Raw genomic sequence first — 107,891 nt, forward strand, 5'->3', positions numbered from 1 at the left:
GGATGGACTGGTTGGATCTCCTTGCAGTCCAAGGGACTCTCAAGTCTTCTCCAACACCACAGTTCAAAAGCATCAATTCTTCGACGCTCAGCTTTCTTCACAGTCCAATTCTCACATCCATACATGACCACTGGAAAAACCGTAGCCTTGACTAGACCGACCTTTGATGGCAAAGTAATGTCTCTGCTTTTTAATATACTGTCTAGGTTGGTCATAACTTTCCTTCCAAGGAGTAAGGGTAAGCCACCTATTCCCAGACCACGCCCAAAAGGCTGGAGATAGGGCCACACCTTTTGATAGAGTGTGACTGTTAACAGGGTTCAAACCCTTAAGCCAGGAAGTGAAGTCTAGCTGTTGGAATTTTTGCCAATAGCCTGCAGTAGAGGAAGGGAGGAGGTAGGGGGTTTGGGGGGGGGGGAGAATTTTAGGGACAAAATATTCTAATTAAGCCTTGCAAGCAACCATCAGTAGACATTATGGCTTACTCTAACACTATCCTTAAAGATCCAAAAGCAGCGTAAGTATGGGCGAGAGGAGCAGTAGGTCACAGCAGTTTGGTACCAGATAATTTACCTGCGGTATTTTATGTTGTACTTACTGTGTTGCTGTTTAGTTGCTCAGTCGTGTTTGAGTCTTTGCCACTCCAGGGACTGTAGCCCACCAAGCTTCTCTGTCCTACTGAAGTGGGTTGCGTTTTCTTTCTCCAGAGGAATCTTCCTGACCCAGGGATGGAATCTGTTTCCTGCATTGGCAGGCAGATTCTTTACAGCTGAGCCAGCTCATGTGGTATTTTATCTTTCTTTACAACCCTGGGACTCAGTGTGTGTCCCCCTATTTTACAAATGTGGAAACAGGCTCAAATAACAGATTTAAATAACTTGTCTAAGGACTCTCAGTGACTGGGCCGAGGCCAGAACCCACGAGTGAGTGTCCCCAAGGCCTTTGCTTTTTGACCCTTGAGTAGATGCTTAACAGACAACTACAGTCAGCCGGGTTGGACGAAGCCACAAGCTGGAATCAAGATTGCTGGGAGAAATATCAATAACCTCAGATATGCAGATGACACCACCCTTATGGCAGAAAGCGAAGAACTAAAGAGCCTCTTGATGAAAGTGAAAGAGGAGAGTGAAAAAGTTGGCTTAAAACTCAACATTTAGAAAACTAAGATCATGGCATCTGGTCCCATCACTTCATGGCAAATAGATGGGGAAATAATGGAAACAGTGACAGACTATTTTTTGGGCTCCAAAGTCACTGCAGATGGTGACTGCAGCCATGAAATTGGAAGATGCTTGCTCCTTGGAAGAAAGGCTATGACCAACCTAGACAGCATATTAAAAAGCAGAGATATTACTTTGCCGACTAAGGTCCATCTAGTCAAGGCTATGGTTTTCCCAGTAGTCATGTATGGATGTGAGAGTTGGACTATGAAGAAAGCTGAGCGCTGAAAAATTGATGCTTTAGAACTGTGGTGTTGGAGAAGACTCTTGCAAGTCCCTTGGACTGCAAGGAGAGCCAATCAATCCTGAAGGAAATCAGTCCTGAATGTACATTAGAAGGACTGATGCTGAAGCTGAAACTCCGATACTTTGGACTCCTGATGGGAAGAACTGACTCCTTGGAAAAGACTCTGATGCTGGGAAAGATTGAAGGCAGAAGTGGATGACAGAGGATGAGATGGTTGGATGGCATCACTGACGCGATGAACATGAGTTTGAGTAGGCTTTGGAAGTTGGTGATGGACAGAAAGGCCTGGTGTGCTGCAGTCCATGGGGTGGAAAAGAATTGGACACGACTGAGCAATTGAACTGAACTAACAGTCAGCTCTTGAGTCTGCAGATAGGAAGGGCAAACTAATGAGACTTGAACATCCGTGGATTCTGGTACACACAGGGGCTTCTGGAACAAATGCCCCATGGATACCCAGGGATGACCTGCACTTCCTGTTTTAATAATCCCCCAAACAGAGGATTCAGATCTCTAGTGCTGGCCCTCTCCTCTGAGCCCCAGTATTTACAGTGTTGACCATCATTTGCATTGTCTCCACTCAACTCAACCTGAACTGAACTCATCACCCTCTACTCCATGCATCTGACTCTCTACTGTTGCTCTTTTTTCTTCTGACTGCACTGTGAGGCTTTCATGTTCTTTGTTCCTCGACCAGAGATCGATCCTCAGCCACAGCAGTGAAAGCACCAAGTCCTAACCAATGAATCAGGGAACTCCCCCTCAGTGTTGCTTATTATCTTTTATGCCACTTAATATTCATCAGTTATAGCAACCCAGAAACACAGAAATCATCCTTGATATCTTCCTCTCAATTCCTGATCTAAGCTTCGCTTGCCAGTATCTCTGGATTCCACCTGGTGGCTCAGATGGTAAAGAATCTGCCCACAATGCTAGAGACCCAGGTTCGATCCCTGGGTTGGAAAGATCCCCTGCATAAGGGCATGGCAACCCACTCCAGTATTCTCGCCTGGGAAATCCCACAGACAGAGGAGCCTGGCTACACTCCATGGGGTCGTGAAGAGTTGGACACTTTCTTTCACCCACTTCATGGACCAACCTGTTCACCATCTCTTGCTTTAGGGCTTCACACTCACTATTTCAACCTGTACACATTACTAAACTCAAAGTACATTTCCTGCCCTTGCCCTACCAGCTAATGATTGTTATTAAACACAATACTTCTATCATCACTCTTGTTTAATGAACATGATTTACTGTTGCTTGTAGAATATCAAAACTTCTTTGTATGCCTTACAGGTGGGGGTCTGGCACCTGCCTCTCTCTCCAGCCCTCCCCTGCCCCCGGCAGCCCTCCCGGTCACGATCCTTTTGGCTCCAGCTGTACTTCCTTTCGCTACCTGGACTCCCATGCTCCTTCCTACTTTGTACTGTTTCTTCTGCCAGAAAAGCTTTTCCAGTGAATCTGCCTGATTAACTCCTGCTTTTCCTTCACCATTATCAGCTGTGTAATTTTTGGAGACTTTAACTGCTGTCTGCCTGATAAGAATCTTCATCACAGAGATGTTGAGGACCAAGTTGGTACTTCTTAAGCACTCGTACCAGTGGCTGGCATTTACTGAGAACTCACTGCCAGCCTGATTATCACCTTCCTAACCAGGCCAATTCCCTCTATTACATATCATTGTGTATCTCTAACATCTGACCTAACTTTACTTTAATTCGTGTGTGCGTGGACCTTGCACCCTAGCACGGGACCTGGCAGGGGATAGGATGCTCAAGAAGTATTCAAATGTTCTTAAACGCTTAGTTTCAAAATTCTTATTTATAAAAAAATGACTGAAGCCATGGAAAAGATACATACAGATATGGAATATTCTTATTATGAAGAAAACTGAGCTGAAATCAAATAAAGTGAAATTTATAGATTCTATTAAGGTTTGAAAACTATAAACACCAAACTACTGGATTGAAAAGAGCTGAAAACAAAGGGAACTGAGGCTGTTACCTGATCACAAATCTAATGATGATGAAGTTGGTAAAGTAACTGAAACAGTCCCTTCCACATTAACAGAATTAAATGGCCAGATAATGAAATGTTCCCATTCCACTGTATCCAGAAACTAGCCAAAGCACACTTTATACACAGGGTCCTTGGAATGCACGAAGCCAAGAGGAACCAGGTCCAGGAAGGACTTTAAAACAGGATGGCTGAAATGCATGGAGTGTTCAGGTTGAGAAAGGAAGTTAATAAAAACAGATCTGTCTCTTCTGCTATACGGGAATAATTAAAAGTCTATACTTGAAATTAAGAACAGTTCATTTGTAATGATGGTTCTTTAAGAGTGGTGACATTTATTCAATATTAAGACTCAGTCACAATGCAAGCTAGTCCATAAGCAGATCGACTTGGGAGTGCATTTGCTTCTCCAACTCTTCTGACTCCTAGCCTGCAGAAATGTGTCCACAAAATGGTCTGCCTCAAAAACAAAACCTGATTTTGTCTTTAAAACATTAGGCAAAATGTGTCCTTTACTCTCTAACACCTAGGTTTGTAGTACCATAAAACTTTCTTACATCAAGTAAAACCACTGCCCTGTGAAGATGCTTGGTTTCCCTTGAGGCTTCACACATCACTTGGCACAAGGCCCCATTTATCTCCAGGAACCACAGTTTTAAAGAATTACTCCAGAAGGCAGATGGTAGGCAGTTCTTCAGGGCTGGGAAAATGGATGTTGCAGAAGAAAGGCCCTGCAGGGAACACATACTTTATAGAACAGCCATAGATCCCCTACTTTTAATCATTTTTAATAAACCTGTGAAGTATCCTGATGAGGCCAATCTCTCATAATGCTTTACAAACTATGCTAGGGATTTCTCTGCTCCAACCCCAGCTCTCCCAGAAAACTTCAAGCTCTTCAACCAGAAGTGTTTCACACACATTGCTACAGGGAAGTGTCGAGAAAACAAAGGGCAGTCCACACATCTGGTTGCTTCACACAACCTTTAGGGCTGTCCTGGTAGCTCAGCGGTAAAGAATCCACCTTCAATGCAGGAGACACAGGGCATGCTGTTTCGACCCCTGGCTTGGGAAGATACCCTGGAGGAGAAAATGGCAACCCACTCCAGTAATCTTGCCTGGGAAATCCCATGGACAAAGGAGCCTGGTGGCCTGCAGTCCACAGTATGGCAAAGAATTGGATGCAACTGGGTGAACTGGGCTTCCCTAGTGGTGCGTGCACACACAACTTCTTTTAGCCACAGGATGCATGTGAGAGCAACCACTCCACGTGCCCATTCCTCCTAAACCCTTCGCAGTAGATAGGCTCAGGACTGCCAGGAGTCCTCACATGGGATCTGGGAAATGTGCTAAGCTGATTTCTCCCAAAACTGAGAATGAAGAAAAGGCACTTTTTTTTTTTTTTGGCAGGGGTGGGGAGGGGGTTTCCTCTTTTTATCTTCTGTTTCTGGGGGTGGACGGTGGAAGACCTGGCACTGTTCATAGAACAGAAGGCATGATTTAGGCTGTCTCATTTGAGTGGAGAAGTTTCCTAGCTGAATTGATTTAGGCCAATCGTTCACGCATGGGGCAGTTCTGGCCCCCAGGAAACACGTAGCTGTGTCTTGAGACATTTTTCGCTGTCCTGACTGGGAAGCGCAGAGATGCTACAAAGTCTCGTGGGCAGAGCCTAATGATGCAACTAAACACCCTACAATACACAGGACAGCCTCCCACAATCAAACACTACCCAGCCTAAAATGTCCATTTTTCTCCTTTTTTTTTGGGCCACACCTCAAGGCCTGCGTGATCTTTGTTTCCTGACCAGGGATCGCACCTGGTCCCTCGGCAGTGTAAGTGCAGAGTCCTAACCACTGGACCACCAGGGAATTCCCTAAAATGTCAATACTGAAGGGTTTGAGAAACCCTGATACACGTTAAAGTTAGCTGAGGGATTTCATGGGTAAACAGAGTGCATCACATGACATGCCAGGCTGGATGACTCACAAGCTGGAATCACAACTACCGGGAGAAATATCAACAATGTGATATGCAGATGATACCACTCTATGGCATAAAGTGAAGAGGAGCTAAAGAGCCCCGTGATAAGAATCACAGAGGACGGTGAAAAAGCTGGCTTGAAACTCCACATTCAAAAAACTAAGATCACGGCATCCATTCCTATCACTTCATAGCAAATAGATGGGGAAAAAAATGGAAGCAGTGACACTTTATTTTCCTGGGCTCCAAAATCACTGCAGACGGTGACTGCAGCCATGAAATTAAAAGATGCTTGTTCCTTAGAAGAAAAGCTATGACAAATCTAGGCAGTGTATTAAAAAGCAGAGATGTTACTTTGCCTACAAAGGTCCATATAGTCAAAGCTATGGTTTTTCTAGTAGTCATGTATGGATGTGAGAGTTAGACCATAAAGAAGGCTGAGGCTGAGCACCAAAGAATTGATGCTTTTGAACTGTGCTTCTGGAGAAGACTCTTGAGTCCTTTGGACTACAAGGAGATCAAACCAGTCAATCAATAAAGGAAATCAATCCTGAATATTCATCAGAAGGACAGATGCTGCAGCCGAAACTCCAATACTCTGGCCACCTGATGCAAAGACCTGACTCATTGGAAAAGACTCTGATGCTGAGAAAAACTGAAAAAGATCCCAAGTCAACCCATTAATGAGCACAGAGTTAAAGGTTATGCCAGCAGCCAGTAAAATTGAGTTTATTGGGAAGTAACAGAGGGATTCTCTACCAGGGAAGTTTCCCTGATGGCTCAGATGGTAAAGAATTCGCCTGCAATGCAGGAGACCCGGATGGATTCCTGGGTCAGGAAGATCCCCTGGAGAAGGTTCTTTTAAATAATCCAAGATTTCATTTATAGCCACAACCTCCATCTAACAGGTTAAAACTGTTAGGTTTACTTCAATTACTATCTTGCAAAGTTCTGGTTTTCAAGGATTAGACAAGCCTTAAGTAAAGTTTCAGCTTTTGTTTCATGAAAGTCACAATTACACAATCGTCTGAAATGGCTTTCTATGAGTTACGGTATTTAAAGCAGAGACACACAGAGAACTGATGTGCTAATGAAGGCAGAGACTAGAGAGATGCAGCTACCAGCTGAGGACTACCAGAAGCAGGAAGTGATGAAAATCCTTCCCTCCAGAGAGCAAGTCCCAGCCACCACCCTGCCTGCTAGCCTCAAGCCTGTGCAACAAGAAGTTTCTATTGTTTCCGTCACCATCTACAGCAGCTTAGGAAATCAGTGTAGATTTTGCTACTTCTTAGGTTACACGATATTCTTGAACCTAGCATTGTTACTGGTCATCCTAGTTTGCTCTAGTGGAAAGGAGATATTAAAATACAGTGAAAGAGTTAATTCATGATTCACCTTCATTGGGGCTAATATTTGGAAAATAATTCCACTTAACCACATAGAAAACAAAACTAGGAAATTCAGATACTTTCAAAAATAAGTTCTTCGATGTTTTATCATATTTGATAGCAGCTTTTTTATTGGTTACAAAACCTAAGCCCATATACAAAATTAGGAACACATTTAGATGCCTCTTTTGAAAGAACGTTTTAGTCTTTTTTAACTGAGTTTAAAAAAAATAAAAACAATGCAAATTTTCAACACTGTTTTGAAAACGTAAAAGTGCAGCAATATACTTAGTTTCCTTTGTCTACGAAATGGTGCAATTCCAATTCCAAACCGATAGGTCACAACAAACTGGATCAAGCCAATGCACACGGACGTCTGCACTACTTGATGCTAATGTTCACTTATGTTAGTTTGCACTTAAAACACACAGGAAATAGGAGTCGGCACAGTAGAGGCCCAATTCAGTCTCCATGTGTGCAAAATTTAAAAGGTAACTGTCAGTAACTATGGGGAGTCCAGAAGGAAGTAAACTGGAAGGGGTATAATTCACAATATCAAGAAGATTTGGACTTTAAGGGTTTCACCGAAGTTTGTGACCTTGATTAGCTTTGACTTTATTATTCCTACTTTTAGTGAACACCACACAGTTTCAAAAATTTAGACCATGGTGTCTGAACAGGATGCAGTTACCATATGAAGCTTTAACTCAAAATTTGGATAAAGAAAAAAAGGCACAATGAACTTCAACTCAATTTTATGTGCACAAGAGTTGAAAAGTCTGAGCCACCTTAAAGAGAAATTGATTCTAAAATTTATAAAACCTATAAATAATCAGAGGCCAAACCACTATATTAAAACAGATTCTCTAGCAAGTAAAAATCTTGCATTTTAAACATACGCTTGTATCCACTTTAGATACAAGACAAAACTCACTCTTTAAAGTGGCTCCACCTTGGCAGATACACATATTTGTAATGAATGCACACCTGCTATGTGTTGTTTATCAGTGAAAACACCCCCGCTGATTCACAAAGCTCTGACGGCATGTATCTCATCTTCATCACAGTAAATACACCCCCCTCCCATTGGATAACTAAATTAGTTTAGATTTCCTATCCCTTCACATCAACGCGTTGGGAAATTATACCCAGTAAACAATAGCAACAAAACCATTCCTGTGACAGCACAAACTGTTCAGTTTAAGAAATTTCAAATCCATATTCTTTCATTAATAACTGGGTCGGACAATTTACCAAAAGCAGTGACTTTACACAGTAATACCAGATTTTTCAGAATTACTTGAAGATCACTGCAAATCAGGTTTATGTTAAATAACTGCAGATTATTCCTCTAGGCAGATCCTTGTCTGAATCTTTTTATATGTGAATATGCTTTTAGAGTAGGATCTGAATGAACTTCCCAATACTCAAAGAATGAAGTCTTATGACACTTCTAGATAGTTGCTGGTTTGTTGCCAACCACATTATCAAAAGCACTGGTTACTAAGTAAAAAATATTTTAAGACTAAATTACAGTAAACATGAAAGCTCCACAGTTTAAACCCAATATAAATCAACCATATCCAATTATCAATTTAAAACGAAAAATATTAACTCCTGAAAGCTGAAAGCAAGATTTTCTTTTTTAATATCACCAATGGGTACTTTAGACCTTTGTGTTTTTTGGTTTTATTTATTTATTTTTCTTTATGGTCAGGGATTCTTGCTTTCAACTTAAACAGAAGTTCAAGTCCGTAACAGGTTGCAGCTCAGGTAAAATACCATGCACAGCATTTGATTACTTCAAAACAGCAGGAACACACAGGCTGGAGTGAGTGGTCAAATAGGGCTTGCTGTTCTCAAAAATTAGGTATAATGGCGAAAGCGTTACCATCCATAGCTAAAGTCCTTCCTCCAACCCTGGCTTCTGAGGCAGATAATAAACACATCAATTACTGGTAGATGAAGCACAGTTTTTTAAAACTTATCTGTTTAATCAATAACCAAGTTTCTTTTTTTTTAAGTTACTTTTTGTTTGTCAGTTCCACCAATGAAAATCATTTGGCTTGTACTTTTAAAATCTATTCTTCCACATAAAGAGTATGAAAATATGTTTGTGGAGGACAATGATGGAGGCTCAGATCAGACTGCACCTCTTTAAAGTCTTCCAACGCGTGTGTGTGTCATACCAAAGTGTCTTGATCCACAGCGCACCATTTTCCAAAGGAGTATCAAGTGGGCAGCTGACATGCCACCACTACGGAATATTCTAAACTGGAGATTGCAGATGTCAGCGTGTGGCACCAGGGAACGGGGGAAAACAGGGCAGTCAAGACTGTTAAGGAGAATTCTAAACCAGTTTAGGAAATCATGCATATGCATTTACAGTCCGTGTGGATAGTGACTTTTGGCAACTGCAAAGTGACTGAGACACGGCTTGCTTTAGAAGCATCAAAACAAAGAGGCATGTATGTTCTGGAGCCTTCGGTAGTTGCTGTTGCTCTTGTCATTTTGGTAGCCATCTGGTGGTGCTTCGTATTCAATGTGGGATAGATGCTGCACTCAACTGAATTTAAAAATTGAATTCTTTTGTTTGAAGGTTGGCCGTTGGATCAAAGTTGTAAGTACCTCCTTGTGTTGCTTCGGGAATGAGGCTAGGATCTTCATCAATCTACAAGAAGAAGAAAAAGAATTTTCATTATGTTAAGATACTATACATTACAGTGTAAGCAGAGTTGATTTACTTCTTAGGAAAAGAATTTTGTGTGTGTTTTTAATACCTAAGAATATTTTAAGAAAATCATAGGGCCTCCCTGTGGGCTCAACGGGAAAGACACCAACTGCCCGCCAATGCAGGGGACATGGGTTCTATCCCTGATGTGGGAAGATCCCACCTCTGTGTAGCAACTGAGCCCGTGTGCCACAGCTACCGAGCCTGTGCTGTAGAGACCAGGAGCGCCATTTCCTGAAGCCCATGTGCCCCAAGCCCTGCGCTCTGCAGCCAGAGAAGCCACCGCAAGAGAAGCCCACGCACCACTGCTAGGGAGGAGCCTGCATAGCAACAAAGGCCCAGTGCAGACAGAAATAGAGAGAGTCAGCGATTTAAAACTGGACATTTAAAAACTGCCCCGTTCTTAAGTCCCTGTATCTGTAGATTTACCGATCTGAACATACATCATTTCTATAATTACTGTTTCCTCCCATTTAACAAATTACAAAAGCAAAGGTAACAGGAATACAGTATCAATTTAGTTACGGAAAATTAATTCTTAGTAAACTTACTTTACGTATAGATTTTAATGTACATGCAGACACACTATACTTTAATATATACTTACATCATCACCAGAGAAATACTGATCTATGATTTCAAATGCTAATTTATATATGTCTTCATTTTCATGTTGCTGTAAAACTTCAATTTTCTCCAAACCTGATAATAATTAAAATAATTAAGTACACACTAATAAAGAAACTGTGCTCATTTAATCATGAAACATCCTAAAGAACTAAAAACACTCTCCCTACCACCCTCCAAAGATGATCATTTATCTAAAAAAACAGATAAAATCCTGAGTTGTTCTGTTTAGAGAACCAGCACCCCACTAATTTCTTCCTCTTTGGAGGCCCTTGAGGTACCCTGTTCCCTGAGGCAGGCAGTTTAAAAATCACCTAAACACTCCATTTGACAGATGAGGGAGTGTGGCGCAGATATAAAGGGGTTTGTTTCAGGTTACATGGCAAGTGAGTGGCAAGACTAGGATCAAGATCTCCCCCAGCCTAAGATTCCTTTAGTATAATCATACTGGTGCATACGATAATTTTTTTATCTTTTCGTTTTCCAAATGTTACTCAAAGATTGACATAAATAGAAGGTAAAACTTTAAATTCAGAAGTGATTTCTTAAAAAAAAAGAAAGAAAGAAATAGGGTGCTTATCTCCTATATAGCCATATCAATTTGGGAATTTTTTTTCAGAATAGTTAACTGTAGAATGCCTTTATTTATATTCCCCAAATATTTACTGCATATGTCAGATGCAACTCTATTAAATCTTTGATACTATTCTTCCTTGAATGTCTTTTTAGCTAAGTTATTTTGAAGTAGTTTCAAAATAACTTTTAAAAATTTTTTATATAGTAACAAATCTAAGTTACTATAGAAAAAAATTCAACTTTTTTCTATAGTAACATCCAAACCAGAAAAATGGGAAAATGGGTATCAAAGATAATGGATATAGAGTGCTTTATAAAAATCATTAAATGCTAAGTAAATATGTACCCTAATTATAAGTATTTGTCTCATAGACAGAAGCAACTATACTGATAAAAAGCTGGAGTAACAATTCTATAGCTCAAACTTTCTGGGTTAAATTGTTCTGAATCAGAATACAATGCTTGTTTCAAATTATTTAAAAAGTAAAACATCTTTTTAAAAAAAATTAGTTCCATTATTTTATTTATTCCTATTTTAATTTTGAATTAATTTTTAAAAATTAATTTATTTAACTGGAGGATAATTACTTTACAACACTGTGCTGGTTATATATTGACATGAATCAGCCGTGGGTACATGTGTCCCCCAATCCTGAAACCCCCCTCCCACCTCCCTCCCCACTCCACCCCTCTGGGTTCTCCCAGGGCACCAGCTTTGAGTGTCCTGTTTCATGCATCGAATTTGCACTGGTCATCTGTTTTCACATATGGTAATATACATGTTTCAATGCTAGTCTCTCAAATAATCCCACCCTCGCCTTCTCCCACAGAGTCCAAGTCTGTTCTTTACATCTGTGTCTCTTTTGCTGCCTTGCATATAGCATTGTCGTTACCAGCTTTCTAAATTCTATATGTATGCATTAATAAGACATCTTAAAAACAAAATGAATAGTGAATTAATAGTAGCACAGTATGAACATCTGGCTTTTAATTATGCTTCTACCACAAACTACTTCTCTGACCATGGACAAGACTCCGTAACATCTCTAGGATATTTTCTTCTTGTTATTAAGAAAACACTTTCTGTCTGAATATTCAGTGATGTTATCACATTTGTTTTCACTTAATCTTATGCAACATGACTTCAAGAGGAGTAATTGTGTTTCCTAAAAAGCACTGTAAAACTCTAAGAAAGTTATGGAGTGACTTTCACAATCAGCTGTTTTCTGGAAAATCTTCCTGGATTACTAACATAGCAAATAAAGAAGAGCAACATCCTCAGATGATATTAATAGCAATGTATCCTAGCACTTTTCTTTCAAATTAACTGTCTTTAAAGGAACTAATGTTTCAGAGCTCCACAGCTCAACTGTTTTTCTTTAATCAACCCTCTTACCTCCACATTCTTCTATTATTTCAGCTATTGTGCTTGCTTCATCACCAGCCATTATCAGAATGTTTTTCAGACCATCTAGAACCACCTGAACAACTTGAGAATCTTTTACTGACAATAAATTACAGAATGGTGGTATTACATTCTGCTGTACAAGGTACTCAACCTAGAGAACAAAAGAGAAGAGATACTCTTATTCATATAATTACCTCTTCCTCCAAAGGAATACAGTACAGGGCTTATAAACAATCAAAAACTCCTAAACACAAGACAGTGTGTACTTCCCAATATTAACAATCATAACATTTTTTTTTCCAGACTCACCTGATCTTTTCTGCCACTTATCGTCAAGTTTGTACTTCCCAATATTAACAATCATAACATTTTTTTTTCCAGACTCACCTGATCTTTTCTGCCACTTATCGTCAAGTTGCTAATAGCCCAAGCAGCTTCCTTTTGTGTTCCAAAGTCCCCCTGAAGATTTAAAAAGAAAAGCTGAAATGAATTTTTTGCTCAAAAAGTCTTGATTATAACATATTAACAGACATGACAAACTCATAACAATGACTGACCTTGGCAAGCTGATGAATAATCATAGGAATTAATCCAGCATCTATTACAGCTTGAACTTGTTGCTGGTTGCCTGCTGTAATGTTGGAAAGGAACCACACTGCTTCCTATAATTAAATAAAATACAGGGCACCTTTATTTGAAAAATTGTATCTTTAATGTGCTTATGCTCTTATTTTAATGTGATTTACATATACAATAACAAAATCAGCTCAGTTACAATAAGGCAAACGCATCTAAAAGTGATTAGGCAATACAGTATCTTCCATTGTAAACCTATTAGGAAACTTTTAAGCATAATATCTTGGCCCATTAACCTAGCATAACCTTCAATAATACAGATGCTTAGGACTATACCCTAAGCACTGTTTTAGACAGTGGTGACATGGCAGTGAACAAAACAGACAAAAAATCTTTATGCAAGGACCTTACATTTTTGCTGCATGAGCTTCCCTCTTAATAGTGGTCCCCAACTTTTTTGGCACCAGTTTTGTAGAAGACAACTTTCCCACAGACAGGGGTGGCAACTAGGATGATTCAAGGGCACTATATTTACTGAGCACCACCACCTCAGATCAATAGGCAATAAATTCTCATAAGGCGTTCACATCCCAGATCTCTCGCAGGCACAGTTCACAGCTGGGTACAAGCTCCAAGAACCTAATGCCGCTACTCTTCTGATAGGAGGCGGAGCTCAGACACTAAGGAAAGCAATGGGGAGCAGCTATAATACAGATGCAGATTTGCTCGCTTGCCCACTGCTCACCTCCTGCTGTGCAGCCCCAAATCCGAACAGGCCAGGGACTGGTACTAGCCCTTGGCCCAGAGGTTGGGGACCCCTGCTCTAAAACACAAATGAAAGAAATAAATAGAAGACAGAATTTCCTAATACTTGGTTAAAACTACTTCTAAGAAAGATGAATTGCTTTATTGTAAAAATACTTATTTGTAAAATATATTAGAACTTAAGTCTCTAACTAGTCTAAGAATGATCTATATGACAAATTTTACTGTAACCTTAGAGGATTTATGTCATGAACAAACAGGTTTATTTCTAAGTTTAGTGTTAAAGTACTATCTTCCTCCTCCTCTACAACTGAAAGATAACAGGAAAGCCCCCACTGGCCTAGTGATTACAATTTAGCACTTTCATCACCACAGCCTGGTTCAATCCCTGGTCAGGGAACTCAGATCCCACAAGGCCTGGCACATGGCCTAAATAATAAATAAATAAAAAGACTGTACACTTTTTTGCCATCCAATTGTGGTGAGATATGAATAACTGATTAACTGGTGTTTTAGAGTAAAAGGGTGTTTCACTATATTATTTTTGCAAATTTCTTGCACATTTGAAAATTTTCAAACTAAAGGTTGAGGGGGGGGGAAAAACAAGTTGGTAACTTACACCTCCAAAGAACTATGATGTAACCAACATGCAAATAACACAAACACTCAAGGTGGAAAACTTCTGCCAGCAACTACCTCCTTGCTGAAGCTGAGGAGATAGCTATCCATAGAAACCCTCTTCCCTTCCCCCATGATACCTTCACTCAGAGCATACCAGATCCCAGGCCAGAGCCTCTCGACCTACTCCTGTCCAGTTTCCTCACTTCTTAGCCTTGCTTCCAGTCACAGAATACTAATACATTCAGCTGTAAAAATCACATATATTTGCCTAGAGTTTAAAAGACTCTGGTTTCTTTCCCTTCATTGGAACAAATTGAAAGTGAAAGTGTTAGTTGCTCAGTCGTGTCCAACTCTGCGATCCCATGGACTGTAGCCCACCAGGCTCCTCTGTCCATGGGATTCTCCAGAATCCTGGAGTGGGTAGCCATTCTTCAGAAGATCCCTTCTTCAGGGGATCTTCTCGACCCAGGGATCAAACCCAGGTCTTCTGTATCGGAGACAGACTCTTTATCACCTTAGCCACCAGAGAAGCTCACTGGAACAAAAGCACCTACAAAATCTGATTTCTGACAACACACTTTTCTGTAAAAATCCAACTATCAAATTTTAGTCAAGGAACTATATAAATATAGTTACGACAAAGAAGAAATAAGCAGTTTTGTTAGTCTGAGGATGGTGGCATTTCAGGCAGATAAAACTGTAATACACTACATGCAAATCGAAACAAGCAGACCCTACCTTCACAGTACTAGGATGGCTACAATAATAATTTAAAAAAGGAATTGGAGGGACTTTCCTCGTGGTCCAGGGGCTAAGACTCCCTGCCCTCCCAATGCAGGGGGCCTGGATTTGATCCCTGATCAGGGAACCAGATTTCACATGCCACAATGAACAATCCCGCATGCTCTAATGAAGACTGAAGATCCCACCTGCTGCAACTAAGACCTGGCACAGTCAAATAAATAAACAGATAATACCTATATAAAACAAGACTAGAACCTTCATAACACTGCTTACAGGAATGCAAAACAGTGCAACTGCTATGGAAAGGAGCTTGACGGTTCTTCAACAAGCTCAACATGCAATTACCATATGACTGGACAATTCTACTCATAAAGATATACACCCAAAGGAACTGAAAGCAAGGACGGAAACCAATGTTCACAGCAGTATTATTATTCACAAGAGCCAAAAGGCAGAAACAATCCAAAGGTGTACATCCACAAATGAACGTATAAACAAAATACGGTATATAGGTACAATGCAGTATCTATCTATTCAGCAATAAAAGGGAATGAAGTTTTGATACAAACTCCAACATGGATGAATGTTGAAAACATGCATTGTGAAATAAGCTAGACAAGAAGACTAAAGTACTTCAGCACATGTTTAACAGTAAGTTTATATCGTAAGCTTAAAATATTAAAAAAACAAAAACCAAACAGAAAACAATTTTAATGATCCTTTAATTTAGGCACTGTAGTTTTACATTCAATCTAATTCTGTAGGAAGATTAAATTATGATCTATTTGTTTATTAAAAAACACCAGCAAAAAAAAAAGATAACAGCCACCCAATGGAAAATTTCACATGTTCTTTCCACCTAGTGGCTACTAATTTGTTGATCACTGCTACTGCTCAATATATTGAAATAAAAACACTGGTTAAAAGGAAACTAATTTTATTCTGTGATGATCATGGCAGCACTTATAGCAGGCAATTAAGAACTGAAAGAAAAGAACTGCAGAGGTGATCTGAAATTAACCAGAGTGTTTGAAGAGAATCACAAACGAAAAGTAATCGAAACAAGAAGGTAGTTAAAAATGAGATCTACAAAGAGAAAGAAGTGCATTGACGGGGCTGTTATATGCCTTACCTTATTTATCTTCTCTTTTGGGTGTGATAAGAGGTTTGGGAAGTGTGACAGGACATCGCAGTTGAGAACAACCTGGGTCTGTTCATCTGTGCCTGTCACTATGTTGCCAACCGCTCTGAGTGCTGCTGTCTGGGTGGGGATAAAATATTTTCTATAAATTTGTTTATGATGAATCTGATTCTATGTTTTTTATAATCCTGAGAAAATGTAAAAATGCAAGCGGTGAATTGATTGAAACTTACTGCATGCTTACACAAAGCATTTTATAGAACTGAGAAGCAATTCTGAATTTTGAACAACAGTCTTGTGAAAACTGGAATTATACAGGAAAAATTATGTGAAAAACTGTTGGAGAAAAGATTAAAATAAAATGTAAAGGTCCATTTTTTTCATAGCTATTTTTATCTATTAGTAAACTGGCACCACAGAAAGATTTTAATAAAGGCCTGGAATGGGTACAGATTTCTATCTAAAGTCATTTGGGCAGAAGTGGGATGAACAGATCTATCAGTGATGTGATGAGAAATCAGAGAGAGAGAGAAAGAGAAAGAAATGCAGTTATCCAGAGAAGAGAAAATAAACCTTGAACTAAATGAGTGGCTCTACATACAAGGAGAAGACAGATGTGAAAGCTATATAGTAAGGACTAACAGGGTTTTGAAATACAGCAGAGATAAGAGGAGAAATACCAAGGTTCCTAGCTTGGACTATGCTGTCCATTAATAGGGGATATATGAGGAGGAGTGGGTTTGTGGGAGAAGACGGTATGTTCATTTTTGCCTGCTTGAAATAATAATAGAGTATTATTGAAGGAGGTTCTTGGCAATTATGTCTAAGGACTCAAAGACAATTAGCTACATGAGTCTGAAACTCAGCAAAGAATCTGGATGAGATAAAGATTTAGAAATCAACAAAATCAGACTCAGTAAAATAGCAGAAGAAATACTGAAGAAATGTGCATACAGATAGAACTGAAGCCTGGTTGTGTAAGTTTACTGGTTATAGCAAGTACAAATTTTATACAAGTAAGAAAAATGCTTAATACTTACTTGAACTTTCACTTCCTGGTGGCTCAGAAGGGGCACAAGGAACGGCACAACCCCTGAATCAATAACCATCTGTATCTGCTCATTACCTCCATCTGTCAGGTATGACAGTGCCCAAACAGTGTCCACGAGAATCTGCAGGAAATAAAAAAGAATGGCCACTCAATATATTTGTTTGAAAAAAAAAAAAAAAATATATATATATATATATTTGTTTGAAAAATATATATATATATTTGTTTGAATGCTTAAGATACATAACACACTTAGGAGATGGTGACATAAAAAGTAATTAAATTTTGTTTTAGCTTGGCAGCAAAAATATCTGCTAAGCTGATACAAGGTAAAACTCTCTCAATGGCTATCTCAGGTCACTCTTCACAAAAATGAGACACAGAAGTCCGGGCCAACTTCTACCCCAACTTCCACATCTATGTATTAAGTAGACAAACTTAAAGATAGGCAGAAAAGGAATTCTTCCTGCTCCCATACACTGAATACCCAATAATCATAAGGAAATACTTTATATACAGAATGAAACCAGTATGCCACGCTGCTTCAAGTCTAGAAAGGCCCGAAAGATCATTTATCCATGTTTGTAGTTTTCAAACATGTTTAACAATGTAATTTTTCAGACTATTAAACAGACAAATGACTTGGCATTTTAACTTTAGGGGAAAAAAGTTAATTATTTGCAAATCTCTTGAAAAATGTTCCAGCAGAATAGCACACAGTATAAACCATACACTACACCCCTCTAACTTTGCAAATAATAAACAAAAACCCGGCTCAGGTTTGTTGACTCATTCAAAGTCAGAGAGCTTATAAGCAGTTTTCCTTGGTGTCTTGACAGAGGAATGTAAGCACAGGTCTGATCTCATGTGAAATCCAGAGTTGTTTCCTACTATAAGACATTTGTTTCTCTAAAATAAATACTGCCGTCTCAATTCAAATCTCTCCATGTATCCTTCAAAAAAGTGTACTATTTAATAAGGGCAGGTAAAACCACACATAGCCCACACCTTCAACATTACTAGGAGTCTGAGAATGCTACAAATGTCAAAATACCTGTAAGAAGAGAAAAAACTGAATTCTATCCTTTGTCTGGACCTCCTGCCTTAAGCTTATGTGAGACTTCAGAGAAGAGGAGAGGGGAGTGAAGAGCTTACAGTAACATATCCTTTGCTACTCTGCATTAGTGGGACAGAGACCATGTGGCTCAAAAAAGCCTATAATATTTACTATCAGTTCTTTACAGAAAAATCTGCTGACACCCTTACCAGAGGATGAGCTTCTTTCAACTAAGAGATAAGTGAAGAAATATTTCATTGTAGATCAAAGATGAACACAAATGGGAAGATAAGAGTGGAAGAATACTTTTGAAAAGATATATGTTTTAGAAAAATAGAAATATTGCAACTTCAAAAATGAGAGGACAGAAGGTATGCCCGAGAGTTGCATCCGTCTACCATCCTACCCCACAAGGAAGGTCTCCTTACTGGAGGGTGTGAGCAGATGCTGTGTGGAGCAGAGCTCGTCTACTCCTCAGTCTAGCATTAACAGGTAGCAAGATTTAAATAGAAATCAGAGTCTATAACAACACCCAAAACGTGGGCTACAGCTGAAAATAACTCATCATATCAAGAACCAGGATCATCTAAACTGCAAAGGGAAAAGGTGGTCAACAGACGCCAATACTGAATGAGGCAGATGTTGGAACTATCTGACAAGAGTTTCAAAGTAACTGTCATAAAAATTCTTCACCAAGCAATTGTGAAAATTGCTGAAACAAAATATAGAAAATCTCAGCAAATAAAAAGGAGACATAAGGAAGAATCAAATGGATTTTAAAATTAACAAACTCAATAATCAAAATTTAAAACTCATTGGAAGTAAAAGGGAAAGAGAAAAGAAATCAACTAACTCAAAGACAGATCAATATAAATCATCCATGGGGTGGGGGTGGGGGGAAAGGGGAAGATGGCAAAGAATGAAGAGAGCTTTAGGAACTTGTAAGATGAATAACAAAAGATGTTACATTTATGTCAGTAGAGTTTCAGAAAGAGGTGAAGCTGAAAAAGTAGCTGAAGAAATAATGACAGAAAACTTCCCAAATTAGGCAAAAGACACAAACCTATATTCAAAAATGGGAGAATGAGGTGAGAGAAAAGTGAAACTAGAATAAGCTAGTCACTTATTCTATGGGTAAAGACAGGAGTCAAAAAATACCACTGAAACCTGTCAAACCAGACAGTTAAAATTTAAAAAAAGGCATTATAAAAGGTTTAAGTATAAAGGTAACACTGTAAGAAAAACAAACATTCCTAAATACCAAAAGAAATTTTTAAAAGAGAGAAGAACACTAAGTGGAAAATAAACCACAGAAATTGTAACTCAAAGTAACAGGACAGAGTTGAAACCAAACATGAACAGGCTTAACTCACCTGTAACAAGAAAAAGATTTTCAAATTGGATCCTAAAACAAAACCCAATTCTATACTGTATACAAGAGACACACCTAAGTTATTCAGAAAGGCTAAAAATAAAGGGACAAGCAAAGGCACACCAAGTAAATTATAAGAAAGCTGAGACTGCAAGCCGACCAGTATAATTCATTCTTCAAATCATTACAAAGAATAAAGAAGGCTGCTTTATAAAGCTAAAAATTCCACAATTTACAATGAAGATATAACTGTTAAAGACATCTGTTTGCCAAATAACCCTATAAATATCACTATAAAGGAGAAACTAAAAAGATTCAAGAAAAAATAAAAATATACTGATGAAAGATTTTTTACACACTGTTGTCAGTATGAGGTCAAGTAGACAAAAAAATGAGGATACAGATTTTATAAATATATACTGAAATTCAAACCTTGATAATAGATATTATAACATGCAGATGGGGCACAAAAAAATTAGGTCCAAAGTAAACATCAATTACATAAATCAGAAATACTATAAAACTATTACAAGGCAATAAAATTGGATATTAATAAATATGAAATACAGTATGGAAATTTAAGAGTCTGACTCTTAGATTAAAAAATACAAAAAACTTTCTAGACTATTATAATGAAAATACCATGTATCAGAAGCTATGGGATTTATGTAAAGCAGTGTTCAAAGGCAAGTTCACAGCCTTAAAAAGTATACGACAGAACTTAAAAAGAATGAAAATCGATTCCAAATAAAAAGCTAGAAAAAGAACGGAGTAAACCAAAAGAAAGCAAAAGAAACAACAAATACAAAAGTAGAAAGAAATGAAGTAAAGAACAGGAAAAACCACAGATCTAATTAAAAACCTGGAAGCCTGATTCTTTGAAAAAACTTTGAAAAGTTCTTGTTAACTTAATTAGAGAAAGTGGTGGAGGGAGCACAAATGTACAAAATAAGAAATGATGAAGAAAATGAACCTTGAAACAGTAAATTAAACCCCTCAAAAAAATCTTACAATTATTCTGCATACTTACATGCAAGCAGAGTTGAAGACTGAGAAGAAATGAATAATTTTCTAGGACAACAGCTTACAAAAAACTGACCGCAGCAGAGACAAGAGAACTTAAGCCCATTTCAATAGCCAGAGAACATTATCAAGGAACTAATCCCACAAAGTATCCAGACCCAAAAGGCTTCAATGGGAAAAGCTACCAAATCTGCAAAGATCAGACAGACCGACCCCAGGCTGAGCACAGAAAATAAATGAAGAATAATGTTTTTTAAATGTGGTAAAAATATAATATTAATACCTAATGAAGACACCATTAAAAAAGCTGTGGACCAATATCATACAGGTAAATAGTGATATAAAAATTATGAATAAAATATCAGTGAACAGGAGCCCATATTACCTTAAGAAAATAATATAATCAAGTGGAATTACTCAAGGAATGCAAGGATGATTCAATTTTAGGAACATCTATCTATGTCATATTAATAGATTTAAACAGAAAATCATATAATCATCTTCATAGACACTGAAAAACTCCAACACTCATTTCTGAGGTCAACACTCAAAATGGGATTTTATGGACATTTCCTTAACATGATAAAACATCTGTAACTGAGGAAACTAAATCAACAAAAGGAATGGCTGATAAATTTGACTATATAAAAAGAAAAAAATCTGCATGGCAAAATATATCAAAGACAAAGGACAAATTAGGAAAATTTTTGAAATATATATCAAAAGTAAAGAGCTAACTTCCTTAAAACATAAAGAGCTCTTATAAGCTAAGAAAAAGGGACCAAAAATTTGATAAAAAAATGAGCAATAAAAGATAAACAGGCTATCTGAAAAGATGCAAAAATGGCTCTTCAACAAAGTCAAGTTCAACTTCACTTACAAAAAGTGAAACACATACCAAAAATGAAATACAGTTTCTCACAGACTGACAAAAATTTAAAATGTGACAGTACATTCCGTGGGCAAGGCTAAGGAGAAAGTCACTTTTATGTATTTCTGCTGAGAATGCAAACGGAAGCGCCCTTATGCAGGGTATTTGGTAGTGTGTAACAAAAATTACAGTGCATTCACTCTGATCTAGCTTTCCTGATTCTAGGAATTTACCCTGAAATACACCTCCAGCAATATGAAAATACACAAGATTAATCCCTGCTACATTATTCATATTTGCAAAATTCAAGAAATGGACTAACTGCCTATCCCAAGCAGGATGTTTGAATAAACCTTAGCCACAAAATTGAATACTGTGCATAACAATACTGATTGCCTTGGCCTGTGATGTTTTAGGACGTTGCTAAATGAAATCTAACTTTGCCCCCTCCATTATAGCCCCCTTCTATTAGCAGAAAATCTTTTTTTTTTTTTCCTAATACACAGTAGATTAGAAAAATGAAATATTTAAGGTTTCTAAGCTGACATCAATTCAAGGTTTTTGGTGGAATCTCATGACAACATTTAGAGGCTAGTGGGAGAAAGTAAGTTACAGCTAGGTCTCAGGTCCCCTGAAACTGCAGACTCTTCTACTGCTGCTGCGGCTGCTAAGTCGCTTCAGTCGTGTCCGACTCTGTGCGACCCCACAGACGGCAGCCCACCAGGCTCCCCCGTCCCTGGGATTCTCCAGGCAAGAACACTGGAGTGGGTTGCCATCTCCTTCTCCAATGTGTGAAAGTGAAAAGTGAAGTGGTCGCTCAGTTGTGTCCAACCCTCAGCGACCCTGTGGACTGCAACCTTCCAGGCTCTTCTGTCCATGGGATTTTCCAGGCAAGAGTACTGGAGTGGGGTGCCATTGCCTTCTCCACAGACTCTTCTAGTCGCCCTTTTTCTTTTTGATAATATACTGGACCTTCAATGAAAATCTCATTTTTAAAATGCTTTAAAAATTTGAATTCACACGCAAGATTATAAGACTATTCAAGTTTCTTTTGTTTTCAGTAGTTTGCTTTCCTCACCTATGTAAGCAGGCTAACAGCTGCTTTAATATTTGTAATTGTACCTTTCATTGCCTTTTCCCATCTGAACTGCTTCTGCTATTCTACAGCTCCTCCATCTAATATTCTTTTTTTTACCCCCCAATTTTCTAGATTTCTATGGTTAAATGCTTTTACAGTCACTAACAGTCAATGACTATACTCTTTCCCTTTCAGCTAGTAATCAGATTAATCATGTGCCAATGAAGTCTTCAGCAATCCTGAAGTATTTTAATTATTTTTAAAGACCTTTTTTGTACAGTTCTATGTATTCTTGCCACCTCTTTTTAATCTCTTCTGCTTCTATTAGGTCCTTGCTGTTTCTGTCCTTTATCATTCCCATCTTTGCATGAAATGTTCCCTTGCTATCTCCAATTTTCTTGAAGATATCTCTAGTCTTTCCCATTCTATTGTTTTCCTCTTATTTCTTTGCTTTGTTCACTTAAGAAAGCTTTCTTATCTCTCTTTGCTAGTCTTTGGAACTCTACATTCAACTGGGTATATCTTGCCCCTTCTCCTTTGCCTTTTGCTTCTCTTTTCTCAGCTATTTGTAAGGCCTCCTCAGATGATCATTTTGCTTCATTGCATTTCTTTTTCTTGGGAATGGTTTTGATCACCATCTCCTGTACAATATTATAAACCTCTGTCCACAGTTCTTCAGGCACTCTATCAGATCTAATCCCTTAAATCTATTTGCCACTTCCACTGTATAATCATAAGGGGTCTGATTTAGGCCATACCTGAATGGTATAGAGGTTTTCCCTACTTTCTTCAAATTAAGTCTGAATTTTGCAATAAGGAGCTAATGATCTAAGCCACAGTCAGCTTCTGGTCTTGTTTTTGATGACTGTACAGAGGTTCATCCTTTAACAAACTAGTAAATATAACTGTTTACCTAAGTTCTTTGAACTGCTTTAGCAAATTAATAGAACCCGAGGAGGGGGTCTTGGTTCTATTCATTAAACCTCCAGTTTAAAGCTGGTTGGTCAGAAGCACCGGTCTGACTTTGTGACTGGCAAGTGAAGTGTGCCTGTGGGTTAGGGGAAGAGGTGGCCACCATGTGGGACTGAGTCCTTGACCTGTGAGATCTGACTCTATCTCTGGTTAGTGCTAGAACTGAATTAAATTGTAGGATACCCAGTGTATTGCAGATACTCACTTGGTGTTGTGGGGAACCTCCTCCAAATCCCTACTGCAAAACATCTGGTGACCAGAAGTATGAGAAGTGAAGTGTTCTGTGTGTGCAGTAAAGAAGACACATAGGAGAGAGACCCACAGGGAAGAGATGGGGTTTTCACCTACACAGGAGGGAAAAGACAGGTTTCCCTAAACAAATCTGTATTCTTTTGCTATAAATTGTAAGCATGAGTATAGAAGCTTTTCAGTGATTCCTTCCAGCAAATCACTGAACTTGAAGGTGGTCTCGGGGACCCCTGACATATCATCAGGTGTCACTACCCATCAAGTCTCAGCATAAAACCAATCTGCCACAACTGACTGATTTCATTTGTACCAGCAGCAAAGCAAGGTAGATTTGTATCAAATGTTAGGTAACACTCAAAACTGTCTGGGCATATCAAACCACGGGTGAGTAACTTCAAAAAGGACATGAAAACCAAATGCTACAGAATCACTGCAACTGCACGTTGACTTTAAGAACAATAACTAGAAAGAAAATGAACACAGATTGACCTGGATCAGTCCAGATTTCTTCTTTAGTTCTGAGTCAGTACAGAGTTTTTCTAATGTCATTTAAGCATATTAATGTCCATAAGCTAGTTCTCTCTACACCCCAACAAAGCCTCTCCAGCAGTCTCACAAATGACTGTCTCATAAATGACGTCTTTACTTTAATGCTATTCTTTTACTTTTTCACTTCTCCTCTTTGATTCTTTCCTCTTGAGGTTCTACTCACTTTATCTTCCTACCCATTACTTCTTTGGGTTGATACCCTCATCAAGTTCCTCAAACCTACTATGATAGCAAAAAAGGCCAGGTTATGTTCAAACTTGCCCTATTCCAGATCCTCCTTACCTCTTTCAAATTATCTGACTATAACAGACGTGAACATGCTGCTGCTAAGTCACTTCAGTCGTGTCCGACTCTGTGCGACCCCACAGACGGCAGCCCACCAGGCTCCCCCATCCATGGGATTTTCCAGGTAAGAGTACTGGAGTGGGTTGCCATTTCCTTCTCCAATATGAACATCAGTTCAGTTCAGTCGCTCAGTCGTGTCCGACTCTTTGCAACCCCGTGAACTGCAGCACGCCAGGCCTCCCTGTCCATCACCAACTCCCGGAGTTCACTCAACTCACGTCCATCTAGTCCATGATGCCATCCAGCCATCTCATCCTCTGTCGTCCCCTTCGCCTCCTGGCCCCAATCCCTCCCAGCATCAGAGTCTTTTCCAATGAGTCAACTCTTCCCATGAGATGGCCAAAGTACTGGAGTTTCAGCTTTAGCATCATTCCTTCCAAAGAAATCCCAGGGTTGATCTCCTTCAGAATGGACTGGTTGGATCTCCTTGCAGTCCAAGGGACTCTCAAGAGTCTTCTCCAACACCACAGTTCAAAAGCATCAATTCTTCGGTGCTCAGCCTTCTTCACAGTCCAACTCTCACATCCATACATGACCACAGGAAAAAGCATAGCCTTGACTAGACGGACCTTAGTTGGCAAAGTAATGTCTCTGCTTTTGAATATACTACCTAGGTTGGTCATAGCTTTTCTTCCAAGGAGTAAGCGTCTTTTAATTTCATGGCTGCAGTCACCAACTGAAGTGATTTTGGAGCCCCCAAAAATAAAGTCTGACACTGTTTCCACTGTTTCCCCATCCATTTCCCAAGAAGTGATGGGACCGGATGCCATGATGTTCGTTTTCTGAATGTTGAGCTTTAAGCCAACTTTTTCACTCTCTTCTTTCACTTTCATCAAGAGGCTTCTGAGTTCCTCTTCACTTTCTGCCATAAGGGTGGTGTCATCTGCATTATCTGAGGTTATTGATATTCCTCCCGGCAATCTTGATTCCAGCTTGTGTTTCTTCCAGTCCAGCGTTTCTCATGATGTACTCTGCATAGAAGTTAAATAAGCAGGGTGACAATATACAGCCTTGACGTAATCCTTTTCCTATTTGGAACCAGTCTGTTGTTCCCTGTCCAGTTCTAACTGTTGCTTCCTGACCTGCATACAGATTTCTCAAGAGGCAGGTGAGGTGGTCTGGTATTCCCATCTCTTTCAGAATTTTCCACAGTTCATTGTGATCCACACAGTCAAAGGTTTTGGCATAGTCAATAAAGCAGAAATAGATGTTTTTCTGGAACTCTCTTGCTTTTTCCATGATCCAGCGGATGTTGGCAATTTGATCTCTGGTTCCTCTGCCTTTTCTAAAACCAGCTTGACCATCAGGGAGTTCACAGTTCACGTATTGCTGAAGCCTGGCTTGAAGAATTTTGGGCATTACTTTACTAGCATGTGAGATGAGTGCAATTGTGTGGTAGTTTGAGCATTCTTTGGCATTGCCTTTCTTTGGAATTGGAATGAAAACTGACCTTTCCCAGTCCTGTGGCCACTGCTGAGTTTCCAAATGTGCTGGCATATTGAGTGCAGCACTTTCACAGCATCATCTTTCAGGATTCGAAACAGCTCCACTGGAATTCCATCACCTCCACTAGCTTTGTTCGTAGTGATGCTTTCTAAGGCCCACTTGACTTCACATTCCAAGACGTCTGGCTCTGGATTATTTGCTGGGGAGTTAAATTACAGGGGTTTGTATCCTGTGTTAAGGAGTTTGGACTTCTCTTGTAATCAGTGCAGAGTCACTAAGATTTTCAAATAGAGGAGTGATATGTTCATATTGCGAAGTCTTAGTGACTCTGCACTGATTACAAGAGAAGTCCAAACTCCTTAACACAGGATACAAACCCCTGTAATTTAACTCCCCAGCAAACGTTTCGGTTTATTAACCACCTGGATTCTCCACATCCTCCTGTATTCTCTTGAATTCTTAACATAGTTCCTCTGGTACCTGAAACAACTTTTTCAACTTGACAAAATCCTTCTCATCCTAGTTGTACGACTACACACAAATTAGTTAGCTGGCCTTTTTTTTTTTTTTTTTTTACCGTATTTGTAACATGAAGACAATTTCAGTAACCAATCACACGATTTTCCTAAGGAATAAATGAGTTAATATATGCAAAAGTGCTAAAAAACAGTGCCTGGCACACTTGAAACCCTTAATAAATGCTATTAACATAATCATCTTTTTTCACCTCTAACAACAGTTCCACCACCATCCTTCTTATAATGCTTATTTCAAATGTTACTTTCTCAGTGAAGCTTTCCGGTTGCCAGGTGCTTTGATAATTCTAGTGTTTTGGTGATTTCTCTGTTTTCTTTTCTTATTTGTCTGCACACATATTGTAACATTATGTGATCATGGTACAAAACAGTATAGGCCTTGACTCGGCTTTAATTTTCAGCCATGGCTTTTATTTATCGTATGACCCTTAGTTAGGTTATTTTACTTTACTGAGTTTCAATTTCCTTACTAGTAAAATAAGAGAACAAAATTTATCTCATAAGGGTGCTGGTAAGATCAAAGGAGATTACAGAAATAGATTTAGTACAGCAAGCAACTGACAAAAGCCCATTTCGTTCACTCTTTTTACCTGCTGCTAATGCTGACATCTAGGTTGGTCATAACTTTTCTTCCAAGGAGTAAGCGTCTTTTAATTTCATGGCTGCAATCACCATCTGCAGTGATTTTCGAGCCCCCCAAAAATAAAGTCTGACACTGTTTCCAGTGTTTCTCCATCTATTTCCCATGAAGTGATGGGACCAGATATCTTGGTTATTTTCCTGTTAATTCTGGCTTTCAGAAAGCTTGGACTAAGTTTAGCAGTAATAACAAGTACACTTTTAAAAATAATTATACCTCCTCCTTTCTTCTAAGGTATTTATTATCTTATGTCTATTGCTAAGTCACTTTTATGCCCATTTTGAAAACAGGACAGTATATAACTAAACAGGATTCACTTAATTGTTATGACAGTTCAGGCTAACACTTCACAAATAAAAAGTTACTTTAGGTACCTTTAAAAGATTCCTTCCTAAGAACTTAAAGTCCTAAAATTAACTAGGGAAATGTGTGGTTCAGTACTTATATAGGAACTATATATTGCTTCTTGAGAAATGTTAACAAAGATGTATTTTCTTCATCTCAATGATAAATCACACATAATTCTGACACCCACACACATAAATATTATGTGTAAACAAAGATACACAAAAACACAAATACAAATCGGAAGAGATCTTAATTGAAATATTAGAAGCCAAATTCACGCTGGATGAACATTAGAGTCGGTTCTGAATTGTCTAAAATTTATCCATTGTTTTACTTTGGGGAAGAATTGGCATTCAGTGTTGCTACAATCAGAATTCTCAGAGTGCCTGAAACAAACTGTGCCAGAATATATACAGTAAGTGCTTAACTAAACCTCATATAATGAACAAATAATCTAAAGATACCTTTGCATTTAAAGCGATACTTGACATTCTTCAATACTATACCGCAAAAGGTTATAGCCTAGGAGTTAGTACAGTTTCATAGGAAGTAAACAAGATCTGTCATCAGAAGATCTCAGTTTTAAATATGGACACTGACCCTTATAAGCTCCGCTACTTTGAATAAATCACTTAACCTTTCCCTGAGGCTGTTTCTTATTCTTTAAAATGAGGATAATAATATCTAGACTACCAATTACAAAAATCAAATAAAAAAATTTTTTAAAGTACGAAGGAGCTTTATAAAGCTCTTACCACTCTATAAATAGATACTTAAAAATACTATTATGATATAAATAACTAAATTAACTACATATGTGATAATTTCTCCAATGTTAGTATTTTTATTATCTGAATGATTTAAGATATAAACTCAGTTTAACCTTAATCCTATTTCTGAAAACAGAACATACATTTCTTCCACATACATTGTGGAAGCTTGACAAATTATTAAGATATATGGTGACATTTACTAAAAGCATAAGGATAAAATAACCCTTTCAGTCTCATTAAGACAAAACTAAGATTCTGCTTTACTTACGTTTATATCTGTATGGTATATGAGGACACATAATGCTGGCAAAATCTGAGGAAAGAAAACAAATGATAAATAACTCTAGAGTGGACAAACATGTCTTTGCAAAAACGATTAACTGTGATTTTTTAAAAAAGCAGTAAATACTATTTGAGGGCAAGAAAAACAACATTGAGTTTTTTCAATCTCTATTAGGAAAATTAAAATACAATAAATTCAATCTGAAACACCAAAAAATATTTCAGATGTTTAATTAAAATAGTCAAGTAAGTCTGACAGAGATTAATGTACCTTCAAGGAAAAACATTTGTTTTCAATAACCTTCTTTATGACATATGTCTACTGCAAACAGTGGAGATTCGAGTATATAGTTATTTTTAAAAAGCCATTCTTAAAACTGATCTCACTGTCCCACTTACCTGCTTAAAACTAAGATTTTATTTAATGAACTACTTGAGTCAAATTGAAGTTTTTGACCTCAGATTTAGTCAAGAGAAGTAGGACCAGTATAAAGTCTGTTGAATGCAGACATTTCAAATCTGTTCTTTAAATCTGTGAGGGCGTGGGGGGAATCACTAAGTACCCTTTCCATATAGGCAAGAGGTGGCAGATGATGGTGAATGATGCCAATCATAAAGATTACAGATTCACAGTCAACATTTCTCTATACAGTCAAGTGATTAAAGGTTACATAGGATTTTATAAAACTTAAAATACTCAGATCCATCTACAAATCAGATGTAAAGAGCAAAGATTTTACTTTGCTTTAATTAGCAGATTTAACACAGCAATTCAACTCTAGAACATTTGCATATAAGTACACTAGTTTTATCAGCAGCCATCCCTTATTTTTTAGTGTTAAATCAACAACTCAATGTAGTGATAAAACTGAGATTTTATTTTCTTCTTTTGTTGTTTTCTGCTTGAATTTATGGTTTCTTAAATTAAGGTGGACTGTATTTGGTCAGGTGCCACAAGTCTCAACTTTTATTTCACAGAAGTCAAAAATTAAGTTATGATACATTACTTAAATATCTCATACCTGCAATGAAATCAGTATATGCGTTATTTCATTCCCTGTACATGAAAACCTAAAGCATAAACATAGGGAAAATATACCATCTGGCCTTTGCAATTCTTCATTTACCTCCTGAACTGTCTCCATAGGCGGTGGGGGGTCCTTATTCCTGCAGAGATTGACAATGACCCATGTGACGTTCCGAAGGAAGGTGATGGGAATGGAGGGATTGATGAAGGACAGAAGAGGTTTGACAACTCCCAGTGATATGACATAATCTCTACATTGAGGACCATCACCTACAGAAATGAAAATTGTATTTAAAAAAAAATTACATTCAGGATGAGAAAGTCTGAAATGTATGCAATGGCTCATGTTGGGACACTGATGTTCTATGTTTCCTCAACATCAGTCAAGGGCATCAAGTGTTGCTATTTCTCCCGATTTTGATTTGGGGAACACAAATTTAACCTACCAGTCCTGGATAACAAATTGCATATCCATCTAAAGAGGTACAATCTTAAGTTAATATTTATGAAGCAAGAAGATAAGTCAACCCACATTAAAATTAGAGGAAACATAGTATGTAATGGCCAATGTAGGAAAAAAGTTAATTAAGATACTTAATTGGAGTGTTTTAAAACCTAATTTCAACTTACCTATAATGTTTCCCAAAGCCCATACTGCTTGTTCACAAACATTCTGATGTGGTGAATGGAGAAGTCTTAGAAAAAGAGGTACGGCATCTATAATAAAGAAAAACTAATATTTATACTGCAAAATGTTGAAGAGTTCACAGGTTTCAGCCTAAGTAAGTTGATGAAATATACATAGAGTTTGGTACACTAGAGTTGCTCAATTATAGTTCAGTGAATAAATAAATGTAGCAAATACCTTTACCCTAAATATGCTACATTTTAGTGTTTCCCCAGTCTCAAGCAACAGACTTACTGACAGTATCTAGAACTGCGACTGTGTTAATTAAATGAAAACAACAGCATGATGTTTTTCCTGCAATTCATTAAAAAAAGGTTTCTACCTTAGAATACTTTAGTCAATATGATTCCAATTGTTGATAAGGGATCAATTAAAGAACTGATTATACCCATATCAAGCCTACCTTATATTTCAAGATAATTTATCATTATATTTCTTACTCTACACATAATTTATGAACTAACTCAAATTCCAAAAGACTGGTATCCTATTCATTTCAGGTGAGAACTAAGTATAAGGTAGATCACTTTTTCTTAAAATTTCAGTGTATTGTATACTACCTCTAGGATTTTTAGCTGTATCTCTGCACGACCTGTATTATTGAAAGTTTAAATTAAAACTGACTCAAACTTTTAACAGCATTACTGAGATATAATTTATCTGTTTAAGTGTACAGTTCAAAGGTTCTTAGAGTTTATACAGAGTTGTGTAGTCATCACCACAATCTAATTTGACAACATTTCTACTGCCCCCAAAAGAAATCCCATACCCAGAAAGTCCTACTACCTTCTCCCCCAGCCCTAGGCAACCATTTACTCTGTTCTCTGTCTTCCTGTTCAGCACATTTCATGCAAATGACAGAAGGTCCAGCAAGTAAATAAGTTAATTTACTTACTAGACTGTACAACAGCTTGAGTCTGTGCAGAGGTTCCTGATGCTATATTAGTTAATGCCCATGCAGCTTCAAACTGTAATGAAGGGCTGTAAAAAACAAAAAAAATCTTTAGACACCTAACTACGATTTAAGACCCACAGATTACATGGCTATCCTTTACCTTGTCCTTGAATTTTGCCTCATTATGTCCAACTGCCTGTTGAATATCTCCACTTGAATGTCTCATTTGCTCTCAAAGTCAGTCAATATAAACTCACTTCTTTAGGTTCATTGGTAGTTGCAACATTTAGCCAGTCATTATTTTCCTTGACCCCTTTCTCTCCCACAGATATCATATCAATTTTGCCGCTTAACTATTTCTTATATTTATAGTGCCATCCAAAATATCACTGTGGCAGCCGAAGTCCTCATCATTTCATTTGAATCGCTGCCACAACTTCTAGACGGGTCTTAAAGCTCTGACTTCACTACATCGCCTGCTTCACATACCAGGGATATTACAAGGCTATATAATTTTGCTGAAAGGATAAGATCATTATAATCTGGAATGGTGATGGAAGACTTCACAAAGAAAGTGAAAACTGAACTAGGTTTTCCAAGAGTGATAAAGAAAGAAAGGCACTGACAGCTGGCAATACAAAGAAAACCACCACGGCTGGGCTGCTCATGATGTGTGCAGGTGGCAACACAGAGATCAGGAGAGCTGAAGCCAAGAAGATGCGCAACACGGTAAGACTGCAAGGGCAAGTTACAATGTGTGTGTGGAGCAGGACTCGAATCTCAGGCTTCAGGACTTGGAATTTATTCTACAGACATATCAAGTGCAGAGTGCTACTGAAAAGTGACGTGAAGAAAACAATGTTGAAGTCCATGAAGAAGAGATAAAAATGGGCAAAGGCTGATGTGGGAAAAATCTGTTAAGAAATTATCTATGTTAAGTTAGGGTGGATAGCTGAAAAATATCAATTCTTTTCAAACAGAATGCCAAGGTGGGAGGAGGTGGGAATGAGCAAAAACCAAGGAAAGCCAAAGGTTAGGAACTTAGAAGAAACTCTATAAATATCAAAGAAACAGAGTGAGGTTGTTAATATCAAAAGATTAGAGAGATCAGAGAAGGAAAGGGTTTTAAGAAGAAAAAATGTCAGTGATAACAGCAAGCAGTGAGGTTAAAAAGATGGAACAGACCAGACAATGAAGTAGCAGACAAGAACTAGCAATACTTGATGAACTTTGGCGAAAGGCAAGAAATAAGAGGGCATCAAAGTTGAGGAGAAATAAAGAGATGATGAGATCAAAGATGATCAGATAGTTTATGTTTTCTCAGACTGGAAGGAGAAAGTTATTAAACTAGGATGGATGGTTTGGCAAAATACTGACAATGAGGGCCTGAAATGAGAAAACAGAAAGATGTAAAAAATACAATTACAAAGCTAGGGAAGGTCTTCTAAGATATCATTTAAAAAGAGAGAGATAAGACAGAAAAAATAAGTAACAAAATGAGCACAGTAAGTAAACAATAAAGAAACATTTATTATATGCTTGGTATTATGTGGTATTTTGTATATATTATTTTCATTCCTTGCAACCACCTAAATTTTATAGATGAGGTACCTAAGCATCAAATGCTATTTGGGTTTAGGTCAGCCACAAACCCTAGATTTAAACCAAGGTCTATTCAGCTCCAGTCTCGGGTCTTTTATTTTATGACACAATTTCCCGTAACAAATCCATTAAGTCAGGCTGAAACCATTGACAATTTTCTATTTTTACCTCCAGTGGTAGTTATACACATCCCTATATATTTCAGCATACTCTTCTGTTATACATACAAGCTACATTTCACAGACACACCCATACAAATGAGCCCATGACAAAGACAAAAATGCAAAATAAATAAATAAATGGAAAAGAAAAGAAGAAAAAAGAAAAGCAGCTCAAGAGCCAAAAAAAAAGAGAGGGCCCTAAACGTAGAGGCAAACAGAATTTTTTTTAAATAACTGAAACAAAACTTATTTTTGCTTAAATAAATCTTATGGAAAATCTATACGATAGAGATGGTTGTGGTACACAATGGAAAAAGAATGAAGTATTTTAAAATAATAAAAACTCTTAGTGGAAACATTTATAATGCTACTATTTTAATCTAGTCACCTGAAAATCTCATAAACAATATTTAGCAAAATACCCCCAAGTTTTAGTCTAAATGTCCTTAAAAGAAAAATGAGCCCTTGTTTAAATGTATTTTGGGGTTGAGACTTACATTCTAGCCAATTAACTCAAACTGATGAGGTTTAGCATCTAGCATCCAAACACTAGTAGAAATGGGGCCAGCACCTCAAAAGATACCAAGTGGTGTTTTTCTCTTTCTATTTTGGGAAATTATAATCTGCCCTCTTAGTTTTAATTTACCACAGATAAAAACCATGATGATAGACCACTAATCGTGGCTAGAGTTCTGTTAAAGACTTCACAGAGTATCAGTGGATCAGCTGGAATATTCCCAGGGTAAGAAAGAGCTACTCAGTTCTGGAAACCATTCATGTTGACTCAAGTCATGAGGTTAATCTATATATAGACTCATAAGCAAAGAATGACTCAAACACTATTTGGGTTGTTTTAAAACATTACTGAAGAAAAAGCCAACTAACAAATAAAGACTATAAATGTTTGAGACAATTTAGAATAGACAATAAACAGACATTAAAAATTTTCCTAGAAAACACACACACATACTTTATAAACTAAAAAGAAAAGCACTTAGGTCTGCAGAGTATTATCACAGTATTTAGAAAACTACATTAAAATACACGACAAATGAAAAATGTAATAAAGGCAAAACCAAATGGAACCCATTAGTTAAATAATAATCACAAATTTTCAGTTGGCTGAAAAAAGTAAACAGGGAGTTAAATCCATACTTACTTATCATCCCTTTCTAGACATTTCACTAGAATTGGTAAAATCCCAGATTTTATTAGGTCATCAATTGGTGGATTTCTGTCACTGGATAAAAGCTTTCTAGAAAAAGAAGTATGAGAAATTAGCTGCTATAAGTTTCAAAATATGAACAGAAATAACAGTGTACTACTTCTAGACCATGTGTGACATAATTCTCTCTCTGGACAAATTCGTCCTTACCTTGCAGCCTGGACAGCACTCAACTGGACCACTGGGTTATCACTTGTGGCATTCTGTAACACCAAACACAAATTTCAGAAATTAAAAAAAAAAATCAATTTGAAAATACTTCAAAAAGAGAATATTAAATTAATAACATACCTGCAATATAGCTTCTAGTGTTACATTTTGCTTAAAAAGAAAAAAAGATAGTTCAGCAAAGAGTTTAATAGCAAAATTACATTAATTAATGTATTTACTAAAGAGTTAATATACCCTAATTATCATTGTAAAATTAGTCTTAAGATTGAGAGTGAAGTTCTCTGGTTATTATAAAAATTACTTTTACAACAACTTATAAGCAATGTTAACTTACTGCTTTAAAATCAGCATCAACATCTGAATCTTCTAAACTTTCCTCTTGAGGAACATTTCTTTTTTTCAGTAAGTGTTCATCTCTTTTGTTCTGAAAGACAACCAATAAAATAGTTAAGTTCTAAAGGCTGCTGCTAATGAAAATGTCATTAAAATTATTTCAACTTTATCAGCCAACTGTGAAATAAACACTAAATCTCTTTATAAGGACAATATGAATTAAGTATGTATATTATAAATCAATGACAGGCCACATTCTGGATCTGGTAACAAAATTAACTGGTTTAAAGGCCAGCACTCATAGACACACACAGTTTATTAGGCAGCAACTGTTTTCACCAATACTGTGCTTCCTAATTTGTAATAAAGATTCAAATTTTAAATTATTATGCTGCTGCTGCTAAGTTGCATCAGTCGTGTCTGACTCTGTGCGACCCCAAAGCTGGCAGCCCACCAGGCTCCCCTGTCCCTGGGATTCTCCAGGCAAGAATACTGAGGTGGGTTGCCATTTCCTTCTCTTATTATAAAGGCCTAGCAAATATATTTCACCAGCTTTCATCAGCTTGCTGCTAATGGTTGTCTGAAGCAATGCATTTATTAAGAAGCCAGCTTAATGAGGGTTTATTGCTCAAATGTTAAGATTTGTATGTATCTCACTTATTGGGAGTGCAGGGATGGGAATTCACTAGCAAAAATGACATCTACTTGCTATTACCTCAGTTTTAAACGCTTATCTCTGCATTTTATGGGATTTGAACTCTTTGTAACGGCAATGTGTGCCATTTTACATAATATATAACTGGGTAAATGACAATTTTTCTTTTTTTAGTTTGTTTACAGAATTGAGTAAAATAGATAAAAGACTGTATGATATCTAAGATTCTTTTCAATTTACAACTTTCAAGGCTTTACCTTCTGGTCTTTAATATTTATAGAAGTGTTTGACTACAACAGAAAGGTACTGATGATGTATTAATACTGATGCTAAAACTCAGATCAATTAGAAAAACTAGAGACAGACGAGGCTTACTGGGTTATATGCATGGTATTTACTTTTGTGCTATGTATAAGTAAGCATGTTTAAACTAGATGCTTACATGTACGCTAATGCTTAAGAGATTACCAACTTCAAATTATATCACAGCACATTTTAGTATGTACTCAATTAATTCTACATTATTTTCAAATCGATACATCTCACAAATATGAAAATAATGCACTGATATTTTATAGTCTCAAGTGGCTCCCCACATAATACTTACTAATTTACAGAGAAAAAACTGGGCAGATAAGTGTCCTGATCAAATGGCAAAGGTTATAATCGAGTAAAGAAAAATAAGTATAACTCAGCAAATTCTACTCAAAATTCTGTAATGGCCTATATGGGGGAAAATAAAATCTTAAACAGCAAATATATCTCTTCAAGGAAATTAGTGATACCAAAGGAACATTTCATGAAAAGATGGGCAAAATAAAGGGCAGAAACAGTATGGACTTAACAGAAGGAGAAGACAGTAAGAAGAGGTGGCAAGAATACACAGAAGAACTGTACAAAAAACATCTTCATGACCCAGATAACCACAATGGTGTGATCACTCACCTAAAGCCAGACATCCTGGAATGCAAAGTCAAGCGATCCTTAGGAAGCATCACTACAAACAAAGCGAGCGGAGGTGATGGAATTCCACTTGAACTATTTCAAATCCTGAAAGATGATGCTGTGAAAGTGCTGCACTCGATATGCCAGCACACTGGAAAACTCAGCAGTGGCCACAGGACTGGAAAAGGTCAGTTTTCATTCCAATCCCAAAGAATGCTCGAACTACTGCACAACTGCACTCATCTCACACACTAGTAAAGTAATGCTCAAAATTCCCCATGCGGCTTCAAAAAGTACGTGAACTGTGAACTTCCAGATGTTCAACTTAGATTTAGAAAAGGCAGAGGAACCAGAGGTCAAATTGCCAACATCCACTGGATCATTGAAAAAGACAGAGAGAGAGTTCCAGAAAAGCATCTGCTTCTGCTTTATTGACTATGCCAAAGTCTTTGACTATGTAGATCACAACAAACTGGAAAATTCTGAAAGAGATGGGAATACCAGACCACCTGACCTGCCTCCTGAGAAATCTGTACGCACGTTAAGAACTAACAGTTAGAACTGGACATGGAACGACAGACTGGTTCCAAATAGGGAAAGGAGTGTGTCAAGGTTGCATATTGTTACCATGCTTATTTAATTCATACGCAGAGTATATCATGCAAAATGCCGGGCTGGATGGAGCACAAGCTGGAATTAAGATTGCCGGGGAAAATATCAACAACCTCAGACATGCAGATGACACAACCCTTGTGGCAGAAAATGAAGAGGAACTAAAGAGCCTCTTGATGAAAGTGTAAGAGGAGAGTGAAAAAGTTGGCTTAAAATTCAACATTCAGAAAACTAAGATCATGGCATCTGGTCCCATCACTTCATGGCAAATAGATGGGGAAACAATGGAAACAGTGGCAGACTTTATTTTGGGGGGATCCAAAATCACTATAGATGCTGATTGCAGCCATGGATTCAAGAGACACTTGCTCCTTAGAAGAAAAGTTATGACCAATCTAGACAGCATATTAAAAAGCAGAGACTTACTTTGCCAACAAAGGTCCGTCTAGTCAAAGCTACGGTTTTTCCAGTGGTCATGTATGGATGTGAGAGTTGGACTATAAAGAAAGCTAAGTGCTGAAGAATTGATGCTTTTGAACTGTGGTGTTGGGGAAGACTCTTGAGAGTCCCTTGGACTGCAAGGAGATCCAACCAGTCCATTCTGAAGGAAATCAGTCCTGAATACTGATTGGAAGGACTGATACTGGATCTGAAACTCCAATGCTTTGGCCACCTGATGTGAAGAACTGGCTCACTGGAAAAGACACTGATGCTGGGAAAGATTGAAGGCGGGAGGAGAAGGGGACAACAGAGGATGAGACAGTTGGATGGCATGACCAACTCAACGGACATGAGTTTGAGCAAGCACAGGGAAGCCAGGCTACTGCAGTAAATGGGGTTGCAGAGTCTGACATGACTGAGAGCCTGAACTGAACTGATAGTTGATTTACAATGTTGTGTTAGTTTCAGGTATACAGCAAAGTGAATCAGCTATCAGTTGCTTCTCCTCCTGCCTTCAATCTTTCCCAGCATCAGAGTCCTCCAATGAATATTCAGGACTGATTTCCTTTAGGACTGACAGGTTTGATCTCTTTGCAGGCCAAGAAAAGAATTTTTTTTTAAATTTCAAATACAGTTTAAAAAGAATAAAGAGTAAATGAAAATCAACACGGTATGCCTTCTCATCGATGTACTGAGAAAACAGTATCATCTTGGTGGTATTCCTGAGCAAAATAATAGTAGTAATAACGACCATCTGAGAAAAGTCAGACAAACCTAAATTGGCCATTCTATTAAAAAACCAGTCTATATATTCAAATACACTGTCATGAAAGATACAGACTGAAGAACTACTGGATCAAAGGAGACTTAAAAGACGATATAACTAACTGCAATGTCTAATCCTAGACTGGATCTTGGGTTTATAAAAGAATATTATTGGAAAAAGCTAGCAAAGTATCAGTGACGGTCTATGGATTAGATAGAAATTTATGTGAACTTGAAAAAAGAACTGTGGTTACACTGGAAGGTGTATGAAAGTAATGTACTAAGGGTGTAACGGGGCACCATGCCGCAACTTAACTGGTTGCGGGGGTTATATAAATATATATATTTATTTATCATGGAGAAAGTAAGAATAAGGCAAATATGGGAAAATGCCAAGAATCAAAGAAGTTAGGTGCTGAGTGCTGTACTTTTTTGGTACTATTTTGAAACTCTGAATTTCAAACTGCAAGTATGAAATTTTTTCCAAATTAAAAAAAAAAATGTATGCTTTTCACTTTATGACTTACACACAGTTAACCCTAAAATCCTTTATTGTTTGTTATTCAGTCGCTAAGCTGTGTCTGTCTCTTGGCGACCCCATGGACTGCAGCACACCAGGCTTCCCTGTCTTCCATCTTGTGGAGTTTAAGTTCATGTCAATGGAGTGAGTGATGCCATCTAACCATCTCACCCTTTGCTGCTCTCTTCTCCTTTTGCTTTCAATCTTCCTCAGCATTAGGATCTTTACCAATGAGTCAGCTCTCCTCGGCATCATATGGCCAGAGTATTGGAGCTTCAGCGTCAAGCATCAGTCCTTCCAATGAATATTCATCAGATATTTAGGACTGACTGGTTTTATCTCCCTGCTGTCCAAGGGACTCCAAGAGTCTTCTCCAGCACTACAATTCTAAACCATCATTTCTTTGGCACTCAATTCAAGTTTTTTTTTTTATGGTTCAACTCTCACATCCGTACCTGACTACTGGGAAAACCATAGCTTTGACTATATGGACCTTTGTTGGAAAACCAATGTCTCTGTTTTTTAATATAGTGTCTAGGTTTGTCATAGCTTTCTTTCCAAGAAGTAAGTGTCTTCTAATTTCATGGCTGTAGTCATCATCTGCAGTGATTTTGGAGCCCAAAAAATTGACATAAAATTGCCAATATTCGTTGGATCATAGAGACAGCAAGGGAATTCCAGAAAAACAACTACTTCTGCTTCACTGACTACAAGAAAGCCTTTGACTGTGTAGCTCACAACAACATCTATTATATGGTGATTTTTAACACTTCTTGGAATTTAAGCCATTTAAAAAGTTTCAAAAAAGTTGACGGATTTGACAGATAAACAAAACAAAAATTATTCTAACCCTGGTTCTATTTTTATCCTCTGTTTCCTCTAACTTTACCAGAGTCTGAATAATTAAGCTTCCAAAGGCCTTTCAGGGATCTTACTCCCCCTATTCCTCCTACTCTCCCAGGTATTTCAGGCACAAAAGTAATACAAAAGCATAAGCACAACTAAATCCTCCTCTGTACACAGATGCCCAATCCAGGGATAGCATTTTACCATTATATATTATGTCTGCTGTAAGGAAGCTCCTTTCTAATTCTAATTTGCTACATTTTCTTTTTCAGACACACATAGGTGCTCAATTTTACTAAACTGTGCTTTTTAAAAAAGTCTATTGAAATGGCCACATAATTTTCTCCTTTCATCTATAAATGTGGTAAATTGTGAGTTTTTAATGTTAAACTCAGAACTTTTTAATGTTCAACTTATAACCTGGGATAAACCTGTCTTGGAATTAAAATATGTATATATATTCATTACTGGATTCAATTTAATAATACTTTATGAGGGATTTTTTTCCCACCTATGTTCATAAGTGAAACTGGCTTATATACATCTTTTTTCATGCTGTCTTTGCCTGGTTCTTGGTGTTATGGTTTGTTAACCTTATAAAATGAGTTCAGAAATGTTCACTCTACCTTCTCTGAAATCACTAAGTAAGGCTGAAATTGTCAGTCCCTTGAATGTTTGCTGGAGTTCTCTCTGTGAGTACTTTTTCTTTTGAGGGCAATAAGAGACGTTAAATTTTTAGTTACTGATCTTATTAATTGTTTTAAAATCTATTCAGATTTTAAATTTTCTTCTTGAGTAAGCTGCGTAAATTATTTTAAATTTTTCCACTGAGAAATTGTTCGTTTCACCTAAGTTTTCAAATTTATTGGCATAAAATTGTTCATATTCAAATTGTGGTTGTTTTATAAAATGATTATCATTCCCCTTCCCGTATCCATGACTCTGGATAATCTGGTCCTGTATTTATTTCAGGTATGGCCATGTAACTTGCTTTGGCAATGGACTTGAGTTTAGTAAATGAACTTGAAAAGCTCCCCCACATCCAAGCATGTCCTTTCTTGCCGATTATATAATTCTAGAGCTACCAGGTAAGCAACTGTGAGCTTGCCTGTTGCAGGATGAGGCTATGCGGAAGACAACTAAGGTCTCAGTAAATAGTAAGAAACTTCTATGAGACCATCTCAGATCATCCAGTCACTAGCTAACCCACCAGCTAACCAGAGATGAGTGAAGGGGCCCAGGCAGAGATCAGGTGAACTGGCCCAGACCGGAAGAACCACTCTGCCAACCCACAGAATTGTCAGTGGAATAAAATGGCTATTTTGTTAATAAGCCACTAGGCTTCAGAGTGCTTCATTGTTGTTTGGTCACTAAGCCGTGTCAGACTCTGAAACCCCATGGATAGAAGCATGCTGCATAGGAACCTGGAATGTTAGGTCCATGAATCAAGGTAAATTAGAAGTGGTCAAACAGGAGATAGCAAGAGTGAACATCAACATTTTAGGAATCAGTGAACTAAAATAGACTGTAGTAGGTGAATTTAACTCTGATAACCATTATACCTGTTACTGTGGGCAAAAAACCCCTCAGAAGAGATGGAATAGCCCTCATAGTCAACAAGAGTCCAAAATGCAGTACTAGGATGCAATCTCAAAAACAACAGAATGATCTCTGTTCGCTTCCAAGGCAAGCCATTCAATATCACAGCAGTGGTGATGGTGGTGGTTTAGTTGCTAAGTTGTGTCCAACTCTTGTGATCCTACCAGGAACCACTGTCCATGGGATTCTCCAGGTAAGAATACTGGAGTGGGTTGCCATTTCCTTCTCCAGGGGATCTTCCTGATCCAGGAATTGAAGTGGGACTCCTGCATTGCAGGCAGATGATACACCAACTAAGCTATAAGGGAAGCCCAATATCACAGTAATTCAAGTCTATGCCCCAACTAATAATGCTGAAGAAGCTTAAGTTGAATGGTTTGATGAAGACCTACAAGACCTTCTAGAACTAACACCGAAAAAAGATGTTCATTTCATTATAAGGGACTGGAATGCAAAAGTAGGAAGTCAAGAGATATCTGGAGTAACAGGCAAATTTGGCCTTCGAGTACAAAATGATACAGGTCAAAGGCTAACAGAGTTTTGCAAAGAGAACGCACTGGTCATAGCAAACACCCTCTTCCAACAACAAAAGAGAATACTCTACGCATGGGCATCACCAGATAATCAATACCAAAATCAGACTGATTATATTCTTTGCAGCCAAGGATAAGAGAAGCTCTATACAGTCAGCAAAAACAAGACTGGGAGTTGACTGTGGCTCAGATCATGAACTCCTTATTGCAAAATGAAAATGAAGGTATTAGTCCCTCACTTGTGTCCAACTCTTTGCGTCTGTCCATGGAATTCTCCAGGTAAGAATAGTGGCATGGGTTGTCATTTCCTTCTCCAGGGGATCCTCCCAACCTAGGAATAGAACCCAGGGCTCCTGCACTGAAGGCAGATTCTTTACTGACTGAGCTATGAGGGAAGCCCCAAGTCAGACTTAAAACTGAACAAAGTCGGGAAAACCACTAGACCATTCAGGAATGACCTAAATGAAATCTCTTACAAATATACAAAGTCACAAATCGATTCAAAGGATTAGATCTATGGATGGAGGTTTGGGACACTGTACAGGAGGCAGTGATTAAGACCATCTCCAAGAAAAAGAAATCCAAAAAGGCAAAATGGTTGTCTAAGGAGGCCTTACATTTTCCAGCTTAAATTAGCTGGAAAAAAAGGAGAAGCGACCCAGGAAAAACGACAAATTTGAATGCAGAGTTCCAAAGAAAAGCAAGGTGAAAAAAGAAAGCTTTCCTCAGTGACCAGTGCAAAGAAGTAGAGGAAAACAACAGAATGGCAAAGACTAGAGATCTCTTCAAGACTATTAGACATATTAGGGGAACATTTCACGCAAAGATGGGCACAATAAAGGACAGAAACAGTATGGACTTAACAGAAGGAGAAGACAGTAAGAAGACGTGGCAAGAAAACACAGAACTATACAAAAAAGATCTTCATGACCCAGATAACAACAATGGTGTGATCACTCACCTAGAGCCAGATATCCTGGAATATGAAGTCAAGTGGGTCTTAGGAAGAATCAAAGAATCACTACGAACAAAGCTAGTGGATGTGATGGAATTCCACTGGAGCTGTTTCAAATCCTGAAAGATGATGCTGTGAAAGTGCTGCACTCAATATGCTAGCAAATTTGGAAAACTCAGCAGTGGCCACAGGACTGGGAAAGGTCAGTTTTCATTCCAATCCCAAAGAAAGGCAATGCCAAAGAATGCTCAAACTACTGCACAATTGCACTCATCTCACACACTAGTAAAAGTAATGTTCAAAATTCTCCAAGCCAGGCTTCAGCAATACATGAACCATGAACTTACAGATGTTCAAGCTGGATTTAGAAAAGGCAGAGGAACTAGAGGTCAAATTGCCAACATCCACTGGATCATTGAAAAAGACAGAGTTCCAGAGAAACATCTACTTTTGCTTTACTGACTATGCCAAAGCCTTTGACTGTGTGGATCACAATGAACTGTGGAAAATTCTGAAGGGATGGGAATACCAGACCACCTAACCTGCCTCCTGAGAAATCTGTATGCAGGTCAGGAAGCAACAGTTAGAACTGGACATGGAACAACAGACCAGTTCCAAATCGGGAAAGGAGTACGTCAAGGCTGCATATTGTCACCCTGCTTATTTAACTTATATGCAGGGTACATCATGAGAAATGCTGGGCTGGATGAAGCAAAAGCTGGAATCAAGATTGCCAGGAGAAATATCAATAACCTCAGATATGCAGATGACACCATCCTTATGGCAAAAACAGAAGAAGAAATAAAGAGCCTCTTGATGAAAGTGAAAGAGGAAAGTGAAAAAGTTGGCTTAAAACTCAACATTCAGAAAACGAAGATCATGGCATCTGGTCCCATCACTTCATGGCAAATAGATGGGGAAACAATGGAAACAGTGACAGACTTTATTTTGGGGGGGCTCCAAAATCACTGCAGATGGTGAATGCAGCCATGAAATCAAGAGATGCTTGCTCCTTGGAAGAAAAGCTATGACCAACCTAGACGGCATTATTAAAAAGCAGAGGTATTACTTTCCCAACAAAGGTCCGTCTAGTCAAAGCTATGGTTTCTACCAGTAGTCATGTACAGATGTGAGATTTGGACTATAAAGAAGCTGAGTGCTGAAGAACTGATGCTTTTGAACTGTGGTGTTGGGGAAGACTCTTGAGAGTCCCTTGACTGCAAGTAGATTCAACCAATCAGTCCTAAAGGAAATCAGTCCTGAATATTCATTGGAAATACTGATGCTCAAGTTGAAACTCCAATACTTTGGCCACCTGATGTGAAGAACTGGCTCACTGGAAAAGACCCTGATACTGGGAAAGATTGAAGGCAGGAGAAGGGGACGACAGAGTATGAGATGGTTGGATGGCATCACTGACTCAATGGACATGAGCTTGAGTAAACTCTGGGAGTTGGTGATGGACAGGGAGGCCTGGCATGCTGCAGTCCATGGGGTCGCAAAGAGTCGTACATGACTGAGCAACTCGACTGAAATGGTGTGCTTAGTTTTGCAGTTTATTACAAGCACAAGCTTCTTAGCTTGTAGCAGACCTGCAACAAACAGTCTGAGGACTTTTAGCCAATAACTATACTTTGAATAACACTGATACTGATCTATAAAAACTGAGGATCAGATCTAGTTATTAATATGCAGTGCCCTGAAAGTGAAAGTGAAGTCACTCAGTCATATCGAACTCTTTGCGCCCATGGGATTTTCCAGGCAAGAATACTGGAAAATTTCCTTCTCCAGGAGATCTTCCCAACCCAGGGATTTAATCCGGGTCTCCTGCATTGCAGGTAGACACTTTTACCGTCCAAGCCACCAGGGAAGTCAATATGCAGTGCCTAACTGGCCTCAAACTCTTTTTGAGCGCCTCTGTTTTCCTTTACCTTCTTGATCTCTTCTTATTTAATTAAGCCTTTATGGTTCAACACTCACAAGAAGTCTGTATTTCGGTTTTATTTCATATTGTAAACAGAGTCAAAAAGAAATGAAATAACTTGCCCAAAGTCACACAGCTAAAAAATGGCAGAACTGAGTTTTTAACCATTATGCTATATTGCCTCAATGTGTATGTTTAAGCTTTTTGATGTTCAGTTCAGTTGTTCACTCCTGTCCAACTCTTTGCGATCTCATGGACTGCCGGTCCATCATCAACTCCCAGAGTTTACTCAAACTCATGTCCATTGAGTCAGTGATGCCATCCAACCATCTCATCCTCTGTCATCCCCTTCTCCTCCCACCTTCAATCTTACCCGGCATCAGGGTCTTTTCCGATGAGCCAGTTCTTCACATCAGGTAGCCAAAGCATGGGAGCTTCAGATTCAGTATCAGTCCTGCCAATGATTATGCAGGACTAATTTCCTTTAGGATGGACTGGTTGGATTTCCTTGCAGTCCAAGGGACTCTCATGAGTCTTCCACAAAGCATAGTTCAAAAGCATCAACTCTTCAGTGCTCAGCTTTCTTTATAGTCCAACTCTCACATCCATACATGACCACTGGAAAAACCATAGCCTTGACTAGAGGGACCTTTGTTGGCAAAGTAATGTCTCTGCTTTTTAATATGCTGTCTAGGTTGGTCATAGCTTTTCTTCCAAGGAGCAAGCGTCTTTTAATTTCATGGCTGCAGCCAGCATCTGCAGTGATTTTGGAGCCCCCAAACATAAAGTCTGTCAGTGTTTCCATTGTTTCCCCATCTATTTGCCATGAAGTGATGGGACCAGATGCCATGATCTTCGTTTTGTGAATGTTGAGTTTTAAGCCAACTTTTTCACTCTCTTCTTTCACTTTCATCAAGAGGCTCTTTAATTCTTCTTCTCTTTCTGCCATAAGGGTGGTGTCATCTGCATATCTGAGGTTACTGATGTTTCTCCCTACAACCCTGATTCCAGCTTTTGCTTCATCCAGCCCAGCATTTCTCATGATGTACTCTGTGTATAAGTTAAATAAGCAGGGTGGCAATATACAGCCTTGAAGGACTCCTTTTCCTATTTGGAACCGCTCTGTTTCATGTCCAGTTCTAACTGTTGCTTCCTGACCTGCATACAGATTTCTCAGGAGGCAGATCAGGTGCTGTGGTATTCCCATCCTTTCAGAAATTTCCACAGTTTATCATGATCCACACAGTCAAAGGTTTTGGCATAGTCAATAAAGCAAAAGTAGATGTTTCTCTGGAACTGTGTCTTTTTCGATGATCCAGCGGATATTGGCAATTCGATCTCTGGTTCCTCTCCCTTTTCTGAATCCAGCTTCAACATCTGAAGTTTACAGTTCACATACTGTTGAAGCCTGGCTTGGAGAATTTTCAATATTGAAAATTGTTCAAAATTTAAGAATTCAGAACACACCATTTAGTTCAATTATTTATTACTCTAGGCAGAAAAACTTTCATGGTAAAGGAAGCAAGGTCTTGTTCATTTTTTTTTTATTTTTTTAAAATAATTTATTTTCTTATTTAAGGATAATTGCTATACAGAATTTTGTTGTTTTCTGTCAAACCTAAACTTGAATTAGCCATTCAAGATTGCTGGGAGAAATATCAATAACCTCAGATATGCACATGACACCACCTTTATGGCAGAAAGTAAAGAGAAATTAAAAAGCCTCTTGATGAAAGTGAAAGTGGAGAGTGAAAAAGTTGGCCTAAAGTTCAACATTCAGAAACCGAAGATCATGGCATCCAGTCCCATCACTTCATGGGAAATAGATGGGGAAACAGTGTCAGACTGTATTTTGGGGGGCTCCAAAATCACTGCAGATGGTGACTGCAGCCATGAAATTAAAAGACGCTTACTCCTTGGAAGAAAAGTTATGACCAACCTAGACAGCATGTTCAAAAGCAGAGACATTACTTTGCCGACTAAGGTCCGTCTAGTCAAGGCTATGGTTTTGCCAGTAGTCATGTATGGATGTGAGAGTTGGACTGTAAAGAAGGCTGAGTGCCAAAGAATTGATGCTTTTGAACTGTGGTGTTGGAGAAGACTCTTGAGAGTCCCTTGGACTGCAAGGAGATCCAACCAGTCCATTCTGAAGGAGATCAGCCCTGGGATTTCTTTGGAAGGAATGATGCTAAAGCTGAAACTCCAGTACTTTGGCCACCTCATGCGAAGAGTTGACTCATTGGAAAAGACTCTGATGCTGGGAGGGACTGGGGGCAGGAGGAGAAGGGGACGACAGAGGATGAGATGGATGGCATGGTTGGCATCACTGACTCAATGGACATGAGTTTGAGTGAACTCCGGGAGTTGGTGATGGACAGGGAGGCCTGGAGTGCTGCGATTCATGGGGTAGCAAAGAGTTGGACATGACTGAGCGACTGAACTGAACTGAACTGAAACACATATCCCCTCCCTTTTAAACATCCTTCCCATTTCCCTCCGAACCCCACCTCTCTAGGGTGATACAGAGCCCCTGTTTGAGTTTCCTGAGCCATACAGCAAATTCCCATTGGCTATCTGTTTTACTACAAAGAATGCTCACACTATCAAACAATTACACTCCTCTCACGCTAGAAAAGCAACGCTTAAAAGTCTCCAAGCAATACAAGTCTTCAGCAATACATGAACCGTGAACTTCCAAATGTTCAAGTTGGTTTTAGAAAAGACAGAGGAACCAGAGATCAAATTGCCAACATCCGCTGGATCATGGAAAAGCAAGAGAGTTCCAGAAAAACATCTATTTCTGCTTTATTGACTATGCCAAAGCCTTTGACTGTGTGGATCACAATAAACTGTGGAAAATTCTGAAAGAGATGGGAATCCCAGACCACCTGACCTGCCTCTTGAAAAACCTATATGCAGGTCAGGAGCAACAGTTAGAACTGGACGTGGAACAACAGACTGGTTCCAAATAAGAAAAGGAGTACGTCAGGCTGTATATTGTCACCCTGCTCATTTAACTTATATGCAGAGTACATCATGAGAAACGCTGGGCTGGAGGAAGCAAAAGCTGGAATCAAGATTGCTGGGAGAAATATCAATCACTTCAGATATGCAGATGACACCACCCTTATGGCAGAAAGCGAAGAGGAGCTAAAAAGCCTCTTGATGAAAGTGAAAGACGGGAGTGAAAAAGTTGGCTTAAAATTCAACATTCAGAAAATGAAGATCATGGCACTCGGTCCCATCACTTCATGGGAAATAGATGGGGAAACAGTGGAAACAGTGTCAGACTTTATTTTCCTGGGCTCCAAAATCACTGCAGATGGTGACTGCAGTCATGAAATTAAGACACTTACTCCTTGGAAGGAAAGTTATGACCAACCTGCTGCTGCTAAGTTGCTTCAGTCGTGTCCGACTGTGCGACCGCAGAGACGGCAGCCCATCAGGCTCCCCCGTCCCTGGGACTCTCCAGGCAAGAACACTGGAGTGGGCTGCCACCTCCCCCTCCAATGCATGAAAGTGAAAAGTGAAAGTGAAGTTGCTCAGTCGTGTCCAACTCTTCGGGACCCCATGGACTGCAGCCTACCAGGCTCCTCCTAGACAGCATATTCAAAAGCAGAGACATTACTTTGCCAATAAAGGTCTGTCTAGTCAAGGCTATGGTTTTCCAGTGGTCATGTATGGATGTGAGAGTTGGACTGTAAAGAAAGCTGAGCACTGAAGAATTGATGCTTTTGAACTGTGGTGTTGGACAAGACTCTTGAGAGTTCCTTAGACTGCAAGGAGATCCAACCAGTCTATCCTAAAGGAGATCAGTCCGAGGTGTTCATTGGAAGGACTGATGTTGAACCTGAAACTCCAATACTTTGGCCACCTGATGTGAAGAGCTGACTCATTTGAAAAGACCCTGATGCTGAGAAAGATTGAAGGCAGGAGGAGAAGGGGACGACAGAGGATGAGATGGTTGGAGGGCATCACCGACTTGATGGACATGGGTTTGCATGGACTCCAGGAGTTGGTGATGGACAGGGAGGCCTGGCATGCTGCGGTTCATGGGGTCACAGAGAGTTGGACACAACTGAGTGACTGAACTGAACTGATCTGTTTTACATATGGTAATGTAAGTTTCCATGCTACTCTTTCCATACATCTCACCCTCTCCTCCCCTCTCCCAAGTCCATGAGTCTATTCTCTATGTCTGTCTGTTTTTCCACTGCTGCCCTATAAAGAAATTCTTCAGTACCATTTTTCTAGAATCCATATATATGCATTAGAATATGACAGTTATGTTGCTCTTTCTGACTTGTTTCACTCTTTATAGTAGGTTTTAGGTTCATCCATCAGATTAGAACTGACTCAAATGTGTTTCTTTTTATGGCTGAGTAATATTCCAATGCGTATATGATACCAAAACTTCTTTATCCATTCATCTGTCGATGGACATCTAGGTTGCTTCCAGGTTCTAGCTACTGTCAATAGTGCTGCAGTGACCAATGGGATACACGTGTCTTTCTCAATTTTGGTTTCCTCAGGGTATATCCCTAGGAGTGGGATTGCTGGGTTATATGGTGGTTTTATTCCTAGTTTTTTAAGGAATCTCCATACCGTCTTCCATAGTGGCTGTATCAAGTTACATTCACACCAACAGTGCAAGAGCATTCCCTCTTCTCCACACCCTCTCCAGCATGTATTGTCTGTAGACTTTCTGATGATGGCCATTCTAACTGGTGCGAGGTGATATCTGATATCTCATTGTAGTTTTAATTTGCATTTATCTAATAATGAGAGATGTTAAGCATCTTTTCATGTGTTTGTTAGCCATCTGTATGTCTTCTTTGGAGAAATGTCTGTTTAGGTCTTTTCCCCACTTTTTGATTGGGTTGTTTTTCTGGTATTGAGTTGTGTGAGCTGCTTGTATATTTTAGAAATTAATCCTTTATCAGTTGCTTCATTTGCTATGACTTTCTCCCATTCTGAGGGTTGTCTTTTCACTTTACTTATACTTTCCTTTGCTGCGCAAAAGCTTTTAAGTTTAATCAGGTCCCACTAGTTTACTTTTGTTTTTATTTCCATTACTCTAGGAGGTGGGTCATAGAGGATCTTGCTTTGATTTATGTCATCGAGTGTTCTTTCTATGTTTTCCTCTAAGAGTTTTATAGTTTCTGGTCTTACACTTAGGTTTTTAAACCATTTTGAGTTTATCTTTGTGTATGGTGTTAGGAAGTATTCAAATTTCATTCTTTTACATGTAGCTGTTGACTTTTCCCAGCACCATTTATTGAAGAGGCTGTCTTTGCCCCATTGTATATTCTTGCCTCCTCTGTCAAAAATAAGGTACCCATTAAGTCCATAGGTTTATTTCTGGGCTTTCTATCTTGTTCCGTTGGTCTGTATTTCTGTTTTTGTGCCAGTACCATACTTACTGTCTTGATGACTATAGCTTTGTAGTATAATCTGAAGTCAGGAAGGTTGATTCCTCCAGCTCCATTCTTTCTCAAGACTGCTTTGGCTCTTGGGGTCTTTTGTGTTTCCCTATGAATTGTGAGATTTTTTTTTGTTCCAGTTCTGTGAAAAATGTCATTGGTAACGATAGGGATTGCATTGAATCTGTAGATTGCGTTTGGTAGTATAGTCATTTTCACAATAGTGATTCTTCCTACCCAGGAACATGGAGTATCTCTCCATCTGTTTATGTTGTCTTTGATTTCTTTCATTAGTATCTTACAATTTTCTGTGTACAGTTCTTTTGTCTCCTTAGGTAAGTTTATTCCTAGATATTTAATTATTTCTGTTGCAATAGTGAATGGGATTGATTCCTTAATTTCTCTGATTTTTCATTGTTAGTATATAGAAATGTAAGTGATTTCTGTGTATTGATTCTATATCCTGCAACTTTGCTAAATTCATTGATTAGCTCTAGTAATTTTCTGATACTCTCTTTAGGGTTTTCTATGTACAGTATCATGTCATCTGTAAACAGTGAGAGCTTTACTTCTTTTCTGATCCGGATTCCTTTTATTTTTCTTCTCTGATTGCTGTAGCTAGGACTTCCAGAACTATGTTGAATAATAGTGGTGAAAGTGGACACCCTTGTCTTGTTCCTGATCTTAGGGGGAATGCTTTCAGTTTTTCACCATTGAGAATTCTGTTTGCTATAGACTTATCATATATGGCCTTTACTATGTTGAGGTTGGTACCTTCTATGCCCATTTTTCGAAGAGTTTTAATCATAAATGGGTGCTGAATTTTGTTAAAGGCTTTTTCTGCATCTATTTAGATTACATTATTATATTTATCTTTCAATTTGTTAATATGGTGTACCACACTGACTGATTTGTGTATACTGAAGAATCCTTGCATTCCTGGAATAAACCCAACTTGATCATGGTGTATGAGCTTTTTGATGTGTTGCTGAATTCTGTTTGCTAAAATTTTGTTGAGGATTTTTGCATCTATGTTCATCAGTGATAGTGGCCTGTAGTTTTCTTTTTGTGTGTTGTTTTTGTCCGGTTTTGGTATCAGGGTAATGGTGGCCTCATAGAATGAGTTTGGAGGTATTCCTTCCCCGGCAATTTCTTGAAAGATTTAGAAGGATAGGCATTAGCTCTTCTCTAAATGTTTAAGAGAATTTTCCTGTGAAGCCATCTGGTCCTGGGCATTTTTTCTTTGGGAGATTTTTGATCACAGCTTCAATTTCAGTGCTTGTAATTGGATTGTTCATAATTTCTATTTCTTCCTGGTTCAGTCCTGGAAGATTGAACTTTTCTAAGAATCTGTCCATTTCTCCAGGTTATCCACTTAATGCCAGATAGTTGTTCATAATAGTCTCTTATAATCCTTTGTATTTCTGCATTGTCTGTTGTAACCTCTCCTTTTTCACCTCTAATTTTGTTGATTTGATTCTTCTTTTTTTCTTGATGAGTCTGGCTAAGGGTTTGTCAATTTTGCTTATCTTCTCAAAGAACCAGCTTTTAGTTTTATTAATCTTTACTATTCTTTCATTTCTTTTTCATTTATTTCTGCTTGGATCTTTCTGATTTTTTTCCATCTACTAACTTTGGCGGTTTTTTGTTCTTCTTTTTCCAGTTTTTTTAGGTGTAAAGTTAGGTTGTCTATTCAATGTTTTTCTTGTTTCTTGAGGTAGGATTGTATTGCTATAAACTTCCCTCTTAAACTGCTTTTGCTGCATCCCATAGGTTTTGTCATTTGTTTCTAAAAATTTCTTTATTTCCCTTTTGACTTCTTCAGTAACCTGCTGATTATTTAGAAATGCACTGTTTAATCTCCCCTGTGTTTCTTATAGTTTTTTCTTATTAATTGATATCTAGTCTCATAGCATTGTGGTCAGAGAAGATGCTTGATACGACCTCAAGTTTCTTAAATTTACTGAGCTTTGATTTGTGACCCAAGATGTGGTCTATCCTGGAGAATGTTCCATGTGCACTTGTATTCCTCTGCATTTGGATGGAATGTCCTAAAGATATCAATGAGATCCATCTCATCTAATGTATCATTTAAGACTTGTGTTTCCTTATTAATTTTCTGTTTTGATGATCTGTCCATTGGTGTGAGTGAGGTGTTGAAGTCTCCTACTATTATTGTGTTCCTGTCAATTTTTCCTTTTATGTCTGTTAGTGTTTGTCTTATGTATTGAGGTGCTCCTATGTTGGGTGCACAGATATTTATAATTGCTATGTCTTCCTCTTGGATTGATCCCTTGATCATTATGTAGTGTCCTTCCTTATCTCTTGCAATTTTCTTTATTTTAAAGTCTATTTTGTCTGATATGAGAATTGCTACTCCAGCTTTCTTTTGCTTCCCATTTGCATGGGATATGCACTTTCAGTCTATATGTGTCTTTAGGTCTGAAGTGGGTTTCTTGTAGACAGTATATATATGGATCTTGTTTTTGGATTCATTCAGCTAGTCTGTGTCTTTTGGTTGGAGTATTTAATCCATTTACATTTAAAGTAATTATTGATATGTATGTCCCTACTTCCCTGGTGGTTCAGACGGTAAAGTGTCTGTCTACAATGTGAGAGACCTGGGTTCGATCCCTGGGTTGGGAAGATTCCATGGAGAAGGAAATGACAACCCACTTCAGTACTTCTTGCCTTGAAAATCCCATGGACGGAGGAGCTTGGTGCAGGCTACCATCCATGGGGTTGTAAAGAGTCGGGCACGACTGAGCGACTTCACTTTCACTTTCATTGCCATTTTTAAATTGTTTGAGGTCGATTTTGTAGATCTGTTTTCTTCTCTTGTATTTCCTGACTATGTAAGTCCCTTTAACATTTGCTGTAAATCTGGTTTGGTGGTACTAAATTCTCTTAACTTTTGCTTGTCTGTAAAGCTTTTTATTTCTCCATCAATTCTGAATAAGATGCCTGCTGGGTACAGTAATCTTGGTTATAGATTTTTCCCTTTTAGTACTTTAAATACATCCTTCCATTCCCTTCTGGCTTCCAGAGTTTCTGTTGAAAGATCAACTGTTAAACTTATGGGGTTTCCCTTGTATGTTACACGTTGCTTTTCCCTTGTTGCTTTTAATAGTCTTTCTTTGTGTTTAGTCTTTGTTAGTTCGATTAGTATGTGTCTTGGCATATTTCTCCTTGGGTTTATCCAGTATGGGACTCTTTGTGCCTCTTAGACTTGATTCACTATTTCCTTTTCCATGTTGGGGAAATTTTCAACTATAATCTCTCTGAAAATTTTCTCATACCCCCTTTTTTTTTCTCTTCTTCTGGGATCCCTATAACTCGACTGTTGGTGTGTTTGATATTGTCCCAGCGGTTTCTGAAACTATCCTCAGTTCTTTCCATTCCTTTTACTTTACTCTGCTCTTCAGAAGTTATTTTCACCATTTTACCTTCCAGCTCACTGATTCATTCCTTTGCTTCAGATTTGTTTACTATTTTGAGACAAGCTACCTGACTTGTCACAGATCAGGTCTTCTGAATAGCACTACTCTATAACGAAAGCGTTTTTCGTAAAATTTCAATAAGTGATGTAAATTTAAGTAAAAATTTAAGATATCACAATTCTAGACCCCGGTTCGATTCCTGGGTCAGGAAGATCCACTGGAGAAGGGATATGCTACCCACTCCAGTATTCCTGGGCTTCCCTTATGGCTCAGTTGGTAAGGAATTCACCTACAGTGCAGGAGACCCGGATTCAACTCCTGGTTGGGAAGATTCCCTGGAGAAGGGAACGGCAACCCACTCCAGTAATCTTGCCTGGAGAATTCTATGGACAGAGGAGCTACAGTCCATGGGGTCGCAAAGAGGTGGACACAATGAAGTGACAAACACTTTCAACTACATGTCCAGAATCTGACTAAGCATTCTGAGACGGGCTGGGGAAGAGACCTAGGAGTACTGGGGTGTGGGAAGCTGGGGTTGGATGGGGGGAGTGTGGTTAACACATTCAATTTAGAAGCTGACCATCTAGTAGAAATGTGTAGAGCTCATCTAAGAAACTCTGGGAACTAGCTCCCTTTCTTGTATTTTCAACAATCTCAGTGTCAGTAATAACAATGCTGTGATTTTCTCCTCAATGGAGCAATAAAGATAACAAGGGTGAAATCAAAGACAGATACTTTGTCCTTAAAGAGTGGAAGAATCTTCTTTTGAAGGGCTCTTCCCACCTCTGAAGAAGTACATCAAAATCAATTAAGCTTTGAAGTCTATGATTTGTTTCAGAAGGGGTCACTTTCTGCTGCTTACTCAAGGAATTCTGAAATGTGAAATAAGGAACTGCCTGAAATTTCTTCAGTTAATTTTATTTTGATCATCCCACAAGCATTTTTTTTTTCAGGAATTAATCAGAGTAATTAGAAAGGAAATAATGTTATCCAGAAGGGAAAAATGAAGAGCTAAGAAAGAGGTCTCTAGACTAAACCACCACCACCACACGGATTTGATCCCTGAGTCAGGAAGATCCCCTAAAGAAGGGCATGGCAACCCACTCCAGTATTCTTGCTCGGAAAACCCCATGAACAGAGAAGCCTGGTGGGCTACAGTCCACAAGGTTGCAAAGAGTTGGACAGGACTAAAGCCACTGGGCACACAACCAACAAGGACCTACTGTATATCACAGGGAACTCTGCTCAATATTCTTAAAAACCTAAATGGAAAAAGAATTTGATAAAGAACAGATACAAGTATATGTTTAAATGAATAACTTTGCTGTACAGCTGAAACTAACACAATATTGTTAATCAATTATACTCCAATATAAAATAAAAGTTAAAAAAAAGTGATGTCTAAAGAAACCAAGGTGGACATTAAGAAAAGACGTACTCTGGCAAGGAAGAAACTTTAATTCTATAAATTAAATACAGAGGGAGTACAACTATTAATATAAGAGAAACAAATCACCAAGTATAAATATAAGTGAAGAGCTTAGATTTATAAGCATATCAGAGGAGCTAAAAAGCTTAAAACAGGAGAGAATTCTGAATAATACCAAGACCAATACAAAAGTCTCAGAATTGTATTCCAAGCATGAAAAGTTAAGGGAAAATGAAGGCTTACATCTGGGGAGAGAGTTGATGTAATGTGAAGAGCTAACAAAAAATGAATAATTATTTAATTTCAATTTTATTCCTAGTGGTTCTCCTACAGAGAATGATCTTCACAAGATGAATGAAAAACCAAATGTAAAAGGACACATACTATTCCATTTATATAAAGTTCAAAATATGCAAAACAATTTATAACATTAGAAATCAGGGTAATGGTTGCTTTGGGGCACAGCACTAACTGTGAAGGAGCCTTAGGATACAGATGTGTTCACTTTGTGAAAATTCATCAAGTTGTACACTTAAGTTGTATTGATATTTTGTATGTATGTGCTAATAAAAAGTTAAAAAGAAAAAGAAGCTAAGTCCAAAGTGTTAAGATTGGCAAGGAGCTCACCTCACTCATTTATTAAAAGCTTAGTTCAGCTTTTTAAGGCTTAGTTCAGTTCTCTGGTCCAAATGACCCAATGATCTGAAAACTGACAAATCACTGAGGTTAATCTCTGAGTATCCATGAAGTTAAGAGTCAAAAGAACTGAGATTAGCAAGTATTCTTCAAATTTAATAAAAAAAAAATGGGTCAGAAGGGGTATGGAAGAATGGATCTCAGGAACTGTATACTATAACAAGTAGCATAATATTAATGCTGAGTAAAAATTCATGACACAAAGTGGGTATTAAAGACTTACTGAGTAAATAAATGTACTAAGTGAAGTGAAGTCGCTCAGTTGTGTCTGACTCTTTCTGACCCCATGGACTGTAGCCCACCAGGCTCCTCTGTCCATGGGATTTTCCAGGCAATAGTACTGGAGTGGATTGCCATTTCCTTCTCTAGGGGATCTTCCCAACCCAGGGTTTGAACCCGGGTCTCCCGCATTGTAGACAGACGCTTTACCGTCTGAGCCACCAGGGAAGTCCATTTAATTTTAGTGACTCACTGAGAGAGTGTGTAATCTCTGCATCAAGATAGTCTTTCTCTCTGAAACTGGAAAGATTTAAGATAATATATGAGTTTCAGGAGTGAATCAGATGAAGAAAATCTAACCTAAGACAAACAGAAAGATTTAGAAGTAAGTTTCAAATCTATTTTTTAAATGTACGTGTGTATATAGACAGAATTTATTATGTGCACTTTTTTAATTGATAATTAAAATTTGCTTAAAAGAAAATGTGCTTAAAAAAATAAAATGTGCTTGCATAAAAACACAATCTAATCAAGGGTAATTCAAAAGTAATGGAAGAAAACAAAACAAATTTTTAACAATAGTTGCATCCACCTGGTAGAATATAAGGTTGTTCTATTGTTATTTATTTTTCTAAAGTGTCTTTAACAAACAGTATCTAACTTCACCAGATGTTATGAGAATTTCAATGACAGTGGTACAGTACTTCACACAGTACGTAACACCTCAATAAATGGAAGGTACTAAAAATGTATGCCATCATAAATTATTTAACCATGTTTTTATGCTGTATAGTTTTAGGGATGCCCACTAATCTGCCATAGTATTTTCATTATTCAATTTATACAAAGTTTTAACATTAGAAAAAATCTATTTTTTAATTAAACACAAATCACTCTTACCTTTCTCAATTCAACTGTCACTTCATTTCTGTGTCTTCGCATTGTCTGTAAGAAAAACAAAAATTTCATTAAGTATCTAAATATTGATACTGCTAGTATAAATTAAGGTCTCTGGCATTTATTATTATTTTTTTTTTAGATTTTATTCTCAAAGATTAAGGATTAGTCAGTTTTAGACTTTAAATGATGAACTACAGGAGGCTAAAAAGTCAAAACTCCTGTCTGTTTTACTGGATACCTGTTGATTAGTTCTGTGGGGAGTGGGAGACAGAGCTCAGCTGCCTAAGACCCACACCCCTGTCCTAACTGCACCCAGGTTTCTATGGGGAATTATATACTCTCCACTGTGTAGTCTTGATGGAACCATCTATTAAAGCATCTCCAAAAAAAGAAAAAAGAAAATCATCTCACTCTCTCCTAGCATAAACAGCATGAGCTCAAACTCTGCCAACAGAACTCTCCCCTGTAACTCTGAACCCAGAGCAAAATAGAAAGAGGGAAAATTTTTTTTAAAAGCACGTTAATTACCAAAGGAAGTATCTGAACAAGGCAGTGAGCCATGCCTATTTCTGAACTTGCTATATTCCTAGTTATCTGGTGTCTGTACTCATTCGATGAACTACCTCATAATCTTCCAATATGGTTTTGCTTTTAAGTCAGCCAGAACCAATTTTTTATGCCTGCAACTAGTGTATTCTATCTCAAACAATTAATGTTTCAAGAAAGTAATTTACTCATTGTTATGACCTTAAAAATCACATAAAAATGAAAATAAACTTGAGACAGGTATTTTGTATAAAAAGATAAAGAAGTATCCTTCTAAGTTTAATAAGAGGCTCTCACAAATGTCTTAATAGGAATTATTAAAATAACTAGATATCTTTGGTAGCTCAGCTGGTAAAGAATCCGCCTGCAACGCAAGAGACCTAAGTTTCAATCCCTGGGTTGGGAAGACCCCCTGGAGGAGGGCATGGCAACCCACTCCAATATTCTTGCCTGCAGAATTCCCATGGACAGAGGAGCCTGGCGTGTTGCAGTCCATGGTTTTGCAAAGAGTTGGATATGACTGAGCAACTAAGGACAGCACATATATCCCTTCTCCCCTTAACACAGTGATATAATGGATTATTTCATTACACATACAAATACAGTAAGTGTTTACATTTTTAGAATAAAGGCCACATGTCATAGTGTATTACTTTTTTAATACACTGCTACAGGCAGTGTTATTAATATTATTCTATTTAATGATCTTTTGTTACTGTGCCTCTGTCAAGTTTTCTTAAACTGCAGTGATGAATTAATCTCTTTGTAGGAAAAAGAATCCCATGGAACCCAAATTATAAACTTTGTTAAATACACTGAAATATTAATCTAGACATAAATTCATGCTTAAAGACAGATATATTTAATTAATGTAAAGGAAACTGCCAAATAAAATTCAAATTAGTAACATTTATTTGATGTGATCATGGAAAGAGGCACTGCTAAAACTATTACTACTAATAGGGTTCAACAGTAAAAAGAGCGAGCCCTGAGTATAATTCTATATTTAATGTTTCTGGGTTTATGTTTCAACACTATTAATACAGAAAATGCTTTATGTATTGATTAATCATACAAATTATAATAAATGTTGAGCAAATACAAATATTAATGAAGTGTTATCTGGTCACTCTGTAAAGAAAGCTGTCTTTATTCACCTGAAAAACTACCAATTGTCGAAATCTGCCTGTACAGACTATTTGCCTAATCCAGCCATTACTAAAGCTGGAAGAGAAAGGTGTTCTGACTGTAATGACTACTACAGTCAACTGTTTACAAACTGTTTAAAGACAGTACACAAGGACTTCCCGGTGGTCCAGTGGTTAAGAATATGCCTACCAACGCAGGGGACACGCTCGGGCCACATGGAGCGGAGCAGCTAAGCCCCCGTGCTGCAACTACGGAAGCCCTGGAGCCCGTGCTCTGCAACAAGAGAAGCTGCTGCAATGAGATGCCCATGAACGGCAACTAGAGAGTAGCCGCTGCTCTCTACAACCAGAGAAAGCCTCAACGTGGCAAGAAGATCCAGAGCAGCCAAAATAAAGTGATTAACTAATTAAAAAATAAGATAGCAGACAACAAGAAAGTCTCAGGCAGCCTGTCTCTTCGAAAATATGGTCAAGTCACTGCTACGCTGTAATTTCCATTAAAAAACTACTTCAGCAAGGCTAGAAGTGGTGGGTGAACTAAAGCACTCTGAATAAATGAGGAATCTACACTTCAGAGGAGGTTAGTTAGCAGGTGAAGTGCCCAAATCAGGAGTTAATTCCCAATTAGTAAGTGCTTCAAATACCAACTTCTGAATTTAGACACTTGTTTGTTAATTAACGTAAGGGATGTTGGAAATAATTTTTTATTGCTGAACTGGAATTGTTCAAGACATATGGATTAACTAGGCATATAGGTATACCTTGAGTCTTACCTGTTTGCAGTTTAAGAATATGACAAGCCCTACAGAGAAGTTTTTGAGTCTAAGTGATTCTGTGGCCCACCTCATCTTGAAAGATTTTGTTCCCTAATTCTAGTCAGATCTTCCTGGTGTCTACTTAGGGTTAAAGTTTTATTGCTAGGTGGTAGTTCAGGATCTAAAAGAGCTAAACTCATAAAACAAGCTCTGTGACTTCTGGCGACTGCTCGCTAATACACACTTGTGTAAGAATTAACAGCAAATTCTGTCTAAGGCTTATTTTATTACTCACTGGGAATTCCCTGGCAGTTCAATGGTTAGGACTCAGCACTTTTACTGCTGAAGACCTGGGTTCAATCCCTGATCGGGGAACTAAGATCGCACAAGTCATACAGCATGGCCAAAAACAACAACAATAATAACAGTACAACTCACTGGTAGTAAAATCTCTAAGGAAAATCACCTATTACCTGCACCTATCTATACAGTTAAAGGCCTTCTATTCATCCAAAAGAACCTATGAGTGTAAACGGCCAAATGGCTTAGGTCAGTCAGCAACAGGTAACTATCATCTATGGTGCAAGTACCTTTGAATTAGTCATCACTTCCTCTCCACTCTGTTTAAGTTATAGAAAAAGGCTCCATCTTAGGGCCTCTCCTTCCTTACATTCTTCCCAAGTGATCTCATCTACTCTTACATCTTCAATTACAGTTTGAAGACCACGCCCAAGTATCTATTCTGCTCTCTCGCCTGGGCTTCAAATCTGTAAATACAATATTCACTCTTTCGTCAAAAATTTACTAAATCCAACCTAAATGCTCCACGCAATATGCCTGCAACTAGAAGGCAAATACAGCAATTATAGTCTAGTACTGCTGCTGCTGCTGCTAAGTCGCTTCAGTTGTGTCCAACTCTATGCAACCCCATAGACGGCAGTCCACCAGGCTACCCCGTTCCTGGGATTCTCCAGGCAAGAACACTGGAGTGGGTTGCCATTTCCTTCTCCAATGCGTGAAAGTCAAAAGTGAAAGTGAAGTCGCTCAGTCATGTCAGACTCTTAGCGACCCCATGGACTGCAGCCCACCAGGCTCCTCCATCCATGGGATTTTCCAGGCAAGAGTGCAGGAGTGGGGTGCTACTGCCTTCTCTGATAGTCTAGTACAGTGGTCAGTAAACCGTAACCTGTGGGCCAATTCTGGCAAGCTGCCTATTTTTTCAGGGCCCCACAGGAATAGTCTGTACATTTTTAAGTGATTACAGTATAAAGAATATTACATGTCTATATGATACCTTTATTTTTGTCTCTTGGCCCCACAAAGCCTGTAATATTTACTATCTGTCCTTTTAAGAAAAGTTTGCCAGCAGCTGGTCTAGGGGAAAAGATAGTAATAACACACAGTAATATAAATTTGTTAATTGTTAAGATAGGAAAATAAATAATAAAGTTCTATATCAGAAGGAGACATGATCAGAGGGTCAGGAAAGGGCTCAACGAAGAATTAAAATATGTATGCCTATGTATAAGTTTAGGGATAGGGGACAGATCACTGCAGGGCCTCAAACTCAGCTGCTTATAAATACCACACCTGCTCCCTGATCTTTCCCCACAGAAAAAAATACTACCTACGCTTCCATGAATATCCCCAATACCAGGAAACAGTGCAACCACCCAAAGTTAAGAGCCCCAATCCTGGTAGATCATCCATGGATGGCTACTCACTCTCCAATTCTCTGACATCCAACAAGGTCAACAAAATAGGATTCAAACCTTCCAGCCTTACCGCCACCATCCTAGACTACTAAGCCACCATCAAGTCAACTGGATCATTACCAGTCTCCTTCTATGCACTGAACCAGTTTTCCATAATGCAGCCAGAGCATGCTTTTTCTAATGCAAACCTGTGTTGCAATCCTCTTGAATAAAATCTTTCAGTGAATTTTTTTAATCTAGAATCGTTCACTTCATCAAAAAAAAAAAAAAAAAAAAAAAGTTACCAGGACAGTCAAACCAAAACCCCACAGACAAAATCTACAACAATGGGTGATAAGGCACACCCATGAATTCTCAAATACAAGAAGGTTAAATCTGGTTAAATCACCAACTACAGGACTGACATGTTCTCAGCATATCTGCTGAAGGAAATAGAAGGGCAGAAGTAACTGGGTAATTGAAGGAAGAGGGGGGAGGAGAACCCCAAATCATGAATCTCTAGAATTTAGAAAGGCAATTTGAGGACAGCTGCAAATGAAAGGGACAAAACACTGTAAGAAATGACGAGAGCAGACTCAAACAAGAGGCTGAAGTCCTCCTTCCTAGGAAAAGCCCTATAAGAAATTTCTGGGAGAAGAATTCCAAGTGATTAAGACAGGCACAACTAGGGCAAAACAGAGGATCCAGACGAAAGTGGGTGAGTGAAAAAGAGCCAGATCTCAGAAAATAGGAATATATATATATATATATATATATATATATATATATATATTTATAAAATCATTTTTTAAAAAAAGAAGAAGGGGGTCTATAGTAGTATGGCTAGAAAAGCTATCCTGACCCATCCCTCACTCTGAAAAGCTCAGGAAAACATATCATAAAATGAACAACATAAAAGGACTGGGGTCAAATTCTATGTTATAAGACATAAGGAACAGAATGATCCATTAAAATACAACAGGTAAAAATTACATCCTAGAGAACGACAGAAAACGTGAAAGAACATTATTATTCAGAAAAATTCAAAAATGAGGTAATAGAAATGAAAGAATTTGAAAATTTTGGAAATTTCAGAAAGAAAACCTAGCCAAGAACAATCACCCAACACAACAGATAATGCTTAAGAGTTACAGAATGTGCAAAGAAATAAAATTTTAATAAAAAAGAAATGAAGGTGAAAATTATTAGAAATAACAATAAAGACAATAATTAAAAAAGAAAAGTCCCAAAACTAAAAGACCTGAAATTACTGAAAAAGCACACAAAGTACTGGGAAATCAATCCAGAAAAACCAATACCAAGATATATTAGAAAGACTAGTGGATTTCAAAAACAGATAAGAAAATGCCTCTGGACATCTATATGTAGGGTAGATCTAACAAATGAGCTCAGCAAGGTCACAGAATACAAGATAAAAACACACAAGTCAGTTTGTATGTCTATACACTTGCAACAAACACATGGGCATCAAAACTACCACAGAGAGTGTTCCAATTTCATTCTTTCACATGCAGCTGTCCAGTTTTTCCAGCACCACTTACTGAAGAGACTGTCTTTTCTCCATTGTATATTCCTGTCTCCTTTGTCTTAGATTAACTGACCACAGGTGTCTGGGTTTACTTCTGGACTTTCTATCCCATTCTACTGATTTATATTTCTGTTTTTGTGCCAGTATCAGACTGCTTTGACTACTTCAGCTTTGTAGTAGAGTCTGAAGTCAGGGAGCCTCATTCCTCCAGCAATAAACTAACAACGCACACATAGGCATCAAAATGAGAAATACAAAGAATATCATTAATAATTTCTCCAAAAAAACACCTTAGGTATGATCCTAACAATACCTGTACAGGATACATATGTTAAAATGAAACAACACTGATGAAGGAATTTAAGAATCTAAAAAATGTAAAGACATACTGTGTTAATGGACTGGTAGACTCAAGTTGATGTCAATTCTTCTCATAATGATATACAGATTTAGCACAATTCCTTTCAAATACCGATAATACTGTTCTAAGCTTACGTAGAAAGCCAAAGTAATTAGAATAGCTAACAATTTTGTGGGAAAAAAGGTGGGAGGAATTAGTCTATCTAACTTCCAGACTTATTATATAGCTACAGTAATAAACACTGCGTGATACAGGTGGAAAGATATATACACTGATCAAAGGAACAGAAGAGGGAACCCACACAGACCTGCACAAACGTGCTGAATCGCCTTCTGACAGAGGCACGAAAATAATTCAACAGAGGAAAGCTAGACTCTTCAACAAATGATGGCATTCAGGTAGATGTTAACAGACAAGTATATGAACCTCAACTTGAAGACTCATACCTCATACACAAAATATAATACAAATTGATCATGTTGAAATTTAAAACTAGGATCTGGAACTAGGCAAAGAATTCAGACTTTTCCCTAAAAGCATGATCCATAAAAGGATAAACCAATAAATGAAACTTCATCAAAATTTAAAATTTTACTCTTAGAAAGCTTCCATGTGGAAAGGATGAAAATGAAATATTGTCAATGACACTATTATAGAGAACTCTTATAATATTAGAACAATTAAATTAGAAAATAGGCAAAAGAAATGAAGAGCTATTACATCAAAGAGGATATAAAGATGGCAAATAAATACATGAAAAGATGATTATTAACCATTAGGGAAATGCAAATTAAAACCAAACGAGATATTACTACACACCTACCAGAACAGCTAAATTAAATAACTGAGACAATACCAAACGCTGAGGAAGATGTGGAGAAACTCATGCACTGCTGGCGGAATGTAAAGCAGTATCAGGAAAATCTTCTTTTTTTTAACTAAACATGCAAATACACTGGACTTAGCAACTACTAAACATTCATCCCAAAGAAATGAAAACTTACATTTCATAAATGTACACAAATGTTGGTAGCAGTTTTATTCATTCATGACAGCCCAAACCTGGAACCCAGACATCCTTTGTAGTTTAAACAAAATTTTGGTACATCCATACCACAAAATGCTACCCAGCAAAAAAAAAGAAATGAGGGACTTTTCTGGCAGCCCAGCGGTTGAAACTCCACACTACCACTGCAGGGGGTTTGGGTTTGATCCCTAGTTAGGGAACTAAGATCCTGCACGCCATGTGGTGTGGCCAAAATAAAAACATTTTTTAAAAATGAATGAACTATTGATACAAGCAACAGCCTGGATGAATCTCCAGGATTCACATTCTGTTGAAGCCTGGCTTGGAGAACTTTGAGCATTACTTTGCTAGCATGTGAAATGAGTGCAATTAAGTGGTAGTTTAACATTTTTTGGCACTGGAATGAAAACTGACCTTTTCCAATCCTGTGGGCCACTACTGAGTTTTCCAAATTTGCTGGCAGGTTGAGTGCAGAACTTTTGCAGCATCATCTTTTAGGATTTGAAATAGCTCCACTGGAATTCCATCACATCCACTAGCTTTATTCGTAGGGATGCTTTCTAAGGCCCACTTGACTTCACACTCCAGGATGTCTGGCTCTAGGTGAGTGATCACACCACTGTGGTTATCTGGGTCATGAAGATCTTTTTTGTATAGTTCTTCTGTGTATTCTTGCCACCTCTTCTTGCTGTCTTCTCCATCTGTTAGGTCCATACCGTTTCTGTCCTTTATTGTGCCCATCTTTGCATGAAATGCTCCCTTGGTACCCCTAATTGTCTTGAAGAGATCTCTGGTCTTTCCCATTCTATTGTTTTCCTCTTTCTTTGCATGGATCACTAAAGAAGGTTTTCTTATCTCTCCTTGCTATTCTTTGGAATTCTGCATTCAGATGGCTATCTTTCCTTTTCTTCTTTGCCTTTCATTTCTCTTCTTTTCTCAGCTATTTGTAAGGGCTCCTCAGACAACAATTTTGCCTTTTTGCATTTCTTCTTCTTGGAGATGGTTTTGATCACAGCCTCTTGTACCATGTTACGAACCTCCGTCCATAGTTCTTCGGGCGCCTATCAGATCTAATCCCTTGAATCTATTTGTCACTTCCACTGTATAACTCTAAGGGATTTCCTTTAGGTCATACCTGTATGGCCTAGTGGTGTTCCCTACTTTCCTCAATTTAAGTCTGAATTTGGCAATAGGGAGATCATGATCTGAGTCACAGTCGGCTCCCAGTTTTGTCTTTGCTGACTGTATAGAGCTTCTCCATCTAAGGCTCTACATATGGACATCACCAGATGGTCAATACCGACATCAGGTTGATTATAATCTTTGCAGCTGAAGATGGAGAAGCTCTTGACTGTATATATATCAATATTTTACAGTATGTTACCATTGGAGGAAACTGAATACGTGGTCTCTTTGTATTATGTTCTACATTTGCATATGATGTTATAATTATCTCAAAATAAAGGTCAATTGTTTTTAAACCTTTAAAGGAAATTCCCTGGTGGTCCAGTGGTTAGGACTCCACGCTTACACTGTTGAGGGCCTGAGTTAGACTCTTGGTCCAGAACTAAGATCGCATAAGCTATGCTGTGCAGCCACAAACTACCAAAAAAAAAAAAAAAAAAATCAATAGACACACACACAAAAAAAGTAAAAAATAAAAAGATATATTTTACATCAGATGCTGAGGAGGAGGGGAAGAAGTCATAATCAATTTCCAAACTGTACATAACAGGGAATCAACAGATAATAACTAAAAGAGAAGGAACCAAATAAAGCTAACTAGCTACCATAACAAAAATACAAACCTTCTATAAAATATCAAAGAGTATAAGTAAAGAATCACCTAGGACTATTTCACACATAAATATATGGAAACAGGGAAGAAATAAGGTAGCGAGCTCAAGGAAATTAGGCTACATATGACTTCAGAATGTATGAAAATGAATTATATATGCGTATGACAAAATGAAACTTCAAGAAAAGTAATCAAAAAAAAAAAAAATCATGAAGCTAAACGTGCATCCAGTTAGTGGCACGGTCATACTGTAACCTTCAACCCAGTCACTTGTACATCCCCAACCAACTCTAAAATGTACTCATATAATTAATACTTTACTAAAATTTTGCCTTTTTAAAAACACAGGCCCTGTATGACATATGGTTTACATATAATTTCATGTGGCTTTAGAGCCATCAGAAAGCCTCTATTAACTCCAGGTTACGAATCTCTAAAATAAAAGTAAGTAATTTCAGAAAAGGACAGGAAGGGAATTTGGGGGTTAATGGAAGTAGACTAAAACTAGATTTTTGTGATGGCTGCACAACTGAACAATTGACTACAAATCAAACTTTATACTAACATAAACCTGTTTTTAAAATCCTCTGCAATACAGGTATTTATATACTTGCTCCTTCTAAAAACAGTAATTGAAAAATATGTATAAGTTTTATTTGGGGAGGAGGTAGAGGACTACATAAGGATATAAAATTGACCTGTCAAGTAGTGATAAAACTAGAAAAAAATAGCTCTGGGACAATAATAACTAAATTTGCCACCAACTGAGTCATCCATGTTTCAAGGTATTCATGACAAAGCTGACTTCTGAAAAGCAATGGAAGCCCCAGAGCGGTAAAATTGGTATCTTCAATGAGCTGAAGGAACATTAACTTCAATCTCAGAATTCTTACAAAGAAGGAATTGTAGAATTCAAATACACCACTTTACAATTAACAAATTAATGGACCTAGGCAGTGATCATCAACGGTTGCTAATATCAGGAAATGAAATAATCCAGCACTGTAGTTTGCTGTTCAGTTGCTAACTCGGGTTCAACTCTTTGCGACCCCATGGAATGCGGCACACCAGGCTTTCCTGCCCCTCACTATGCATCACCTAATAAAAATTATGAGCTTCCCTGTAGGAAAAAGGTAGCTCAGTCGGTAAAGAATCTGCCTGCAGTGCAAGAGACCCGGGTTTGATTCCTGGGTTGGGAACATCCGGTGAAGAAGGAAATGGTCACTCACTCCAGTATTCTTGCCTGGAAAATTCCATGGACAGAGGAGCCTGGCGTGCTGTGGTCCACAGGGTTGCAAGAGTCCGACACGACTAAGCAAATAAACCACCACCACCACCACCACCACCACCTGGTGGCTCAGTAGTAAAGAACCCAGCTGCCAGTGCAGGAGATGCAGTTTAATCCCTGGGTCAGCAAGATGCCCTGGAGGAGGAAATGGCGACTCACTCCAGTGTTCTTGCCTGGGAAATCCCAGGGACAGAGGAGCCTGGCGGGCTGCAGTCCATGGGATTGGACATGACTTAGTAACTAAAGAACAACAACAATAAAAGTTATGTATTATCCAAGAAAGTGAAAAGCCAATCTGCGGAATGAGAGAGAAGATTTGCAAATTATATATCTGATAAGGGACATTATCTAGAATAAGTGGTGTTAGTCGCTCAGTCGTGCCCAACTCTTTGGGACCCTACGGACTGCAGCCCTCCAGGCTCCTCTGTCCATGATTTTCCAGGCAAGGACACTGGAGTGGGTAGCCATTTCCTTCTCCAGGGGATCTTCCCAACCCAGGGATTGAACCCGGGTTTCCTGTACTGCAGGCAGATTCTTTACCGACTGAGCTATGATGGAAGCCCAGAATGGACCCATACAATTCAATAATAAAACAACACAATTTTAAAGTAAGCAAAGGATCTGAATAAACAGTTCTCCAAAGAAGATAAACAAATGGCCAATAAGCACAGGAAAAGATGTTCGACATAATTAGCTATCAGAGAAATAGAAAACAATCACAAAATACTCATTAAAATGGATAAAATAAAGATGACAGATAAGTACTGGTGAGAATGTGGAGAAATCAGAACTCTCACATTCTGCTGGTGGGATTGCACAATAATCTGAAAAACAGTCTGGGAGTTCCTCAAAAATTTAAACGTTGAATCACCACATGATTTAGCAACTACACTCCCAGTATATACCCAAGAGATATGAAAACATATGCCTGCACAGGAACTTGTACCAGAATGTTCACAGCAACTCAGTCCACAATAGCCAAAATGTGGGAGTAACTTAAATGCCCCACCAAATGGATACGTATAATGTGGTATACCCATACAGCGGAAAATCATTCAGCAATAAAAAGGAATGAATTATTAACATATACTAAAAACATGAATGACCCTTGAAAACATTATGCTGAATGAAATGAAGTCAGTCACAAAAGACCACATACTATATGATTCCATTTATGTAAATGTCCTGAACAGGAAAATCTATGGAGGTGGAAAACGGATTAGTTGAAGCGGATGGAGAATGGAGAATTATTTCTTTTTGTGGTAATGAAAATATTCTGAAACTGGGTATGGAGATGGCTGTACAACTTTTACTTTTAGTATGAATATGCTAAAACCCACTGAGTAGATGTGAAAATGTATGTAAACTGTATCTCAAGATCTTTCTTTTGCAGTATATAATACCACATACAAATCAATCTTTGCAAATAGATTTATTAATAAACAAAACATACCAAGCCTTTACATGTGACAACCAATTTACAGGAAATGAAAAGAACAGAAGGATATACTAGACATCAAGAAGTTGCAACGAGCAAAATTCAGGATAAACAACTCCATTTCTCAAACAACAAGCAACAAGGCAAAGGCGGGTGGGTGGTGGTGGCTTGAGAAATGGAGCAGGAACCTACAGACTGGAGATCTAAGAGACATGTCAACCAATCACAGAACACAGAACTCATATGAATACTGACCCAAACAAACTATAATGTAGTCATGCACAGATGTGAGAGAGTTGGACCATAAAGAAGGCTGAGTGCTGAAAAACTGATACTTTCAAACTGTGGTGCTGAAGAAGACTCTTGACAGTCCCGTGGACAGTAAGTAGATCAAAACAGTCAATCTTAAAGGAAACCAACCTCGAATATTCATTGGAAGGACTGATGCTGAAGCTGAAGCTCCAATACTTTGACCACCTGATGCAAAGAGCCAACCCGCTGGAAAAGATGTTGATGCTGGGAAAGACTGAGGATAGGAGCAGAAGCAGGTAACAGAGGATGAGAGGGTTGGATGGCATTACTGACTCAATGGACATGAGTTTGAGCAAACTCAGGGAGACAGTGAAGAACAGGGAAGCCTGGAGAGCCGCAGTCCATGAGCTAACAAAGAGTCAGACACGACTTGGCAACTGAACAACAACACTACATACATTAGAATGTGTGCACGTATGCTACAGATAAAACACAGCTGGGAAGTCTGAACACTGGATATTTAAATGAAGTTACTTCTACAATGGCACCCACTCCAGTACTCTTGCCTGGAAAATCCCATGGGCGGAGGAGCCTGGTGGGCTGCAGTCCATGGGGTCACGAAGAGTCAGACACGACTGAGCAACTTCACTTTCACTTTTCACTTTCATGCATGGGAGAAGGAAATGGCAACCCACTCCAGTGTTCTTGCCTGGAGAATCCCAGGGACAGGGGAGCCTGATGGGCTGCCGTCTATGGGGTCACACAGAGTCAGACACGACTGAAGTGACTTAGCAGCAGTAGCAGCAGCAGCTGTAATTTTAAAATTTTTAAACTTTTCAAGATATAAAAGTATATACAGATTAAAGCAGAAAATAAATTCACCAAAAGAAGTTCACTTCAGTTCAGTCGCTCAGTTGTGTCCGACTCTTTGCGACCCCATGAATTGCAGCACACCAAGCCTCCCTGTCCATCACCAACTCCTGGAGTTCACTCAGACTCACGTCCATTGAGTCAGTGATGTCATCCATGCCATCCATCTCATCCTCCGTCGTCCCCTTCTCCTCCCGCGCCCAGTCCCTCCCAGCATCAGAGTCTTTTCCAATGAGTCAATTCTTCACATGAGGCGGCCAAAGTACTGGAGTTTCAGCTTCAGCATCATTCCTTCCAATGAACACCCAGGACTGATCTCCTTTAGGATGGACTGCTGGATCTCCTTGCAGTCCAAGGGACTCTCAGGAGTCTTCTCCAACACCACAGTTCAAAAGCATAAATTCTTCAGCGCTCAGCTTTCTTCACAGTCCAACTCTCACATCCATACATGATCACTGGAAAAACCATAGCCTTGACTAGACGGACAGTGGTCGGCAAAGTAACGTCTCTGCTTTTTAATATACTGTCTAGGTTGGTCATAACTTTCCTTCCAAGGAGTAAGCGGCTTTTAATTTCATGGCTGCAATCAGCATCTGCAATGATTTTGGAGCCCCCCAAGATAAAGTCTGACACCGTTTCCACTGTTTCCCCATCTATTTCCCATGAAATGATGGGACCAGATGCCATGATCTTTGTTTTCTGAATGTTGAGCTTTAAGCCCATTTTTTCACTCTCCACTTTCACTTTCATCAAGAGGCTTTTTAGTTCCTCTTCACTTTCACTTCTTCACCAAAAGAAGAGTCCCTCAAATAAACTCAAACATACATGGAGACTTGATATGATAGAGATGGTATTGCAGACTACTAGTAAAAAAGACAGGCCATTTAATAAATGGTCCTGAGCCAAATAATTATCCATGTGGGGAAAAAAAACTAAACTGGATACCTACTATATCACCATACAGAAAAATCAATTTCAGATGGTTTGAAAATCTATAAAATCAACACTTTAAGTTTTTAAAGAAAAATATCTTTACAGTCCCTGGGTGGAGAAAAGTTTAAGTAGAACACAAAAATGTTAAAATCAAAAGAATAACTCCATTAAAATTTAGTATTTCTGGTCTTTGAAAGGTGTCACACAGAAAGTGAAAAGAGAAGCCAAACTGGAAAGAAACCTGAAGCATGAATACTAAACAACAAATATCCAGAATATACAAAGTACTCATACAAAAGACAATAGACAAAACAGGAGAAAGACAAGGCATTTCATAGACGACAGAACAACAGTCAACACGAAACGATGGTCAAGCTCATCACGTAGGAAGACACAAACTGAGAGTATAGTGAGATACCTTTCTGCACTTTAGACTGCCAAAACTTGGTATTATATCACCAAGTGTTCATGAAGATGTAGAGCAGCTGGTGAGTTGGTACAATCATTTGGGGGAGAAAATTCGGCATTTTTAAAATATGGTAAAGATGAAAATACTCAAGTACACAACAATTCTATTTCAAGGTATAAATCCTACAGAAGCTCTTGCATATACTCATCATGAGACAAATGTAAGTGGTTTCTGGCATGACTGGTTTATAATAGAAAGAAACAAAAATACTGAAAGCAACGCGAATGTTCATTAAAAGGAAAATAAGTGAATCGTGAGGCAATCATTACTCAGCAATGAGGATGAATGAACTACAGCCACACAAATGAATCTAGAGCTGTTAACACTACATGAACAAAACAACTGAAAACTTTTTATTTTCCACATTATACAGTACGAATATTTCATATTATAAAAAAAGCAAGCAAAAGTAAATACTATGTTATTTCAGGATACAGACATGTACAATAATCAGGAAAAGCAAAGTAATGATTTACACACATTTATGACAGTGGATTACTTTTTATATATATGTGTGTGTATGTGTGTATATATATGGAATGAAATACATCCTCTGGCTCTGGTGTCACACATGCACTTTCATTACAACATAGAGGCCCACAGTCTAGGGTACAAGTCCCTCAGCCCAGTCAAGGGCGATACAGTGGCAGAAGAATTAGACAAGAATGTCACTACTTGGACTGCGGATTTACTTCTGATAGAAAGCTAGGGATGTGATCAGAGAGACAGCTTCTGTTTCTAGTTCTTAAACTTAGTATTGGATTCACAGATATTTGTTTTATTATTTCTTCAAAACATGTCTACATTATCTATTTTTATATATCAAATGTTACACAATTTTTTTAATGTTTAAAGGAAAGAAAATAGCACTACTGATATACAACCAAGCATTGTGAGCTGTCCACAGCTGTGATCTACTGACATTTTGCTTCCCATTTCACTTGTGACCAGTAGAATCAACATATCAAACTGCAGTCACAGAGTATGAAAGTGAAAAGTGACAGTAAAGTCGCTCAGTCATGTCAGACTCTCTGCAACCCGGTGGACTGTAGCCTACCAGGCTCCCCTGTCCATGGGATTTTTCAGGCAAGAGTACTGGAGTGGGTTGCCATTTCCTTCTCCAGCGGATCTTCCTGACCCAGGGATTGAACCCAGGCCTCCCATATTGTAGGCAGATGCTTTACCATCTGAGCCACAAGGGACTATCTAATGCTAATGAATCCACATCAGATTTCAATCCTCAGAATGTGATCCAGAAAACACTGACAATCTCAGTATCATTTAAGGCTAATTCAAATTCTAATTTATCTTCTGATATGATACCCTGCTCTGGGTTAGTAGCTCTCCAATTTTCAGCCTGCAGTAAAATAAACTAGCTTTGTTAGAACACAAACTGGGACTTCCCTGGTGGCCCAGTGATTGGGAGTCTGCCTGCCTATGCAGGAGACGGGGTTCCATCCTGGTCTGGGAAGATTCCACATGCCTTGGGGTAACTAAGCCCCTGCACCGCAACTACTGAGCCCTCACGCCCCAGGGCACGTGCTCTGCAACAGAGAGGCCACCGCAATCAGAAACCTGCACGCCGCAACCAGACAGCAGCCCCCACTCACAGCACCCGGGCGCCACAATGAAGACTCTGTGAGGCAGGAAAAAGAAAAAACCAACAGGCTGCTGGGCTCTGCTCCCAGATTCCTCAAGCAGCAGGGCTGGGGTAAGGGTTAAGAATTTGTTTCCAACAAGATCCCAGATGATACTGATACTGGTGCTGCTGGAACCACACTCTTAACCACTGCTCTTGGTTAATTCTCTCATAAAATAACCAACAAAATTATTACTAAATTAGAAAGTATCCATATCATACCAAACAATTTTCCTCTAAGGTTTCATGTAAATTATTCAACACACACTGAAGACATATTACACAAATCACATTAGAGCACCATCCTAGAATGGCACAGCACAGTGGTTAGAAATATCTGCTCTGGAGTCAGTGGTCTAGGTTTAAATTCAGGCTCCCCCATGCAAACCGGATGATATTTTCGAAATGTTACTGGCCTTTCCATCTTAGCTTCTTTATCTATAAAATGCTGATAACAATGCCTCATAGGATTACATCAAGAAATGAGTCAAGTTCATGTTAAAATTTGCATAATGGGGACAGTGCCTGGCACAGAGAGCCCGCAAGAACATTAGCTACCATCGCCATTATTAACGATGTCCCCATGTTCCACATGTATCAGAGTCAATGTCTCATCCACCTCCATACGCTTCAAGACCACTGCTTCCGCGGAGCTGCGGAGAAGAACCTACCTCACTTAGCACATCACTCTGCCCATTTTCATTTCTGTCACCAGTGCCCTTACAATCAGCAAAGACGAGAAGCTGGTTTAGTTTTCCTCTCCAAACCAAGTCCTGACCACATCCCTGGTATCTTCAATAACCCTTCTAACATCCTGTTCACCAGTTGTTCTTTTTTCTAAGTTTCCAGCAACCCTTTCATCAAGAACCAACCACAGATCTGCCAGTCCAATTAGGATAAATTTGGGATGTTTTACACTTCATTCATAAACTCTGGAATATTCAACATTTTAATATGAAATGGGTAGACTTTCCCTTAAACACATGTACACTGACCTCTAATTTGAAGAATCTCTGATCCTAGCAGCAAAATACTCCAGAGATCCAATTAAGGCAACAGACAACTTCCCGTTCATTAGTCACTGGACAGACTGACCTAGATCCACAAAGATTACTTTAGACCCTCAGCCCTTGATTTTCTCCCACTTTATTAAACCCTTCCTGTTTTGCTTCCTTCTTACATAGTCCTCATACTTCAACACTTCTGCCCCGTGTATTTCTATCCTGTTGCCCTGATAAAAAGCTAACTTTGACTCACTTTAAGTCTTACTCCAAAAGCCAGGCTAGCAAGCGCTGCAAGAGAAAAAAAAAACAAAACAAAAACAAACCTCAGCCTCCAATATGGGTATTACCAATTCCAGGTCTCTAATCTCAGTTAAACTCTCAATGCTTGCTGTTTGGATAGTTTTCCCGCCTTCCTTAGGTAGGTTTTGCACAAAAAAGCTACTATCCACAAGACCCCTTTTCCATATTCTCCTTCCTCTCTGAAGAAAACCAGGCTCTCTATTTATTAAGAAAACAGGAACCATGAGATGGTAGCAATTCTCTCAACTTCCTATCATGCACTGCACCTCCAAATCTCAATTCCATCCCCAATCAACTGCATCCTCAAACATTTTTCTTTCCTTTCATCCTATCACAACCACTGGGCCTTTCTTCATCAGTTACCCCCTTGTCCATTTTCCCAAGCTCTATTTCTCATCATCATGAATTTGCTCAAGTCTCTCTCATCTTATTTGAAAAAAAAAAAAAGCCCTTCTTCAATCTACATTTTCTTTTGACAACTGTCTTCCTTTAGCCAAAATTCTTGACGGAACAGTCTACAGCATTTTCCACTTCTTCACTCCATTCACTTAGCCAGCTTTCAAAAAACTTCACTAACACAGCTTTTGCAAACATCATCAGCAATCTTCTATTCATGACACATCCGTCTGTGGCGCCTCTGCAGGGACACACTGTCACCCGTGCACTCTCACTCCCTTGACCCCCATGCCGTCCTCCTCCGTGGCCTCCTTCCCCGTCCCACTATGGTGCTCTCCCTGTAGGCTCTGTCTACAACCTTGCAGGCCACTCATCTACTTCCTCCACAAACCCCTTCTAGAATACTATATTTCCATGGCTTCAATTACCGACTTTATATTATTAACTCTGAATCATCTGGGTTTGCTTATTGATGAATTCTAAAACACGTATGGTGTGTAACTTTTCAGCAAGGTTATAAACATTTGTATTAGGAAACATCCGGTTAATCTTTATAGGAAAACGTTTTTGTCCGGTGGTTAAAACAGTACAGTATATTGTTCTGCCTGCCTGCATACAGTCTAGGTTCCAGAGTGGAACCATTGTTCCTCTGGTGGTGGTTGTTACAACAACATTGAGATATCATTCACACGCCCATAACTGAGCCATTTAAAGTGTACAAATTCAACAGTTTTTAGTACAATCAGAGTTGTGCAACCATCACCAAAATCAAATGCAGAGCATTTTCTTAAAAAAAAAAATTTTGGCCACACCGTGTGGCCTGCAGGACCTTAGTTACCTGATCAGGGATCGAACCCATGCCCTCTGTAGTGGAAGCACAGAGTTTTAACTAATGGGCCACCAGGGAAGTCCCTAGAGTATTTTCCTCACTATAAAAGGAAACCTTATTTCCTTTAGCAGTCACCTCCTGATTCTACCTAACTCTCACCTCAGTCCTTTTCAACATTAACCTATTCTTGCCTCTAAAGATTTGTCTCTTCTGGAATATAAATGGTCATATAAATGGAATTATACAGTATATGCCTTTTTTTTGGTGGGTGGTTTCTCTAGTTAGCATGTTTTCAAGGTTTATTTATGTTGTTTCCTTTTATCAGTACTTCTTTCCTTTTGTTGCTGAATAACATTCCACTGTAAGGATGTATTCCACATTTTATTTATCCACTCATCAGCTGGTAAGACACTTGGATTATTTCTACCCCCTCCAGTAGTCTGGCCTGGAGAATTCAGGACTATTCAGGACTATACAGTCCATGGCATTGCAACGAGTTGGACACAACTGAGCGACTTTCACTACTTTTTTACTATTACAAGTAAGTTTTGTGGAGAAACATGTTTTTATTTCTTTGAAATATAAAACTAGGAACGGAATGGCCGGATCATACTGTAACTCAATGTTCACCCTTTAGAGGCTGCCAAACTGTTTTCTACAGCAGGTATAAGAGACAGTGTTAGTCACTCAGTCGTGTCCAACTCTTTGTGACCGCATGAACTGTAAAAGCCTGCCAGGCTCCTCTGTCCACGGACTTTTCCAAGCAAGAATACTGGAGTATGTAGCCATTCCCTTCACCAAAGGATCTTCCTTAAACAAGGTTGGAACCCTCATCTCCTGCATTACAGGCAGATTCTTTACCATCTGAGCCACCAGGCAAGCCCAATTTGCAATCCCAACAGTGATGAGGGTTTCCATTTCACCATTCTCAACTACATTTGTTATAATCTGCTTTTATTATTTCAGCCATCCTAGTGGGTTTCATGAAGTGGCATCTCACTGTGACCAATGATGTTTAGCATCTTTTTGCTTACCGGCCACACTTCCTTTAAAGATATCTCCATTCAAGTCTATTGTCTACTTTTGAATTGGGCTGGTCTTTTATTACTGAGTTTTAAGAGTGCTTTAGATATTCTCGATATAAGTCCCTTATAAATCCTCAAAGAAGATCCTCAGAGAGGATTTGCAAATACTTTCTATCCTTCTGTGGGCTTCTTTTCATTCTTGATGATCTCCCTTGAAGCATAAATATTTAATTTTAATGAAGTTCAGTTTATTTATTTTTTATGTGGTTGCTTGTTCTTTCGATGTTGTCATCAAGAAACTAATGCCCAATCTAAGGTCATAAAGATTTACACCTACCTTTTTCTCCTGAAGTTTTTTTAATATGTTAGTTTTTACATAGGAGAAGGCAATGGCAACCCACTCCAGTATTCTTGCCTGGAAAATTCCATAGACAGAGGAACCTGGTAGGCTGCAGTCCATGGGGTCGCTAAGAGTTGGACACGACTGAGCGACTTCACTTTCACTTTTCACTTTCGTGCACTGGAGAAGGAAATGGCAACCCACTCCAGTGTTCTTGACTGGAGAATCCCAGGGACAGCGGAGCCTGGTGGGCTGCCATCTATGGGGTCACACAGAGTCAGACATGACTGAAGAGACTTAGCAGCAGCAGTTCTTACATAAAGGTTTTTGATCCACCTAAGTTAAGAGTGTGAGGCAGAGGCCTAACTTCATTCCTTGATTTGAGGATATCTAGCTCAGCTGTCCCAATATTTTTTATTGAAAAGACCATTTTCCCCCTGTTGAACGGCACTCGCACCCTTGTTGAAAACCAATCTACTGTAAATGTAAGTTTACTGCTGGATTCTAAATTACATTCCATTGACCTGTATGTTTTTCCTTATACCAGTACCACACAGTCTTAATTAATGAACTAGTACTCTGATTGATCAACTGTTAAAACAGTACTACTAATCATATGTGAAGACCTCATTTCAAGCATAATCCCCCAAGAAAACTTCAGATTAGTTTAAAATAACATTAAAAACTATTCTCATCAGCTGACAGTTTATATGCACAACTAAAATTTGTTTAAGCTGCTACCCATGAGAAATGAATAAAATGTGTGATGGGGCAAGGGAAGCAATATCTGAAAGGCTTTTTTTCAGAGAAGGAAAGGTGGCCAACACAGTAAATTTCGATGTCAGACTTGAGTCATCCCTTCAACTATAGTTCCCTTTAGCCAGCATCCTTTAAATAAACAACTATGTTAAGAAATAAACAGATTTTGGTATATTCTGCAAGTCCAACAACCCTGGGAAATGAAGCAGCTTAAAACTTTAATTCCAGATCTCCTGAGCTGAGCGTCTTCTGGATCACTTCAGCAAACACCCCACAAATTCCTTAGCATATTCAGAACAGAGTTCATCATCTTCCTCACTGATCTTGCTTCATTTACTGTTTTTACCTTATCTGTAAACGACAGTATTCTTTTAAAAGTGGAATATTAAAACTACTTGAAAAAGTGGTTCTGAGAATTAGAGATAAACATTAACAGAAGAACCTGGCACAGTCTGCATCACTAAGTAAGCAGTCACCTATGTCCTCCTTCCATTTTCTATAGGTTGTAATAAGCATTTCCAATTTTAAATCCTGTCACTTCTGTCCACTGAGTACCTAATGTCACTGACTTTTTTTTTCCTCTTTCATTTCTAGCTACATTAAGTCCTTTTCAAGTATGCCTGATCTACTCTGGTAGTATCTTGGGTTTTTTCCCTAATGCTTCTGATTCTTCCTTATATGATTCATTCATTTAAAAATATTTATTTTACAGTCTTTCTCTAATACCTCTATTACTGAATTTCTTAGGAGATTTAAGATTATTTTTGGTATCTGAACATTGCCAGTAATAGATTTATTTCCTCATTTCAATTTTGGAATAAAAGGGCTTCCCTGTTTCTTTCCTGTCTAGAGGGAGTGCTCAAAATTGGAACTATTTCATCTTTCTATAGTAGTAATTAAAAACAAACTACTTAGAATTTAAATACCAGCACATAAGATTATCTTCATGGTGAAAGGCCATTAACAGCTCCTTACATGTATGCTGGAAAAGAACAACTTCCCGGCTGAATGTAGGCTGGCTCCCTAGCTGCAGAGAAACCGTAAATTCTGATACATATTTTATCCCACCGAAAGACAATACTCCAGCTTAAAAGAGTGCTGGTATGGTCTGTTCTTTAATCTTTTCTTATTCTTTAAATAGCTAGCCAATACTGTTATATAGCCAAAGACACATTATTGAAGTTTACCAGGCAGAGGAACTGAATAAGAGTGGGAAGGGGGCGAATCTTTCTCAAGATCCCTAAACTACCCTCCAGACACCAGGTATCTTCTACTTCACTAACACAAAACAAACAAGCAACAAGTAACTGTACTCTGGTCTGCAGCACCAAAACTATCCCTTTGCTACCATATCTTAGTCCCTTTCACTGATAAGAAAGTTGGGACCCCGATTTCTCTTCTTTAATATGGGGGGTGTGTATTTCAAGTCACACTAGCCCCCAAAATCAGAACAGTTCTACCTAGAATTCAACAGCTCCAGGCAGTCACAACTAGGGCGTAACATCTAGGACTGGGTCTCCAGATGCCTGCTTTCTTCCAGGTTGTAAATTCAGAATTTTCCTTTCTGCTTTCTTCTCCCTTTTCTGCCTCTTACTGGAAGGGGGCTCAGGACTTCCTCTCAAGGCTGTCCCTACCCTAAGCAAATCTGCCCAACTTCCCTTCCTCCGAAGTACCTGTCCTGCTGAAAGGAGTATAGTTTTCTCTGCAATAGGTCCAATACCTACTATGTTTACCAGAAGAAAAGCATATGGAGGGATACTGTGTTTTGGTCACATTTATTTAAAGTGTGGCCGTGACCACAAACATCAAATCTTTACTTAATGCCATCATGTTCATAAATACAAAGCTGAGAATTAAAAACCTGGTAAGGCGCCCTAATCACTGCATGGAACTAATATCTGGTTTACTAGAAGATTCTGTCTGCACTGGTACCTAATACCATTTATCCAGAATGTGTTCTTATTGTGACTATTCTAGCTGTTTTTACAAAAACAAAACTATACACCAAAGAACTTTTTACCAGAAGAGGAACAGTAAGTAATCTAAAACAGTGCTTCCCAGCCTCCTTCACATTATGGCACACACAGCCCCGCGCACGCGCGCACACGAAACATATTTGCAAAGCACTGAGATTAAGGGACAAGCCCACAAGGGCTCCACCACCCAGATCCCTAGCTGGCACCCCTAGGACAACAGAGCAGACGAGAAACACTGATAGAACAGACCTCCATGCTGACACTCGGGGCCACTGAAACAAACTAGAGGGAGGGTCACACGTACACCGTCATCAAGAAATCAGCTTAATTAAACGAAACTCTTTCTGCTAAACATATACCTAACCTACACATCTTGTGCAAAGCAGGAAACATTCATGTCCTCTCCACTGTGAAGTTCTGTCAAGTCTTTTAAGGCCAGCGTTCGCCTGTCCCTCCTGTGTACCCAAACCACCCTTACTTTTATTAAACAATCACAACCTTATAGTTACCAACAGCTGTATTTATTTCTTATATTAAATTGCCCTTGAAGGCCGAGAACTTGTTTCATTCAGTTTTACTTCCCTCTACTCCATAATACCAAAAAAAAAAAAAAAAGTATGGCTTGCATGGTGGTCCAGTGGTTAAGAATCCACCTGCCAATGCAGGAGACACGGGTTAGATCCCTGGTCCAGGAAGATCCCACACGCCTAGAAGCAACCAAGCCTGTACATCCTAACGACTGAGCCGGTGCCCTAAAGCCGAGGCTCTCAACCAGAAGCCCTAGCAGCAGCTGCAGAGTAGGCCCTGCTTGCCAAAACTAGAGAAAGCCTGAGTACAACCATAAATAAATCAATCTTTTTTAGAACTTCTTTTAAAAGGTAGTTTGAATAACTATCCCCTGGAGAAGGGAAAGGCTACCCACTCCAGTATTCTGGCCTGGAGAATTCCAAGGACTGAGTGACTTTCACTTCATTTCACTCTGAATAACTAACATTAACTTTGAACTTTTGTTGAGTCATATTCACTGACAATGCTGTTTGCACTTCATCACAATCAGTGTTATGGTCCAGGTACTTTCTCCCTCTGTATTCCAAAATTTGATTAATTTAGCTCAACACTCAATTATCCCACTTTCCCAAAGTTTCAAAGGATACACAAAAATGTTACTTTGCATGAGCCCTACATTCATAAAACTTAGAAAACAAAAGAAAATGCCCATTTACTATAGAACTCTTAACATCCAAGTATCAACTTTTTTATTCCAATCAAAAACAATGTTTCCAGAATTCAGCACAATACTGAAAATACTGCTGCTACCAGCCACAGACCATAACAGTAACTTTAAATTGTACGTGGAGATGTGGAAGCATTTTAAATTGTCACTCATAGCAAAGGATTTTGGGCAATGAGAATTTATTCTCATACAAGAATGAATTTGCATTTTATTATTAAATAGTATGAGAGCCTTAATATTTAGAATCATGGTTTATGTTTCATCTTCTCCTTTAAAATGTATTTAATTTTTAATAGTAAGTAAAATATACTTTGGAGAAGGCAATGGCACCCAACTCCAGCACTCTTGCCTGGAAAATCCCATGGACGGAGGAGCCTGCTAGGCTGCAGTCCATGGGGTCGCTAAGAGTTGGGCATGACTGAGCGACTTCACTTTCACTTTTCACTTTCATGCATTGGAGAAGGAAATGGCAACCCACTCCAGTGCTCTTGCCTGGAGAATCCCAGGGACAGGAGAGCCTCGTGGGCTGCCGTCTATGGGGTTGCACAGAGTCGGACACGACTGAAGCGACTTAGCAGTAGCAGAATATACTTACTAACAAGTGAATAATTAACCACTATTACAAATTAGTACACAAATTAATGTCACACAGCACCATTCCCAAAATATTCTACTTCTTATGTTTTTGTTTAAAACACCAGTTTCTAATTATTAAAAATTTATTTTTGCAAAGTTTAAAAAGAAAAAAGGTCTCAATAAATATTCCTAATTATACATTATTCCAAAACTAAGATATACATATACATGACACTCACAGAACCAGATTCAAGCTAACAAATTTACAAGAAGATACTGCAGTCTGTGTACAGCATAGCACAGTCCATGCTCTCTGCTCCACACGTCATGCACCATCCAGCATCTAGGCTGTTTATCATCTACGTATGCATCTGTACTGTCCATGTACAGACCAGCACTTAGCCAACATGACCATCCTTTTCAGGCTACCTACTTTCTTCCTGCACATCTGAATTTTTGAGAGGAACTCACAGATGTACTATGCAACCTAATTATTTCAATGCCTGTCCAGCCACCTTCCTCCACACTCTGTTCAGCTTTCTCTCTCGGTCTCTCTACTGCTATCCTGACTAAAGAAAAATGACAACAGTGTCAACCCGAATATCCTCTGGAAACACTGCAAAGACATTTGGAATACTGAATCTTTACCTCTGCGATTCTGAGGTAGGGAATGCAAAGAGCAAGCATACACTATTCTGACAAAGAAAAGGGCCACAACCCAAGTTCACTGCTGTCCCACTTGACTCTCTGTGATTTAATGCTTCTATATCTAATAAGAAAACGTGTGTGTGTGTATGTGTGTGTTTGCAGTCAAGGAATAATAAATCAGAATGTATCAAAGGCTATTTCAGAGACACAAAGTGTTTCAACATCTTTCTTATAATGTATAGATGCATTGGAGTCATTTTCATTTAAAAAAATTCACTATTAAAATACTGAAAATATGAAAAAGCCTCTTTCCATAAAGTTTCCTCATTCCATAATAATCTATATACCATCTTTGGAAGTTAAAACTTAATACCTGCTATTATCAACCTATTTTGAAACAGAGAGGATTATTCCTCTACTTTTCTTTTTAGTTGAAAAAAGGAAAAAAAATTATTAAAAATATTATTAATTTCCTATGTCACATCCCAACCCCAAACAACTGACCAAGAAGGTTCCTTTCGGTCTATAAATCTGTGGTATAACATTGAGTATTTTTACTTTGAAATTTCATATCAAAAGTGTATTTTTAACTGAGTATAATTATTCTGGGCTCTTTAAGTATAATAATATATCTGACTATGATATGGTGATTTATAATATGAAATATATAGTTGGTCTTTACCTACTGTTCCTGGTATACAGCGTTCCTAAAACTCTTGGAATTTACTAAGTAAAGAGAGCATGAAGTGGGCTTCCCAGGTGGCGCTACTGGTAAAGAACCTGCTTGCCAGTGCAGGAGACAAAAGAGATGGGGTTCGATCCCTGGGTCAGAAGATTCCCTGGAGGAGGGCACCGCAACCCACTCTAGTGTTCTTGTCTGGAGAATCCCATGGACAGAGGAGCCTGGAGAGCTACAGTCCATAGTGTCGCAAAGAGCTGGACACAGCTGAAGCCTGAAGAGAGCAGTAAAGGTGTCTGTAGTTATATCAATGAGGTGCAGGTAACCTAAGGTTGACGGCTGGATGCCAGACCAATGATTGGAGGGCTGGAACTTTTAGCCCCACCCCCCAAACTCCAGGGAGGGTGGAGGGGCTGGAGATCCAGAACCATCATCAATGGTCCATGATTTAATCATGTTCTCATAAAAAGCCTGGAGAGCTTCCAGGCTGGTGAACACATGGGGAGCTGGAGCCCCGTGTGCTCTGAGAGACCATGGAAGGTCTGCTCCTTTCCCCCAGACCTTTCCAATGCATCTCTTACCTTTGGCTGTTGCTGAGTTACATCTTTTCATACGAAACCAATAATCTAGTAACTAAAATGTTTTCTGGGTTCTGTATGACAAAGTATTCCAACACAAGTTTTGTGGCCAGGTGGTTAGAAAACAGGCAGGGATGAGGGTGGGGAGCAGTCTTGTACTAAATCAATGACCTGTGGAAACTGGAAGTGAAAGTGAAGTGGAAGTGTTAGTTACTCAGTTGTGCCAGACTCTTTGCAACTTCATGGACTGTAGCCCACCAGGCTCCCCTGTCCACAGAATTCTTCAGATAAGCATACTGGAGTGGGTAGCCATTCTCCAGAGGATCTTCCCAACCCAGGGGTCAAACCCAGGTCTCCTGCATTGCAGGCAGTTTCTTTACCCTCTGAGCCACCAGGGAAGCCCATGGAATCTGAGGCTATCTCCAGGTAGGTGGCATTAGAAATTAGTTGAACTCTAGGACACCCAGCTGGTAGGGGAGAATTGATCTCTGGTTCCTCTGCCTTTTTTAAACCCAGCTTGAACATCTGGAAGTTCACGGTTCATGTACTGTTGAAGCCTGGCTCGGAGAATTTTGAGCATTACTTTGCTAGCCTGTGAGATGGGTGCAATTGTGTGGTAGTTTGAGCATTCTTTGGCATTTCCTTTCTTTGGGATTGGAATGAAAACTGACCTTTTCCAGTCCTGTGGCCACTGCTGAGTTTCCCAAATTTGCTGGCATATTGAGTGCAGCACTTTCACAGCATCATCTTTTAGGATTTGAAAAAGCTCAATGGGAATGTCATCACCTCCACTAGCTCTGTTTGTAGTGACGCTTCCTAAGGCCCACTTGACTTCACATTCCAGGATGTCTGGCTCTAGGTGACTGAGCACACCATCGCGGTTATCTGGGTCATAAAGATCTTTTTGTACAGTTCTTCTGTGTATTCTTGCCACCTCTTCTTAATCTCTTCTGCTTCTGTTAGGTTCGTGTCATTTCCGGCCTTTATTGAGCCCATCTCTGCATGAAATGTTCCTTTAGTAGCTCCAATTTTCTTGAAGAGATCTCTAGTCTTTCCCATTCTACTGTTTTCCTCTATTTCTTTGCATTGTTCACTTAAGAAGGCTTTCTTATCTCACCTTGCTATTCTCTGGGAACTCTGCATTCAGATGGGTCTATCCCTTTCTCCTTAGCCTTTAGCTTCTCTTCTTTTCTCAGCTAACTGTAAGGCCTCCTCAGACAACCACATTGCTTCTTACCTTTCTTTTTCTTTGGGATGGTTCTGGTCACTGCCTCCTGTACAATGTTAGCAACTTCCATAGTTCTTCAAGCACTCTAACAGATCTAATCCCTTGAATCTATTCATCACCTCTACTGTATAATCATAAGGGATTTGATTTAGGTCAAAGCTGAATGGCCTAGTGATTTTCCCTACTTTCTTCAATTTAAGCCTGAATTTTGCAATAAGGAGTTCATGATCATGTTAAATACTGATAAACAAAACAGAATATCTGGGATTTGCTTCAAAATATTCCAGGGAAGGGTAAAATGGGTAAGAATATAAATGAAATAAGACTGACCAAAATTATTAACTGTTTTACACTGGTATAACAGGAGTTCCATAAACTATTTTCTCTACTATTATATGTTCTAAAGTTTTCTAAAATACAGATTTTGTTTTTAAGCATGTTGTGTTACCCAAGTACTGGAATCAGAAAACCTGGTTATCAGCTAGGTGAGTGAACAACATTCCTTATTTCTCTACACCCCCAGATTCCATATCTGTGGGAGAAATGGTTCAGACTCAATTTCTGCATCTTGTTAGTTCAGTTTTTTAATGATTCAAGTGAGTATGATTTCTACACTTTATATTTGGCTTAACTAACAATTCTAACTATAACTCAGGATGCTTTCGTAGCTAAATCTGACACAATCAACTGAAAACTGTTCACAACTGTTACCAAAATACACTATAGTACCATCAGTCTGCCTGGATTCTAAGGGCCAAACGTACTCATTCACTACATTTGCCGTTTTACAAAGGGACTTGAGTATTCATGGATTCGGGTATCTCAGGGAGCTCCTAGAACCAATTCCCTGCAATACCAAGGGAAGACTGTGCTTATCTCAGCTGGGCCTTCATTGCCAGGTAGTCTGCACTCCCCCAAAATCTTTAACCTCAAGTATTACCTCTCTTAGACTCTATTCTCTGGAGGTAACTTTGTCAAAGAAAACATAGGCCATCAGCCATAATCTGCTCCACCCTACTGCAGCCCATCCTCACTCCGAGCTCTAGTTCTCCAAGTCCTTTCCAACTGAGAGCCCTTCCAAACCTAAGCACAATATGTGTCTATTACTGCACCTAATGGCTCCCCAGTATGCCAGACTCAATCATTTATTCCTTTTCTAGCTAGTTAGGTCCTTAAATCTCTTTTGCTCTGGCTTCTTCCATGTAGCCTACAAACAGGAGCCAATCCCACACTTCTCAACAGCTGAGAAACAACGAAAATAATTCTTTTACCCACACTGCCTCCTCAGGATGGCCGGTGGTCCCTCCTTCCCATGAGCACCAAGTTTCTTAAACTGAGTTTCTACTGGCTGATTCTATCTACTACATCTCCAACTCACTTCTCACCCTACTGTAATCTAGTTCCCAGCCTCCACCACTCTTGGAGTTTTCCACTTAATAACTAGGCTCCAATGACAATGAACCACTTACTTCAGGTCCTCATCATACCTGTCCTCTGCAGCATTTAAAACTGCAACTGACATCCTTCCTTCAGGAGACTCTTGTCCCCTAAAGTTCTGATGCCACACTCTGCCGGAAGTCTCCTGCAGACTCATTCTTCAGTGGCAATTTCACTAGTACTCTAAAATGATGTGGTTCCTGGGGTTCTTTGCTTCCAGTCCTCTTTTCTTCTTATCCCTATGAGCCCATATCTATTAATACATTACCTTAAACACCGTGTGAATTATTTTCCAAATTTTTGCCACATCGTCCTAGAATCTAGGGCCTATGAGCCAAATCAGCCCTCCGCTCGGTTTTGTAAATAAGCTTTGTTTCCCTATCATCTGTGGCTGCTTTCACGCTCAGGGCAGAGTTGAACACTTGTGACATCAACATTATGGCACTCAAAGCCCAAAGTATTTAGGCTTTTAAAACTATTATGGCCCTTCACAGAAAAAGTTTACTAACCTCTCTTCTAGAAGGAAAACCGTCCTGACAACTTCCTGCCTTTGCCACCCATGCCAGTGCTATCAGTCAGACAATCCGTCTCTGAGACCCCTGAGAGTTTTCTACCTATTCCTTCTAAGCTCTCTTCCCATTCTCACCAATCCATCTCCTATGGTACAAACAAAGCAATCCTTCTCAATGCACAAAACTTGCTTCCCATGTAAAATTTTCCCCACCATAAAGCCTTTTCACAATCTTGCTGTTGTTAGTCCCTAAGTCACAACCAACTCTTGTGAGCCCGTGGACTGTAGCCCACCAAGCTCCTCTGTCCCTGGAATTTCCCAGGCAAGAATCCTGGAGTGGGTTGCTTCTCCAGGGGATCTTCCCAACCCAGGGATAAACCTGGGTCTTCGGCACTGGCAGGTGGATTGTACCACTGAGTCACCAGGGAAGCCTTTTTCACAATCTGGCCCCAGCCTATCTTTTTCAGCTTTCTAATCACTCCACCTGTAAGAAATACTAAACGAGTTTAGCTCCCCAGAGCATATGCTGCTGTCTATTACTTTCAGGACCACCCAAGATTTACCACCAAATAACTATACACTTTTCTAGCTTCAGTTTAAGCAGCCATCTGCATGAAGCCTCTCCTGACTCACCTACACTCGTCCCCTGTGCCCAGTGTATTCTCCATGTGATTTCCTTTGTTTGCTTTTACAGTGTTTCCGTACTAGTCTTCCTAGAGCAGGGACCCTGAGGCAAAGTAGGAGAATGGTCATTAAGGGGCACAGGATTTTCAATTAGGAAATCTAAAACTGAATGCAAGCTCTGCCTCATCCTAGTTGTATCTTCTTAAATGAATGACTTAACTCATTTTCTTCATCTGTATAATGGCAATTTTATGAGGGTTATTTACGATTATTCTTATAAGCAGAGTCCCCTGTACACAGTAAATGCTCAACAATAATTCATTATCAATATTTTCATTGTTTTATCCCCCACACTTAGTTCAGAATTCAGATTAACTGCTGACTGAAATAAGTGAAGCAAGCTAGTTCTGTACAGGTGATTTTCAGCTACATACTGAGTATTTCCATCTGGACAATGTTTGATTTTCCAAACTCATTATCCTTACTCCTAAACTGTTTTGGTTAGAGTACCCAATCTGTTAAGGTTTGCCCAGAACTTTCCTGGTCTCAATGCTGAAAGTCCTGTATCCTGGGAACTTCCTCAGAACTAACCAAACCAGGACAATCATCACCTTCAATTACAGATATGTTGCAAACAATAGAAAAATAAAAAAACACAACACTTCAGTTAATTTAAGATATAAAAGGGAAGCAAGAAGACAGAAGAGAAGTTACTGGAAAAATATAGAAAAATTCAAAGAACCAAAGGAAAAGCTAAAGAATGAGATCTATGAACAAATCAGGATTAAAGCAACTCCAAAGATCTAGGTGGCAGGAATTAATGGAAGATTTCTACACAATACTTTTGCTAGGATGAATCACTCAGGTTCCAGTACCAGATTTACAGGCCAGGGGATAGCATGTGATTGGCTAATCATATGTTATCCAAAAAGAGTGAAACACTTTAATTAACCAAAGGAAGCAGGAGCTTTCAATTAAAACTTCCACCAAGAGGTATCCAATGAAACAAGAGTAGCTTCAAAGGTGAAATCAGAATGCTGTTTCCAGAAGGGGGAACAGATGTAAGATCACCAAACTAACTAGTGCTTGAGCGCACCATGCTTTTAACACTTTATGGTGTAATCACTGTTATGCATGTTATTTTTCTTTGTGTCTTGGCAAATTCTGCCTCCAAGACCTAGCTCAAGAGTGATCTTCTGTGTAACCTTACTCAGTTTCCCCAGATAGAGTCATTCCCTTTCTCCATGCTCTCACAGTACTTTGCAAATTTTGTACGTATATCACAGAACTTATACTGCACACTAAGTATATACTTAGATGTCAGTCTCTCCTACCAAACTGAACTACCCTAGAAGTTCATGCATAGAAGATTTTTAGAAACACCAGTATTTAAAAAAAAAAAAAATCTGGCAGGAAAAGAAACAGAATTGGGACTTCCCTGGAGGTAAGACTCAAGAGTTTCCAATGAAGGGGGCACAGGTTCAATTCCTGGTCGGGAAACGTCCCTGTGCCACTCAGTACAGCCAAAAAAAGACTTTTTTAAGGAAAAAAAAAAAAAAAAGCCATAACTCCCAAAACTCAACAGTTCGGAATGACTATTTCCAAATAAATAGTCATGATTTACAACTGAGCGACTCCACTTTCACTCTTCACTTTCATGCACTGGAGAAGGAAATGGCAACCCACTCCAGTGTTCTTGCTTGGAGAATCCCAGGGACAGCGGAGCCTGGTGGGCTGCCATCTATGGGGTGGCACAGAGTCGGACACGACTGAAGCAACTTACCAGCAGCAGCAGAATCATGACTATATTTACTTGGAATTAGTCATTCTGAACTGTTGAGTTTTGGGGGTTATGAGATTTTTTTCTTTTTTTTTCCTTAAAAAAGTTTTTTTTTGGCTGTACTGAGTGGCACAGGGATATTTGTTTCCCGACCAGGAATTGAACCCATGCCCCCTTCATTGGAAACTCTTGAATCTTACCGCCAGGAAAGTCCTAATTCTACCATGTTTTAATTGTTTATGTTGGTATCCTAAGCTGTGACAATTTTTTTCTTAATGGCAAAACTACTGCAAAAGATAGCTACATCGTCCTTAACTATTTAATACTGTTTTACTTTCAAAGCAAAGGAACAGAAACTTGGAAATGAGAATACAGCCAAACCTTATATTAAGAAGAAAAAAAAAGGGAATGTAGGAGTGCTGTCAGTCATGGAAAAAGAATATTACCGACCTTGAAGTGAGATTTTCTAGATACATTTTCTAACTCCTTTACTACCCAAAAAGTCAGGAGACGTTTTCATTTCAAATGACAATCAAGTCTGTATCATATTTCACCCAAAAACTAAAATTCCTCTCGCCAAATATGGTAACTCTGACATAAAAACATGAAACTACTCGTTATCATCCGAACCACCTGATCAGTCTAACATCACGATTGGGACAGATTACACAGCACACCAACGGACAAGGTTTTTAAAATCAAGAATGCTTAAAGATATTTAAGCCTTTAAAACTAACCTCTAGTTTCCAGAAAACTCAGAGGGTAGTAAGAAATAGGAAAAACAAGTTAATCAACACCACAAAGAAAGACATATTCAGTAGTTCAGTTCAGTTGCTCAGTCGTGTCTGACTCTTTGCGACCCCATGAATCGTAGCACGCCAGGCCTCCCTGTCCATCACCAACTCCCGGAGTTCACTCAGACTCACATCCATCGAGTCCGTGATGCCATCCAGCCATCTCATCCTCTGTCATCCCCTTCTCCTCCTGCCCCCAGTCCCTCCCAGCATCGGAGTCTTTTCCAATGAGTCAACTCTTCCCTTGAGGTGGCCAAAGTACTGGAGTTTCAGCTTTAGCATCATTCCTTCCAAAGAACACCCAGGACTGATCTCCTTTAGAATGGACTGGTTGGATCTCCTTGCAGTCCAAGGGATTGTCAAGAGTCTTCTCCAACACCACAGTTCAAAAGCATCAATTCTTTGGAACTCAGCTTTCTTCGCAGTCCAACTCTCACATCCATACATGACCAAGGAAAAACCATAGCCTTGACTAGACGGACCTTGGTTGGCAAAGTAACATCTCTGCTTTTGAATATATTATCTAGGTTGGTCATAACTTTCCTTCCAAGGAGTAAGCGTCTTTTAATTTCATGGCTCCAATTACCATCTGTAGTGATTTTGAAGCCCCCCAAAATAAAGTCTGACACTGTTTCCACTGTTTCCCCATCTATTTCCCATGAAGTGATGGGACCAGATGCCATGAGCTTCGTTTTCTGAATGGTGAGCTTTAAGCCAACTTTTTCACTCTCCTCTTTCACTTTCATCAAGAGGCTTTTTAGTTCCTCTTCACTTTCTGCCATAAGGGTGGTGTCATCTGCATATCTGAGGTGATTGATATTTCTCCCGGCAATCTTGATTCCAGCTTGTGCTTCATCCAGCCCAGTGTTTCTCATGATGTACTCTGCATAGGAGTTAAATAAGCAGAGTGACAATATACAGCCTTGTCGTACTCCTTTTCCTATTTGGAACAAGTCTGTTGTTCCATGTCCAGTTCTAAGTATTGCTTCCTGACCTGCATACAGATTTCTCAAGAGGCAGGTTAGGTGGTCTGGTATTCCCATCTCTTTCAGAATTTTCCACAGTTCATTGTGATCCACACAGTCAAAGGCTTTGGCATAGTCAATAAAGCAGAAATAGATGTTTCTCTGAACTCTCTTGCTTTTTCCATGATCCAGTGGATGTTGGCAATTTGACCTCTGGTTCCTCTGCCTTTTCTAAAACCACCTTGAACATCAGGGAGTTCACAGTTCACGTATTGCTGAAGCCTGGCTTGGAGAATTTTGAGCATTACTTTACTAGCATGTGAGATGAGTGCAACTGTGCAGTAGTTTGAGCATTCTTTGGCTTGCCTTTCTTTGGGATTGGAATGAAAACTGACCTTTTCCAGTCCTGTGGCCACTGCTGAGTTTTCCAAATTTGCTGGCATATTGAGTGCAGCACTGTCACAGCATCATCTTCCAGGATTTGAAATAGCTCAACTGGAATTCCATCACCTCCACTAGCTTTGTTCATAGTGATGCTTCCTAAGGCCCACTTGTCTTCACATTCCAGGATGTCTGGCTCTATGTGATGATCACACCATCGTGATTATCTTGGTCTTGAAGATCTTTTTTGTACAGTTTTTCTGTGTATTCTTGCCACCTCTTCTTGATATCTTCTGCTTCTGTTAGGTCCAGACTATTTCTGTCCTTTATTGAGCCCATCTTTGCATGAAATGTTCCCTTGGTATCTCTAATTTTCTCGACGAGATCTCTAGTCTTTCCCATTCTGTTGTTTTCCTCTATTTCTTTGCACTGATCGCTGAGGAAGGCTTTCTTATTTCCCCTTGCTATTTTGTGGAACTCTGCATTCAGATGCTTGTATCTTTCCTTTTCTCCTTTGCTTTCCACTTCTCTTCTTTTCACAGCTATTTGTAAGGCCTCCCCAGACAGCCATTTTGCTTTCTTCCATTTCTTTTCCATGGGGATGTTCTTGATCCCTGTCTCCTGTACAGTGTCATGAACCTCAGTCCATAGTTCATCAGGCACTCTATCTATCAGATCTAGTCCCTTAAATCTATTTCTCACTTCCGCTGTATAATCATAATCGATTTGATTTAGGTCATACCTGAATGGGCTAGTGGTTTTCCCTACTTTCTTCAATTTAAGTCTGAATTTGGCAATAAGGAGTTCATGATCTGAGTCACAGTCAGCTCCCAGTCTTGTTTTTGCTAACTGTATAGAACTTCTCCATCTTTGGCTGCAAAGAATATAATCAATCTGATTTTGGTGTTGACCATCTGGTGATGTCCATGTGTAGGGTCTTCTCTTGTGTTGTTGGAAGAGGGTGTTTGCTATGACCAGTGCATTTTCTTGGCATAACTCTATTAGCCTTTGCCCCGCTTCATTCCGTATTCCAAAGCCAAATTCGCCTGTTACCTCAGGTGTTTCTTGACTTTCTACTTTTGCATTCCAGTCCCCTATAATGAAAAGGACATCTTTTTTGGGTGTTAGTTCTAAAATGTCTTGTAGGTCTTCATAGAACCGTTCAACTTCAGCTTCTTCAGCGTTACTGGTTGGGGCATAGACTTGGATTACCGTGATATTGAATGGTTTGCCTTGGAAAAAAACAGAGATCACTTTGTCGTTTTTGAGATTGCATCCAAGTACTGCATTTTGGACTCTTTTGTTGACCATGATGGCTACTCCATTTCTTCTAAGGGATTCCTGCCCACATTAGTAGATATAATGGTCATCTGAGTTAAATTCACCCGTTCCACTCCATTTTAGTTCGCTGATTCCTAGAATGTCGACGTTCACTCTTGCCATCTCCTATTTGACCACTTCCGATTTGCCTTGATTCATGGACCTGACATTCCAGGTTCCTATGCAATATTGCTCTTTACAGCACTGGACCTTGTCACATTGTCACCGGTCACATCCATAGCTGGGTATTGTTTTTGCTTTGGCTCCATCCCTTCATTATTTCTGGAGTTATGTCTCCACTTATCTCCAGCAGCATATTGGGCACCTACTGACCTGGGGAGTTCCTCTTTCAGTATCCTATCATTTTGCCTTTTCATGCTGTTCATGGAGTTCTCAAGGCAAGAATACTGAAGTGGTTTGCCATTCCCTTCTCCAGTGGACCACATTCTGTCAGACCTCTCCACCATGACCCTCCCGTCTTGGGTGGCCCCACATGGCATGGCTTAGTTTCACTGAATTAGACAAGGCTGTGGTCCATGTGATCAGATTGACTAGTTTTCTGTGATTATGGTTTCAGTGTGTCTGCCCTCTGATACCCTCTCGCAACACCTACCGTCTTACTTGGGTTTCTCTTACCTTGGACGTGAGATATCTTCACAGCTAGATACATGTGACTAGCTAGAGACACATGTATACCATGGTTCAGATATAATGGAACCAAACACTCTGTGCTCATGTTCCAGTTTCTCCACTAACTGTGTGAACTTGATTTAGTCTCACAGCTTCTCTAAGCCTAAATATATGTGCCTTACTCACTGCTTGACGACCACCACTCCACTGAAGGTTGGCTGAATGCCCTCACTAAGGTTGCTCCTGGACAGATGTAGCTTGTGGGAAGGGCCCACTGTGGCCAGCAATTATAATAGCCTAATAAGCTGAACCATAGAAATTTGATCATACTTGGCAGCTTAAAACTGTAAAAATGGCAATTTCACGTGGTTTGACTAAATATAAGAAAACGGATCTGATTTTCTTCCTTCACCAAATTAACACCATTTTTTTTTAATGGTGGGGGAAAATAGCACAAAGATAAAAGCAATCCAAGAATCCATCAGTGGATAAATGTTGCAAAATGTAGTATGTCCATATAATGGAATACTAATCAGTCATGAAAAGGAAGGTTTTTTTACACATGCTACAATATGAATGAAGCTGAAGACATTACGCTAAGTGAAATAAACTAGTCACAAAAGGAGAAACGTTATATGATTCTACTTATATGAGGTTCCTAAAACAGTCAAATTCATAAAGACAGAAAGAAGAGATGTTGCCAGGGACTGGAGAGAGGGGAAATTTTAGTTACTGTTTAATGGAGACAGAGTTCCAGTTGGGGAAGATGAAAAGTCCTGGAGATGGACAGTGGGAAAGATTATACAACAATGTACATGCACCTAATGCCACAGAAAGTACACTAAATTGGTTAGTTTTATATTATGTATATATAAACAATAAATGTTATATTTATGTGTATATATATTAATGGTAAATTTTGTATTATGTATGAAAAGCACAGTGGGAGGTGCCTGTTCTAGATTAAAGGAGACTTCAGAGACATAACCAAATGTGATCAGATCTTGTGTAATCATGGTTCTAACAACCAAATGTTTTTTTAAAAAAATTAGACAACTGGGGAAATTTAACTGCGGATTACATTAGCCGTTATCAGGAAATGATTAACTGTGTCAGGGTGATGTGGTATTTATTTAAGAATGCATTATCTTTTAGAGAAGTAGCCAAAGTCTTTGGGAATAAATTATAAATTATGATTTCACATCAGATCAGTCACTCAGTCATGTCTGACTCTTTGCGACGCCAGGGACTGCAACACACCAGGCCTCCCTGTCCATCACCAACTCCTGAAGCCTACTCAAACTCATGTCCATCGCGTCAGTAATGCCATCCAACCATCTCAACCTCTGTCGTCCCCTTCTCCTCCCTCCTTCAATCTTTCCCAGCATCAGGGTCTTTTCCAGTGAGTCGATTCTTCACATCAGGTGGCCACAGTATTAACCTATCAAATTATAAGTTTGGGCTTTTGTGGGGAAGCAATTTTTGAAAACGCCCTAAAAGATTGAACACTTCAGTTGAAAAAAAGAAAACATACTTTAGGAAAATTACAATGAATGTCCTCATTCAGGAAACATTTTAATGTTTATTTTGTTCCAACCACTGCAATGGAGGTACACAGAGGTGAAACAAATAAAACATAATAAAAACATTAAAAAAGTAAAAACAAACAAAAAAAAATTTCCAAGCACAGTGAGGGAAGAAAGGTTGCTAACAACCCGGGAGGATGAAGGGAGATTCAGAAAGATCTCTCAGAAGAGATGAGTATTTAGGAGGGGTGGGAATTAGCCAGTCAACAGGAGGCAGCGAAAGATACTCCAGTCAGCAGGATAGCCCTTAGAATAGAAATAGCATGGCAAGCAGGGGAGGGCAGGAGTCCAGATTATGCATAAGTGCATAAGCAGCTCAGTGCTGCCAGAGCTTAAAGGCATGGGGCTGGGCGGGGTGAGGAACTGACAGGACCTGGAGAAATAATCAGGTGTCAGGCTCACTGAAAGGCCTCGTGAACTGAAGCAAGAACCCCACTCTGCAGGCAACTTTTAAACTGCTAGATGCTAAGTAACAAGGCTGAAAGTAGGCTGGAGGCAGGGGAATAGAGAGGTAGGGCCCAAATCCTGAGACAGCAGAGATTCAAGCTACATGACTGGCACCTGACTGAACGTGGAAGATGAGGAAGGAGTCCAGGAAAGCTCTCAAATTTCAAGTTCAGGTTACGGTGAGAGTGATGATGCCATAAACAGGAAAAAAAAAAAAAACTTTAAACACTTTGAGCTTAAGAAGCTGATGTGATGCTCATAATTAATTTCCAGTGGATGATTAAATCAGATGTAAACTCCCCACAATGAAATGGTGGTTAAAACTAAGGCAACTTCTGATGTGGACAAGAAAAAGTCCATAGAGAAGCAAGTTATGGACAGAACCTCACGACATGCATATACTCAATGGGTAGAAAGAAGACTTGGCAAAGATGACCTGAAAAGAATAATCAATGAGGCAGAAGGACCAGGAGAGATGATATGTCCAGAGAGTGAATTCAAGAAAAGAGAATTATAGTGTATCTGCTATAGGACATATAGATTCCTGAAAAACTTCATGTTCTACAAAATTAGGAAGAAAGCGGGAAATACATCAAGACAGTTAGAACAATAAGCACCTTTAAGACAGAACACACATTTCATGGGAGCCAACAGGCATACTCCTGGGCTTGCTATGTTCAACTGTTTCTGTACTTCAACTACTTGTGTTCAACTCCTGTTATTTGGGAGGGCTAAACTGTTCATGTGCTGGTAAAAATCAAGTATTAGCCTACATGAATTGTGCATGAACTAACATCATTCCTCTTTAACATTCAAATATGAACTAGTTTACGTTACAGAAATACATTACAGTACAACAGACTGTCAATGGAGGGTCAGACAACAGTACTAATGCCATAAAGTCAATAATAAAAGAAATTATTAATATCTTAGACTGTACCTTTCACTCCCAACTATATCATCTAATCTCTCTTAAAGAGTGCTTATTAAATAAATTGTCCATGCTAGTCAACAAATGACCAGTCATAACCCAAGGTCCCTAGACTCAGTGGGCTTCTTGACAGGCTGTTATACACACAAGAGAATTTGTTGTACGTCACAGCAATCTTTACCAAAGAGGTAAAGGAAAACTCAGAGAAAAGCATTAGAGGGAAGGAAAAAAGTAGACAGGTCAAGAAAGGCCCTGTGGAGAACTGCTGAAGGGTTTTTTTTGAACTATAATGCTATCTGGAGGAACTGCAATGTTGGTGTCTCACAGATACATGGAGGAGTCTGAGTGGAGAAAGAGTCTGTCAGAGTGAGCCCCCCAAACAGACAGCAAAAGCAAGTATACAGGAATGTATACACGTGTACAAAATGTACAGGAATTATCAGAAGTGGTAGGTAAGGTAGAAAAGGCAGAATTTTTGTAAAATTAAGTGCAGCATACTAAGGATTTTTGATTTTACCCTGAATGCAACGGGATGAACTGCCAGAAAAGTGCTACAGGAAGACTTCAGAAAGGTCAACCCGTAAAGCTACACTGGGGACGAAAGACCAGGGGAACCTGGGGCACCGCCAGAGCTGCGCAGGTGACTGCGACAGGGGCCAACTCGAGGGTGGAGTGTTAAGACTGATAACAAAGGCAGAAACGTGAGGGCTGAGGGCTCGTCAGACGACTAACCGACAGTGAAGGCAAGGAAGATGGGAATCAAAGCCGAGGATAAGGATTTTAAGCTTGAACAGTTAGGTATATCTCTTGCCAATAGAGGTTTCAAAGAAAGAAACAAGTTTAGTAGTGCTAGTTAAATTTGAGGATAAGACAATATTTATTTAGTCCTAGTATTAAAAACTGAAGCCAAGGAAGGAGGTTCAAGAAGGAAAGGATATATGTATATTTATAGCTGATTAACACTGTTGTGTGCCAGAAACCAACATAACATTGTAAAGCAATTATCCTCCAATTAAAAAATAAACTATCAAACTCTTAAAGGAAATATATGCAGTACACTCCTTGATATAAATCACAACAAGATTCTGTATAACCCACCTCCTAGAATAATGGAAATAAAAACCAAAATAAACAAATAGGACCTAATTAAACTTAAAAGCTTTTGCACAGCAAGGGAACTAAACAAGGTGAACAGACAACCCTCAGAATGGGAGAAAATAACAGCAAATGAAACAGCTAACAAAGGATTAATTTCCAAAAGGTATAAGCAGCTTATGCAGCTCAATACCAGAAAAACAAACAACCCAATTAAAAAGTGGGTACAAGACCGAAACAGACATTTCTCCAAAGAAGACATACAGATGGCTAATAAACACATGAAAAGATGCTCGACAGCACTCACTATTAGAGAAATATAAATCAAAACTATAATGAGGTATCACCTCACACCAGTCAGAACGGCCATCATCAAAAAATCTACAAACAATAAATGCTGGAGAGGGTGTGGAGAAAAGGGAACCCTCTTAAACTGTTGGTGGGAATGTAAATTGATACAGCCACTATAGAGAACAGTATGGGGATTCCTAGGAATGAAACTACCATAAGACCTAACAATCCCACTACTGGCATATTCCCCGAGGAAACCATAACTGGAGAAGACACATGTACCCCAATGTCCACTGCAGTACTATTTACAATAGCTAGGACATGGAAGCAGCCTAGACAGATGTCCATCAACCAATGAACAGACAAAGCAGCTACGGTGCATATATACAATGGACTATTACTCAGCCACAAAAAGGAACACATCTGAGTAAATTCTATTGAGGTGGCTGAACCCACAGCTTATTTTGCAGAGTGAAATCAGAAACAGAAAAACAAATATCAAGTATACATGTATGTGGAATCTAGAAAGATGGTCCTGATGAACCGATCTGCAGGGCAGCAACGGAGCCGCAGACACAGAGACAGACTCGTGGACCCAGCGTGCGAAGGAGTGGGGGGACAAACAAACAGCAGCACTGAGATATATACACTACGAGACGTAAAACAGATAGCAGGGAGGGATCTGCTGTACGATGCAGGGAGCTCAAACCCGCTGCTCTGTGACAACTCAGAGGATGGGATGGGGTGAGAGGGAGGTTCAAGAGGGAAGGGACGCATGCATGCCTATGGCTGACTCATGGTGATGTACGGTAGAAACCAATACAACATTTTAGAGCGATTATCCTCCAATTAAAAAATAATTTTAAAATAAAAGAAACAGAAGCCTAAAGTTTAAGTGGTAAGGCCAAGAATATGAGTTACTATTTTTCAGTGAAACCAACTAACTGGCTTCTTACTGTAGGCAAACTTTGCAAGAGTTAAAAAAAAAAAAAAAAAAGGTAAATAAATCAAAGTGATAAATTGAATGTCAAAAAAATTTATTAGCAAGGTTTTAAAATAATGAAAAGGGCTTCCCTGATAGCTCAGCTGGTAAAGAATCTGCCTGCAATGCAGGAGAACCCGGTTTGATTCCTGGGTCAGGAAGATCCCCTGGAGAAGGGATAGGCTACCCACTCCAATATTCCCGGGCTCCCCTTGTGGCTCTGGTAAAGCCGGAGCTGGTAAAGACTCCGCCTGCAATGGGGGAGGCCTGGGTTTGATCCCTGGGTTGGGAAGAATAGGGATTTCTCTGATATAGTTAAGATTTCCTAATTATTTCCCCCATTTATTAACCTTCAGATGTGCATCACGTAAGTCAGGTCTTAGGTTCTACTCAGTGAAGAGACAGCGCAGCACAGTAAGCACGTTTTGGCGTTAGTGTCACGCAGCTTCATCGTGAGTTTAGGTTCTGCCTAAAGCGCAGCGGTCCCTGGATTGGGAAGATCCCCTGGAGAAGAAAATGGCAATCCACTCCAGGATTCCTGCCTGGAAAATCCCATGGACAGAGTAACCTGGTGGGCTACAGACCACGGGGTCACAAAGAGTTGCACACACACTGTCACTTAAACCTTCTGAGGCCTTGGGGCTAACTACTTAAGAACTGTTAAGCCTCAAGTTTCCTTGCATAGTAATACATACATACTTCATAAGACTAAATAATGCATATAAACAATTGATACTTGGTACAGGTAGTCCTTGGAAGGAAAGTTACGACCAACCTAGATAGCATATTAAAAAGTAGAGACATTACTTTGCCAACAAAGATCCGTCTAGCCAAGGCTATGGTTTTTCCAGTGGTCATGTATGGATGTGAGAGTTGGACAATAAAGAAAGCTGAGTGCCAAAGAATTGATGCTTTTGAACTGTGGTGTTGGAGAAGACTCCTGAGAGTCCCTTGGACTGCAAGGAGGTCCAACCAGTCCATCCTAATGGAGATCAGTCCTGGGTGTTCACTGGAAGGAATGATGCTGAAACTCCAGTACTTTGGCCACCTCATGTGAAGAGTTGACTCATTGGAAAAGAACCTGATGATGGGAGGGATTGGGGGCAGGAGGAGAAGGGGACGACAGAGGATGAGATGGCTAGATGGCATCACCGACTCGATGGACGTGAGTTTGAGTGAACTCCGGGAGTTGTTGTCAGACAGGCAGGCCTGGCGTGCTGTGATTCATGGGGTCGCAAAGAGTGGGACACCACTGAGCAACTAAACTGAACTGAACAGGTACACTGTAAGCATTCAATAAACGTTAAGAATTTTAAAATAATCATTCGTTTCTGTCAAAGATTAAAATATCACATCCTTGAAGTGAACATTTGACCCAGGTGGCAATTACCTGCAAGTGTGATTTATAAGTATTCACTAACTGGAATTCATTATGTATTTCCTTGTTTTAGATACCAAATCCATTCCCCCAACCCAAGCCTTAAACTGCTGACCATGATAATTATTCCCTCCCCGACTTCCATCTATAAAGCTCAGGATAACTTTTATCTCCTTTCTCTCCACTGAGTTTTACAAAGAAGAGAAAGGAAGGGGAGGAGGTTCAAATCCTCATTCTACGTTAGGACCAGCCCCGGTCTTAATTTTTTGGCAAATTCCTCCTTACATATGGGTAACAGTACCTTTACTCCAAAATTTATTCTAGTTATCTCTGCCCAGTCACCTTTTTCCATCGCTGTTATCATGTTACACCTCCTAATCCTACTCTGAAATAAATTTCTTCATATCTCCTTATCAAGAAGTTTCTTATCAACAACTTTTTGCCACAAAAATATTCTCAAACCACCACAGGCAACCTTAAAGCCCATCTCTTCCCTCCTTCATCTAACTTCTCTTCTTTTTCACCCAGATCTTTATTCACGAATTTCCTGTGTGCCCAGTACAAGTTTAGTACATCCGTTCTATGAAATTCGCCAACCTTTCGTTTATGAAGCCATTCCCAATTGAATGACTATGAAACTGCATTCTTCCCCTAGTCACAATTCCCTGGCATAACTCCACACTTTTTTTTTTTTTTTTTTAGAAACTATGTGTTTTATTCTTACACCTAGCATCTTGTGTATTGGCTGGCTATATAATCTGTAATGTTTTTATTTTTTATCTGTTCTGTAGGAGAAAAGACAGGAATGATTGATAGCTCAGCAAAGTATATTTCACTGTTTTTTTAACAGACTGATAATCACTACTATTTAGTCACAGAGCTAAGTTGCAACCTAAGTTTCTAGTATAATAGTTTCTAAAAAGGATAAGACTAAACTAGATAAGGTGTCTAGTGTCAGTTATACCAAATTCCACAATAAAGGCACTTGAGCAGATCTGACCCCAGTTCACCCTTTAGTCACATTTCTAGCATCCCTCTCTCTTAGCAGTCCAGCTACAGTGGTAACTAAAGAGCCCTACATTCTCAGGACTCTTTGGTTACTGCTCCCTCACGTCTGAAATGCCCCTTCCTTGCCCTCTCCCTCTCCCAACTTCCTTGCATCCTTCAGGATCTACTCATTCCCATTCATCCACTAGGAATCAACCAGAACATCTCCCTTGACTGCTCAGCTCCAAGTCAGGATCTCCTCATGCATTCTCAGCATACACTTATTGATGTCACTGCACTGTAGTGATCAGTTTACTTTCCTACACTCCTACTGAACTATAAAAGTAAACTCCTCCAGGTACAGACTGAGCAACCTTATATACCCAACAGACAATGAGTGAATGCTCACACCCACTCCATGACCTTGTGCAGCCTGTACAAGCAGTCCTGAGCTTCTCATCTTAAGTACTTTCCTTCTGTAAAGTGGGGATAATGCTACACCTTGCTCACAAAGTTGTCCTAAGAACTAAAAGCGGTTATCAATGAAGCTCTTAGTAAAGTGCCTGCCATGTGGAACTACCATTTCAATGTCTGCTACTTCATGCCTTAGATTCCTTCCTGTATCCTGGGAATCGTAATGCTGTGATCAATACTTTCAGGCTGGAAGGCTTAGTTAGCAACCAGTCATCTTTTTCATGCATCTAGAAGTTACTGGTTACCGTCTGATCATCAGCAGGCATTTACGTGTGCCTATTATGTGCAGGAGTCCTTTCTAGGTTATCACTGAGTTCCCAGAACACAACAGAGGCAAAAAAAAAAAAAAAAAAAAAAAGACAAAAACCTGTACCAACACCCAGAAGCAGAAAGATTGTTAATTACTTCGATACAAACAATACCAGAATGTTTCAAACTACATTAAGCTTTGCTTTATAACTGGTGTAAGCTTCAAGAACAAATACTGATGGGAAAAGTTCAAAATTAACTTCTATCATCAAGTGGACCAAAAATCAGAGGCAGTCCGCAAATTTCTTGTTGCTATTCCTAAGTTTCACTTTTACTTAAAAGTATTTCTCATAAAAGAAGCTTAACCATGACCACGACAGACATAGATGACCTTAATTTGTCTCAGTCAAATGGGAATTCCACGTATTTCCTAATTAGTATTTAATTTGGCAGCTCCGAAAAATAGCCTGAGTTTTCTGTTTTTCTAGAAAACAGAACGTTGAATGGCATATCCCCACCACCACCACCTTCTCTCTTTAAGACAGGACAAAATGCACACTTTCTTAAGTCACACTGGCCTCTGAGCAAGAATAACAAAACTGCAAATTATGTCACCTGGTATTAGAAAAGGAGGCTGTGGACCTGAAACACCTTCCCCCTAGCAAATCCAGAGGTCAGAGTCCCAGGGAAGTTTCTGCACCACACTACACGGCGTTCAGTAGCTGCAGAGAGACCTCTAGCGCTGCCTGCAGAAGCCGAGTTTGCAAACAGTACCTGCTAATGTCACCTTAATGAGACAATGGCAACATGCTGAGTAGCAACGAACTGAGTGACCGCGATGAATGTTTACAGTTTTGCAACCACTTGGACATTCTACCAGCTTACAGCAAGAGGCCCTCCAAGCCTCTTTATTTCAGTACAACGTGTCAAAGGAATGATCCTTCTATGCACACCCCCTCCGCTACAAGAAAAGGCTAAGAAAACAGGTCCTGGGAGCGGAGGTCGGAACAACGTCTCTTCCAAAGCCCTCCACACAATAGACGGGAAACTATTGTCCACCTTCGGCTTGCTCCAAATGCCAGCGGTTAACGAGAGTACAAGCTGGGAGAAGCTCAGCACGACTGCTCCGGGGAACCGCACCGGGTTATAAGAAAATGGTCCTGGCGCATCCTACCCTCCCCCATCCGCCACCCTCAAACAAGTCGGTTACCCAGCTGGTCCCCACCCCCCTCTGCGGGCCGCCACCGCCCGCCTGGGCCCGGCTCGCCGAAGGTAGGCGCGGGGACCGGCGGAGCCGAGGCTCCATGTGCGGCAGCGCGGGAGGCGCTGAGGGGGCCGTGCCGGGCGGGAGGCTGCACCGCGAGCCGGGCGAGAGCCGCGCCGCCCCCTCAGCGTGGCGGTCGAAAGACCGCGGCCGCAGCATCCCCGGCGCGCGAGGCCCCGGCCCGCGGACCCCGCCTCAGCTCCACACCTCTTCCTCGCCGACAGCAGGCCGCGCCCGCGTGACGGGGCCGAAAACCCCGGCATTTCCCGGTCTCCGCACCGGGCAGCCGCCGCTGGCGGCTGCAGCCCGGACCGCCACCCGCCTCCCGCCGCCCGGCCGCAGGGACGGGAGGCGGCGGCCAACTCCGACCCATCGCGGGCCGGCGAGAACCAGCCCGGTCGCGCCGGCCCCCCGCCCCTCCTCGCCGCCTCAGGGCCGGCGCGACCGGGAGGGCGAGCCGGTTGGGCCCCCCGCCGCGGAAGCACACTCACCTCCACATCTCGGCCCTTATTCTTGAAGCTCTTGATGCGGTGGTTCTCCAAGCCGGGGTTCTCGGCCATGGCTGCGCGCGGCTCTGGCGGCGGCTACTCCTGCGGCTGCGGCGGCGGCGGCGGCGAGTCTTGGCGAGGGAGGGGTAGGTGGGGGAGGGCGGGAGAGGGGAAGGGCGGGGGAGGGGGAGAGGCGAGCACGTTCCGTGACGCCTCCGAGCGCGAGGTGGCAGCAGCGCCGGGGGAAGCTCGGGCCGATGGACGCGAGGGGCGGGGCGGGGCGGGAACAGCGCTGAAGAGAGCCGCGGGCGCCGGAGGGGGCTGGAGTCACGTGACGGCCTCCGGCCTGGATGCTCAGCCGGCTGGACGCGCCTGACGGTTCTCGGAGTGACCCCCACCCCCCGACTCTCTCACCCTCCAGAGAGCCCTTCCTACAACCCTTCGGAGCTTCCAGTCCTGTGCCAGGAATGGAGCCAGACTTGGCGGCTTTTTACTGCCCGTTCAGACCCGGGGCTGCGGCCGGAAACTACAGTTCCCAGCATGCCATTCTTCGGCGGGGGTAATTTTCTCAGCCTGCAAAGCACCCAGAGAATGCCGGGAACCCTAAGCGCGCGGCTTTCTGCGCGGGGCGCTCGGAGAGCCTGGGCGCGGGGCTCCGCCCCCAAGACCGCCTCTGGGCGGGACTGTGGGAGGAGCTTCCCAGGAGACGGCTCTTGCGCCTATTGGGAGGGAGGGGGGCGGGACTTCGAAGGAGGCTTCCAAGAAAATTAGAAACGGATCCATGGTTCCTGCTTTGCTCCTTTGCTTGTTTGGCCGGGGTCACCTAAGACAGCACCCACCTTCACTTGCTGTTCCCTTGCTCTGCTTTGGTTTTATAATTAGCATTTATCTCCACGTTACACATACATATGTATGTTATATGTGTGTTTATGTGTGTGTGTTACCTGGTTTGCCGCATTGGAATTAGCGCAGTAAAAGTAGCGACAGTGGTGGGTCTATTGCTGAAGCCCTTTGTTAATACAGTGCCTGGCACGTCATGAATAACCAATAAATACTTGAACTGATTAGCGCTCTAGCGTCTGTTTTTTCACCATCGTCCCAGGCTCCGTTCTGCAACCTCCACCCTGGCAGTTCCTGTATTCATGTATCCCTAATACCTCATAACTTTCCTTCCAAGGAGTCGTCTTTTAATTTCATGGCTGCAATCACCATCTGCAGTGATTTTGGAGCCCCCCAAAATAAAGTCTGACACTGTTTCCACTGTTTCCCATCTATTTCCCATGAGTGATGGGACCAGATGCCATGATCTTCGTTTTCTGAATGTTGAGCTTTAAGCCAACTTTTTCACTCTCCTCTTTCACTTTCATCAAGAGGCTTTTAGTTCCTCTTCACTTTCTGCCATAAGGGTGGTGTCATCTGCATATCTGAGGTTATTGATATTTCTCCTGGCAATCTTGATTCCAGCTTGTGCTTCTTCCAGCCCAGCGTTTCTCATGATGTACTCTGCATAGAAGTTAAATAAGCAGGGTGACAATATACAGCCTTGACATACTCCTTTTCCTATCTGGAACCAGTCTGTTGTTCCATGTCCAGTTCTAACTGTTGCTTCCTGACCTGCATAGAGGTTTCTCAAGAGGCAGGTCAGGTGGTCTGTATTCCCATCTCTTTCAGAATTTTCCACAGTTTATTGTGATCCACACAGTCAAAGGCTTTGGCATAGTCAATAAAGCAGAAATAGATATTTTTCTGGAAGGAATGATGCTAAAGCTGAAACTCCAATAGTTTAGCCACCACATGCGAAGAGTTGACTCATTGGAAAAGACCCTGATGCTGGGAGGGATTGGGGGCAGGAGGAGAAGGGGACCACAGAGGATGAGATGGCTGGATGGCATCACCGACTCAATGGACGTGAGTTTGAGTGAACTCTGGGAGTTAGTGACGCACAGGGAGGCCTGGCGTGCTGCAATTTATGGGGTCGCAAAGAGTCGGACACGACTGAGCGACTGAACTGAATACCTCTGTTTCACCACCATACATAATATCAGCGTTCAAGAAGTAGTCAAACCTTGATCCGCAGACTCTCTAGTCTAGCATCTCCCTTTAGGGTCATTGTAGGAATTGATTAAGGGAAATTTGAATCCGTAATACTAATAGTTGCTTTCTGGAGCAGGTGCGTTTCTTTGAATGTATGTGAAATAATTTATTTTCAGAACCTCTGGCAGATACAAGCGACATTTGACACTGAGGTCATTCAAAGGTTGGGAGAAATATAACCATGCAAAGACTGAAGAAGATACTCTTTCAAAATAAAGGAGACATAGAGAACTTGAGGTTCAGAGGTCGTGAATTCAGAGGCCTTTGTTGGCCTGGCTATGTCTGGGCCATTTTTGTAAGTGGTGGATATTGGCCTGTTGATAAACACAAGCTTATTTAAAGGCTTCAGACCATTGTTGCCATATTGGACTGTGGGTCAGGCTTGCCAAAGGCCCAACTTTTCAAGGGAAACCGAAAAGCTGGGTTCTTTTTTTCTTCTTTTTAAAATGTCGATTCATGTTTTTTAATGCACTTTAGGGAATAAGTCACTCAAAAACTCCAGGCCCTGACATTGTGGGCCAAATGGTCCAAACACGCATTTGATGGGGAGAAAAAAAAAAAAACACCAAAAGCTTAGAATGAATACATAGATTACTTCTACTCTAGTTCTTAAGGTAATAGATGTTGCATGCTTGCCACTCCTCTGATTGACTGAAGGGAAACTTGCACACTGTTGTTCAAGCTCTATTACAGTTTAGCAAAAACTTTTCCAATTACTTTGCCCATTTCTGCCTCTTCTCTTCACCCTACTTGCCATCACCAACCATGTAAGTCATGATTTTAGAGTTTATGCATATTTAGTGAGCACTTACCATATGTTAGTCATTGCACTGACACTGGGATATATTTGTAAATAAGACAGCCTGGTATCCTGCCTTCACATAACTTCAGATCTATCAGAGTTGACAGACAATAAAAAAAAAGTTATCCCCCAAATGTGTGATGGGTGTCAAGGCTCACAGCAGGAAGACCCTTATAACCTGCTGATTCCTAATACACAAGGACAAGATCCAAAACAGGAGTCTACATATCACATGTCTACAATCTTAAAGTTTAAAATCCAGCTTCCAAGCTTAAAATATATTCTAAACTTTGACAAATGTGCTTCCACTACAACCTGGAAGTCTGAGTCTGAATTTAAATTTCCTGCCTTTTTGGACTTCTGCTTCAGAATGCGGCTGTGTAAAGAAGCATGGTAGCCAGACCCTCACCCACATTTTGTTTCCCTTCTCTTCCCTGTCCTGGCCCCACCCCATACTGGAACAGACCTTGAGAACAAGTATACATAGCCCTATTCACAACGTTCAAGTTCTGCCACTCACCTACAAAGCTTTATTCACATCTCCCTACCTGACTCAAGAGATGCCTCTCGGCCATTGCTCAGGCCTAAATGTGCAAAGCTGCAGCATCACATTCCCCCAGGAGAACAGACCCAGAAAAGAAGCCTAGGAAGATCCTAGAAGCAGGATTGGCCATTTAAACAGAGAATCACCAGTCCCTGGTAGTCAGAGCTGGGTTGAGAGGCACAGGTTCCAATGAGCATGACCAGTTGGCCCCATGGGCTTTCAATGGAGAGTAGTGCAGCAGAAGGGAGCAAAGGTCACGACCTCTAAAGAAGCAGGGTCCAGAGCAGGGTCCCTTCTTGGCCAGATCTTAGTCGATTGTATGCTTTGCCATTATTTCTAGTGATTTCAATATCCACATACCTGGTACCTTAGCCCCAGAATCTCTCTGCATTCTTACTTGGACCAGGTTTCTGTCACTTGAAGCCCCCACCAGGCCTTGAAGTCCTTCAGCTCAGTTCAATTCAGTTGCTCAGTCATGTCTAACTCTTTGAGACCCCATGGACTGCAGCACACCAAGCTTCCCTGTCCATCACCAATTCCTGGAGCTTACTCAAACTCCTGTCCATCAAGTCGGTGATGCCATCCAACCATCTCATCCTCTGTCCTTCTCCTCCCACCTTCAATCTTTCCCAGCATCAGGGTCTTTTCAAATGAGTCAGTTCTTTGCATCAGGTGGCCAAAGTATTGGAGTTTTATCTTCAACATCAGACCTTCCAGTGAACATCCAGGACTGATCTCCTTTAGGATGGACTGGTTGGATCTCCTTGCAGTCCAAGGGACTCTCAAGAGTCCTCTCCAACACCACAGTTCAAAAGCATCAATTCTTCAGCACTCAGCTTTCTTTATGGTCCAACTCTCACATCCACACATGACTACTGGAACAACCATAGCTTTGACTAGACGGACCTTTGTTGGCAATGTCTTTGCTTTCTAATATGCTGTCTAGGTTGGTCATAGCTTTTCTTCCAAGGAGCAAGCATTTTTAAATTTCATGGCTGCAGTCACCAACTGCCGTGATTTTGGGGCCCAAGAAAATAAAGTCTATCACTGTTTCCATTGTTTCCCCATCTGTTTGCCATGGGACTGGATGCATCAATCTTAGTTTTTTTAATGTTGAGTTTTAAGCCAACTTTTTCACTCTCCTCTTTCACTTTCGTCAAGAGGTCCTTTCATTGAAGTCCTTACTCTCTGGGAAATGACTGTCACCAGTGACTCAAATTTGGGGCATCTCTCTGTCAGCCACCACCTCCTCTTTTCCCTCATTCTATTCTTCCTCTTTGTCCTAAAACTTCTGACAATTTTTTTTCTTTGACAATTCTTCTTTTAGATGGATTTCTGTTCCAAACATACTTTGAGTGTCCACCACCCCCCATACACCATCTTCATCAGGCACTTGCATTAATGGACAGGGGAGGAGTAGGGAGCAGAGCAGAGACAGGAGGGAAAGGCTCTCTGCCTGGAGAGTCGGTCAAACTTTCTTTCTTCCTCTGACTCACTGCCTGCCTTCCCAGTGGACAGTCAGGTGATGATATGCAAAGGGCAACACAAACACAACAGATCCAAGAAGGAGCTCACGTGGGCTTACCTAGGGGTGCAGTGGCAAAGACTCTGCACTCCCAGTGCAGGGCACAGGGGCCTGGAGTTCCAGCCCTGGATGGGGAGCCAGATCCCACTGCCACAACTAAGACCAGGTGCACCCAAATTAATTAAGTAATTAAAAAACTTTATTGCCTGGCAAAGCAATAAAGATATCCTTTTCTACTTCACCCAAAACTCTGCCTCCAGCATTTGACTCAGCACTAGTGTACAAAGAAGCCAAGCTTTTCGTAACAACCATAAATCCAGAGGTCAGATAGAAA

At 39.7% G+C, this 107,891-nt stretch overlaps 2 protein-coding genes and 1 non-coding gene across 3 annotated transcripts; all 3 read right to left on the bottom strand.

Annotated features, from left to right (window-relative positions):
- Nucleotides 1-5,281: 5,281 nt before the first annotated feature.
- TRNAV-UAC (transfer RNA valine (anticodon UAC)) lies at nt 5,282-5,354 on the bottom strand. Its single transcript has one exon. It is a non-coding gene; the product is annotated as a tRNA-Val (tRNA).
- Nucleotides 5,355-6,957: 1,603 nt separating this feature from the next.
- On the bottom strand, nt 6,958-102,696 carry KPNA3 (karyopherin subunit alpha 3). The gene is made up of 17 exons (XM_015098074.3): nt 102,596-102,696; nt 56,640-56,684; nt 34,739-34,828; nt 34,525-34,554; nt 34,384-34,436; nt 34,168-34,263; nt 31,246-31,331; nt 30,293-30,379; nt 29,763-29,932; nt 28,622-28,666; nt 17,084-17,215; nt 16,035-16,163; nt 12,754-12,858; nt 12,584-12,655; nt 12,185-12,347; nt 10,193-10,287; nt 6,958-9,525 (listed from the first exon to the last, which is right to left on the bottom strand). The coding sequence occupies exons 1-17, from the start codon at nt 102,662-102,664 to the stop codon at nt 9,427-9,429; spliced, it is 1,566 nt and encodes a 521-aa protein (XP_014953560.1). The 5' UTR covers nt 102,665-102,696; the 3' UTR covers nt 6,958-9,426.
- LOC132657287 (craniofacial development protein 2-like) lies at nt 74,176-102,054 on the bottom strand. Its single transcript, XM_060394361.1, has 2 exons — nt 76,402-102,054; nt 74,176-75,707 (listed from the first exon to the last, which is right to left on the bottom strand). The coding sequence occupies exon 1, from the start codon at nt 91,779-91,781 to the stop codon at nt 90,669-90,671; it is 1,113 nt and encodes a 370-aa protein (XP_060250344.1). The 5' UTR covers nt 91,782-102,054; the 3' UTR covers nt 74,176-75,707; nt 76,402-90,668.
- Nucleotides 102,697-107,891: the final 5,195 nt, after the last annotated feature.

The sequence above is a fragment of the Ovis aries genome, chromosome 10 (genome assembly GCF_016772045.2).
Source record: "Ovis aries strain OAR_USU_Benz2616 breed Rambouillet chromosome 10, ARS-UI_Ramb_v3.0, whole genome shotgun sequence".
In the NCBI taxonomy this organism is placed as follows: domain Eukaryota; kingdom Metazoa; phylum Chordata; class Mammalia; order Artiodactyla; family Bovidae; genus Ovis; species Ovis aries.

Bases quoted from the DNA above. Each gene is read 5' to 3' on its own strand.
- LOC132657287 (XM_060394361.1), bottom strand. From the start codon at position 91,781: ATGGTCAACAAAAGAGTCCAAAATGCAGTACTTGGATGCAATCTCAAA.
- KPNA3 (XM_015098074.3), bottom strand. From the start codon at position 102,664: ATGGCCGAGAACCCCGGCTTGGAGAACCACCGCATCAAGAGCTTCAAG. The intron at 12,656-12,753 runs GTCAGTCATTGT...TTAAATCTTCAG, and splicing joins TTATTCATCAGCTTGCCAAG to GGGGACTTTGGAACACAAAA. The intron at 9,526-10,192 runs GTAAGTATATAT...TTCTTCTTGTAG, and splicing joins AGTATTTCTCTGGTGATGAT to ATTGATGAAGATCCTAGCCT.